This window comes from Zingiber officinale, chromosome 1A (genome assembly GCF_018446385.1).
Source record: "Zingiber officinale cultivar Zhangliang chromosome 1A, Zo_v1.1, whole genome shotgun sequence".
NCBI lineage: Eukaryota > Viridiplantae > Streptophyta > Magnoliopsida > Zingiberales > Zingiberaceae > Zingiber > Zingiber officinale.
The window spans coordinates 170,368,402-170,512,580 of NC_055987.1; the positions used below are offsets into that span (position 1 = coordinate 170,368,402).

The 144,179-nt window shown below is 36.3% G+C and overlaps 3 protein-coding genes and 1 long non-coding RNA gene across 9 annotated transcripts in view; 3 read left to right on the forward strand and 1 right to left on the reverse strand.

Annotated features, from left to right (window-relative positions):
- Window positions 1-17,101: 17,101 nt before the first annotated feature.
- LOC122012389 lies at window positions 17,102-18,382 on the reverse strand. Its single transcript, XM_042568907.1, has 4 exons — window positions 17,980-18,382; window positions 17,688-17,893; window positions 17,467-17,539; window positions 17,102-17,378 (listed from the first exon to the last, which is right to left on the reverse strand). The coding sequence occupies exons 1-4, from the start codon at window positions 18,158-18,160 to the stop codon at window positions 17,224-17,226; spliced, it is 615 nt and encodes a 204-aa protein (XP_042424841.1). The 5' UTR covers window positions 18,161-18,382; the 3' UTR covers window positions 17,102-17,223.
- A 14,012-nt stretch (window positions 18,383-32,394) lies between these two features.
- On the forward strand, window positions 32,395-33,447 carry LOC122038395. Its single transcript, XR_006127862.1, has 2 exons — window positions 32,395-32,541; window positions 33,195-33,447. It is a non-coding gene; the product is annotated as an uncharacterized LOC122038395 (long non-coding RNA).
- Window positions 33,448-35,806: 2,359 nt separating this feature from the next.
- On the forward strand, window positions 35,807-78,731 carry LOC122038396. The gene is made up of 15 exons (XM_042598126.1): window positions 35,807-36,236; window positions 54,510-55,144; window positions 56,021-57,133; window positions 57,246-57,317; window positions 57,809-57,880; window positions 58,061-58,098; window positions 58,187-58,274; window positions 58,353-58,484; window positions 74,732-74,923; window positions 75,009-75,088; window positions 75,173-75,245; window positions 75,373-75,474; window positions 76,016-76,121; window positions 78,189-78,276; window positions 78,343-78,731. The coding sequence occupies exons 1-15, from the start codon at window positions 35,873-35,875 to the stop codon at window positions 78,518-78,520; spliced, it is 3,333 nt and encodes a 1,110-aa protein (XP_042454060.1). The 5' UTR covers window positions 35,807-35,872; the 3' UTR covers window positions 78,521-78,731.
- A 63,037-nt stretch (window positions 78,732-141,768) lies between these two features.
- LOC122038397 (BTB/POZ domain-containing protein At5g47800-like) overlaps window positions 141,769-144,179 on the forward strand; it is a 6,829-nt gene continuing 4,418 nt past the window's right edge. For 2 of the 6 annotated variants that reach the window (XM_042598129.1, XM_042598127.1), the window contains exons 1-2: window positions 141,770-142,118; window positions 142,205-142,320. The gene's annotated coding sequence lies outside the window, so the exon portion shown is untranslated. Of the gene's footprint in view, window positions 142,119-142,204; window positions 142,321-144,179 lie in introns of all 6 variants that reach the window. The other 4 variants (XM_042598132.1, XM_042598130.1, XM_042598128.1 and 1 more) reach the window with 3 other exon arrangements.

Consider the following 144,179-nt stretch of genomic DNA (forward strand, 5'->3'; position numbering starts at 1 on the left):
TGTTATAGTTAAAATTGCTAACAATACTGTTAAATTGATTTATCATTGACATTAGTGATAAATTTTGTTATCTTTAATTTGTTATTAATTTTATAGTATGATGACAAAAGATATGTATTTTATGATAAAATTCTCTTTTATCACATATATAATCATATCCTAGTTTAATTTGTCATAAAAAAAATACTCTTATGATTATTATTTAAAACAAAGATATGGTAATTAAAACAGCTTCTTTTATAATGAATAAAACAAAGATATAATGCATTGCAATAAAAATCCTTATTATAATATGAAAAAATATTCATAATTCAAACATTAATATAATTTATTCATATCAATTCTGTTTAAAAAAAAAAAGAAAAACAAACTGTAGAAAAGCCTTGTAATTTTTCAACAATCTTGAACAAAGTTCTGGTCAGTAATTTTGATTTTAGGAAATTAAAATTTTTAAAATATATTTCAAATTTTTAATTTTATATAATTATTCATTTCAAATTTTTTACTACTAATGGATACCATTCAATTGGGAAAGACACAATTTTAATCCAATTAGTGATTAAAGTTTTACTGGCTCTGTGGAAAAAAACAACTATCTTTTTATTTTGAGAACTTGATAGTGCCTATTAAGATAAGGTGAGACTCTATCAAGATGAACAAATCAGAACTAGACCAGATCTCTACCTTTCTAGGAAAATTACAATCAAGATGTGGAACTCTATCAAGAGGGACAAATCAGAACTACGCCAGCTCTCCTACCTTTCTAGGAAAATTACTATCAAGATGAAGAAATCAGAACTAGACTCGCTCTCCTAACTTTCTAGGAAAATTACTATCAGGATGTGGAATGCACTAATGGAACTACTCAAATTTGTAAAGGGCATAGACATTTCGGCAACAAAGTCTACAAGTATCAGTACCTTCATAATTGATCTGCTTTGAAGTACTAAGTGGATCGCACTTAACTCTATAGCCCAAAACATTTGTCCTTCAATATCAAGTTTGTGAAGGATTTATTTGTGCAGATGTGAAGCCAACAAAATAGAATTTAAATTTCCATCCTTCATGGTTGATGCGGCTTAAAATTACCGCCACACTATATAGATGTCTTGATCAGGGATGGAGGTCGTCCTTGTACAAGAAAGCATGCATCAAAGGACATCGGAGTTACCGGATGAGACCCCTTCTGCTTAAGTCATCATGGTGTCAAAAAAACAATAAAGATGATAGAAGATGAAGAAGAAAGTATTATACATTAGGGTTAGATAGTAGAGGTTAGATGCTCATACCATTGCTAACTTTAATATTTATAAAGGATTGGACCCTAAGCATTTTGGTGGACCAAAAAAGAATAGGGTTGGCACGAGCTGAGATGAGAGTTCAAGCCCAACTGTAGGTCTAGTGCAGAGTCCTTAGGGCTAAAGTAGATTTTGGAATGTGAGCCTGAACGAATATATGAGGAACTTGTTTGGATAAGAAAATGATATGTGCTTAAAATTTAATTAAATGCAGCCAAAATTGGTGTAAAGAAATTGACCTCATAAGCTAATGAGGCTATGGAGCAGAGAAAGCTTAATCCCGAGACAAATTCTGAGAGATTCGAAGATAAACCTTACAGTCATAGGGCTAAGAGAAAAGAATATAGAATGTAAAGACTCTTATAGCTTGATCTCTCGACTCGAACAACCCAATGGAGCAGGGAGAAAATTATAGTAGAATACTCTAACAACTTGATCCCTGTGAGTCGAACAAATCAATGACGTTGGGGAGAGAATAATATAAGAGAAAATGTCATGTAATTCAATCCCTCAACTCAGACAGCCCAATAGAGTTAGAGAGAGAATAATAGTAGAATATATGAACAAATTGATCTTGCAACCTGAACAAACCAACGAGGTCGGGGAAGAATAATAATTTAATCACGTGACTTTGATAGATAGACGAAGCACGGGAGAGAATAATAGAAGATTAGAATGATAGAAGGTGAGGCTCGATCCCATGACTTAGATAGATCGACGAAGTTGGGGAGAGGATAATAGAAGACCAGGCTCAAACCTGTAGAGGGAGAGCAACGATTGGATTCTGAGGACAGGAGAGCAACAAGTTTATCCCACAAAGGGAGAACAATGAGTCAATCTAGAGATTGTGAGCCTAGGAAAGAAATAACCAAAAGTCAACCCTAGAGCCGTGGGATAAGGGAAAAAGCTTGATCCCCATAGAGTCCATGGAGAGAGTGTAACTGACTCAACCCTAGCGAGAGGTGATCGATCCTACAAGATCATGGGAAGGTGATGTGTATTTCATGCTTGGTTTTTAGCATTGTTTTACATGCATTAAGGGTCATCTCATGATTTTGTGCACTCATCTTCTTTTATTGTTACTCTTTTTTTCAGAGATTGGTTGTGTCCCATTATACGGGCATGTTCCTCAAGCCGAAGTAAAACGAAGAACAAAGTGAAAACAAGGCTATTGGACCTTGACATGGGCTAGTCGTATCCTACGCATGGTCGTGTCTTATCCAACTGCGATCGGGATTGGCATGCCCAGGTCGTGCTCCCAGGCATGACCATGTTGTTCTCCACAACGTGCGACATGATCTGGTGGTGCCCCCTAGCATGACTGCACCCTTCCACACAACACTCGACATTCTCGAGCTGTGCCCCCTAGCATAGTCGTGTTCCTCTTCACAACATCAAACACGGTCTAGTCGTGTCCTGTGGCACTATTGTGTTCGACCACCGACTTCAGCAGCTGGTGCAGCACAATCATGGTGCAACAACATAACCCCGATAATTATGGTGTTTTCAACCATTTTGGTCAATTAAAAAGGTTATAAAAAGCTCAAGAGGGCTCCAGAAATGAGGAGGGTTTTCCCTGTGATAGAAAACCCTATGAGCGTCGTTCCAAGAGTCATCGAAATTGTCGTCCACCCTAGGAACTTGGAGTTCTTCCAAAGACAGTGGCAGCCATCACTACTAAATTCCTCTTCTCTTCTCTCTTTATTTTGAGTTGCAAGATACTTTCTTTAATGTCTTTCGGTTGTACCTTCATATTCATGAAGTAATTCCCTAGATTCTAGAATGAGGGAATAGTCTGGTGTATTGTTGACATGTTTTTATAAGTTTATTTACATTTCTCTATTACATGATATATGTTTGTATGATCCGATTTTATTGTGCATACACGATTGTGACACTAACCGTGCATCTTCATATCTCACAAGAGTTTGGAGTTCTTCCAAAGACACCAGCAACCATCACGACTAAGATTCCTCTTCTCTTCTCTCTTTATTTTGAGTTGCATGATACTTTCTTTAATGTCTTTTACTTGTACCTTCATATCCATGAAGTAGTTTTCTAGATTCTAGGATGAGGGAATAGTCCGATATATCATTGACATATTTTTTATAAGTCTTTTTACATTTCTCTATTGCATGATATATGTTTGTTTCATATGATCCGACTTTATTGTGCATACATGATTATGACACTAGCCGTGCACCTTCATATCTCACAGGACACAGGGAAGGACCGAAAAAAGGGGTTGATCATGAAAGCAATCCAAAATCTCATGAGGACACCATTAGCTATCACGGAGCTTAATGGGTTTTCCCGGACTCAACGTCATGAACTTGGGGATAGTACCTAGAGGACCATGGGGTATCATGACATAAGCCTGTTGGTTGCTACTCGGAAAGCCTAGAGGTTCCACTGTACAAAAATTTTGTACAAAGATCTGAACCTTTTCCTAGCTACCATGTGTTCTTTTAAATTAAATTTTGGATCGCCTGCGGAACTTTACACGTTTGATCCAAAACTTAATCTATTTGTTCTTTTAGGTTTTGACTTGGGTCTCCTGTGGAACTTAACACGTTCGACCCAAATCACCTTAAGTTATTAATTCCATTAAATATTAATTTCCATAATTGGTTCCCAGTACTGACGTGGCGAGGCACACGGCCTTCTTGGATATGGGAGCAACCACCACCGACTAGACAAAACCTTTTATGGAAAGATAATATTTAATTTCCTAAAATAACTTTAGGTTAACCGAAAAGAACAATCAAATCACAAGGAAAAGAAAAAACAAAAGAACACAACATCGAAAAACATATTCGAAATACTAGAATCGTAAGCCTCTTGTATTTGGTATTATTTCCATAAATAACTAGTATGATGCGGAAAAGGAAAAACTACTAGTTATACCTTCTAGAAAGACCTCTTGATCTTCTACCGTATTCCTCTTCTAACCTCAGACGTTGTGTGGGCAACGATCTTCCGAGATGAGAACCGCCAAGCACCTTCTTCTTCCTTACAAGTTTCGGCCATCAAAACTTCTCCTAGGATGAAGAGGTTTGGCCACCACCACCATGCTCCAAGGGATGCTAGAAAAGAGGCTTCTTTTCTCTCCTTTTTCTCCTTCTTAGATCCGGCCACCAAAGCTATCTCCACCATGAGAAGGTTTCGGCCACACAAAGGAGAGGAGAGGAAAGAAAGGGCCGGCCACACCCAAGGAGAAAAGAGAGGAAAAATAGAATAGAGTCGTTAACCTTGAAGCCTCCTCTACCCCTCTTTTATAACCCTTGGTCTTGGCAAATAAGGAAAATTTAATAAAAGCTTCCTTAATTCTTTTGCCATTGAAAAGGAAAATTTATTTAATTAAAATAATTTTCTTTTCAAATTATAATGGCGCCACTCTTCTCCATTAAACAAGGAGAGTTTTAATTAAAACAAAATTAAAACTTCCTAATTTGTTTATAGAAATTTATAAAAATTTCTCCAATAATTTTAATCCTTCATGATTGGTTAATAAAAGAAATTTTATAAATTAAAATCTTTCTTTTAAACATGTGGATAATTTCCAAAAGGAAAGTTATCTCTAAAATTAAAATCTCCTTTCAATCTACAAATAAGGAAAGATATTAAATCTTTTCTTAATCTTTTAGAAACTAATAAAAGAGATTTTTAATTTTAAACTTTCTTTTAAATCATGAATATAATTAAAAGGAAAGTTTTACCAAAATTAAAATCAACCTTTTAATCTACAAATAAGGAAAGAGATTTTAACTCTTCTCTTAATCTTTTGTAGAATCTTATAAAAGGAAGGATTTAAATTTTTAAACTCTCTTTTAAATTATATTATCCACATAAGAAAAATTTTAAAATTAAAATTCCTTTTTATTTAATAGGGTCGGCCACATGAATTCACCCATGAACATACCCATGGCCGGCCCTAGCTTGGTCTCCAAGCTAGCTTGGTCGGCCCCTATAGGATGGGTAAGAAGGTGGGTATAGGTGGGTATAGTACTCTATAATTAAGAGGCTACTATAGGGACCGAGAGGAGGAATTGGTTTTGGTCTCCCGATAAAATTAAGCATCCCGTGCTCGCCCCGAACACACAACTTAATTTTATCAATAATAATTCATTCCACTAGAGAACTATTATTGAACTACCGCACCAATCCCAAATTACATTTTTGGGCTCCTTCTTATTATGAGTGTGTTAGTCTCCCTGTGTTTAAGATATCGAATGTCCACTAATTAAGTGAGTTACTGACAACTCATTTAATTAATATCTTAGTCCAAGAGTAGTACCACTCAACCTTATTATCATGTCGGACTAAGTCCACCTGCAGGGTTTAACATGACAATCCTTATGAGCTCCTCTTGAGGACATTATCAACCTAGTATCTCTAGGACACAGTTTCCTTTTATAATCAACAACACACACTATAAGTGATACCATTTCCCAACTTATCGGGCTTATTGATTCATCGAACTAAATCTCACCCATTGATAAATTAAAGAAATAAATATCAAATATATATGCTTGTTATTATATCAGGATTAAGAGCACACACTTCCATAATAACCGAGGTATTTGTTTCTTTATAAAGTCAGTATAAAAGAAACGACCTCAAATGGTCCTACTCAATACACTCTAAGTGTATTAGTATAATTATATAGTTAAGATAAACTAATACCTAATTACACTACGACTTTCCAATGGTTTGTTCCTTTCCATCTTAGTCGTGAGCTACTATTTATAATTTATAAGGAAACCGATAACATAATCTTCTGTGTGTGACACCACACACCATGTTATCTACAATATAAATTAATTGAACAACTACATTTATCATAAATGTAGACATTTGACCAATATGATTCTTATTTCTAGATAAATGTTTATACCAAAAGCTAGGCTTTTAGTATACACTCTAACAATCTCTCACTTATACTAAAAGACTAAGCTGTCATATCTGCTGCCATACATCTGATTCCCAACCCTTCAACATGCCCATCAAAAGCTCTTGCCTTAAGGACCTTAGTGAAAGGATCTATAGGTCATCACCTGATGCAATCTAGGCGGCAACAACTTCTCCTCGTTTATATGATTTCTCATATTGGGTGGTACTTGCGCTCTATTGTGTTTACTTGCCTTATAGACTTATGGTTTCTTCGAGTTTGCTACTGCACCAACATTATTACAATAAATTGTAATAATTTTTGGACAAACCAGAAATCATATCTAAGTCTATCTTGAGGTTATTGAGTCATTCAGCTTTTATGGCTACCTCAGAGGCTTGCCATATACTAAGCTTCTATGGTGGAGTCCAGAAAAACACCTATGCTTATCACTCTTCCATAGTTATGACTTTACCTCCTAAAGTAAACACAAAACCCCGAGGTTGACTTATTATTGTCCCTATCCGATTGGAAGTCAAAATCAATGCAACTCACAAGGACCAAATTAACTGCCTTGTAAGCTAGCATATAATCTCTAGTGCCTCTAAGGTACTTCAATATATGCTTTACTGCAGTCCACTGTCCTTGTCCTGGGTTACTTTGATATCTGCTAACTATGCCCTTGGCAAAACAGATTTCTGATCTCGTGCATAGCATACATTAGGCTTCCGACAGCCGAAGCATAAAGAACTACCTTTATTTCCTTTATCTCCTTTGATGTCTACAGAGACATATCTTTAGATAAAGTTATTCCATGCTGAAAAGGTAAGAAACCTTTCTTGGAGTTTTGCATGCTTTAAAACGAGCAAGGATTTTTCCGATGTATGAAGCTTGGGATAAGTAAAATATTCTTTCCTTGCGATCCCTTATTACTTTGATCTCAAGAATATATACATTCTCCCAAGTCCTTCATATCGAATTGTTTGGACAACCATACCCTTACTTCTGACAACATTTTGATATTGTTTCCAACTACCAAAAATGTTATCTACGTATAGTACAAGAAATACCACCACGCTTCCATCACACCTTTTGTATACACAAGACTTATCCGGTTACTAAATAAATCCATAGGTCTGAATTACTTTGATAAACCGGATGTTCCAAGACCTTGAAGCTTTGCCTCAGTCCATAGACTGATTGAGCTTTACACAAGATGCTCTTAGCCCTTTGCAATGAACCCTTCTGGTTGCTTTATATGGATGCTTTCTTCAAGACTTCCATTAAGGAATGATGTCTTGACATCCGCTTGCTAAATAGATAAAAGAATCCGGATAGACTTAAGCATGGCTATCAGTGAAAAAAGTTTCCTTTTTTATCAAGCCTTGCTTTGAAGGTTTCTACCTCCCTGTCTATCCCTCTTTTCCTATTATAGACCTTTTACACCCAAAGGCTTTTACACCACTTGGTGGTTCTACAAGCTTCCAGATTTTATTAGAATACATATATTCTAATTCTATTATTCATTACTCTTTGCCAAGATGCTGCATATTTATCTTGGAGTGCTTCGTCATATGTCCGGAGATCAGGTTCATGTCCTTCAGGGATCGAGTTCAAAAACTCTCCCAAAACATGAATCTTTTAAGGTTGCTTAACAACCCTCCCACTACGACAAGGCATTTTCTGCAATTGTGTATCATTTGTGATAGTGTTGCAGTTTTCTTGTGGTATCTCATCTTGTACAGTTGGTACTAGATTAGACATGTCTTTTATTATTTCCTTAAGAACAAATTTACTTATGAGCACGTGGTTCATTATATAGTCCTTTTAAAATCAGTCATTGATGCTAACAATGACCTTCTGATTTTTAAGACTATAAACCTACTTTTGTTTATCTAGGATAACTTACAAACAAGTGAACTCCTATCCAACTTATCATTATCTCTCTTTAACATATGTGTTGGATTACCCGAATCCGAATATGCTTCAAAATAGGCTTACGCCTATTCAACAATTCTATATGAGCAGAGAGTTCTAACTTGGAAGGTACTATGTTCACTTTCGTTTTCAGAGTTTTATCATTAAAACAAACTTGGTAATTCTCTGAATAACTCATCATCTATCTAATTATTCCATAAGAGTCCTTTACCTTCTTTCTACTACACCATTTTGTTGGGGTGTACCAGATGCAGTTAGTTGGGATTGAATCCCTACTTCTGATAAGTGACTCCTAAATTCTCCCAAGAGGTACTTGCCACTATGATCTCACCATAGTGTCTTTTTACTTTGTTGTTTCTCCACATCAGCCTAGTACTCTTTGAACTAATCAAAGTACTTAGTCTTGTGGTACATTAAGTAAATTTATTTGTATCTTGAATAGTTGTCTATAAAATAGACGAAATATTCAATACTACATCTTGTCTGGATAGTCATAGGATCACACAAATCAGAATGAACCAATTTCAACATATCTTTGATTCCATACCCCTTAGACTTAAAAGCTTCTTGGTTATTTTTCCTTCCAAGTAAGACTCGCAGGTTGGAAAGATTTCCACTACTAATGAACCCAAAAATTCATCAGCTACCGATGAATCCTACTCAAGTTAATATAACCTAGCTTTGATGCCAAAGATATAATTGGTTCATTTCCGAAGGTTACTTCCTCTTAAAGTTAGAAGATGTGTTACTAATTTCCATTTGTTGCATCGTGAGAGTTATTGAATTTATAAATTGCCAACCAACGTACCAGAACAGATAACTTCCCTCTATTTCTTAATAACAACTTTGTTATTAAAAGAGGCAGAATATCAAGTTCTTTGAATAGTTTAGAAACTGAAAACTAGTTCTTTCTAAACTTAGTGCGTAAAGACAATTACTCAAAAATCCATGTTTTATTCTTATCAAAAGATAAACATCTCCCACTGCAACAACTACCACTTTTACAGTAGTGCCCATGTGGACGGTGATTTATCTTTCATTTAGTTGTCGGGTTTCCTGGAACTCTGCAATGAATTGCAGACATGACTAATGGCATCTTGTATCTACACTCCAGGTTCTGGTAGATAACACCACTAAACATGTTTCAACTAATGAATTACCTACACCTATGTTGTTCTTAGTTCTAAGAAGACAGTCTACCTTAATGTCCAAGTCCTATTTCCAATCATTACAATTGGGACTACTAAGCCTTTTCTATAGTATGACTACTAGGGGATTGACAAATATTTAAATCCTAAGAATCACAAAAATACTTGGTCAAGATCAACTCCTTAAAAATCCCCATGAATTTTGTATGCCACGTTAGTGTGGACGTATACAAAATCAAAGAGGAGATTTTATCCATTAATTTTATTATCTCGTCAACTTTACTTTATGACGAATAAAATTAATAGTTGATCTGTCTTTGATCAAATATTTGGTCAAAAACTTTTGAATTTAAAAAAATATTGATTCCTCAAACAATATTATTTAAATTCACCAACACCTCAAACACCGTGAATTTTGCATGCCACGTTAGTGTGGACGTATACAAATTCAACATTTGTAAAAGGAGGGTTTTAACCCATTAATTTTATTATCTTGTCAACCTAACTTTTTGATAAATAAAATTAATAGTTGGTATCATTTGGTCGCACAAATAATAGCAGTGACTCCGATGGGGAGGATACTATTAGATGTGTCTAAGTGTATACCATTACTTGACACTAAGTCCATTAATAATATTATGCCCCTTCCGTTGGGGAAGATCACACGCTCTTAATTAACTTCCTATAGTCATCCAAAAATGGAAGTCTGTTCTAGTGATCCACAAACAAGCTCATCCGTTATGGAGGAAGGCACTCAGAGCCAACGCGCAAACTTGTTTGCATCACTTACAAACCAGTAATGGAGACCATAGGATTTACTTAAAAATCCCTCTCCCACTTAGTTATTTATAAATGAGGAATTTTAACTATGCTAGCCTACTAAATATGTAAACTAACATGCACACACAGCACAAAATAAAAGCAATAAATAGAAAATATAATTTTCAACTATTATGGCTTTTATCTCTTGTTGTCCTCCGTGTGTTGTCATCCCAAGCTGCTGCCATATTTGGCCACCTGTCGCATCCATCTTGCTCCTAGTTCCGCTGTGCCTCTGGTCCTTAGAAGGTTCCACGCTTTGCAAGATTCGATCCGCGACATAAATAGAATTTTACATTTTGATCCTATATTCCTCGAAGGAATGTACATGTAAACTAGATCGAACATAAAATAAAATTTACATCCATCGATCCTATATTCCATAAAAGGAATGTACATGTAACTAGATCAAAAATAAAATCCTAATAAAACTAAATACAGCTCCTGTTGTATTTTAATACAATCATGCACACACATATAAATGCCCTTGACATGTCCAAGGGTCCAATCACACACATAAAACTATAAGCCATAATAGTTGGATCCTGCATCCACAAAGTTAGCACATTCTACTATTATCCTGCCTAAATTATGTATGACATGTGCATAATTAAACTAATACCAAATACACAGAGGCAAAACCCTAGCTCTGATACCAATTGTTGGTTGCTACTCGGAAAGCCTAGAGGTTCCACTGTACAAAAATTTTGTACAAAGGTCTGAACCTTTTCCTAGCTACCATGTGTTCTTTTAAATTAAATTTTGGATCGCCTACGGAACTTTACACGTTTGATCCAAAACTTAATCTATTTGTTCTTTTAGGTTTTGACTTGGGTCTCCTGCGGAACTTAACACGTTCGACCCAAATCACCTTAAGTTATTAATTACATTAAATATTAATTTCCATAATTGGTTCCCAGTACTGACGTGGCGAGGCACACGACCTTCTTGGATATGGGAGCAACCACCACCGACTAGACAAAACCTTTTATGGAAAGATAATATTTAATTTCCTAAAATAACTTTAGGTTAACCGAAAAGAACAATCAAATCACAAGGAAAAGAAAAAACAAAAGAACACAATATCGAAAAACATATTCGAAATACTAGAATCGTAAGCCTCTTGTATTTGGTATTATTTCCATAAATAACTAGTATGATGCGGAAAAGGAAAAACTACTAGTTATACCTTCTAGAAAGACCTCTTGATCTTCTACCGTATTCCTCTTCTAACCTCGGACGTTGTGTGGGCAACGATCTTCCGAGATGAGAACCACCAAGCACCTTCTTCTTCCTTACAAGTTTCGGCCATCAAAACTTCTCCTAGGATGAAGAGGTTTGGCCACCACCACCATGCTCCAAGGGATGCTAGAAAAGAGGCTTCTTTTCTCTCCTTTTTCTCCTTCTTAGATCCGGCCACCAAAGCTATCTCCACCATGAGAAGGTTTCGGCCACACAAAGGAGAGGAGAGGAAAGAAAGGGCCGGCCACACCCAAGGAGAAAAGAGAGGAAAAATAGAATAGAGTCGTTAACCTTGAAGTCTCCTCTACCCCTCTTTTATAACCCTTGGTCTTGGCAAATAAGGAAAATTTAATAAAAACTTCCTTAATTCTTTTGCCATTGAAAAGGAAAATTTATTTAATTAAAATAATTTTCTCTTTTCAAATTATAATGGCCGGCCACTCTTCTCCACAAAACAAGAAGAGTTTTAATTAAAACAAAAATTAAAACTTCCTAATTTGTTTATAGAAATTTATAAAAATTTCTCCAATAATTTTAATCCCTTCATGATTGGTTAATAAAAAGAAATTTTATAAATTAAAATCTTTCTTTTAAACATGTGGATAATTTCCAAAAAGGAAAGTTATCTCTAAAAATTAAAATCTCCTTTCAATCTACAAATAAGGAAAGATATTAAATCTTTTCTTAATCTTTTGTAGAAACTAATAAAAGAGAATTTTTAAATCATGAATATAATTAAAAGGAAAGTTTTTACCAAAATTAAAATCAACCTTTTAATCTACAAATAAGGAAAGAGATTTTAACTCTTCTCTTAATCTTTTGTAGAATCTTATAAAAGGAAGGATTTAAATTTTTAAACTCTCTTTTAAATTATATTATCCACATAAGAAAAATTTTAAAATTAAAATTCCTTTTTATTTAATAGGGTTGGCCACATGAATTCACCCATGAACATACCCATGACCGGCCCTAGCTTGGTCTCCAAGCTAGCTTGGCCGGCCCCTATAGGATGGGTAAGAAGGTGGGTATAGGTGGGTATAGTACTCTATAATTAAGAGGCTACTATAGGGACCGAGAGGAGGAATTGGTTTTGGTCTCCCGATAAAATTCCGTGCTCGCTCGAACACACAACTTAATTTTATCAATAATAATTCATTCCACTAGAGAACTATTATTGAACTACCGCACCAATCCCAAATTATATTTTTGGGCTCCTTCTTATTATGAGTGTGTTAGTCTCCCTGTGTTTAAGATATCGAATGTCCACTAATTAAGTGAGTTACTGACAACTCATTTAATTAATATCTTAGTCCAAGAGTAGTACCACTCAACCTTATTATCATGTCGGACTAAGTCCACCTGCAGGGTTTAACATGACAATCCTTATGAGCTCCTCTTGAGGACATTATCAACCTAGTATCTCTAGGACACAGTTTCCTTTTATAATCAACAACACACACTATAAGTGATACCATTTCCCAACTTATCGGGCTTATTGATTCATCGAACTAAATCTCACCCATTGATAAATTAAAGAAATAAATATCAAATATATATGCTTGTTATTATATCAGGATTAAGAGCACACACTTCCATAATAACCGAGGTATTTGTTTCTTTATAAAGTCAGTATAAAAGAAACGACCTCAAATGGTCCTACTCAATACACTCTAAGTGTATTAGTGTAATTATATAGTTAAGATAAACTAATACCTAATTACACTACGACTTTCCAATGGTTTGTTCCTTTCCATCTTAGTCGTGAGCTACTATTTATAATTTATAAGGAAACCGATAACATAATCTTCTGTGTGTGACACCACACACCATGTTATCTACAATATAAATTAATTGAACAACTACATTTATCATAAATGTAGACATTTGACCAATGTGATTCTTATTTCTAGATAAATGTTTATACCAAAAGCTAGGTTTTTAGTATACACTCTAACAAAGCCTCCCTAAGAAAGTGGTCATTTTAGTAAGGTCGCCTTAAAAGTAGCATCAAGTTTGTGTAGGCATGCTGGTATAATTTCAAATATCTATATAAGTATCTCATGATAGACCACCTTCATAGAACCTTCATATGAAAGTAAATAGTACTTAGGGTGTCAATAATGATTGTAGCAAAATCAAAATCCTAGAATCATTCCGCCAAAATCAGATTTCTTCTTCGATTTCTCGTACATTCTGATCTTGATTTCTTTCTTTACCAAACTCTTGTGGATTGTGATTTTCTAGATAACCTATTTTGTGAATTTGATTGGTACTCAATTTTACCATCCATGTGTGATCGATCGTTTTATTACTTGATGATAGTTAGGGATGTAAATGAACCAAACGGTTTGCAAGCTATTCGGAGCTCGATTCGGTAAAAAGCTCGTTCGAGTTCGTTTGTTTATCTTATCGAGCCGAGCTCGAGCTTAAGGATATTCGGCTCGTGAGCTCGCGAACATGTTCGTTTATAGGCTCGTGAGCCAAAAAAACGAGTCTTAAAACGAGCCTTAAATCGAGCCTTAAAACGAGTCTTAAACGAGCCAAAAAAAATGAGCTCTAAAACGAGCCAAAAAAACGAGCTCTAAAACGAGCCTTAAAATGAGCCAAAAAATGAGCTCTAAAACGAGCAAAAAACGAGCTCTAAACGAGCCTGAAAACGAGTCCGAGCTCGCTTAACGAGTTAGGCTCGTTAACTTTGATAATCGAGCTAATAACGAGTCGAGCTCGAATTGTTCGCGAGCCTGATAATTCTAAAACGAGTCGAGCTCGAGCCTTGTGATAAAAGCTCGAGCCGAGCTCGAGCCCGAATATAACTTAAACGAGCCGAGCTCGAGCCTAATACTGTTCGGCTCGGTTCGGCTCGTTTACATCCCTAATGATAGTTGTGCACTTACAGTTTTTGTCCATCAAATTTTTTGGCGCTGTTGTAGACAACTATATCAAGATCGATATTAATTAGATCATGATTTGATTAATTTAGATTCTTTCCTTTTTACAATTCTTCACTTTTTTAATATATGTTGATTCACACACATCATTAGTATAAAAAAATTGAGATTTAGAGTTGATACTTGATCGACCCTATTTTTTTGGGAAATACTTCAATTAATCTGTCTGAAGTCTTCACTCTTATCATTATAACCTCATACATATTCTTAATTATTTCAATATATGATGTACTAGCACATTTTTTTTAAAAAAAAATTATATAATTTCTCTTAAATTCTATCATAAATTTTTTCTAAATCGACGAATATCATATGTAAGTTTTGCTTTTGTTCCCAATGTTTTTCAATTAGTTACCTAAGAAGATATATAATTTTTATTATCGACTTTTCATGTATGAATTCAAATTAATTTTCAATCAGCATAGTGTCCTTCCTTAGTCTATTTCCATTACTCTTTCTTAAAATTTCATGGTATAACTCATTAGTTTAATACTTTTATAGTTTACATAATTTTATAAGTCTTCTTTGTTCTTATATATGGAAATTATAGTACTCATCCTCCACTGATTAATCATTTTCATTTTAAATATCAGGTTGAATAACTTTATAAGTTATTCAATATATTATTTTTCTAGGCACACATCTCTATTAGAATATGATTTGGTTTAACTATTTTTTCATTTTACATTTCATTTAAAGTCATCTACTTTGGAAGTTTGAATTTTATGATAAAAGTTTAAATTTCTATATTCTTTTGACCTACTTAAATTGTCTAAGTTAAGTCAGTTACCTAAAACATTATTAAAAAAATGATAAAAATACCTCTTCTTTCACTCTTTTATTTCGTCATCATTTAATTGCACCATATTACATTCATTTGTAATGCATCGTATTCGAATAAGATCTCTTGTCTTCTTTTCTATCATTTCAGCTATTCTATAAATATTTTTCCCCTTCTTTTGTATCAAATTGTCGATATAAGCATTCAAAAGTTGTATATTATTGGCTTTATTAACGGCTTTCTTGACATTTTTCTTGACTAATTTATATTTTTTAAGTTTTTCTCTTTCTTACATGTGTATAATACCTTATAGACTATTAGTTTTTTTTTTTCACTTTCTCTTATACTTTCTCATTCCACCATCAAAATTTTTTATTTGATTGTCCATGTTCTTTTGACTCGCCAAATATCCTCTTAACTACCATTTTAACTTTGATGTCAACTTATCCCATGTCATATTTGAGTCATCATGTATTTCTTCTCATATTTGTATTTCTACCATCTTCTTAAATATATTTTGCTCCCTATCTTTTAAATTCTACCACTTAATTCTAAGAGTTGTACATATTTTTTTCTAATAATATTATGATTAAGGTGTATATCTAATACTACTAACTTATGTTGGGTTTTCTCTATGAATGACCTTTTAATATTTATAAATCTTTTTATCCTTCTTTCTAACTATAAGAAAGTCAATTTATGACTTATTATTATCACTTTTGAACCTAACCAAATATTACTATTTTCTTGAAAAACATATTAGTTAATAGTTCATATGTTATCGCAAAATCTAATATACTTTTTCCTTCTTTCTTTCTTATTCCAAACTCATAACCCTCATGCACCATATCATCTTCCCCATTTCTTACTCCTACATTCATTTAGATCACCTCTTATAAAAATTATTTCATTTGTTAGAATATTTTAAAACACCTCATCTAGGTTGTCCTAAAATATAGATTTGGTGTCTTTATCTAATTCTACTTGAGGTGCATATATACTAATTACATTGATAATTTCTTTCACCGCCACTCTCTTGATTCAGGGTCACTCTCTTGATTCGTCGTCACTCTCTTGAGAGCTATAAGTCTATCCCTCTTTCTAACTACTCCAACTTTTTTTTTCTTTAACGAGCTATCTATAATAATTCCTACTTCATTTCTTATTTTATTAATTCCTATGTACTATAATTTAAAATTTAAGTTCTCTATCATCTTTATCTTCTCTCCCACCCATTTTATCTCCCGTATATATAAAATATTAATTTTTCTTCTAATCACCATATCTGTTATCTTCATTAGAACGTTCTTTATTCCATATTTCAAAACTTAGATAATTAATTTTTCTATAATATTTATTCTTATTCAATTTATGATGTAAGAACTCTTATATATTTAATATTATACTCAAATTCTCAAGGAGATGCAGCGGTCTTTGCTGAAATGTTGCGATCGGATTTTGCAACGTGTTCCTTCTAGAGAACAGCCTAACATTAAATGATGAATTAGGTAACACCAAACCTGGGGCGACCGATCCGGTCCCATGAAAGTTTTCCATCGACCGCCAGAGTAAATCAGGAAGCACTCACAGCAGGCAACCAAGAAACCCAACATCCCATGGTTAAGCACCACATTTGAAAAAAAAAAAAAAAATCCCTACAAATGCGCATTAACTGAGATCAAACTGCGGATGTCTGGGTGATAACTTGGCACCCTTCCACTGTACCACAGTCCCGGGGATGAGAACAACCTAACATTAACACAAGAACTTGATACATTCATTATTGAACATTTGTCGGAATTCAATGGCTGACAACCTAAGGCCGCCCTGATTTTTTTTCATCCGGGCTTAATTAGGAATCAACAGCCTCGTTTAGAAATCCAAAATTACCGAAAGGTGGAAAATAAATTAAAGTTTATTTAATAACACCTAAAAGTATAATGACTAATAATTATTTTGTTATAAATTACTAAGCTGGAAAAAAACAACTACATAGAGTACAACGACCTTGAATTTCTAGTTACAACATCAATCAGAATCGGAGGAAACAACACAAATTTAAAATTGCTAGCAAGTCATACAAATGAGTTTTTACAGTATTACTGACGTATGTCAGCTTTTGTTATCTATGTTCCCGAAAGTTAATTCTTCATCTTCTTCATTCACTCCAAACAGGGATAATTCCTTGAGCTGCCAATCTCTTGCTTACCCAAAACACTACTTGCTTACCAGTAATTCTCTTTTCATCGATGAGGAAGGGCTCAACTGTGCTTACTCCTGATCCATATGACGACAAAGAAAACCCTTTTGGACCTGCAAAATTAGCAAAACCAGTGAGCTTCCATTTGCATTGATGAACTACTACTCTACATGCATATGCAAAGAGAGCTAGCATTGGCACCTGTTAAAATTCCGTTAGGAAAGAAGGCCCAGAAGGAATATGGGATGTCATTCTTCAGGAAGGATCCCTCCAACTGTTATTTTTATTGTCACAAAGAATGCAAAACAGGGTTCATATTCAGATTGTGGTTCATGGTTGATGCACTAATCTTGCTTGTAACAATGTAAATTAAACCAAGTTGTTCAAGATAAATAAAATTGATAGTTTCAAGAGTCACAGACCCTATTATCCTGAAATGAGATTTCAATATCTGTTATATCCTCTTGAGCTTCAAGAGTCTCTTTTAGTGCAGGAATCACTTCCTCTTCCATCATCTCAGGCAATGGCTTTGCATTGGGTTTCTGGGATTTCTGAGGAGTCGCCTTTTCTGCTGGTGTTGGTGTAGCTGCTGCTTTTGCAACTTCGTCTTCCTTCTTCACTTCAGTAACTATGGACAACAATTCAGCATCCAACAATTCATCCACTTAATGCATATCATCTCTAGAGAATTATTTCTGACAAGTACACAGTTACCTGCGGATGCAGTGGAAGACTCTTGTATCGCTGAACACGCTACACCGCCTCGACTAAGAATGATTTTTCCCCATTCCTGTCGACGATAACTGATCGTCGCGGCTTTAGAGAGGACCGAGAACTTGGCATCTATCACCTGCCTTGCCAAAGTGTTCTGCATGTTAAATGACTGGCAAGCCATGATGGTGAAGATCTGTTGATCTAGCTAGGAGGCTTCTCCACTGCTAGCTGGCCGAAGCGGGTATGGAAACTTGGTGGGTAGGTTCTGATTCAGAATTGGAGTTGAGGGTGTAGAGTTGGAGTGTCCTCCTTCTCTGTAGCAATTGGAACGGAAGGGGAGAGGAGGAGAGGAGGAGAGGAGAGGGGAGAGAATCCTATCCGCTAGCATTTTGTGTGGTCCTTCTTTAGCTATTTGGTTTTATGCTCAAGACCAAACTAATTTATTGTTGGATCTGAGATAATTTTGTGCTATGAGTTACAATATCTATTCAATTGAATTATCGTGGTTCACTTTCGCTATGGCTAATAACAATCTAATAATCGTATTTACTCTGTTTTTTTGTTAATCCAAAACTTTATTACGATCTGACTAATCTTGAAAATGGACAGTCCATTCTCAGAATACATTCTCATTGTATCATTTTTAAGCCGTACAACATATATTGAGCCAAACAAATCAAATGTATGTCTACTCAGTATGAGCACTTTTTATTATGTATGTTCCGTATAAAATTTGTTATAATATGATTAATGAACTCACTGAATTAACATTTTGCATATGATCTTTTTATATTACGTTCATCTGTGAAAATAAAATAAATTGAATCATACAAAATAAATTGGTTAAAAAATATAGATAATATTATCATTATATTTTAAGATTATTTATTTATGCAACTTCTTTAGTTTGTTACCGTTTTATGTATCTTTATTATTCTTTTAAAAAATCATCATATGCTTATTTATTTTTAATATAAATTGATTATGTTATCTAATAAAATTAATAGCATACTTAACATTAGATGAAGTTCAGATTGATCAAACCTGACTACACACTTTTGCAGTTGAAAAGTTCAATAAACGATGGGAATAGAGAAATTGAAATTGGTGTTGGCAATGGATGAGGTTCAATAGATATTGAGAGTGAAAAAAAAAAAAATCCAGATGTAGCCCAACATGTAACATTAGGCAAGTAAAAGACAAGGTGAACCTAAAACAAGGTATGTGAAAGTTTTGATGGGTCAAATTGAACCTAAAACTAGCAAGTGGAAGTTCTAGCGATTTAAGATGGATCAAGACGGGACACAAAAAAATCTTGATGAATCAAGATTGGCTAACACTAGGTGTTACGAATCTGCAAGTACACAGAAACTTTGTCAGTAATATAAAAGATTGTCAAATCCATAGGGACAATTGATTAAGCACTAGAGATGTCGCAAAGTAAGTTATCTATGTAGAAATTGATGTAAAAGAAAAAGTAGCGATCTTAATTTTGATAAATCCCAAAAGTGATTAAGAAATAAAGAGTTTAAGACCTTGTATAGTTAATTACAAGAAAAAACTAAACCCTAATTTGAAAAGGTAAAAGACTAAATTACCCTCAAGGCTACATTACATCTCATCATAGTTACTTCCTACATCCTAGATCTAGAAAATCTACTTCATTACAAGGAAGATACAATCAAGAGATGATAAATATAGTATCTACAACTCGAAACATGGATTGAGAGAGAAGAGAGTGCTTATTGATGTGTCGTCGGTCGTCTTGGTTGGACTTCTTGCTCAGGAGGTGGACAAATCAATGAAGATGAAGCTTCTAGGATTCCCCCAAGCGCGGAGAACCCTACTTCAAGGAATAGAGCAGAGCCCCAAGTTAAAGATGTGTGAAAAGGGGAGAAAAACTTCCTTTTATAGCACTAGGCATGACCTCCTCGTGTTCTCCACCATGATCGTGCCTTTTTCCACAACCTAAGTGTGAATTGCCACGAGCAAGGGGGCACTGTCAAGCCTTGAATCAACTCTGGAAATTTGATACAGCTGTGTGAAACCACATGACCAGCCCTTGATTGTGCTCTGGACAAGGGACACGGCCGTGTGAATCCACATGGTTTGCCTTTGTTGGCTGCTAGTAGAGTCAAGGTCGGAGCCTGCTTCGTTGCTAAGGCACGACCATGCCTACAGGGAATGGCCTGCCCTTAGGTTGGCACACGATCGTGCCAAGGGGCATGACCAAGTTATGGTCTTCTCTATATTCGCTCCAATATACTTCTTTTGCTCTATTTTCACTCCAATTTACGTCCTATCAATAAAAATAAGCAAAGAGCATATCTTTGAACAAATAGAATGGAAATATGGATAATAATGAAATAGAGTGCAATAAATATATATTATGCTTATAAAATATAAGTAGATGTGTATTAAGATATGCTTAAAAACCTATATAATCTACACATATCAAAGAGCAAGAAAACCTACATGATAAATGGTTGCGGAGAATAAATGCCACAAATGGAGATTCAATAAACTTCAAATGTTGGGATGCACATTAACAAAGATACCTTTAAATGTTCTTACTAACCAATATTTTGACATATTATTTTAGCTCTTATACTTGACATTTATATCCTCTCGTATGGTTAAATGTTGATTCATATCATATTTTATGAGTTTGGATCTATTTTGAGCTTTGATGCAATTCTTCTTACATTTAGAGCATTATATCTAAAAATATGAATTTTGTTTTATAAGGAATTAGAGATGAGCCTAGGACATACTCAAATCGAACCAATTAAACCCAAGGGTAGGCTTAAGGAGAAGTCGGTTTATCTTGGTATGGTTCAATTCAGAGTTTGGTTCATAATATGGTTCAATTGGAGATTGGTTTAAGTGTTGAAAGAGGTTAATCAAGAAAGACATTTGGTTCATCATCCAAGTGTGATTCACACAAATCGAACCAATTAAACCCAAGGCTAGGCTTAAGGAGAAGTCAGTTTATCTTGGCATGGTTCAATTTAGAGTTTGGTTCATAACATGTTTCAATTGGAGATTGGTTTTAAGTGTTGAAAGAGGTTAATTAACAAAGACATTTGGTTCATCATCCAAGTGTGATTCACAACTTGAGAAGGCTAGCTCAATCGAAGTTGGTTCAACTTTGGCCTGGTTCAATTGGGAGCTTGGTTGATTTGGAGATTGGTTCACTAGGATTGAAGGTCGGTTCACCCTCTCCCAATTGGAGATGGATGTCATCCTTATGAAGAGAAAAGAATCGCAATCTCCTTCTCCCTCATGTATCTCTTTTTGATCGCAACCTTCCTCCTCCACCGAAGGCCACTCCTCCACATCGCAAGCCTCCGTCGAAAAGGAAAGGGGATTCCCTTCCTCATCCATTTTCATTTGCCGCATCTTCCACATATCATTCCAAGGACACATTCCATCTCCTTCCTTAACCTAATGCCATCTGCAATCCACAAGAGCTCGACTCCATGGAGAGGTAAGGGGATTCCCAACTTCATTAGCATGACTTCAGAATCCATCTCCATCCAATCCATCTGTCTCCACAAAACCAATGCCATCTTTCGCATATCATCCAGATCTGAAGATAATATTTCCCTCATTCATCCACCAAAGCTTTTTCCTTCCACCTTCGTCTATTCATAGGCATACCTCCATCTATTGCGAGGAAAGGGGATTCCCTTCCTAATTGAACGCCACCACCTCCATCTCATCACCTCCTACTATCTCTCCATCACTAGAGTTTCACCCATCTCCAATGCCAACAACACTTTTCCCTTCTGTTAGTGTAATCAACTTCTAGGTTTTGAATGTTTATTTGAATAATATATTTAAGGAAATTTGATCAAGGGTGGTCAAATAACTTAATCAAGGTTGATCGAGTTGAGTATAGAGTCCAAGCAAAGTCAAGGTTGACTTAAGCTTGGAAGTGAGTGAGAAGTTCAATTAGGATCAAATACTTGGTAGGTTAGCGGAAAGACCTAGTGGGACTAAAGAGTGGAAGTCCTATCGAGGGCTAGGCAATGAAAGTTCTGGTTTGAAAACTAGACAATGAAAGTCCTAGTAGGACTAGGCAATAGAAGACTTAGTTGGGAACTAGGAAATGAAAGATCTAACAAGACTAGACAATGGAAGGCCTAGTTGGAGACTAGGTTAAGTCCAAGGTGGATTAGCTAGGAGTTGAACACTTGGCAAAGAGAAAAGTCTTGGAGGAATAAGCTCTAAGCAAGTGAACCTAGCTGGTTAGGTAAACCAAGTACTAGATTTTGCATGTTTTGCTTGTTGTTTGTTTATTTGTTTTGTAGGAGCTAGTAGCTAGACTAAGGCTCAAGGGGGACAAGTTATGAACTAGTCCGAATCACCAAATCATGGTCTGATTGACCGTAAGTCAACTAGATTGGGCTTGCACAAGTTAGAACATGGAAACGTTTTGACTGACCTCTAGGTGAGCATAGGGTGTTTTGGTCGATCGAGATGTCAAAACTTAGCCCGAAGAGGATTGAGTTTCTAGTTGAGTTATTGGAGGTCCGGTAGACTAGAAGGAGGTCTAGTCAACCGAAAGAGTGTTGATCGAGCTGTATAAAAGTGAGTCAAGGCATCGTATTCTAATAACACCTACAAATAAGATCCTTCATTCTATGCTCTAAAAAAGTGCCAAAGTCCTGTTTGTGTGGTTTGGGAAGCGCTAGGAAGAGTGTCATGACACTTAGTGCTTAAGATCAAGATCAACGAGTTGGTTTGATTGTTATTATTTCTATTTTGATTGACTTGCAAATTTTGTAAGATGTTTTTTCCTGTGTTTTCAATAGCAGCGAATAGCGTGCTATCATGCATTACAATCAACAAATGCTGCAGAATGTTCACTGATTAGCGATTGTCCCGAATAGCCCACACTATTCGGAACAATAGCGTTGATAGTGCACATAGTGTGCGCTATCATGACCTAGCGGCCAATAGTGGGCGCTATAGTTACTTACAAACTAGCTAGGGCAGAGGCGAGTGGAATCATGACCTTCAAGAAGGTAGGTCGGAGGCGACTGGTGACCGACGACCTGTGAGCCGCAAGCGACGGCGAGGGACGACAATTAGAGGTCAAGTTTTCTCCTTCCTTTTTAGTTTTCTTCGTTTGGTTTTTTCCTTTTCATTTTTCATTTCTCGAAGAAGCAAAAGCAATCATAATTTTGCGATTTCCAGAAGTTGAGCATCTGGATCAATCCAGTGATTGATGCAGATCCCTTTTGTTCGTAATTTTTTTTACAAATAGAAAGGATTTGGATCGATTACGGGATTGATCTAGTGCCCTGGATCGATCCAGATGTTGTGGATCGATTTCAATTTTTTTTATTTGTTTCTAATTAATTAATTATTTGTTCTAATTTTTTCCTTTTATTTTTCTAGGGTTTTAATTGTATATTTGGAATTTGCAATGTCTATGAATTTGTCAAAAAAAAAGATAAAAAAAAAAAATATTGGTTGGAAGTATTGTTATCAAAAGGAGGGGGGAAATTTATTTGGTGCAAATTTTATCATCATATATTGAATGGAGGGATTACTCGCTTAAAGGAACATTTAGTTTAAACTCATAAAGGGGTTGCACCTTGTGTTAGTGTTCCGGATGATATTAAGCAAGAAATTAGATAATCACTTGACAAAATTAGAGCATCTAAAAGCAAACAAACCAAATTGTTATGAGAGATTGGTGAGGGTCCCCAGAGTATGAGTACGCAATTATCAAAAGTTGGAAGTGTAGGGGAAAATTCAATTGGATGTTTTGGTAGTGATGAATCAAAAGGTAAAGGTACTCTTCATAGGTTTGTTAGTTCGGAACCTAGACAAACAATACTAAATTCGTCATACAAAAAAGATTTTTTGGTTGATGTGAAGCGTAAAGTTGATTGTTTTATTTACTCTGCGACACTTTCATTTAATGTTATGAATGATCCTTATTCGTTGCCTATGGTTGAGGGTACTGCAGAATATGGAAGAGGGTTCAAGCCTCCTTCAATGCAAGAGTTAAGAACTTGGATACTTAAAGTTTAAGTTGATGGCATCAACCTAATATATAAGGAGCATAAAAAGGCATGGAAAAAATATGGATGTATTATTATGTCCGATGGTTGGACGGATGGGAAGAATAGAAGTTTGATCAATTTTTTGGTGAATAGTCTCGTCGGCACTTTCTTTTTGAAATCTATTGATGCATCAACTTCTATTAAAAATGGGGAATTGATCTTTAAATATCTTGATAATGTTGTTGATGAGGTGGGAGAGGAAAATGTGATTCAAATTGTCATGGATAATGCTTCAAATTGCATTAAGGTAGGGAAAAAATTATGGAGACTAAACACAGAATTTTGTAAACACCTTATACAGGGCATTACATTGATCTAATGTTGGAGGATATTGCAAAGTTGAAGATTTTTTTGACACAATTGAGCATGCTAAGATGGTTGTGAAGTTCCTTTATGGTCATGGGACTATACTTTTTTTGATGAGAAAGTATACAAACGATAAAGAAATTCTCTGTTCCGTTGTTACTTACTTTGCTACTTCATTTCTCACTCAGAGTATGTATAAGGTTAAAAGACCACTTGAACAACTGTTTGCTTTCAAAGATTGGGTAAGTTCACCACTATCTCAAACAACTCAGGGGAAGGTCGTGAAGAGAATTGTTGTTAATGATCCCAACTTTTGGCCACATGTTGCATTTTGTGTTAAGAGTGTTGTTCCTCTTTGTGAGTGTGTTAAGGGAAGTTGATTTGGAGGAGAGATCGACCATGAAATGTATTTATGAACTTATGGATAAGGTAAAAGAGACAATAAAATTTAATTATGGGGGAATTGACAGAAAATTCAAGTCTATTTGGAAAAAATTTGATTCACGATGGAATCCACAACTTCATCATCCTCTACACGCAGTCAGGTACTATTTAAACTTGTAATTGTATTATGAAGAAAAATTTTCAGATTGTGATGAAGTTAGAGATGGATTGTATGCTTGCATGGATAGAATGTTATCTTCTGATGATCGTCTTAAAGCGGGCATCGAATTGGACTTGTATAACAAAGCTGAAAGAGAATTTGGAACTCCAATAGCAAAACGAACAAGAATGTTGTAGACTCCGGGTAAAATTTTCTTCTTGTAACCTTTCTTATAAAAATTATACTAGCATTAGTATTTTAAAATTATGTACATTCTTGTAATTTTATTTATGTTATTACTTATTAGTCTTGTAGTGGAAACATTTTGGAAGTAAGACATCCGAGCTTACTACGTTTACAATTCAAGTGCTTGGTCTCACTTGTAGTGCTTCGAGATAGTTAAGGAATTGGAGCATTTTTGAATCGGTGAATATTCTAAGTTTCTAACTCTACTTGAATTTTAGTTGTTTTATAATTTTCATATCATTGTTTAATTTTTTACATATGTTTTCTTCTTTGTAATATTAGATTCATACGAAAAAAGAGAAATAGACTTAAACATGCAAAGTTGAATGCGTTGGTGTTTGTGAAATATAACTTAAAGCTTAGGGAGAGAAGCATTAGGAGGAGATACAAGATTGATCTCATTGTAGTTGATAAAATTGATTTAGATGATAAATGAATAATTGAGAAAGAAGGTCCCGTCCTCCCCGTAACTATAAAATGGTTTCAAGATGATAAATTATTTGAAAGTGATCCTATTATAAGTGTGCCATCGGCTATCTTTAAAAGTCTTTTCGACTCAGATAACCGAGTCGAAGATGTTGAGGATATAGTTGAACTTCCTCCTACGAATTGAAAAAAAAGAAGAGTTGTTGACAATTCAAGTAAGCATATGCAAATTATTTTCTTATATTTACTTCACCTATAATTGATTCTTAAATATAGTATCTCTTATATAATAGGTGGAAGCAAAGACAAACAAGCAAGGTTGAGTCTTGTTGATGTGGAAGATAATCATCTTGATACTGAAAATTATGGTGGAGTAATTCCAACAACTTTCGATAGTAGAAATTTTCCAACCATAGACGCTATTGATGATGATAGTGATATAGAGTTGGATGATACTGATTATTTTTAGGTTATGTTGTTTTAATTATAAGACTTTTTAAATTATTGTTCTTAGATATTTTGACATGTAATGAATTATTATGATTAATTTAAGGTTACTTATATATGTGAAGATCTGATTTTGGTCATGGAGATGAACATTAGTGAATACCATGCTATGTTGTAATGGTATGGTAATCATTCATCTAGCTATAACCTTTCATCTAGTCATGACCCTTCACCTAGCCTCTTAATGGATGACTCTCCATCTAGCCATCTCTTCATATGCCTTGGCCACCCTTTCATAACTATAGATAGACAATGCATTGTCTTCCAAAGGCGCACTCAAATCCTTTGATCAACACATTGTGAAATTCGTCCAAACGTCAACTATATTTTGTGCAAGTTTCTGCCCAAGTTTCGATCAACATGTGTAAGTTCAAGTCCTGTAAAGTTTTTGTCCAAAATCGAAGAAGCTTCTGACCAAGTAAGTGAGCTTTTCGTTTTCGATTATAGCTTTGTACGATCTATGTTTTCTTTTCATTATTGATCATTTTATACTGCTCATTTTATTTTTATGAATTCCAATATGCACTTTCTAAATTTCAAGATGCACTGTTATGACTTAAGTTAGATATGGTAAAAGGAAATTTCGGAGGATATGCTAAGATGTGACAAGTTATGGCCCTGATGTGTTGGGTAATAATAACCGATATATGACCTCACCCCTTAAAAAATGTAGATCCGCTACATTAACGACCCCCTAGTGTCGGTCCCCACGGATATGGAGGGAGGTACATGTAGTTACACGACCATCAGGCGCATGGTGATAGCCTCACCCCTTAAAGGAATTATATATAGGGGGTTGATTAATAATACTATGGAAAATAAGATGCTTAATAGTGTTATAAGTACATGTTTTTGATTAAGTTATGTTTATACTATATTTTATGAATTATGTTCCTGTCATGGATTCTGAATATCTTGATATATTGTGTATTCTGTCGTTCTATATTCAATCGACCCCCACTTACTGAGTGTTTTCCGAAGCACTCACCCCCTTACTCTCATCCCCAGATAAAAACGTGGAACAAGTCGATAAAGAGGAGCAAGAGATGTTTTGGGGTTGGTAATGGAGCCCTATTCAAACAATTCTTCATTTTAGTTCATGTTATCTTTACTTGTACGCTTCCGCTTATCGCTTTTGGATTTTCACTTTGTAAAGACAATATTTCTATTATATCATTACTGATTTAGTATACATTATATACGCCTTGCTGTTTTCGAATATTTATACTCGCAAGCAAAGCCGGTTTCGGTACGCCTAAGTTTTGCGGCGTGACAATATAATTAAGTATGTTTTGTTTTTTTTAAATTTAAAAATTAACGTGCAAGAAAAGTTTGCACTATGCGCATCGCTATTCATGCTATTCGATGACAAGACAAAAACACTATAAACCAATATTACGCGATTTAAAACACTAATTTTCCACTTCTAAAAGATTTCTAGAAAAGAGAAAAACACTAGTGCTCAGAATTTTGTGCTAATGTGAGATTTCAATGGTTGGGTCACTCTAATGAAATTGTCCACTCAAATATCAAACCAGATCGAAAGGTAACCTAAGTAATTTTAAAACTTTTACCTAGTAGAATTTTGTACAGATTAGGTAAATTTGAAAAAGCCTAAGAGTTATGGAACTGATTGATCAAACTTCACAAGGATCTATCGAAGTTGGATGATTAAATTGAGCCCGAGTCTAAACCATCAAGGGCAAGGAACATAATCCTAACCAGGATTCGAAAGGTATAAATTTAATTCCAAAATTTAAATTTCACATAATTTATTTTAAATGTAAGGAAAGATAATACTATAAAAATAAATGTCTTAATTATGAATACAAGGAACTCGGAAAAGCAAGGATTGTGTGGTATGCTTCAAGTGTAAAAGGATAGGAATAGATGCCCACAAAGAAAATTCAAGAATCTAGGATGAACGATGGAAGTTAGTAAGCTTATCCAATATTTACGATGCAGGCTACTTATTGTTCTTTTAGTTTAGATCTTTTTGAAACATTTAGATATGCATGATAATAATTTAATTAATTCAAATTTAGTTTAAAAAATAATTAATTTGAAATTAATTAAAAAGATAAAATTAATTTGAATAATTTAAATAATAAGATAAAATATAATCAACTTAATCAATACTTTAATCAAGTTAACTATGACTTTAATCAAGTTGACACAAACCTTTGTCAGATTTAATCAAAATATTGATCTAACTAATTAAAAGATTAATCTGAAAGATAAACTAATTAATTCAAATTTAATTAATTAAAATAATCTTAAATTGAATCATTCAAATTTAATTAATCAATATAATTTTGAATCGTGAATTCAAATTTAATCAAGATGATGAGAATTTTTTAAAATCTGTAGAAAAATATTCTTCAAAATTTAAATCATAAAAAACAATTTAAAAATTTTAAAAATCTAGAAAAAAAAAGTTTTCAAAATCTAAGAACTTTAAGAATCAAATATCAAAAATACGAATTCAATTTTTTTTTAAAAAATCAACTTACAAAAATAAGAATTTTAAAAAATCAGAAAAGATGTTTACAAATTTTAAAAACAATAATTTTAATATTAAAAATAAAAATTTTAATTTTTAAATTAAAAAACAATTTTTAACTTTTAAAAATAAGAAAAATTCAAGTTTGAAATTTAAAAAAAAAATCGGATTTAAATTTCAAAAATTATAAAAATTAGTTTTAAAAAATTATAAGTTCGAAAAATCAATTTTTAAAGGTTTAAATTTCAAAAGATAAGTTTTTAAACTCAAAAAATACAAGTTTTAGAAAATTTAAAAAACAAAATAATATTTTACAAAATAAAATTGATAAATTAGAAAAGGTTATTTATAATCTATCTAAAATTCAAAGTTTAGACTTATTACAAGTCTAAAATAAATAAAAAACTTAAAATTCATAAACCAAGTTACAATTAAGTATTATTTAATTATGCAATAATCAATAAAATCCCACAAACATTAATAATTAAAATGTGAAAAAATGAATTGAGACATTCGAGGTTAACATGAAAAGTATCAAATCAAAAATTTAATACATCAATAGACATCAATACCTTAAATGTTTGATTGTTATGACTTGCTTGATGTGTTATACATGTTCAACTTGTTATGCTCATGTATACTTTAATTTAAGTAGTGGTAATATGTCATGTTTCACATACCATGCATTCTATCTATTCTTTTAATTGCTATTTTAGAATGGATAGATAGGGCAAATATAGGACAAATGAGTTAAATCTTAACCAACAATATTAGAGAGGGTTGAGATGATAGTTAACTAAGGAAGCTCTGTTGATATATGTCTAGGTTGAATAATGAGCATTCTATCTGGTGCAATTGATTTTGTGAATTTAACTAGAGCTACCTCAGTCTAATCTGAACTAGTTTGATCAAGATTTAGTATTGAGTTTCTTGGGTTGGATGTTTTGGAAAAACTTTATTTTAAGTACGTGATTACTTTAATGATGTTTATTTTGACTCACCACAATTAGAAGCTTATTCTAAAAATATTACTTAGTGGACTCAAAGTTAAATTTAAATCTAATACTAAATCAAACTTCCGTAGATAAATAACTTAATCAAATCAAAATTAAAAACTCATGTCACAAAATATACAAGATTACTGTGTTTGTATATTGTGACACATAGAATAGAATGAGTGAGATATTAGCAAAAACTTAAAGTAAAAATAATCATCACTTAGATTCTAAATCCATAGGTCAACATAATCTCTTAAATCCTTAAACACTTACGTATGCCTTCCTTGCGGTTAATGTGGATATCCTAAGGGGGTTGTCAAGTTAAGAGGGAGACTCTCTTGAAAGGCCAAGTTTTTAGATGAATTTTTCAAAATTAAGTGTTGAAATGAATTTATAAAAATTATTTGGAAAATTTTGAAAAAATAATTTTGAAAACAATTTTAAAAAGATGCTTTCGACACATTTGTTTTCTTCCCTTTCAATATATTCTTCTCTTTTAAAATCTCCTAAGCTACACTCGCATTTAAAAATGTTTCTCTTTTTGAAAAAAAAATACGTGAAAATTTTGAAAAATACTTTTCAATATTTCTTTTCCAAGAGAATTTGAAAATACGCTTCAAAAATCTTGCCTTACAAAATTTTCAAATATTTTTGCTAAATATTTATCCAATTCATTTTGAAAAAGATACTTGTGAAAATATTTTTTAAAATTTTCAAGATGACTTTTAAAAAAAATGATCATTCAAGAAGGGGGAGAGTTAGTTTTTGACTATGGAAAATCTTATTATTTGTGAAACACCTAAGGAGGTCCTTAGGAGTTTAAATCTATTTGATGTATGCTAAAGGGAAGAAAAATGATGTTAACCTAAATTCTCTAATTTGGCATAAGACTTAAACATATGGTTAAATATCGAAAGAGAAAGATTGTTAGTGCAATCGGCCTTCAAGATTTTAATTGTTTATTTAAACAATATGTTTAATGGAATTTAGTCAATGGTAGCCAAATAATTTGATTATCAAGATTGATCAAGTTAAGTGTAGAGTCCAAATAAAGTCAATGTTGAGTTAAATCTTAGGAGTGAATGAGAAGTCCAAGTAGAACCAAATACTTAGTAGGTTGGTGAAATGACATAGAAGGATTAGGTGGTGGGATTAGGCAAAGTAAAGACTTGGTTGTGCATTAGATAATAGACATTCTAGCGGGGTTACACAGTGGAAGCTCTAGTTGGGAAAGTAGATAATAGAAGTCCTAGTTGAGAACTAAATAATGGAAGTTCTAATGAGGCTGGCGACGGAAGATTTGGTTGGAAATTAGGCAAATCTAGTTAGAAATTAAATTAAATCCAAGATAGATTAGTTAGGAGCTGAACATTTGGTAAAGAGAAAAGTCTTGAAATGTGAACCTAATAGGTTAAGTAAATCCAATACTAGATTTTACATGTTTTACTTGTTATGCTTTTTGTTTTATAAAAATAACAAGTGGACGAACGTTCAGGCCGGATTAGTTGGGAAGTGATTTAGGTCGTCGGACTCATGTTTCAATTGATCAAAAGATATTTCAGTGGACCAAAAGTTATTCCAGTTGACTAAAAGTGTAAGGTTCCACTAGTATCACATGTTTAAATTTGGAATTTAAACTTCTATGTATTTTAGGACGAAGATAATTTAGCGATAATAAATAATAATAAAATAAAATATAAAATAATAACCGTTCATTAAAGAATCATGAGTTCGCAGAAATTTTTAGGGAATAAATTCAATTAATCTAAGATTGGACTTTAATTACTCACAGTATATAAGCCTGAATCTAATTCCCATTCATTTCCCCATCCCCTACTTCCCGATTTCCTCTTCTCCTCTCCTCTCTGCCGCACAACTCAAACCCTTCACCGTGCTCGAACCTCGGCCGGCCGGTGTCGCCACGCCCGAGATCTCCTCGGTGAACATCGCCACAGGTCGTGGGTTACTGTGACTATCCTTCACCGCCAGCGCGTCATCCCGTGGGCTAAAACTCCTATCAACGGCACAAAAAGGATAAAGGCAAGTAGTTCCTTCTAGTAGATATGAATGGGTGTGGTTCTGGTATGGTTGCGAGATAAATCGGGGGCTATTACTGTTAGGGCACCGCGGTTTATATCTTATATCTCGTTTCCTCTTATTTCTGCTGCAAAATTGGGTGAGGTGTTTCGGTTTTGATGGTTTCATGACTTCCTTGTAATGGGATTTGTTTTCATTGAATCGGTTTTGGGTGTTGCAGGCGTGGTGTTGTTGATTCCTAGATTGCCACTGTGAAGTTCCCTTACATTGCTTGCTAGTCGGGTTTTGGTAGGTAGAGATTCGGATTGGTTGAGATATCTTTTTCCGCAAACTTGCTGTGAATTGAGGATTATAGCTTTCTAAATCGCGTGGAATTTGAGATTTGATTGTGAAGTTTTCTGGTCTTCGGAATGGTTTCAGTTTGCTGAATCGAACAAGATTTGATGCTTGGGTTGTGAGGTGTTTTGTTTTTGTGTTGGTTTCAGCAGGCTGGGCAAGTTGGAGTTGTTTGCTCTGGTTGAACGTTTCTTTGATTTAGTTTGGCATAGATTTAATAGAATCGAAACTTGTGATGCTTAAGTAATTGCTTTTTCTTTATGTACTTAAGTTGTTCAGATTTATTATGCATTGCTTGCAATTCCAACTAGATCATTTCCTAAATGATAGTATACGAACAGTGTATAAATCTTTTACGTGTTGAGATATGTTTAAATCATATTTTCTCTAAATAGTTAACTAGATGAATATGTGCATGAGTGGTAACAGGATGGATGGATGAGCTCTGGGAGGGTCTTTCCAACCATGAAAGATAAAGAAATATAAATGGCTATGGATAAATGATTCATGTTCTTCTGAGAGATACCTCTCAATGGGTCGTGAATAAGGACTGAAAAAATGTGTGCTCTTGTAAAGGTTGCCACAATTGCATCATGTTATTTCCCATTATATTATGTTGATGTTCAGTTGTGATTTGCTATATGTTACTATGTGGAAATCTGTTATGAAATTGCCTCTTTAACTTTTCCAGTATGCCAGGTTGATGTTCGGATTCTGTTTTATGAAATTGCCACTTGTAATCTTACAATTTGCCATGTTGAGATTCAGTTGTAGACTGCTTCTTTCATAATATGTTGAAGTTATGTCTCATGAATTGCCTCATATGATTTCTCCAATATGCTATGTTATTTTTCTGTTGTGAAAATTGCAACTTGTTTACTATGTGGAGATTCTGCTCTTCATATTTTTAACATGTTAAGTTCTTGTATGTTATGTTGAAGTTTTATTTTTATGCGTGACCATATTTGATGCTATCCGTACATAACTCTACTTAGTCTTGCTCAAATGGACTCGAAGTGGGCACCTTGTATGTTATGTTGAAGTTTTATTTTTATGCATGACCATATTTGATGCTATCCCTACATAACTCTACTTAGTCTTGCTCAAATGGACTTGAAGTAGGCACAGACTCCGTATTCCCAAACTGATTTTGTTTTGCTACTCCTAACTCTATATCTACTCGTGGAATTTACTTGCTGAGCCATTGTCTCACAACATAAATGATGCAGGTGGGGATAATGGCACCAAGAATGTTGTGTAGGGGTCGAGGAGGTGGAGTAACTGAGGAGATGAGATGAAATGCATATCATATTGTCCGGAAAATTCTAGAGCACGTTATACCCTTCAGTCTTTCGATTTGTCATGTATGAGTTGAAGAAGAATGGTTGATTGTTTCCTTGGCATGAGTTCATAATTTTGTTTACTTGTATTTGGATATATTCGGAATTGAGGTAAATGCAGTTGCAAGTTTTCCTTCTTCAATAGTATTATGGGTATTTCCAGTTGTGGTGTCACGAGTAAGGAGTATAGGCCGTTTCAAAAAGTTTGGTCGACCAAAAGTCAATGTGATCACTGATCAGGCTTGCACAAGTTGGTCCACGGATAAGTTTTGACTGACCTCTAGGCGATCGGAGGGTGTTCCAGTTGATTGAAATGTCAAAACTTATCCTGAAGAGGATCAAATTTCTAGCTAAGTCAATGGAGGTTCAGTCAACTAGAAGAGTGTTGATCAAGCTCTATAAAAGCGAGTCAAGGCAGCATCTTTCAGTAACACCTGTAAACAAGATCCTTCATTTCGTGTTCCGAAAAAGAGCTCGAGTCCTACTTGTATGACTCGAGAAGTACTAAGAGTGTCACGACACTTAAGGCTTCAGATCAAGATCGATGAGTTGGTTTGTTTGTTTTTATTTCTATTATTACTATTTTATTTGGGCCTTGCAAATTTTGCAAGCGGTTTTCAGGCTTTGAAAGATTTCCGGACAGGAGAAAAAACACTAGTGCTCAAGTTGAGATAGTCTTTGATGTAGCACCCCAGGGTGTGTCTTTTCTTATATTGTTCCTTAAGTTATTATTTCTTATACACTAGTAACAACCCTGATAGAAAAGAAATGACGAAAAACATTATTGTTATTCGATCCTACACCATCTCCAGACAACAATCCCTTCTTCTGGATCAGGATCGCAGCATCTCTTTCATCCGCAACTTCGTTTGATAGGTTGATCTGCAGTCTTCATAGTTGAATGGTTGTAATAGATGTAGCCTCTCATGCGTAAGATTTCATGCACTTAGTTTTAATTGATTGATGCCTGGATTTTGTTTGATGAAATATATCTCATCTTTCTGTTGTCTTGGTTAATGCAGTTTAGTTAGTGTTGAATTGCTTATTATGTCATTGCAAAAGGTGAAATCCATCGTCTTGGATCCTCCCATGATTGCTCTACGCCATTGGAAGAGAGTATATCGAGTATTGAATAAGTCCCCATGTGGGAGGGTATTTTTCACAGGCTTCACCGGGATTCGACTCTTGCTTAATGTTATAAATCTATCACATGGTTACTGGCTTGGCTATGCCCCGGGCATGAATTGCCCTATCAATCCTGAGATTATTATACATCATTCCATTCCTTGAGAGATAATCTCAGTTGCCCTATACTACACTAGTTAGGGGTTCAATATTAATTTGAATTGCCCTCCATATTACACATACGAGTGTTATTAGTTCTCTTCTAGATATACAATTTAATGACTTTAAATAAAATGTATAAAGTTTTTATAAGCCTAAATAAAGACCATCTATTACATAAATCTCCTGCTAGTGTGAGATATTGGAGAAGGGTTGAACCATATTGAATTTATTTACACAACCTTATGTTATATTTTGTAAGAGACTATTTTCACAACTTGAACCCGTATTCAAGATCATATGACAATAGTTTTATCATTGCATCAAGACTCTCCTTCTTATATAAGCCTAAATAACCTTGGAAAATGCCCCCACGAGGGTGCCCAATTGGTTAGAGGATAATAGATTTGTTATAATAGATCGATTCCTGATGAGTGTATATCCTCGGATAAAAACTCTTCCCACCCATAATCACTTGACAATCGACTATAAATTGATCTCACAATTTACTTTCCTTCACATAACATAAGGATGAGCGAGAGACGTCTGAGAGGACTGTAATTATCTTTTTTGCTACAACTAAATAACCTTTGAAAAATTTACATTTCTATAAAATGAAAATACTGTGCAAATAAACCATAAACCCTAGATAGTATCTCATGTTAGAGATTTCATGTATGAGAAAACCTACATATCAAAAGCATTTGCAAATGGTCTTTCGAAAATCTCAATTGCGTGCCGCAAGCAGTCTTATCTCCCAACTTTATTAGCTCTCGAAGTTCACTGATATAATTTTTTTTTCTTTTGCATCAAAAAAGTGAAGGTACCATCTTAACGGTCCCTCCAAGATGATTTCCCGTATTCTTTAAAAAAAAAGAAATTACAGAATATATTTATCCTAATACAATAATTTTTTACATGAAAAAAATCAAATATCTATCGTGATTTTTTTGCATGCACTTAAATTAACATGGAGGCCTATTATATCAAATATTTATACCGGTATATATATATATTTTTCTTACTTCCTTGGGACAGCGGTAAATATTGGTCTAAACTTTTCTATCAAGCCACACCATCTTAGGTGACGTTTGAGCTTGAATATTACTTCGGATGGAACATTTCAGAGAAAATGCGAAAGAATGATTTTAAGAATATTTCTTAATTTTCTATTTTTTTTTTAAAATGAAATTAAGATAATTTTGTTCGCTGGTTTCCCTCCTTTTTTCTCCCCCAGTTCCGAGAGAATTTCCAGTCCTCAACCCTAACCTAACCTTCCCCCTATGGATTCGAAGGAAGAGAGAGAGAGGGAGCTTCCCAGTGCCGGTGAGCTCGACGAGGAGACAATCGCGCGAAAGAAGTCTCGCCGGGTGAGCTTCGCCGATATCACAGCCGTCCATGTCTTCGATAGAGACGAGGACTACGAAACCCCTCCAGAATCGACACAGGGATCCTCCAAAGGTGGAGCAGACAAGGAGACAGCAGGCCTCTCTGACAGGGGTGATTCGAGTGGGTCCCTGCACGTGGAGGACGGAGAACAAAATGGCGATGACGACGAGGAAGAGGAGGGAGATCAAGAGCTGTTTGTGAGGGACATGGATTCTTCATCGCCTGGAAGTGCCGTTGGGTCCATGACCTCTAATGATGGTAATGTCTCAGGCCATTGCCGTAAGGTTTTGTTTTCCACTTTCTTTCTTCAGCAAACAGCCGAATCCAAGATGTATTTCATCTCGTTGGGAGAAATGATTTATAGGTAGATGGTTTCCTGAATGGATTAAACAAAAAGACGACAATACATATGAAGCTGTAGAAAGAGGAGTACTCTTGCTAGCTAGAAACCATAACGAAATGGTAAAATCTCACTAGGTAGGAGTGCTTCAATTCTATCAATCTTCTAGCGTCCGTGGATTGTAATCGAAGACTAATTGATTTTAAAGGCACCGCATGCACCATGTACAGACAATTGACAGTTTTATTTACCTGTCTTTGTTTTACAGCCGGTAGCAATCATCCTGTTCTGGTAGTAGATAGGAGAAAGTAGGCCAGCCGTTAGTGAGTAAAATTGCTCAGCTAAACATAATGTGGAAGTTGTAGTGAGTGAAGAGGCGAACTACTGCCTGCAGTTCTGAGAAATATGGGGTGCGAATGGAATTCTTGATGATGCTTTGTCTTGTAAATATGCTTTTGTTGAGTTCCATTTAAACATAGAATTCCGTAGAAGAGTCTCAAACTCAATGATACATAAGGTACCTTTGTCATAATTTAACATCAAAATCTTTTGATGGTGTATGCTAGCCAACCAGTCATTTTCTAGTGTGACATGAACTTGGACGATTTTTGATAAAGATTGTATGCCAGATGAGTAGCACAGAGCATCAGGTTTGTGGCTACTCTCTGGAGACCGGTTGACTGGTGTAGTTTCACTGGGACATTGACAGAGGATAACTGATATGCCACAATTCTAGCTATAGGAGTGCCCCACTTTTACTATCTCGTTAAGGAAGATAGGATTAAATGTCTAACCTTTTCTTGAATTTAGACAAAGAGGCAGCATTTGGATTTTGGAATAATGATTTCCTGTGAAAATAGTTGCTCAACCTCAATAGGTTTCCAACATATATTATGGCTTGATATTTATTTCCATCATCAACTTCCTAGATCAGAAAGATTGTGTCTGTTGGTATTTGGATTCACAATCCTCTATTTTACATTTTCAATTAGCGTTCTTGATTCAAGGGTAATGTAGGAAAAGACAATAGATATGAAATTTTAATGAAACTGGTCAAAATGGACCTATGAGTTAATGAAATCTTAAATCAAGTATTGTTGCCAACAAGAGAACCAGTTAAGCCATACTACATATGATAGGAGAAGAATTGCTGTAGGATTAGAAAATTAGCGGCCTCACATCACATCATCAACAAATAGTTGGTAAAGCAGGGCTCATATGACATGTTGGAGAGTGGATATGGTGAGCGGGTTAGGTAAATGGTGCAGTCCAAGTGGGCTAACTTTGTAATATGTATGATCCCTATGAACGTCTCTGCATTGAAGATCACATTTCTGGTGAATATAGATTATCCTTGTGTTTAACAAATGTGATTTGGCTCTATTTCTTGACAAGACTAGGAGTTCAATAACTCTACGATGCAACAAATACAACTTGAAGCATCATGATGCTACATAAACACACAACATTATAGTCACATGATGCATCCCTTATGCCATCCTCTTCAATCTACACTTCGTCTTTGAGCTTGGAGCTTGACTACTGTTAGGTGAATATGAATGAATAATGTTGATGATGTTGCGAACCATACATGTATTTTCCATCTAGTCTTTATTGTCACTTTGAATTCCCTCACTAAACTTGGAGGATTTGCAGTATGTATTTGCAAAAACCTTGTGCTCTTCATGGATTAATTATTAAACTGATAGTCATGTAAATTTTATAAATGCATATTAAAAATTATGTGGATTTAGCTAACCAAGTATTAAGAGGAAATAAAGTCAAAATATGTCTCAAGGACAATTGGGAAAAGGAAAATATGAATTGGTTTACCTATTAAAGTGGTGATAATTAGGCTACACTAGGCAAGACAAAGGACCAACTTCTCTATCAAGCGGGTGAACACACTGCTGAAGTCGATCATCTTATCAACCAATAATGATTCTGATGGTCGTCTCCTTTTCATTAGTATCCATTTTCCAATTGATTCTTGTGATCTCCCTCTTTATATAGGAGTATTTGTAACCTTAATTCAATGCCATCATGTTACATGGAATCATGTACAAAACCCTCATGCTCTCTCAATTCTCCTAACAAATACCAAAAATACTCAACCAAGTTACACTATAGTTCTCATGTTGTGACGTTGTGACACTATAATTATAAAAAAAGGTAGCCCGGTGCACGAAGCTCTCACCATGCGGAGTCCCGGGGAAGGATCCATTGTACGTAGCCTTACCCTACTTTTTGCAAGAGGCTGTTTCCAGTATTCGAACCCGTGACCTTTTGGTCACATGACAACAACTTTACCGTTGCGCCAAGGCTCCCCTTCTGACACTATAATTATCTTTGACTAAATTTTCTTGTTCTTTAGAGGAAGACCTTACAAACCTAAATACTTGATAGAATTCATTATAGGAATTTAGCTCAAGATTAAAGGAAGTTGCTGTATCCATTTGTTGCAGTTGGGAAATTAATTGAGTTAATCCCTAGGTAGTCTTGTCTAACTTTGTATGCTATCTTATTGGCATTTTCCACATGCAACCCTATGGTTTGGTATATTCACCAACATCATCTTTACTGTTTACAACTTGTTCCTTGATACATCCCTTAAGCTAGTTTACCAGTTCAAAGATATCATAAAACCTTAGTTTCTTATATATGTATTCAATCATAGGTCCTCTGATAATGTAGATTGGAAGAAAAATTCATGAGAACTTGGTTATCATAATATAATTTATTGGTCCTCTTAGAGCATTACTAATTAGCTTACATGTAGCTGGAGTCATGGGAACTATGTATTCATCCTTTTCTCTCAATTTTTCCATAACCATCTACTCCTACTCTTTCACTACATTCTCATATTGTCCTCAAGAGAATATAATTATTTGCTGAGATTGTTTGCTAATAGAGGATACCATGTTCAAGTTTGCATTAGTATATCTACAATTTATAGATGATCCCAATTACAACATAAAAGTTCTTGGAGTATTTTTGACACATTGCAAGATTCTTCCTAATAATCATAACATGAGGCTTGAAGGAATTGACTTATCACATTTATATAGAATGAGAAAATCGCTAACATTGATACCATGCCGAAATGATAAAAGGTTGAGGGTTGTATTGGGGTTAGACAATCATCGTTAGAATTATTCCATCAACAATCTAGAGTTGCTTAAATTGAATATAATTAGTTCCCTGTACATGATATGAACAAGGAATTTAACCCAAATATTTTGCTAAAATCTTAAATGACATAAGAAATTCCTTAAGAAAATTAGATTCACCCTAAATAATGCTTATCTTATTTATATGAATAAGATATAATGTAAACTCAAAATAGATTCTTTTAAATAGTATTCAAGTCTTCAAGCTTGATATAATCACAAGTTAAAACTTCACTTGCTTGACACTTATCTTCAATTCATTAGCTCAAACTTAGTATTGTGGAATGGCCTACAATACACCTACAAATCCAAGATTAGGTTGTTAGTTTGAATTAATTTGAAATTGTTATTAAGCATGAAAATGAGGTGATCATTATAATCATAATGGAAGAACCAAGATTGTCTAACAATAAAGGATGTTTTTTTTTTGTTAAATTAAAGAATAACATGTGTTGGAAATTGAAAATTGTATTAACTCAAAACTTATTCATTGGATCCTAATCATTTTTATAGATTGACGATATTACTTATTCTTTGTAATATAATAGGCTTTTCTAATACAACTCCTACTTATCCCAATAAAAATTCTAACAAAAGAAAAAAACTAAAACACTTTTATAAACTAGCTACGCTATCATATCCCATAATTTATGGTAGTTACTGAATCACATTCATAATTTATGAAATATTTTCAGCCTAATTTGTAGGGATATACGTAGCTACAAAATCATGTGTTTCCACTCTCTTTATGGAGTTGACGAATACATATTTACCATTCCTAGCATCAATACAATACTTTACAACACTGAGCTACTTAACTCTTTAGTAAATATATGTGAAAATTGTCCATGTGTAGATTCATAAGTAGTACAAATCAACTCCTTTTTAATTTCTTTTTGATGAAATGTATTTTTTTTGGATTGCTAGAGGAGGGTGAATAGCTTTTTCTGCAACATTAATATTATAAAAGAGTAATGCCAAGGTTTAAAATCTCGACTCATGCCGAGTTTTCGGTCCTCGACCGGAACAATACAATTTCGGTATTATATCATGTCATGCTGATATAGTTTCGATATGTCTTTAAATTTTAAATATAAATGTATATTAATTTTATTAATATTTGATTATTAAATATGCTTTATATTTTGAGATGTTGAATTTATATTTCAATATTATCTCATAAGATAATGGCTATTAAATTTTTATAAAAATTATTTTAAAAAATAAGTAATTATCAAAATTCAAAACTAAATTTAAAATTATAAAATCATTTGAAACACTAAAAATAATTATAAAATAATTTGAAGTTATTTTTAAATGTATTTTTAAAATTTTAATTTAAAAATTATTTAAAATATTTAAGAATTATATATTTTTTAAAATTTTAGATTATTTTAAATTTATATTTAATTTTAAACATTTTAAATTATTTTATAAAGTATTTATTACTTTTTAAAATTATTTTAAAATTTTGAAATAATTTTTAATATTTTATAACTATTATTAATAATAGTTTATTTATATAAAATACATATTTTAAAAATAAAAAATTAATTAAACCAAAAAATAAAATAAATTGCCGTTGCGGTGACGAGATCGTTGCGACACTATGACCCCGGGGAGTGTTTTAGGAATATATAAATTTTATTAGAATTTTTTAGTATTTTAAATAATTTTTTATATATTTTAATGGAATAATTCGATTAGAATTTTAAGAAATATGTTTGGCTATCTATTTAAGTTGGAGGTTGATTGGATCCATTAAAAATAATAATAACATAGTTAAAATATAAATAAATATATAAAATTTATTATATATAAAAAAAACTTAAGTTCATTTTATTAGGGTTTAATTAAGTCTCTTTGGATTATCCCTATTAGTTAGGAGTTGATTGAGACAATAAACTTAAGTTCATTTTTTTAATTTCAATTTTAGTTAAAAAAACCTTTGACAACGCGACCTCCGGTGCGGCCGCGGGGTCATGACGAGCCTTCTGTGGCGACCACGGGGGTCGTATGATGCCTACGAGGCTGCTGCTGGGCCTAGTGCTAGGTCGTGCACGTCGGCGGGCGGAACGAAATGTTTCGGCCGTTTCGACCCGCTCAACATGATATTTCAATCCTTGAGTAATACACAACAAAATAAAACAAAGAACATGAATCAGAAATGCAAACTAGTACACATCAAGATTTACGTGATTTACAAACCCTAGGTTGCTATGCCCACAATCTATGCGCACAGAGTCTACTATTTTTCTTCTCTTCAATGAAGCATGGGAGGCAAACATAAGGATTAAAAGTAAGAATAAATGGAACATTAAAGGCTCTTAAGGATATAGGCGTATTTTCACTTCTTGGATTTATTCTTTCGTAGCCTTGCCCTTTTTTGTAGCCTTCAAGTCTAATCTTGCCGTTTGTTAATCTTGCAACCATCAACCGACTAACTGTCACCCATCTTTGACTAATTGTGCCGTTGGAACTTCCATCTTTGACTTTATTTGAATTGGTTGTTGTAGTATAAATTGGTTGGATTGAACCATGACTCATCAGTGCTCACTTGATTTTCAAGATTCCTAAAATGATCTTTAACAAAAGTAGTTCATGTAGAATCGAAAAGTGCGATAGAAGGGGGATGAATATCACTCGTCGAAAAATCTTTCTTTTTATGAAAACATGCGGAATAAAAAATTAAGTCTACACATTCGGTTTACTTGCTTCGTAGTCCAATGACTATTACTCTAAGGCTTATGATCGTTCACCACTTCTGAGTGGACAATACACTAAAGTTTTCCTCTCCAAAAACTTTCGGAGAAGGAGCAAAACTCGTACAGAATATGAGGTGAATAGCGACAAGCTACTATCACCTTAAATGAATGCAAGCAATATAGAATATACCCACAATCGAAGAAGTAGAAGATGAGCGTAGATTGTTGGAGAGCCTTTCGGTGTCGTAGTAACAACACTTGCACGTTCTAAGCAGGAAGAGTATGAGAAGATGAAAGAATTGATTGTGTAGTCTCGGACCTCGAGACTTCATTTATAACTTTTTTATTGGTCGACCAACCTTCAAAATTTTTTGACTTCGCGTCCAAATTCACGGTCTGCCCAAATCGTATCTTCAGCGAAATCGGCCCTGATTGGGACTTGTTCTGTCAACTTAACACCAAGAGCTTCCTTTTGTTGCTCTATCCGATCTGATTTGATCTTTTCTTACCAAATATGTTTGGTCGATCGATCACATGTTCGGTCGACTGGACTTTGTTATTTCCGTCCTCATGTGATTCAATCTTATCTAATCTCTGGTTACCAAATATGATCAGAATCATACTATCGGTCGCCTGAACAAATATTTCCTTCTTCGACTCAATTCGAATCTGATATAATCTTTTCACCGGTGATCGGTCTGAACCACTTTGTTTGGTTGACCGAACATTTTGATCAACCCGAACTTTATTTTTATGCAAAACAAAGTTAGCGCAATATAATAATAATGATCCTGCAAAATAGAGTTAGAACTAGATAAATATGCATGCATTAATATGACAATTAGGACTGTCTGATCTTGGCTTAGAAACTTTCATTGATTTCTTCAGTCAGATCACCGCCTAAGGTTTGTCCAACCAGGATACGATCTCACCACTCCACTCTAGGAGCTTATCTCAATTTATCCACCAAACATCTGATCCTTTAGATCTGTTTAGACTTCTCTGGTCCGTTTAGTGTCTGATTAACTTAATTGACTAAGACTTTTTTGCAATGCTGATTTGGCACAATAGATATAAAATCGTAAAGTAAAGCAGTGTTAGCAACATTCATGATTCACTGGTTCGGTTGACCGAAAACCATTAGGTCACACTTATTTGGAGTTTACTCCTCCAAGACTTCTTATCTACCTAACCTTTAGTTAGGGGACTTCTCACCATTGTCAAGCCTTAGTCATCTTGACCACTTGGACTTGCTAGTCGCTCAACAGACTACTTGCCATTGCCAAACCTTCAGTCGCCTTGACCACTTGGATTTGCTAGTCACTCGGTAGACTACTCATCACTGCCAAACCTTCAGTCGCCTTGACCACTTGGATTTGTTAGTCACTCGGTAGACTACTCACCACTATCTAACCTTCAGTTAGAACTTTCCTAACCTCTCGTTGGGACTTCTCCTTGGCTAGGTCAACCTTGACCAAACTCCATTAAACATATTGACAAACAAATATCAAAACTCTAGAGGTTGATTGCACTAACAGTTGAGACACAATAAAGTCTCATTAGGCCAGTCTCATTAGGCCACCCTACTTCGTCTTCAAGTCTCTCAAGACGATCTTTAATAAAAATAGTTCATACACACCTTGAGCCCATTGCTTGGAATTATTCCTATGCATTAGATCGTGCTACCACATGTTTCTGCTTCTTCACATTAGAAGGTTACTATTAAGAAAGTCAATCATCAACCTAGTATAATTAACATCTTGTATGCTTCTAGCATCAAATTTTCATATCTTTTAAAATGAATACCCCTTCCTTTCCTTACCTCGTGTTTCTTTGAAATACTGTAATGCTACTTGGTGAGCTACTTGCAAATGAGTTTCTTTTAGGTTATGCATGAATGACTAATCACACTAATCACGTATGTATGTTCAGTCATAAATAAGTTTTTTTGTCCGATGTTGATACATTTCCATATCTCCTGCAACATCTTCTTTTGCCATTACAAGTCTGGGATTTGGGTCTATTAAAGTATTTGCTGGCTTGCATGCTATCTTTTCTTTTTCTTTTAAGTTAGGAGATAAAAATGCTTGCTTAGAGTGAGCCACTTCAATTCCATGAAAATATTTCAGCCTCTAATATTTTTATTTCAAACTCTTTCGCTAAAATGCTGTTAGAAGTTATTCTGCTTATCATTATTATACTGTCAACATAGGCTAAGAGCATTGTGACTCCTCCTGAAGAATACTATTTAATAAACAATGTGTGATCCACTTGGCTTTGTCTGTACCCATGACAATTATGACTCACAAATCTACCAAATCATGCTCTTGGTGATTGCTTATGTTTTTTTTTTCCAATTTACAATATGAGCATCTAAATTATGTTCATATCCAAGTGTGATCTCCATATAAATTTCTTCTTCTAATTTTCCACAAAAAATATATTCTTGACATAAAATTGTTGTAATTCCCAACTATAATGAGCTACCAATGACAGTAGAATTATAACAAGATTCATTTTTGAAGTTAGAACAAAAGTTTCTTGATATCCAATCCCAATAGTTTGAGTATAGCCCTTTTCTACTAACTTGGCCATATAGTTTCTCTATTAATCCATCCACTCGCTCTATAAACACATTTACATCCTACAACTCTCTTTCCTACTAGCAATTTCACAACTTTCATGTTTTGTCCTTCATCAATGTCTCAATTTCTTTGTTCATAGATTGTTTTCATTTCTCATTGGATAATGCATCCGATAAGGTGGCGGTATGTATATAAGGTACCAAGAAGGCTATGTGTTGCTAATTTTTTGTCATGTCTCGGGGGTGCAATTCCCGGTACTCTACTTGGTGACAATATAATAAAAGAGAACCTAGGAACTATCTAAATAGAATAATCAAGAAATTCATCAACTTTATGTATCATATATCTCATATTTTTCACAGACAATAAACTATACAGGTAAGACGACATATGAAATAAAACTTAAATACAATGACACAAAAATAAAACAAACTAGGAAGCAACTCTAGGTACAAGCTGAAATCAACTATAATATCAAAAGTATGTCTGTGCCTAACTACCTACAAAACTGGAGGCCAAGGGGAGCAGATAGTATCTTATTTAAGAGGTCAAAGGAGCATAATTTATTATTACAACTTTTGATTCTTCTTTAAGTTTCAAATAATATGCATAAATGTATATTTATGATCAATTAACATTTGTATGTTGGAATTAGAATTTATCTTTATATGTTATCATCAATTAAGATAAATTTTCAAATCTTTTTATGTAATCAACAGGTATTCACGTCATCCATGGTATAATATCAACATGAGTAAATATCATAAACTATGTGAGTATCAACATGCATATCAATGGTCTAAAACTAATAACTAAGAAGTAAATAACTGAGTCAATATTATAATAATGTCATAAGTTATCTAACATATGAGCTAAAAGCCCTCATTGATGGACTACTACAATAAAACGCCATTGCACAAATAAATACTGATCGCAGACTATATCTCGCCACCACGACTCATGTGTGCCTGATATAAGGTTAGACTTAGAATTTTCACTTTTAGCATTTCATTTTCTCTATTTATCAAAAAAAAAAAGGCATCCCGGTGCACGAAACTCCCTCCATGCGGGGTCCCGGGGAAAGATCCATTGTACGCAGCCTTATCCTGCTTTTTGCAAGAGGTTGTTTCCAAGATTTGAACCCGTGACCTTTTGGTCATATGGCAATTTCTCTATTTATCACAATTGTTAAATTCTAAATTTATATTTTATCGGTGAACGACCAACCTAAGTTAACCTTTTCACATGCATCATGTTAATTCATTTAAGTATCATCAATAAGGTAGTAAGAGTTATATAATAGAGAGCTCCAAGTATCAATCATATGAAGTATCAACAATATGGAAGGTCAAGCAACATAAAGATAGGTATCAACGGAATAGCAATTTAGAGTATCCATTTTAATTTTTAAAACAACCTTCTCCGTCTTAATCCCCATATGAAACCCACATATGAATAGGAAATAACAACAATTATTTACCCTTCTACGATTTAATTATTTTAAACCCTCATTTCACTTTAAAATATCATTTGAATCCTCTTTCTAAAACAGTTATACAAACATATACATGTAATCAATTTCTCTATTTATTCATGCACAAGGATAATTATTTGAGCGTCAAAGGATAGATGTACCCACTTTATGTACAGCAAAAGCTTCAAGTGTAAGCATATCACCGTGTTCCACTCAAACTCACATCTACAAACATATGACAATACCTTAAATGCTCAAAATGATATCCAATAAGAATAATAACATCAAATCTGAACATTATCTATGATTCAAAATCGAAGGATCATTTTTAATCTTGCTTCCTCGTACTATTTAGCATTCCTACATCAGTCCTCCATTCTGATCTAAATAACCATTCCAACTATAAATCGTAGAAACAAATCAAAATATATCTTCTAAGAGTTGTTGTGGTTGTTGGAAAATGGCAACAATTAGGGCTGCGTTCCCCTTTGTGCTGGCAGCCTTGGCTAGCTCCAGTGAGCTCCGGTGGCTGCTTTCGAGATTCAAAGACAGCAAGGGCAGTAAGAGAGAAGAGAAGGAGGGAAAATGGAGAGGCTACTGCTCTTGTTGCGGAAAGAAAGCCTTAGAAGAGGAAGAGAAGGGCTGCAGCCGTTGCCTCTGTTAGAGAGGAAGAAGAAGAGGAGAGGGAGCTGCTGCTGTGCTTGTTGCCGTTGGAGGAGAGAAGATGAAGAAGAGAAGAAGGAATAGGGAAGAAGAAAAGAGAGGGGGGGTGGGGGAATGGGGGTGCGTATGGCAGATATGGCGGTGACAGTGTTTTTTTTTTTTTTCAATTCAATACTTTAACATTTTTTTTCAAAGATAGGAAGTTCACAAGCGGATATAAAAGTTGTTTTGTGCATGCTCTAGTTCCTTTTCTCATTCTTAGCATCTAGGTTGGATTCTTGGACTTGCATTAGTTCAGGGATAGTCTTCTTCTTCTTTGATTACACCTTGTCAAGTCTCATATTCTCAATGATAGAGTTGACATTTTCATGCATAGATACAAATTCAAATATAGATTTTGATACAAATTTAGCCACAGGATTTAGCATAAAATCATGTTCGAATTTAAATATTGTAGGTATTATAGGTTGAGCAAGAAAGGTCAACTAAGAAATCTTGGTTCCTATTTTCTAATATGGGATTCTCCTAAAAAGCTAAGGTCTGGTGAAATAAAACACTTGTCTATTGAAAGTAACATCCATCAACATATAGGACTTTTTTGATAGAAGATAATAACACTGGTACCCTTTCCAAGTTGAGGAATAATTGATGTTAGTAGAACTTGTCCGTTTCTTAACCATGTCCAATCATGCTTTTTGAATCCAGGCTACGCCAATGAACAACTAGTTGAAACCTTGTTAACATTATCAATAAGAGATCTTAGCCTCTTTACATTTTATGATTGTGCTACGATAGTTGTTTCTAGAAGTTCTAACAATTTTTATAAGTAAAAACTTGTACAAAAAGTTAATGAGAAATTGAAAAAAAATTGATAATGAAGGTCGAGAATAGTCTAATAGTGAAGACTAAAGAAAGGAATCTAGCTATAAAGGCTAAAATCAACAACAAAGGCCAAGCAACAAAAATACACCACTAATTGTTGGTGCAAGGAGTATTACATGATCGAACTTTAGTTTTGATATTGGCAAAGGGTCCAAAGATTAAGTCTTATTGTTGTACTGATAACGTTGAATAAGTGTGTAGAAAAGTTCTAAGTGATCTTAGGCAAGAAGAAAGTCCTGGTGGACACTAGGCAAAGGGAAATCCCTAGTTGCGGCTAGGCAAGGAAATCCTAGTCCAAGAGATTGGGTGGAAGTCTTAGCAGGTTGAGTGAGTCGAGGACAGTACGTGGAATTCCTGGAGGTCATGGACACCCGACAGAAGACGATGGGTCGGGGATTGGACGTTTAGCGGAAAGTCCTGAAGTCTCGGATGCTGAGCAAAAGTCCAAACGGTCGGGAGGACGGGTTTGACATCAGGTAAACTCTCCTGAGGGGAGTAGGTAAGGACGCGTTTCCCATTGAGGGAACAGTAAGCGTCGATTCGACCTAGGTCGTTAAAATTCAAAAGTTAGAATCAGATAGTCCCGAGATTATCAAATTCATTTAAAATGATATATTTTGCTTGTTGTGCTAACTCTGTGGTGCAAGAATCAAAGCTAGAAGATTAACTAAAAAATGGGCATCCGGCTAGGCCGCAGCTGAGGTAATGCTCACTGATTGGCCAGCACATGTTACAGTGTAGGCACTTGGACGAGTCCAGGCATTCGGAGGTGGATAAAGTTCATCGGATGGATGTTCGCTGAGGTGACGCCACGTCAGCCTTGTGGGGGCGCCCGAGACCGGTCCAAGTACTTGGAGAGGGCTATAAAAAGAGGGTTTGACCAACACCTCAAGATCATCATTCTAAACAATTTCTCTACTTGTGTGCTCTCCGGAATCCACTCTACGACGCCGAAACGCTACTTTGACGACAACGCGCAAGTCTTAAACTTTTAAGTCGTCGATATAATTGTTTTTCATTTGAACTATTAGTAGATTGTCCAATGAATGCGATTGTCAATCGTGGACCTTGGAGTAGGAGTCACTATAGACTCCGAACCAAGTCAGCGTTTGTTTTCTTTTGCTTTTATCTTTATTCCACTGTGTTATTTTGATAAGTTTTTATGAAAATGTGAAAAAGCCACGAGTGTTATTTACACCCCGCCCCCCTCGCACTTTCGATCCAATACTAATGATGAGGACTAGAGAATAAAATCTAGTTATGAAAGTTGCTAAAAGGAAATAGGGAAAAATCAATAAGAAAGTTGAGCTACAAAGGTAAATTGCCAATGATGAAAACTAGAGAAAGGAATCGTGCCATGTAGGCTAGTAAAAGGGGTGAAAGTGGAGATGACAATAGATGTGGAGAGGATGTGATGAAGAAAGTGATATGCGATGATGAGGAGAGAATGGAATCACAATAAAAAGTGGTAATAAAATAAAGCTATATGGAACTAAATCAAGCATTGAAGTGTAGACAATTCGTGGATACGAGCAGTAGTGAAGCTTGAGGATGATAGGATATTGGAAAATGAAAGGATAATTAGTATTGAAATTGAATCACTTAGTTTTATCTCTAATAAAAAGGGCAACCCAGGGATGCGGGATCCTGAGAAATGGTTTATTGTACGCAGTCCTACCCTAATTTGCAAGAAATTGTCTCCAAAACTTGAACCCGTGACATCTAGGTCACACGAAAGCAACTTTACCGTTGCACCGAGACTTCCCTTCTAGTTTCATCTCTCATATTGTGTTAAAAATGAAATTTATATTAACTTAAAAACTTATCCAATGCATGAGATCCTAAGCCCTTTTTATAGATTGACTACACGACTTATTTTTTGTAAATAACAAAGTTTTTATAATAAACTCCTAAATTATTCAAATACAATTTCTAATAAAAACTAAACAACCTTAATCTTCTACTAAAACTAGCTATGCTATTATATCGCATAATTTACGGCATCATGAACCATGATTTATGGAATATTTTCAGCTTCATTTTTAGGAGTATACATAATTACAAAAGCATTGTTTCCCACATCATTATTGGATATTTTATCTAAAGTAAATTTTTGAAATGAGTAGTTGCCTCTTTATTAGAATGATGAAACTGGAGGAGATTTCCCAACATCTCATGAGCAATAGAGATATCACTAGCGTACGGATCCCATGCGTGTGGCTTCTCTTCTATTAATATAACAATATCATGCCATAGGAGATCCAATAATTGAGCATTGATTCACTTCCATACAACTCTATTTGGCTCATGAACATTGGCAACTCACTTGATGAGATGCTCCAATTGCCTTGGATCATGAGCTAAATTTTGACTACTGCAGCTCATACAGTTATTCTTGTTATGTTTCTCAATAGTGATAATCATAGAGCAATAAAAACTTTGAATGGCTAGGGGTGAAGGGACGGTAAGTAGCTTATGGCATTGTGACAATAGAAATTCTAAGAAGCTGCAATGCCAAATAAAGAAATCCGATATGCAAACAGCAAATTTGATTCGTCTGCTCGGATAAAGCAAAGGACAATAATGGATGGTCTTCTTTAGATAAATTCAAGCACTAGATGCAAATGAATTGAGATGAAGCTCTGGTAGAGCAACTGACGATACAAAAGAAGAGTAACAAATGATTTGGCTTTGTATTCCTCCAATGATGATGTGATGAAGGATCATAATAGGTTTCATGCTAGTGTTGTGATTAAGGGTGTTGTGCGACGTGGAACAAGAAGGAGGCTTTGCAATAAGAAGTATGCCAGTGCTAAGATCGACATAGATGAAGGTACTTGTGTGATAATGAGGTGCAACAAAAGAGCGAGCCAGAACTAAACACGAATGGTCGATGAAGAGGGATGGGAACGACAATATTCTCATTTTGATAACATATTTTAATTGGGAAAATATTATAGTTAATCCCTACATAATCCTCTCTACATCTATCTATATGCCTTTTATATGTACAACCACTTGTCTTGTATATTAACATAATTTTTTAAGGCTTTTCAACATATACTCGTTTAGCAAAGAAGGATGGTATCAAACAACTAATATAAGAAAACTACTAGGCAAATAAGCATGAATGCTGAACTTAACCATGAAAAATCAACAATTTTACATTTTAAAATTTTCTAATATGTAATCCTCTGAATTTAGGTTCTGAACATAGCAATCATGCAATAAAAGCAACAAAATAAGCAAGATTGCAAGATATTATATGGAAACTAGGAAAGAAGGAATGAGAAAGAGGTACAAGCAAGGAAAGTTTGAATTCTCAAGCCATATCAGAGATTTGGTGTTTAACTAGAACAATATGATTTTGGAATTGTACTACAGTAGCAATTCATGGTGCTTGTGTCAAACTAGAGGTGGAATGACGGAGGAGATAAAGAAGAATAAAAAATAAGTCAACTACATCCCTGAGGGCAAAGTTTAATAAGAGTTTCAATCCTAGTGCAAATGGTATGTTTTAGACATTGTGTTGTGTTGTCATTCAACACGCCTTGACATACATCTAAGCATGATATGATAAATTGAGGTACACTTTATTCCTCCAATAATTATTCATTTAGTTAATTTACATTAAAATAAGATTATAACAATTAGATAGTCATGTAAATTAAATTTGTAGTCTATGTTTAAACAATTGCTAATGGATGCCGAGATAAATTTATATGGTTTTTGCTTATTCAATTCTATTTCACTTAAAAATTTTATTTTTAACAAGAATATGCCAATTAATAATCAGATAAAAAATGATTTTATTTGTTTTTCTTACTTCAATGTATGTCAAGATGAATTTTGTTATACTCTTATAATTTTCTTCAATTCAGTATGATTATTTATAAGAATTAGATAATTGATCGAATTGTAAATCTAGAAAGGCAAGGTGAAACAAAAAATTACTTAAATTTATATGGACGTGTGTCATAATGTATTGAGGCATGTTGAATGTTGGTATGATACAATATTCATTTGTAATGATTAACATAGAAGAGATTATCTATACCAATATGAGATTTTAACTTTTGTGAAAATGATATGAGATTTCTAACCGTAAATGGACGCGCTTTTACATTTTTTTAAAAGATAAAGGATGTGAAATATTCCCAAATAGCCATTAAGTTCAAGTTTAAGCAAGAAGAAAATGTATGAATGATGGTGCTAATTAAGATTTCAAATCTTGAGCCAAGCTGAGGTTTTGGTTCTCAGCTGGATTATGATGTGCCACCCATGCTGAGTGCCAATAGTCAAGCTGTTTTGAACACCAAAAGAGAAGGGAAAAAAGAGAGGTGGATAAGTGGAAACTATCAAAACATTAAGCAGAAGCAAGAATTAATGGATTGAGGTTAGAAGGAAGCTTGGGCAGTCAGGCATACTTAGCGTTGCTTGCAGAGAAGAAAATTAAACCCTCATTACCTCACTTTAGTGTTGCAGGAACTAGGAATAGTCATGGAAAAGTTGCATCTTTGTAAGAGACACAATCTTAGATGCACCTTTAGTTAAAGTAGCATAAATTGTTGCGAGGCCTTTGATTCCCTTTTTATTCTGTTTCATCTTGTGAAGAGTCACAGAACCCTTTGATGTATTAGGGGAAGCCTTTAGCGGCATTATGAAAACTCATGTTCTCCTTACTTTTTCTCGTATCATGTCATCGTGTTTGGAAGAGTCGTGAAGGCCTTGCTTTAGATTGTGGAAGCTCAATGACGACATCATGAAAATCTTAGAAGTACGAGAAACATCTGTAGGACCCTTGGTGGTCGGCTAGAGGGGGGGGGTGAATAGCCTTGCAAAATAAAACAAACATTCCTCGACTTTTGCAGCTTAATTAAACTAACACTTGCATAAACAAAATAAAAGACTAAAAAAAAGTAAACTAAGAGTAGAGGCACGAAGGGGTTACTTGGTTACAACTGGGGAGGTTGTTAATCCAAGGAAGTTGAAAGCTCAGTAAACAGTCTCCTTCAGGCGGAGAAGCCTTTTACAGTGTTGATGGGTCACAAACAAATAGTAGAATAAACTAAAAGCATTTACAAGTGTTGTTTTGAACCATTGGGACTAGGGCTGTATTTATAGTCCTGGTTGGGGTGCTTGGAAGGGGTTCCAGACGCCTGGGAGGGGATAAATTTTTATCCCCGTCGCAAGGGAATACGCCACGTCGCGTTTCGGATAATTTTCTGCTTCGGGCTCCCGGAAGGGTTCCGGGCGCCCCGGAAAGTTCTAGGCGCCTCAGACCAGCTCGGGGCGCCCCGGATCGAAAAATCAGCTTTTGTTGATTTTTCGGTCTCAGTCTTCCGCTCCGTTTCCGCTTGTCTTGGTCCAGATCTTCCACTCCGGCTCCGCTCGCATTGATCCGAGTCTTTCGCTCCGGCTTCGCTCGCTTGGGCGATCTCGGCCATCCGGAATAGGGCTCACTCGAACCTAACTTCCGACATTCTCGAGCAATCTTCCGCTCCGACTTCTCGTCCCTCGGAAACGTCGTGCGCCTCATTCTCGTCCGCTTGCGTACTCTTCTGCAACACCTTGTCCCTCAGACGCACCGAGTCCGTCGGCTCTCTTTCGTGCCGTCCTTCTCACTAGTTGCGTCTTTCGCTCGAGTTCCTGTGCTTTTAAGTTCCTGCACACTTAGACACAGGGGTTAAATACCAACAGGACCTGACCTGACTTGGTTGATCACATTAAAACCACCTTGGGGTACTTACAACATCTAGGCGTGTCACTCATAGGTTTTGTTTGTCTTGAGCTGCTACGCATGCCAGTTGAAGAGTGCAATAAAATGTTTCATATTTGTGGATCAACATGGAGAAAACTTTTAATCCTCGGTGCCAATTTGATGTTGGCAAACATGGGAAGCATGAAATTTTGATTAAACTAATCCAATTTTCGCATGGCCATGAATGAAGGAATGATTTTAAACTAAGGATTCATGATAGAATTAATTGAATTACTTGAAATTTGTGAAATTGTTGCATCATAGGATAGTTAGATTTCTTACGCTGTTAATTGGAGCCTCCCGCTTATCCAGGACTCTCCATGTAAGTGTGAAATATTGAACTTCATATTATTAATGCTAAAAGAATATATTATAGCAAACGATGATTACGCTCACCCTAGATGTCTTTCACAGTCCGTTCTAAGGTTATGTCAAGAGAGGTAAATTACAGGGTCAGTTTATAGCTGACCGCCAAGTAGCTATGGGGTGGGAGGGTTTTTTTTTCCTAAAGGCATGTGCGGAATTGATCTCTTGTTCTATTATAGCAAGTCTGTCACTCTCTAGCCAACTAGGCATCCCGTGGGGACGATGCTAAAAGAATATAGAACTATATTTGATCTGCATGATCAAATGGGGGAGGGGCAGAAGGAGGTTATATGTGATCAATGAGGGATATAGAAAGGTTGTTGGCATATGTTAGAATAGGCTAGGTGCAATCACTACCCAGACCCCTGATGGTTTCTAGAAGAATATCATGTTTTGTTCACTAATTGTTTAGCTTTTAGCAATTGTATCTTAGCCTTGTCAATTTATTGTAAATGCTCTTATTTTCTTAATTTGATTTTAGTTTTCCACATTTACTCAACTTGTTGCTAATTTATGTAGTTCTTATGTTTCAATTGTATAAAAGATCTTTAGCACATTACTGAGATTTTGTGTTCGCCTTGTCAGATGATAACTTTTTTGGGCCTGTATCAACAAGTTTTATTAGATCAGTGAGTCTATCTGAGACTGAAATGTCAGACGGCAACAATCATGATATTACCTTGGATTCAACTGCATTTTCTCTGCATTTTCGTAATATTGCTCCAGCTGATGATGGTACTACAAACTCAGTAGGAAGTGCAAGGACACCCACTAATGCTGCAGTATCTGATGGTACTGACAGCATCATTGTTCCTAAGAAGCCCTTTGTTTACAGCAAGCTTTCTCCTGCAGATTTAGGTGGAAATGCTGATGACTCGAGTATCATGAGTTTGATTGAAGAAAAATCAAGAAAATATGACTATGGAAAATTATCACCAACTTTAGAAAAGCTTCTTAATGAAGTAGACAGAAGTATGCAGCCCAATTCTCCAGATGCTGCAAACATTGGTTATCATTCCAAGGGGATTGTCAAAGCAAAACAATCAGGAAAACATGAAACACATACAAGTAGACTAGCTGTTATCAACACTAATGGTGAATTTCCTTTTGACTCACATCTCTCGGAAAGCTTTGTAGAGGATTCTAGAAAATGTATTATTTATCAAGATTCTCCAAACAAAGGTCTTCTGTTGGAGACACCTATTATTAAAAATGCTGAGGTATGCAATCCACAAATTTCTTGAATGCATTGTACTAAAGTTTGTATTTCAGTTTCTGATTTGCTAGAATGAGACAAAATTATTGTTTGGTGTTATGTAATCTTTTAATTTAAAGTGCTAATTTGTAATTTCTAAGGCTCAAGTCTAGACATTTTTTTTAGATTTTAAAGTTGCTCTTCCTTTTTATGATCTAAGAAACTTCACAGAATTTGAGTCTGGTGAGGAAGGCTTTCTAATTTATTTTAATTATATTCTTATTGCATTATTTCTCTTTATACTCAAAGCACATGAAAAAATATTTCCTCTGATTTATTGTTTTTGTTCTGAAGGAAAGTTGGCATCATCTTGTTTAGGGTTATGTTTGCTTTCTGTTTTCCGACTAGTTTCATCTCTCTCTCTTTTGCTTGATTGTATCATAGACAAGTAACTGCATCATTAAGTTGGCAAATCAGAGATGAAAAGGTTACACGTATCCTTGGACTAGTTTTGGTGTTAAGCATTCTAGACTATTATTAACTCTTAATAATCTTTATTTGGCTACTTAAACCCCTACTATAATCCTTGCACTCTGGATTAAGCACTGTACTCAATTTTGGTTGAGATTATCTCTATATTGGAGCAACAAATTTCTCCAATTGCTTAATGATACTATTTCTTTGATCCTACAGTTTCTTCCCCTAAAAAAACTTAGTTTGGTACTACCCACCATTTTAGACCACAGTTTTTTTTTTTTGTGACCATTTCACAGTAAGTCTTGATCTAGAAACAATCACATTATTCTAGTGATTCCACAAATTTAGCATATTATTAATAGCATCCTTTTTAGTATTGTTTGAACCTGAATTCTTTGTTAATGGATTCTCCACAACATTTTAGGGTGCAATTGCAGCCATTGGAAAGGACAACCGTGACGATCCTTATACAGCAACAGTGTCTGACCTACTCGTCACTGCTCAGAAAACTGGCCTTCTTTCGCCTCTGAATATAGAGTCCCGAACCGAGACATCTTTGCAGTTGGATCAGCTTAGTGGAAACAAATATCCTTCAGTTAAAAATCCTCGCTCTGTGGTTCCCACATCTGTTGTAGAAGGTGATCATGATAAAAATGTGGTATACGAAGCTGGAGTTTCTACTCCTGAAACTGCTCATAAATTAATTCAAGCTCCATTTCCAGGATCCGTCTCCTCTGTACGTGCTAAGAGACAGCAGCTTTTCCTTGATGCTTCTGTTACTTTGAAAAGTACGCCAATTAATAGCAGAGCAAAAGAGCAAGCCCTTTCCTCTTTGAATTTGGAACTCACACGGCATGGTGAGAGGATTTCAGCTATTAAGAATCACATGTCAAAGTTAAAAATTACTCAAACACCAGATCTTAATAATCCAAAATCACCTATGCTTCATGTGCCCCTTGATCTTCATGATAAACTGGAATACGAGGCTAATATTCCAAATTCAAATTTCATGGATAGCTCTGTTAACACATTCCAAGAAAATATTCTTTCTGTTGTAAAGAATCAAGGACAGACACAAATTGTAGAGACAGAAGATTTAAGGCATGCATGCCCAGATATTGTTACTGAATCAGCACAAACTGAGGCAGAAACTGGCATGATGCCAAGTCCACTTATGCCTATTAATTTGGCCCAAAGTCTCTTTGACCCCAAAACACATGCTTTGCAAAGTGAGCAAATTGTTGATGTTAAAGCAAGTAGGTCTCCTAATTTATGTGAGGTGGATGACCTAGATCACTGTTTTGTTCAAGAACAAGTAGTTATGATGGAAAATGATTTAATTGGAAAGAAAAGAAGACTTGAATGTAGCCTTGTCACAAGTGAAACGCACATCAACAAAATTAGCAGATTGGAAAAGAGTCCCGAGTCCTCAAATGAATTAGTGACTAACAAGCCTGCAACTCATCAAGGTCATCATTCAAAACTTATGAACACATGTCTGCTTAACCTTTGTCAGTCAACAAAGCACTGGTCTGATGTATGTAATACATGTTTCTCTCTATGTATTGTTTTCTTGCTCCTCATTCTGCAATTTGTTATGATGAAGAAGCCAGAAGTATCTAATATTTAGTCCCATATTCATCCTGCAGTTACTTTCTAATTTTTATGAGGGATCAAAAGTTGCATTTTCACCTTCTGTTCATAAGCTTTCTGGGCAAGAGGTATATTTTATCCATTTCCACAGTTGCTTCAAGTGTTCAAAAAACAGTGAGCAATATAAGATTTCTCTCATGATTTTGCTTAAGAATATAATACAGTTTATCTTTAGTTTGTTCAATATAATTCCATATGCTTTTATATGTTCCAAATTCCTTACAATTTTTATCTAGAAATTAGCCTAGTGGATGAATTTTCAGAGAGCTATTTTCTCCCTTGTTTCTGCTTCCTTCAGCATCTAAGGTTATATTGAGTCAGTCAATTATGTAGCACTGTGGTAGAGATGAGTAGACAACTAATGATATTTGTTAGGGAATTGTATGCAAGTATCTGACACTTAAACTTCAGTTATTTTAGCCACTTTGCTTTAATTGTTTTTATTTCCCAATTTTTCAATTGTTTGACACTGAAAATCAAATAATTTATGATTCATTGCATTTGTTGTAATAAATAATGTCCAAAAGATCACAACCTATTTACGGTTTTCAATTTGAAGCTCAATATGTTGGAGGATCTTCTAGATGAGGTGCAAATGGCTAGAAAATACCTGAGGATATCTACTTCTTTGGTATGTAATGCAATTCTTCTTCCAGCTTTACTGTTAGTCATCCTTATCGGTTTATATCTGTTCTCTTTTATTATCTATTGATTTTGCTATTTTTGTTCCATTTTGGCAAATAATGATTTAAAGATGTAATAGCCCGCTCCGCAAAGAAATGAATACTCAACCATTATTTTATTATTGCAGAGGAATACTAATGGTTTGGGTGATTTGCACAAACAAAGGCAATATTTTCTAGCTGTTTGAAGATGGTATTTTCAACATTGTTTCATTTAGATATGCAACTTATAGGTTTATTATTTTTTTTTTCAGAGTAAATGAAGCACTAGGTTTACAGGACAAGTATTTACTTGAGCAGTCCAAACTGCAGATAAAACATGCTAAGTTGGACCAACTGCATGTGTGAACTCTTTCCTTCTTTTTCCATTTGGGTAAAAGAGCCATTGTAAAACTAAGTTATTGCATTTTCTTAATACAGAATAGAACTCAGGCAACTAAATCAGGACTTTGTGATTGTCGAGATCTTAAAGCAGCATTCTCACAGCTCTGTCTTCAGCATACAAGAGCAGTGCAAAGCTCAGATACATTTATTTATAGTTATCAAAATCAGGTGCTTTGAGCTCTCTAGTCCATGCTTAAATTTTATGCATCTTTTTTTTTAAATACATTTTCCAGTTATTGGATGGATTATATTGGATATAATTTATAGCATTATCACATTTGCCTATAATATTTGGGAAATTCTTTTTAACTACTCTTCTTATTCATACTTATTTCCTTGTGTCTTTTATTTACTTTTATTTTGGTCTAAGAAGCAACGATCAATTGGAGATCCATAGAATATGAAATATTAGCAAATTCAAGTATCTGAAAATTCTCATTATAGTAGCTTTAAAATCAAGCATCTTACGTTTGGAATCATATTATAAAGAGCTAATTGCAAAAAGAAGCATACAACTTAAAAGTCAGAGCATTACCATTTGATAATCTCTTTTATCGCTTTTAGTTTTATTTTTAATATTTGTGGTTTCATATTTCGAACTCATTTAGTGGGATAAAGCTTGGTTGTTGTTGTGGTGGTTTCAATATTTGTGTTCCATTTTGGAGGCTAAAAAATATGGTTAGTTTGAGACTTTTATATTTGTTCATTATACTGGATCAAATGAGCTTAAAAATGCTTTAAAGAAAATGTAAGTAGGTAAAGAAGTCAATTTGGATGACATTCCTTTTCGAGTTTGGAAGATCAAGGTATATATTTTTTTGATTATGATATTCCTATTAGAGTTTGTAGATCAACGTATATATTTGTGAACCAAATTATTAAAAAAAGTTTGCAAATTAAGATGTACATCAATGTAGAAAAATATTTCAAATGTCAACTGATAGGAATAAAAATGCCGTGTAATGTTGTTCTAATTATAGAGGAATCAAATTGATAAGCTATACCTTGAAATTTTCGGAAAGAGATATTAAGTGTAGAATAAGGGATAAATGTTTCGAAAAATCTATTTCATTTTCATGTGATCATGTATAAATATTTATGCTATAAGGAAACTAATGGAAAAATGTGAAAAAAACTTCAGATTTTTATTGTATTAACTTAGAAAAATATAATTAAAAAACATTATTGTGGTGGATCTATAAAATGGAGCAGTATTTAGTAATTATTTTAATGTGATAAATAATTATATTGTGGAAATTTACAGGATATTCTTGTATATTTACAATATTAGAATTTGTTTCCACACACTTTTTGGTTAATGATATTATAGAGCCTTAGCTCGTTACAAGTATACTCAATTTTGCAATCTGTCAAATACTTTGTTGACAAATCGTGTTAATTGGTTGTTGCAACTAGCCAAAGATAGATGTAATGATATTTGTTGATTGTCACAAATGACTATCTATGTAATGCAATTTAGAATTAATTTTGAAAGTTTAAATTTTGTAGAAGTATATTTAGATAGATCCTCTTTAGAAGCATAAGTTATTTTTAGTGACTTTAAATTAGCAACTATTTTATTAGGAGTATTGGATAATCTTAGTAGAAGTTTAATTTAATTAGTTTTCTGTTGTACCTTGTAATTTAATTTATTTCAAGTTTCATGGAGTCCTTGAATGGATCTCAACCCATATGATAGAGCATCTTTGCATAATAAATCTCTTTGTTATTTTTTTTAGGTATCATAGCTAAATTAAATAAATTAAGACTTTTGTTGTTATGTACCTTTTTTATGTTATACATATTTTTTAAATGTGTTAGCTTAAATAGTTAATTTTTTATATTTTATTTGCCATTATAATTTTTTACATAGCTGATATGGGAGACATGGCACAACAAAGTTGTATTGAATTATGATTATTATAAGGAATACATTAATAGATCAACTAGGCTAAAAATGTAACATATAGATGCATTTATTAATCCAATTAATCTCATAATTACTCTTCTATAAACATTCATTTCATCGTTCTTTCTAAGGCTTATCTAACTTATGCCAATTTATTTAAGTATTAATTCAACTTTCAAATTAAAGGGTATATTAATTTCTCAAGAGGCATTTAAGCCTCTTCCCTCTCATATTGACTATCACAAGTCATTCTTCTTTACCTTTAATGCTAATAATTTCATCCTTTACTATATAATTTCCATGAGCATTGATTACTATTGAATTGCAAACATCATCCTTGCTAATTAAATGACATTCCATGAACGACATTCAAGTTGTGAATAACTATTTTTGTGATCATGCCTCGCACGAGGGTAGCTTACCATGAAGCTAGTTTTGTTTGCCACGTGTGAACTGCAATATTATCAGATCAAAAATATACAACGACTAACCAAACTAAATGCATACCTTTTAAAAACTCCATTAGTAGTAGTACTATGTTTAAAACTCAACCTATAACCTAGAGGTCAAAAACTCAGGAATGTGAGCATAAAAATGTAAAGTGGGTAATAGGGAGGTGTTTGATATAAAATAGCATTTTTCAAAACAGAATCCAATGAACAATAAGTAGTCAAGTTCATTATTTTAGTCAGTTTAAGAATATTAATTTCTTATCATAAATTTCTCTTAAATATGTTTTTAGATGAATTTACGATTTCTCATATTTTCTCTTTTATTTTCTTATAAATATCCTTAATTTAATTTATAAAAAAAATCCATATATGTAGACGACTCACAATCTCTATAGTAAAAGATGCATCATATATAAATATTTCATCTAAATGAAATATATCATAAACATATATGAATATCAATGTTTAAAATTTTAACAAATGTCGAAGTTTCGGTATATGATCGAAACGATATAGTTTCGGTTATGTGCTGTGCTAATATGATTTTGATATTTTTTAAAATATAAATTAATTAAATTTTTTTATTAATATTTGATTATTATAGATGTTTATTATTAAATTATATTTGAGATGTTGAATGTTAGTTTAACATTTGATATTATGTAAAATGTTTGATTATTAAGAAGGTTAACTTAAGTCCATTAAGAAGGTTTAAGCTATATTTAATTTAGATATATTATAAACTAAATTATATTTGAGATGTTGAATGTTAGTTTAACATTTGATATTATGTAAAATGTTTGATTATTAAGAAGGTTAACTTAAGTCCATTAAGAAGGTTTAAGCTATATTTAATTTAGATATATTTTGATCAATTTAAAATTAAATTAAATTTATATATAAAATAATTTAGTTTGTTAGTAATAATATATTTTATAAAATGAGAAATTATATTATATCTATTTTTTATCTAAGAAGAGAAAAAGATAATCATCTTTAAAAAAGTTAAGAGGTTTTGTTTTTTCCTTTATTTGCCTTTGAGGTATTTTTTGTCTTTGTTTATTTTGATGGAGAAAAAAATAAATGAGTGAAAGGGGGAAAAAAATAATAAGGAAGAAAAAATTAATGGATAAAAGAAAAAAAATTAGTAGGGAAAATTTAATGAGAAAAAAGAAATAGTTGTTTAAAAAAAATAAAATTTAAGTTCTAAAATAAAAAATAAACAAAAAAATTCAAATAAAAACAAAAAAAATCGTGTTGCTACCCTGTAGCGCGGTTCGGGAGAGTCTTGACTCCCTCCATGCTCCCGTGGAGGTCGCTATAAGGGTTGTTGCACCCTTCGTCCTCGCGAAGGCTGCTGAAAGGGTCATTGTCCCCTCCTCCCCGTGAAGGCCGCTGTAAGGGTCGCTACACCCTCCGTCCCCATGGAGGGCGCAATGGGGGTTGTGACACCATTCGTGACCCTTGTGGTCATGGTGTCGGTACCGTGTCGATTGGCAGGCGGAACGATAAATTCCGCTTGTGTCGATCGGCACAACACAAAATTTAAATTTTAATGATTATATATGGTGAATAATCTGCAATCCACCATAAATACATGGGTTGAATAATCTACATTCAAACTAATACAAAATACATTGTATAAATATATAAAGGGTGGACAACATATAATCCACCTAGAAATGCACCTCACAAACAAAAAGGTGGATGACCCACAATCTATCTAGTGATAAAATCATCTTATATACAATGGTCAAAGCCTATACACATGCAAAAAAAACCCAAAGACCCTTTTAAGTGAGGAGCCAATGATCAATAAAATAAGTATTTATTTATTTATTTTAGCATAAGAAGTCACACGACTCTTTTAGAGTACGGAGCTCCTATAGGTACTAGATTTAGTGTCATGCTAAATTAAAATCAATAGCAATGCAACACATTTAAGAGCGTAGAGCCGAATCTCTAAGTATAAATATTACATTTATTATATTGTTATCTTAATATTAGAATTAACGCAACCCTTTTTAGAGCGCCGAAGATCAGTGTAATTTGTTTATTACCTTGTTATTTAGCATAATTAGTTATGTAATTTTAATTTGTCATGAATTTCAAAAGAGAAACAAACAAAATAGAGATCGACTATGAATATAATCTCAACAACCACATAATTATATAGTCTACTTTCATAAATTAAATCATTTAGAAGCTAAATATAACGAAACAAGCAAAAAAACCCATCTCAAAAAAATAAATCCATTTCACACTTGTACACTGCATGATATTATCTACAACTCGTTAAAATACATCAAAATGGACATTGATTGACTTTAGAATATCAAACAAAACTATGATAAGAAATTTATCTTATGCCCAAACATCAAGAAAGAAAAACAACAAGAAGAATTTATTTGATTTTATTCCAATCACCAAAATGATTCTAACGCAAGGGCCAACCAATTAGTCTATCTATGATTATATACTGTCCTTTAACAATAAATACACTGCACCAAATTAGCCATCGATCAAAACTCACCTAAGGATCATGCTCCGCCTTCGTAGAACTTGATGAAATATATTATTTGCATATACTTGCTGCCATTAGAGGATGACGATGATTGTTAGTCACCTACGGTAGTGCAGAGGTGATGGTGCGTCCTCTACTCAGTGATAATAAGGAGGGAAAGAGACTATGATGGCGCTTGCAACATAGATGGGAAAATAACCAACATAGGCTGACATTGGTTGTTGGTTGACAATGGCTATTGTTGACAGTGGCTACCTCTATTCGACGATGATGAAGAGGGAAAGAGGCAACAATGACATTTGCAATGAAGAGGGAAGGAAATAATAGTTAGAAAATAAAAAAAATGGTGTGTGCGCATACATGGAGTGGGGGAGAAGATTAAGTTTTTAATGACATTTTGCAAAATAGTCAATAGTTTTAAAAAATTTACAGATTAGTCCATAAAAATTTAACTGTAACATTTGTGGTTTCATAAATGATTTAAATGTTATTTGTTAAAGAAAGATTGATTACAAGAACAATTTTGATGCCTGGATTGTTTTGTTATTCGTAACTTCATTGTTTTGTCGTTCATCCTTGGTGGCAAAAGCTCCTACGCTGACTTCGGGCACCTCACATGACCAATTTTCTCGTTCACCCTTACCTCTATGGAATGAGGAATGAGGACTAGGACTATGATTAGGCTGTCATTAGTTCAAGTAAAGATGAGCTCATGATGAAGATGAGCTTGCGAAGGTTGAACAAAAGATGAGCTCATGGCTTCCTTGCAGACGAAGGATGAGTTTGTTGCTTAAACAATGAGCTCGCAATGAAGGATCCATTCGGGTTTTGGGGATTTCAAACTTATTCGCATGCCTCCTGTGAACAAAATAAGAATTTCTCTTGTCGTAAAATGAAATTTAAAACACTAGGTATTACAATTGTTCTTACACTCAAAAACAATGACCTAAGAAAAATGCTAGCAATGTCGAAAACTTGTCTAGAGTTGATGGAGGAGAATAATGTAAACAGAAATATAATTTTTAAATAGTTTGAAAATTACTATTTTTTTTAGAATCTCTTATTAGGAGTGAATAATTTTGAAAGAATAACAACAACAACTAAGTCTTATACCATTAGGTGGGGTCAGTTATATGGATCCTTCTACGCTATTGTACTATATCCCCATCTTCATCTACATTTAAATAAATGTTATCTTATTTTATTATTGGTAGTCAAGTTTTTTTTGGTCTTCCTCTTCTTCGTTCAATATGCATATTTGTCATAATTTCATATATTAGTATATTTATTTGGTCGTCTAAGTATATGTTTTTACCATCTTAAATATGCTCTTATAGTTTCTCTCAATAGATGCAACTCTGACTTTCTTTCTAAGATTTTCATTTCTTATAGTGTTCATCCTCGTATACTAACACATCCACCTTAACATCTTTATCTCCGCAACTCTCATTTTCTGCTCATGTGCTCAAGTTATACCCAACATTTATCTCTATATAACATAACAGGTCTAATCGTCGTTTTGTAGAACTTTCCTTTAAGTTTTAGAAGTACTTTACGATTACATAGAACACTCGATGCTCTTCTCAATTTCAATCATCCTATACGTGTATTCTATATAAGATATCTCTCTCAATCCCTCTTATCCTTTTGTAAAAAAAATCCTAAATACTTAAAGCTTTCAGTCTAGACAACTCGTCCTTTCCTATCTTAGCAATTGTCTCATTACGTCTAATATTACTAAATTTAAATTTTATTTATTTTGTCTTTACTTTACTACTTTGAAAACCTTTTACTTCGAGTGTTTTCCTATCAAGATTCGAGTTTAGCAATTACTTCTTCATATGTCTCATATAACAAAATAATATCATTTGCAAACAACCAGGATTGAACAATCGGTTCAAAATCGAACCGATTAAACCGAAACTAAACAAATTGAATTTTTTTTCAAACTAATCAATCTTTATATAAAAAACAAACAAACTCGACTGATAAAACATCGGTAAATTCGGTCGAAAACCAAATTAATCGAATTGTGATGTTAGTTTTCAAAAACCAATAATACAGTGGTGCTTATTCAAAAATCAACACTATAGTGATGCAACTTTGGTTTGGTCCAATTGATAATATTGATTTATATGATTTAACTGAATTATGAATTTGAAAACCCAAACCAAACCGAGTTACTCAAAATAATCGATATATTTTTATTTAGAAAATGAATTTCCGAAATAACCTAACCAAACTTTTAAATTCGGTCGGTTTGGTCAGTTAATTCTGTATAACCAAACTTTTGCTCATCTCTACAAACAACATGCACCATGATACCTTGTCTTGGATGTGTCCGAGTTCGTTTATAATTAGTGCAAAAAGATAGGAATTTATAGCTAATCCTTGATGTAATCCTATCTTTATAAAAAAATATTTAGATTAATCCCCATGAAGTCTTCATTCTTGTCGTTGCATCCTCATACATATCTTTAATTATTTTATTATATGTCATGCTAACATCTCTTTTTTCTAGAATTCTCTGTATAATTTCTTTTGGGACTCGATTATAAATTTTTTCTAGGTCAACGAATATCATGTGTAGATCTTGCTTTTATTCCCGATATTTTTCAATTAGTTGTTAAAGAAGATGTATAATTTCTATTGTCGACCTTCCAGGTATGAATCCAAATTGATTTTTGATTACCATTGTCTTCTTTTTTATTCTTTTTTTTTATTAATTTTTTTCAAAGTTTGATGGTATGATGACTCATTAGTTTATTACCGTATAGTTATACAATTTTATATGCCTCCTTTGTTTTTATATAAGGGAACTAGACTACTTACTCGATCAAACCTTTTTTTGTTTTCAATATCAAGTTAAATAACTTTATAAGTCATTCAATGCTTTGTTTCCCTAGCACTTCCATACCTCTTGGAATATCATCTCGTTTAACTACTTTTCCTTTTTGCATTACATTTAAAGTTTGTTATACTTCTGAAGTTTGAATTCTCCGATAAAAATTTTAATTTCTATACTCATATGATCTACTTGTTACCAAGTTAAGGTGGTCATCTAAACCTTCATTAAACAATGGATGAAAATACCTCTTCCCGTTTTTTTATTTTCTCATCATTTACTAGTACTTGTATTCATTTTTAATACATCTTATTTAGATAAGCTCTCGTCTTTCTCTCTTGCTTTTGCAAAAATTTCATTTTTTTGCTTTATTCACTGCTTTCTTAGTTTCTTTCTTGGCTATTATATATTTTTTTAAAGTTTTCCTCATTCTTACAAGTATATAATGCTTATAGACGGTTCGTTTTTCTCACTCTTTTATACTTTCTTATTCCACCACCAAGATTCTTTACTTGGTGTATGTCCCTTTGACTCATCAAGTATACTCTTGGCTACTATTGTCAATATTGTCAACTATAATATTATCAATATATTCTTTCCTTATTCTTCTTTCCTTATTAGTTTTTTATAGCTGTAAATCCCTTGATTATCTTTCTCATTAGTGTAATTATTGTTGTATTTCTAACTATATTAGATCCTAGGATTAAGGGATTTGATAATCCTTGATGTCTATATATTGTAATTCTCTTGGTGAATGAGATAGAAAATGTTTTTCAGAAATTCTCTTCTATTTCTTTGTCATTTTCTTTATCATGGTATCAGAGCCAAAACTCTGAGATCATTTTCATCTTGTGTCTAGTTTCTAGCTCCAAGATGTTAGTGTTTTGTTTTGTTCTCTTGTTCTTCTAGGTTTGTTTTCTTTGATCTGATCTCTTAGTACATGTTTCTGGTTGAATCATGTCTATGGAACGATCTAAACATTTTCTTGTTCGATTTAATGGAAAGAACTATTCTTCTCGAACATTCCAATTTCAGATCTTTATTAAGGGAAAGGAATTGTGGGGTTATATTGATGGGATAAATCCTGCACCTAACAATGAGAAGGAGAAATATGTGAAATGGGAGGTGAAGGATGCTCAGGTTATGCCTTGGATCCTTGGAAGTGTGGAACTCTCTATACTTCTTAATCTCAAGCCTTATAAGACCTCTAGAGAAATGTGGGATTACTTGAAGAAATTTACAACCAAAGCAATACAACATGAAGGTTTCAATTGGAACTCGAGTTGAGTTAGCTCCTTTAAGGGAGTATGTCAATCCAAGAGTTTTATTCTTCTTTTGGAAACTTTTGGGCCGAGTACACTGATATTGTGTATGCAAGTGTATCTTCTGAAGGACTCATTGCTATCCAAAGTATGCATGGGATTAGCAAGCGTGACCAACTTTTAATGAAGTTAAGGGGGGACTTTGAAGCAATCAGGTCCAACTTAATTAGGAAAGAACAGCGACTCATTACACAAGCTGTCCTGGAACAAAAAGCTCAACATTCTACTCCAATTATTCGGGCACATTGCCACTAATTGTACTAAAAATTCTGTAATTATCGTAAGAAACTTGAGCATATCATCAAAGTTTGTTCCATTCGGCCTCCAAAGAAATTTGAAATCTATAATGTCTCGGTTGGTTCCTCAAATGCTCTAGTCCTGGTCAGTCCTCTATTACTTCTGAAATGATCTAATAAATGATAGTTTCTGCCCTTTCTGCTTTAGGCCTTTCAAGTAATAAATTTTTTAATCCTAAGCCTTGTTATTTTGATTTTGGTGCTTCCAATCACATGACCAGCTCTGCCTTACCTTTATATGATGTTAAAAAATATAAAGGAGATCTCTAGATTCATACTGCCAATGGTAATTCCTTATCCATCATAGTTGTTGGTGATATTTCGACCTCTTTAAATACTATTTTTGTGTCTCCTCAGTTGTCCACTAATCTTATATCTGTTGGTCAATCAGTGTAATGTTCAATTTTCAAATTCTGGTTGTCTTGTGCAGGATCAAGTGTCCATGAAGATCGTGAAGGGATCTAAAGTGGGATGTCTCTTTCCTTTGTTTTTATCTCCCTCTTTGGAATCAAATTATGTTGCTTGTAATGTTGTTCAATGTGATAATCATGTGGCATAGATGTTTATGCCACCCTAATTCTCATGTACTTCGAGTCTTGTTTAAATCTGGTTTACTTGGAAATAAAAATTCAGCTTCTTCTAATGATATTGTTGATTGTGCATCTTGCAAACTTGGTAAAAGCAAAACACTTCCTTTTCCGATGCATAAAAACTGCACCACTAAACCTTTTGAACTCATACACATTGATGTATGGGGTATTGCTCCTGTAATATCTCATGAACATAATACTTTATTACATTTATTGATGAGTTCACTCGCTTTACTGGGGTATATTTTCTTCGGTCTAAAAGTGGGTTTTTTTTACTTGAAACATAATTTTCTACTAAAATCAAAGTCTTGCAATCCGATTCAGTTGATGAATATATATCAAATGAGTTTCAATTTTTTCTTCAAAGTCATGGAATCATATCACAACGTTCTTGTCCTTTCACTCCACAATAAAATGGTATGGCTGAAAGAAAGAGTTGTTATCTTCTTGATGTTGTTCACACTCTTCTAATTGAGTCTTGTGTTCCTTCTCATTTCTGGTGTGAAGCTTTGTCTACTGCTATTTATTTGATTAATAGATTACCATCTCCCAACTTGAACAATGATTCTTCTTACTTTTGTTTGTTTGGGCATGCACTAAAGTATTCCAATCTTCATATTTTTGGATGTGCTTGTTTTGTTTATCTTCCAACACATGACAGAAATAAACTTAATGCCCAATCTGTTAAGTGTGTTTTCTTAAGATAGGTTATAGGGAACATGAGTGTTGGCAACAAGCAATGGACACAGAGCTTCAAGCACTTGTGGAAAACCATACATGGGACATTGTTTCTTGTCCTCCAAATGTTAAGCCCATTGGTAGTAAGTGGGTCTATATTGTGAAACTCAAATCTTATGGGTCTTTAGATAGATACAAAGCTCTATTGGTTGCTCTTGGCAATAAACAAGAATATGACCTCAACTACGAAGAAACATTCGCACCAATTTCTAAGATGACCACGGTGAGAACCATTCTTGCTATTACATCTTCTAAATCTTAGCCGTTACATTAGATGGATGTAAAAAATGTCTTCTTGAATGGGGATCTTAAGGAAGAGGTTTACATGAAACTTCTACCCGGTATGTCAATGACAACTTCTCATGAAGTTTGCAAGCCTAGACGCTCTTTGTATGGGTTGAAGTAGACACCTAGAGCATGGTTTGAGAAGTTTCGTAGCACTTTTCTCACCTTCTCTTTCACACAAAGTCAAGATAATTCTTTACTTTTCTTTCATAAGAAAACCACAAGTATGATCTTTCTCTTAGTCGATGTTGATGATATTATCATCATTGGTAATGAGGTTGATCACTAAGTTTGAAAATATGTTACATAATACATGTAAAATGAAAGATCTTGGGCATCTCGCATATTTTTTGGCATGGAAAGTTCACTCTCGAGATCATGATTTATTCTTAAATCAACATAAATATATCCAAGATCTCATTGAACTAGCCAGTTTAAAAGATGCGACTGTTGTTGATACACCAATGGAGGTGAATGTGAAATACTAAAAAGATGAAGGCGAGTTTTTGCCTGATCATTTTTATATAAGCAACTTGTTGGTAGTCTTATCTCTCTAACAATCACAAGGTCCTATATCTCATATGTTGTCCATATAGTTAGTACATTTATGCAATCACCTCGACATCTTCATCTTGCTGCAGTTTGTCACATTATTCGATACTTAAGTGGTTCATCTACTCGTGGGTTGTATTTTCTTACAAAATTTGCTCTTCATTTGACTACGTACAGTGATGTTGATTATGCTGGTTACCTGGATACTAGGATATCTCTAACAGGCTGGTGCATTTTTCTTGGAAATGCCTTGATTTCCTAGAAGTGTAAGAAGAAGAATTATGTCTCTAAATCTTCCATGGAGGCCAGTATAGAGCCATGTCTACAACTTGTTCTGAAATTATATGGTTACGTGGTCTTCTTTCCGAACTTGGATTTCTTCTACCGGATCCTACTCCACTTCATGGTGATATTACTAGTGTCATTCAAATAGCTGCAAACCTTAGCTGCAAACCTAGTATATCATGCACGCACAAAGTACATCAAGGTGGACTGTCATTACATTAGGGAGGTCTTTATTCGAGGTGTTACTACTAATCTTTAAATAGCTGATGGCTTTACAAAAACTTTGAAAGCCAATGACACAAGTTTCTCAGTAACAAATTGATGCTGATAGACTTATCCGCATCAATTTAAGGGGAATGCCAATATTGTTAAGATTGTCAACTACAATATTGTCAATATATTCTTACACAATATTGTCAATATATTATTTCTTTATTTTAGTTTTTTTATAGCTGTAAATTCCTAGTTGGAAATCCCTTGATTATCTCTCTCATTATTGTAATTATTGTTGCATTTCTTCCTTATTAGACCCTAGGATAAGGGATTTGATAATCCTTGATGTCTATATATTGTAATTCTCTTTGTGAATGAGATAGAAAATATTTTTTTAGAAATCTTCTTCTATTTCTTTGTCATTTTCTTTGTCAACTATTTTCAACTTTGATACCATCTTATTTTATGTCATATTCGAGTCGTCGTATATTTATTTTAATACTTGTACCGCAACCTTTTCCTTAAATATATTTTGTTGCCCATCCTTTAACTTCCACCATTTAATTCTAAGAGTCGTACATATTTTCCTTCTATTGATACTATGCTTGAGGTGTATATTCAACACTGCTAACTTATATTGAATGACCTTACAATCTTTACAAACTTTTTTATCTTTTTTCCTAACAATAAAAAAGTCAATTTGCAATGTATTATATTCTCACTTTTGAACGTGACCAAGTGTTTCTCTTTTCTTAAAAAACGTATTAGCTAGTATAAGGTCATATTCTATCACAAAATCTAATATAGTTTTTCCTTCTTTATTCCTTGTTTCAAATCCATAACCCCTTGCACCCTATCATATTTCTCATTTTTCACTCAAATATGCCTATTTAGATCTACTATTAAAATCATTTCGTTTGGTGCAATGTTTTGTAATACCTCATCTAGATTGTTCCAAAACGTAGATTTGGCGTTTTCATCTAATCTTACTTGAGGTGCATATATACTAATTACGTTAATAGTTTTTTTTTTTCGCCACTACTATCTTAAGAGTTATAATCCTTTTCCCCTTTCTAACTACATCTATAACTTCATCTTTTAACGAACTATTTACAACAATACATATTCTATGTTTTGTTTTACTCCTTCCTGTATATTATAACTTAAAACCCAACTTCTCTATCATCTTTGTCTTCTTTCTTACCTATTTTGTCTCTTGCACACACAAAATACTAATTTTTCTCCTAATCTATCTACTAAAATTATTTTAGAATCTCTTATTAGGTGCAGGATATTTTTTTTAGAAGTCATTTAAGCATAAGAATACTTCTTTCTAGAATGTTTTAGTTCCACTTTTATTTTGCTGTATCTTTAATATGGATTTGAACCTAGAAGCTCGAACATCTCTATGTATAAATAATTATTTTATGAGTTTTTGACAAAACATCCCTTTGTATAAGTAACTTTTTTTTTTTTTGTAAAATTTTATTCTTTGCGTGAGATCATTTTTCTCTATGTGAGATTGTTTTCTGTCTATTCCATCAAATGGTATTAGAGTGGTATTTAATTTTGGATGAGTTTTGATTTACTTTTGTGTTGCATCACTTTGTTTTTGTGTTTTCCTCTCACAAAAGATTGGACTAGAGCAATATGAATACCAACCTAAGTATCACAGAAGAACTACATTAATTTAGTAGGGCTAATACCCCTACTCCTAATGTTAGCTGTTGAGCGCAAAAAAAAAAAAAGTTTGTGGAAGAGCTATAACATTGCATTCTACCTCTCCACCTTTTCTAGTCATTATAGTTTGCATTTTTTTTTATTTAAATATCATATGCTCTTACCAGTACACAATTTGATATGGTTTTTAAACTTATAAGGGAATTTGCTTAATCTACATCAATGGAGCCTATAATCTCCATCTCTAGGTTTCCTCACTCATGATATAAGACAAGTAATGAAGAAAAAAGAATTTGCTAATCACATTTAGAGATAATACAATTCCTTAAAAAAAAAAAGGGCGGCTCGGTTCACAAAGCTTCTATTAATGCGTGGTCCTGGAGAAGGGTCTATTGTACGCAACTTTACACCGCTTTGTAAGAGGTTGTTTCTAAGACTCGAACTTGTGACCTCTAGGTCAAACGAAGTAACTTTACTGTTGTGATTCCCTAACCGCTCTAACATATTTTCTAGCAAATCGTTCTGTCCTAATATTAGTTTGAGATTTAGAGTTTGCTTGAAAAATTGAATGGCTAGATCGAAGGATAAGTGCATTAATGGTTCCATATATCCATTTTTTATGTTGTTTGGTTGGAATGATGATTAAGTGGAAGGATATATTGATGGATAAAAATTTTGATTTCTCTCTCGTTTTAGTCTGCCAGTGAACCAAAGGAGTGATGAATGTTATTAATCTTTTTTTTTTTTGAGAAGGTAAATATATTACTAAAACAGAATATTATAGAGGATATGTCTTGGGGCTTCTAAGAACCGAAAGACATGAGTTTTATCTTTAGGAACACGCTATCTACATTCGGGACAACCCCCTCATGTAGGCACTTGTTCCTAGCTTGCCAAAGAAGAAAAACCGTACAAGATATACCCAAAAATCTTGCTTTTGTTAGGCCATTAGTACTACGTATGTTCCTATGAAACACTCTTAGTAGTTGCTTGTGAGTTGACATCAATTGCCGCATACACAACCAATGCCGCATCTTGTCACATAACATCTTGCTAATCGGGCAGGTAAAATAGAGATGATCCAAAGTTTCATCTACTTGCCTACAAAGAGGACAAACATTGTCCATCTCATAGACCAACCTATCTTTGGTACCCAACCGTCCATAAGCCATCAACCATAAAGTGAACCGGTGCTTGGGCATGAGGTAGGATTTCCACACCACCTTTGCCCACACTTTGATGGCGCCTCTTGGTTTGAAGGCTTCATAGGCTGAAGTTGTACCCATGCCTTGATCGCCAGAAAACCACCTAATCAGCAGCTCGAAAGCAGACTGACTTGTAGGTGCCAGGATTTGCAATGTATCTCAGATATGGAGTAACCTCTTGATCAGTGCTAAATCAGAGTCCTTGCCTTGCCATTCCCATATAGTAGTTTGGCTGAGATATTTGTGATGTATCCATTTCACCCATAAAGAGTCCTTTTTGGGTTGTAAATTCCGGCACAGAAGTGCAGAATTCTAGGCTTTGAGATCATGAACATAATAATCACCTTTTTCTTTAATGAGACATATTGTAGCCTAAGAGATTGGAGGGTGTTTAGATGTCCAAACAAAGTTTTGGCAGATCTTATACAATTTATCTATGACTGCACTTGGAATAGGCAAGATGCAAAGCCAAAAATATTCGATACTTTGTAGGACAGTTTTGATCAGCTCAAGTTTCCCAGCATATGACAGCGTCTGTCATGGTCATGAGGCCAGCTTGCGTAGGATAGCTTCAGTCAAGGCTTCATAGCTACTAACATGCAGCTTCACGGTGGCAAGGGGAATCCCAAGGTACCCGAAGGGGAATGTACCAGATTGGAAACCAATAATCCTTAGTAACTGATCATGGATTTTGTCTTCCACTCCAGCTAGGTACAAATTCGATTCGTTGAGGTTTGGCTGCAACTTAGTTGAATCACCAAAGTCCCGAATACATTCAGTAAGTACTCTGATAGTAGACTCACCAGTCCTTATAAAAATAAGGAGATCATCCACATACGCCAAGTATGTAATTTCAGTTTTAGCACACATGGGATATAAGTGAAAAACCATATTTCAGTGTTGTGGCTTTGAGGGATCTAGAGAACATCTTCAAGCATAATCCAAACAGGAGAGGAGGGGATCCCCTTGTCGGAGTCCTCGTCTACCTCTGAAGAACCCATACATTGCGCCATTTATACCAACTGAATAAAAAAACCGTGGTGACGCATTCAGTAAACCATTGTGTTTACTCTCTTCCTGCTGCTCATAGATTTATACTTGCTGTAAAGAGGGAAAATGATCATGCCTAACTAGTATTCTTATTAGATTGAATATATCATTCAACCTTGCCAGGACATCATACACATATTCTTGGTAACGGTTATACAAAGAGGCTCCTGCTATTATTTTAAGCAATCAATCTTTCCAAGTAATGCAAAGAAGTTTTGTATTTGGAAAATTTTCCTTCTCTTACATGAGATTGCTGATTGAGGTTAGCAAACCCATGAGAGTGCAGGATGAAGCACATGGATTTATTCTTACATCATGTCAAGTCCTATGGTATTGCTAAATCAGGAAATCGACCATAATCATGTTGTATTGTCACTTGTGTTATTTGTTGATGGTCTGCAATTTGGAGTTTGTATTTCAGTTTTCTTTTTGCTATGGTATTCAGTTACTTTTGGATGATGCTTTGCAGGAGGAACATAAAAATGTGGCATCAATGAGACTACACCAAAAAATGCTAGAAGATAAGGTGGATCACTTGTTGAAATCACTTGCGGTTTGTTGTAGGGTGAAAGGAAATATGAATATCGCTGAGATTATTAAAGTCGCCAATGAACGTTTAGAAAGCAACTGTCGTGTTAATATCATACACCAAAGATTACGGGTAACTTGATGGTTCTTTTGATTCTAAAAATTTCACACTTTGTCCAACTATTTGGCAAAAGTTGATTTCTTTTTTTGCATTTTAGGTTTGGGAATTGAGCAATATAGTGAAAAAGGATAATGAATGTGATATCATACTCAACTATTGCAATTTACTCTTCCAAAGGTATGGAGTTTCTTTTTCTTCCGTTTACCGTGTAACTTGCCAATTTAAATTTTATCTGTCATGATTATGCTTGGAATTTTACAGTTTTACACCAAATCTTAGACAAGTTTCAAGCACAGTTGTTACTAACTCATTGAATGAAGTAAACATTGCAAAGGTAATGCTATAAAGTCTGAATATTTAGTGGTCGAAGTTGAATGCCTTTTTTATTTGTTTCTATTTTATCAAAGTGTACCATTGCATCATCAGTAAGTTGATGTTTAATCTTATGACATTCTGTGCAGACTTTCCAAAACATGAATGCTTATGTAGCTTTTGACTTTGTTTTTGATAACAAAGATGGTGAAAGAATAACCAGTTTGAACTGCTACCAGCAAAAGGAAATGGTAAATTAACTTATTCAATTTGCTAATTGATTATGATCTCAGTCCAACGTTCTTAAAGGATCAATTTCTCCAATATATTCTGCCTATTTTTGAATCTATTACTATCTTTAACTTAAATCTTCTTATAATAAGGTAATCAGAACATCATGTGGAGTCATAGATCATCACTAGTTTTCACCTCTTGCATTAGTACAAATGATCATATCTGTTTTTATCTAATCCTGTATTGCTGTTTCTGAATCTCATCATTACTAGCTACTGATGGAGTCATAGATCATACCTAGCTTCGACTTAACATCATCTCGAATCACCTCTAAAAAGAAAAGAAAATGAACTATTCTGATGTTAGTTGGAATTTTGGAAACAATCTTTTTATCTGTCATCATAGTTATCTTGACCTTAATAGGATTCTCATAAACAGTTGAATTTGTGACATATTTTAGGAAATTCTGAGCCCTTGAAAGTGTTCTCTACTATATTGTTGTATCTGTGCACTGCTTTTTAATATACACATTCGAAGTCTTACTAGCTTTTTGTGCAGGAAACTAGTTTGCTTCTCGGAACCCTACTAGATGTTCTTGATGAGGTAAAAGTGGCAAGGTTGGAGATTTTAAATCTGACATCCTCAACTTTTGATAAGTCACCACGTAAGATATCCTCCCTGTCCTATACCTTAACTGTTCATTAATTACTTGCAAGCTTTCTAACATTATGCATATTATCTTTCATGCAAATATTTTGACAATTTTTTTTTGCAAATTAGGACTAGTTTTCTTGGTTAAGTTAGATGACTCTAAAGATGCCTGCTCAACTAGCTTTCTTTCTAATCCATATTTAACTCTACTCTCTTTCATTTGTAGATAAGGAGATTATGGATCTAAGTAGTTGTTGTCAAGGTTATGGGTTTGCACCCCACCTTTGTTTATTGTGCTTATATGATATTCAATTAGAGGCTTTGCTTCCTGTTAATTCATGCTATCAAAAAATCTTAGATATAGCCTAGTCTTAGCCTTAGGGATGTCTTGACTTATGTCTAAATATAAATTTATTCTCCTTGGTTTAGGGTTTCCTCTTTGATATGCTTAATTGAGGTCATTGAGTTTGATATCTTGTGCAGCCTCCTCATCCTCACCTACATTTCGCCTTTCTTCTCCCACAACAAGATCTTGGGCAAGGAGAATATCAAACCAGACCATCTGTACTTATCTATGTCGCTAGGTCATGACCTCCCTGTTTTTTCTATGTTAAACAGGTCCTTTCCTCCCTTTCTTCTTGATTCAAGCCACAGTATTGTGCCATGTCCAAATTTGACAAATTCCCATCATCAAAAATTTCCAATCAAATCAAAATCTGGGATAAGGTTACTTGCATTAAGGTAGAAAAGTAAAAAATAGGGAAGACAATTAGGATTTATGATGGGTAGAGATAAGTGTATGCAAAAATAGAAAGATGGAGAATGAGAAAAAGAGAGAGAGAGAGAGAGAGAGAGAGAGAGAGAGAGAGAGAAGCAAAAGAAAGATGGTTATGTTTTTTCTTCCCTTGTTCCTTCTCTGTCTCAAGTATTGTTAGGATTCAAATTCAACTTTCATTGATCATCTTATATATTTTTTTTTTCACTCATTTATTTGCATGATCTAAGGTGAAATTAATTATAGCTTGTCATTTCCAACATCAACTCATTCGAGTTAACATTGGGGATTTATATCTTTTCTCAATATTTCTCCTCTTTTCCCTATTCTCACTTATTTTTGTAACTTTTTCAAGTTGGTGCTGACTTAAAAAGATAGATTAGTAATCTTTATGTGTTATCCAATTGCTCTGGAGGAGATGCTAGAACTTTAATTATTCTCTCTTTAACATACTCTTCTCTCAGAGTAATATTGAGTATCTTGTTTGATGTTAATTTATTGTTTCAAACGTAAATGTTGGAACCCTAAATCTATTTATTTCACTATGCAATCTCTTGCATATTATCATCCCATCTATAGAGACTTCAAAGTCTTATGATGCCTCCAGTTTGAGGGGGGAGGGGATGCAAGGCGAAAATTTTGGATCAAATTCTTTGAAGATCCTTATCAATTTTCATCTCTTGAAGATCTCAACAACCACAATTTAGCTGTCAATTCTTTGAAGATCAATACAGAGCCTTGCTTCTTCTCAATGCTGTAGTATATCATGTCTTGGTTTCGATTGTTGTCCTCTTAGTCTATTTTATCATTTTTCTTTGTGAGCTTTTCAAGTTTATGTAACAAGGTAGACAAATATTCTCATACTAGGCGGGGAGGCATACAAACAATTATGGTTTTTACAACAAGATTAATGGACAAGATGAGGTTGTTCTGTCACATCTAATCTATGACTTCCCTTTTATTGTGAAGAAGACTAACCTTAGGAGAACCTGCTTTATGGTCAAGTTAGAGAGGAAAATATTAGATGCTACCTACGGAAGGAGATTACCACCCAGTTACATAAAGTCTAGGTCTGACTGATTAATCACTTGAAAAGTGGAATATTACCATTTTTAGAAAGATTACAATGTAGTCTTGCATAAGAAAAGGTTAAATTTGAGGTTAATAGCTGCTAAAATTTTCCATTATTGGTGCATAATCAGACAAGAATTTAACTGCAACAGTCGGCTTAGTTTAACAATTGAGATAACAAATATATTGAATTTTAGTAATTCAACTAAAATGCTAGACTTACATCTATTTCAGGTGGTCAACTTGAGCTTCAATTATGCTTTATCAATTTCAAGCATGGTCGGATGCTGATACTAAGTATTGACTTATCTGATTTAAAACGGTAGGTTTAATACTTGTCATTCGCCTCAATATACTCTCAGGCTTAATTTTACTTGTTTGGAAACAGTGCAGTCTATCCTTCCGAGCCATCTGAACTCAGGTACAAGATATGTGAAACACAAACAATACCTTCACCTCTCAAGGATACAATAATGGACACGCTGAAGAATATGCAAGGTGGACATCCATCTATCCTAAGACTTTGCCGCTCAATTTCACAATTGGTTCAGGATTCAACTAGTTGAGAGGAGATTTCATTTTCTTTGTCCGAAATCATGCTGCACTCAAATCTCTATCGGGGGCAGTTTGGAAAATAATGATGTGGAAATAGCTGTTGTAAATATGGCTCACGATGGGTAATGTATGAATCAATTTGCTCTGTATGATAGTTGAGTACTGAAATGTGTTTTGACATGTTGATTTTCTACAATATTTTTTGTTTGAGTGTTCTCTGCAATGCCATTTTAGATCTTATGAAACTTTTTTTTTGATTATCTTGACTCTACGCTAGAGAAAGAAAGAAAAAAAAGTATAATTGACTGCTAATGTTCTACAGAATCGATCTGTAAATCTATTAGGAGTTTGAGTTTTTGTCCAATGACAGAATCTATATCTACCCTGATTTTCTCATTGAAGATAGGGAGTAATATACTTGTGATTGGAGATAGAGACTGCAGTCTTGTTTGATCACTATGAATGTAGCTAGACAAATAATATATCTACATATAGAGAATGCATATGTAGTATAACTAGAAATGTGTGTTTATTTTCGTGCAATTAATTACCCAGTAGTACATAGGAAGAGTAAGTTCTATAAGCTCCCTAGGAAGAGTGATCTCTGATCTCTCATTGTTAGCTCAGAAAAAGAAAGTGAAAAGTGTCGCTTCACCTAGGCTACATTGGTCAAAACAAACAATGCTACTACTCTTGTTTCTAACTCTGTATAGGTTCAAAAAGTCATTTCTTATATGGGCATCCCTCAAAATATGAAGAGAAAAATTTAACAACTCCTGAACTTATGGCTGAGATCCAATTGACTTTGCCCAAATTGGTGGTCGCTCCAAGGAAACAGATGTTGAAGCATGTGGTCCAATTCTCAACCAAAGAAGTTTCCTCAATTCCTCAAGGAAGCTTATTCCCATTATCCCATCTAAGGGTAGATGCAACAAAAGTATTATTGTTCCATCTTCTACGGGGTGGAAAATAAAATAAATAAACTCTATTGATGGTACAAGTAAATACCACTATATCTACTAATTCTCATTTCTGGGGGAATAAGAAAGGGAATAATATTGTTGCCACACTATCTATATCTCAGAAGAAAGAACTCTACAGTTTCTACACTTTCCTTGCAACTCCTACCCTCAAAGGCAAGACACAAGTTTATGGTGTTCCTCTTTGACACTCTTAGACAGTAGAGTAGTGATTCTTTTCAAGGAATAAATAGCCTACTTTTACTCTTAATATAAAAATAAAAAATTATTGTTTTAAATTTGCTTTTAACTTAACTTCAAATTTGTTTTCAAAATTATTTTACAATTTTTTTTTTCAAAAATTATTTTATAACTTATATTTGCAAAATTAGTTTTATTTTTTTTTAAAAAAATAGATTTCAAAGTGTTTTAAAATTTGGATTTCAATTTTTTTTTAACCTTGATTTTCAAAATGTTGTTAAACTTGATTTCAAAATTTACTTTCAAATTTGTCTTCAAAATTTGATTTCGATATCTCATAAAAAGGGGAGTTTTTAAAACCTTGAAAAAGGGGTGTTTTAAAACTTTTTCCATAAAGGGGAGTTTTAAATACTTTCAAAATTACCATAAAAAGCTTTTTTTTTTAAAAAAAATATTTTTAAGATAATTTAAAAAATAGTTTTGAAATTTCTTTCAAATCTTTATCAATTAGGACTTCAACTTTTTTATAGTTAAGTCCATAATCCTTAGTGTTCATCATCCATACTAATTGAGCTATACATCCATGTCCCCTTAGGATGGACAGTTGGTAGTGTATGGTGGTATTACCACCATGAGGTATGAGGGGGTCACATCTCGGCTAGTATTTGAATGTCTGCCCTTCCCCATGCGTTATTCAATTGGCCAAGGCTAGTAGTCACATGTGATTTACCTATTCTGTATTGACCTGAGGATGGACTGGCGGAGGCATTAAGGGTGAACGAATCACCTTGTACCACTTTGAGCTATACATCCACCCATATCAACATACTTAGTTTTAGTAGTGGATAAAACTACACAATATTATTTCCTAATACTCTAGTTAATTAAAAATTATCCTAGAAATTGACAACTACCACTACTTTTTTTTTTGGTCTAACTTACATTAACATAGTTTGATTTAGTAAATCCTATTAAGTTAAAATTACGTGTACTTGGATACCATAATTCTACATTTCGGGTTCCTTTTAGGTACCTTAGAGTTCTTTTAATTGTTGCTAAATGTAACTCTTTAGCTGCTAAATGTAACTCTTTAGCACAAGATTGAAATCTTACACATATATCTATTGTAAAAAGTATATCAGGTCGAGTAATAGTTAGGTATAAAAGTACACCTATAACACATCTATATCACTTGACATCTACACTTTTTTCACTGGAGTCATTATCTAATTTTACATTTAAAGCCATTAGGGTTGCTAAGTCTTTAGAATTTTTCATTCCAATTCTTTTAATTAATTCTCTAACATACTTAATTTGATAAATATAAATGTCTTCCTTGGTTTATTTAACTTGTAATCCTAGAAAATAATTGAGTTTACCTACTAAGTTCATTTGAAATTCACTTTCTATAGTGGTTTTGAAATCTTTTAGAAATGAACTATTAGTTAACCCAAAAATGATATCATCTACATAAACTTGGACAATAAAATTGTTAGGGTCGATTTGTAGCTAGAGGGGGGGAGGGGGGGGGGTGAATAGCTCGTCGTGCTTTGTTGTCTTGCTTTGATGATGATGATATGTAGTGGAAATACACACAAAGCACACTCACAACGCTAACTCTAGGATTTACTTGGTATTCACCTCAAGAAGAGGTGACTAATTTAAGGATCCACATATGACATGCTCATCCACTATGAAAAGTATATCAGGTCGACTAACTATTAGTACCCCAAGGTAGTTTTGATGTGATCAACTAAGTCATGTTAGATCCTATTGATTTTTAACTCATAAGTGTGCAGGAACTTAGGAGCACAGGAGGTTGAGCGAAAGACGCAACTAGCGAGAAGGACGGCACGAGTTCGGTATGTCTGAGGGACAAGGTGCTGTGGAAGAGTACGTGGGCGGATGAGAAGGAGGCGCGTGACATGTTGGAGGGACGAGAAATTAGAGCGGAAGATTGCTCGAGAAGCCGTAAGTTGGGTTCAGGTGAGTCCTATTCCGGATGGCCGAGATCACTTAAGCTAGTGGAGCCAGAGCGGAAGACTCGGATCAATGTGAGCGCAAGCAAAAAGGAAGACTGGGACCGAAAATCAACAAAAAGTTAATTTTTTGGTCTGAGGCACCTGGAACCCTACTGGGCGCTTGGACCGAAAAAATTAGCCAAACGCGATGTGGCGCATTGCGTTGAGATGGAGATAAAGTTTTATCCCCCTAAAGCACTTGGAACCCTTTTAGGTGGCCTAACCAGAGCTATAAATACAACCATGGTCTCAGAAGGCTAGAATAACACTTGTGATTGATTCCTATTCACTTCTGTTCTGTAATCTAGTGCTTTAATTGATGTAAAGAGGCTTCTCTGCCTAAAGGAGAGTTTAGTGAGCATTTAACTTCTTTGGATTAACAACCTCGTCGGTTGTAACCAAGTAAATCATTTGTGCATCTTCCTTTCTTTATTTAAGTCTCTTATTTCTTTTATGCAAGTGTTGATTATTATTAAGCTGTCAAGTTCGAGGAAAGTTCATTTTTCTTTATAGGGTTATTCTCCCCCTCTAGCCAGCTGCTAAGGGTCCAACAAGTGGTATCAGAACCAGGGTTGCTTCAGGAGAACTAACCGCTGAACTAAGCACATGAGATGACCGAACTAAGTATCAACCCACCGAAGTTCGAGTGGGAATTTGCAAGCTGGAAGAAAAAGATGGCGGTATTTTTCAAAATAGATTTTGAATTATTAATAATTATGAAATATGATTTTGTAGTCCCGAAAGATAAAGAAGAATATCAGTGGACGAAGAAGGAGCAAGCCGACTTCATGGCAAACGGCAAAGTAGAGTTTTATCTGCTTAGTGTTTTACCACCGCAAGATGTCAACCGTATCAGAGTCTACGAGTCAGTGAAGGAGCTTTGGGAGAAATTCTTGGAACTACATGAAGGAACCTCGGAGGTAAAACTAGCGAGATGGGACCTGCTTTGGAACCAGATCAGCAAACTCCGATTAGAAGAAGGCGAAACTGTCACACACCTCCACTCAAGAATCAAGGAGCTCATCACTGGACTCACGAATCTAGGAGAAAAGGTAACCAACTGAGATTCACTAAGGTACGCACTTAACGTATTTTCTAGGACTCCGAAATGGTCGACCTTAGTAGATGCGTATTTTATCTCTAAGGATTTAGAGATAAGTACTTTAGAAGAACTGCTTTTAACTTTTTCATGAGTTAAAATGTGCAAGTCTAAGGAAGCAATCAAGGTAAAACATTGCCTTAAAAGTTAAAATGGATGAACCAGATTCCAAGACATCACTTGACGATGACAAAATGACGTTAATGGTAAGGAGATTTAAAAAATTATTTAAATCCAATAAGTTTAATCAAGTGCAGGGTAAGAGAAGAAAAAGAAAGGTAAAATATTATCATTGCAATAAAGAAGGACATGTAAAAGATAACTGTTCTAAACTAAAAAGTAAGGACACTAATAAGTACACAAGCACGGACAAGAGACCAACCCAGAAAAGACACAAGAATCTAAAGGTGATGTGGGATGTAATGTCGTCTGAGTCAGAGATCGAAGCCTTCACCGGACTTGCGCTAGTGGCAAGTCACCAAAGATGAAGACGAAGACGAAGCTATTGGGGTTGCAAGGTTACAAACATAGTCCCATATTGAAAATACATGGGAAAGATCATGGGCTTATAAGAGAAAAGATATCTCCGTTGGTGTGAGACATTTTGGATAGAGTCCAAGAGCAAAACCATGAGGGTTTAGGCCCAAAGTGGACAATATCATACTATTATGGAGATATCTAAATTTTTTTTATCCTACAATTGGTATTAGAGCCCGGACTGCCTGGGGGCTCCTATGTTTGAATCAAGAGGACCAAACACTAGGCAGGAAGTCCTAGTTGTGGCTAGGTAAGGAAGTCCTAGTAGGTCGGGTGGACCAAGGGGCAGGAAGACTTGGTGGGTCAAGGATCAGATATGGGAAGCCTTTGGTCCTTTGTTTGAGGGGGGGGGGGGGGGGGGATTGTGGGGGTTGCAAGGTTGTAATCATAGTCCCACATTGAAAACACATGGGAAAGATCATGAGTTTATAAGAGAAAAAATATCTCCATCGGCGTGAGACCTTTTGGGTAGAGCCCAAGAGCAAAACCATGAGAGCTTAGGCCCAAAGTGGATAATATCATACAATTGTGGAGATATCTAAATTCTTTTCGATCCTACAGAAGCAAGCTCGTCTGAAATGAGCATCGAGAAGAAATCATCACTTCGGGGGAGTTTCAGATTATGGGATTGACAAGGTAAGTTAAGTATGGTCTTTTCCTCCTGACAAGTCATTTCAGTTTATAAACACTTATAAAAAAATTGCTGTAAATTAAAAAAGAAAATAAAGAGTTAAAATTAACTTTAGCTATATCTTGTAAATTAGAAGATCTCGACAAGATTAAAACTGAAAATGAAAAATTAAAAATTGAGAATGCAGATTTAAAGAATCAAATAGAAAACTTAAAAAATTTTGCATGTTTAAATTTGTCTGCTTCAACTTTCAAGAACTATAAAGGATTAAATTGACAATTTAGATATTACAAGGAGAAAATTAGAAAATTAGCTAGAAAATATATTCCTCCGAAATTTTTAATTAACCCAGTAGGGAGGAACCTATATTGGATTCCAAAATCATATTTAGATTAACTATTTTTTTGGACTTAGGGCTTTCAAAAAGAATGTTAAATATTTAATTTCTTTAAAAGGCTTTGTCTAGAAAGTGTTTGTTGTTCCAATAACCAAGAAAACCGAGTGCCTCGCCATAGCCTAGAAACCAATTATTGAAATAAATATTTAATTGACTTACTGTAAAGCACTTAACTAATACTTTAAATTATTTTTTCAAAATTTCTGTTAAAAAAATTTTGATCGTTAAAATTTATTTAATAAAAATCATATTTGTTAGAGTTATTTTAGCAAACTTATTTTTCAATGAAATTTTATCTAAGCAATTTTTTGAAATTTTTTCTGTTAGAAAATTTTCTATGAATTAATTATCAAAGTGCAATTTCTTTTTACTTAAACTTTTTATGAAAATATTTTTTTTTCCTGTTCAACCCCTATTAAATTTATCAATAATTAAATGAGTCTTTTTCAATTTTTTTTATAAAACTAGAGTTTTTGAAGCTTAAACTTTCATATATTTTTTGTTTTCCCTTAGACTTTCAATTTAGATTTTCCAAAATCAATTCAAAGTACCCTATTTAATGTGATCAGAGGGGGGGGGGGGGGGGGGGGGGAAGATTAAGTCTAGGGGGAGGGTAATTTAATTTTTGCACATTTATGAGTTGTAAATTTATTACCTTATTATTATTTCTTTATGTTTGTTTACCTGAACTTAACTTGGGGTTTTCACATCAAAAAGAGAGATTGTTAGTAAACCAAGGTAGTTTTGATGTGATCAACTAAGTTAGGTTAGGTCATGTTAGTTTTTAACCCTTGTGTCTAAGTGGGTAGGAACTTAGGAGCACAGGAAGTCGAGCGAAAGATGCAGCTAGAGAGATGGACGACACGAGCTCGGTGCGTCTGAGGGATGAGGTGTTGCGGAAGAGAAGAAGGCACGTGCCGTTTCTGAGGGACGAGAAGCTGGAGAAGAAGATTACTTGAGAAGGCCAGAAGTTGGGTTCGGGTGAGTCCTATTCCAGATGGCCAAGATCACCCAAGTGAGTGGAGTCAGAGCGGAAGACCCGGACCAATGCGAATGGAAGCGGAGAGGAAGGCTGGGATCGAAAATCAGTAAAATGTTGATTTTTCGGTCCGGGGTGCCCTGATCAAGTCCAGGGCACCTGGACCAGTCCGGGGCACTTGACCTATCCAAGGCACCCGGACTTGGTCCAGGCGCCCGAACTCCAGGTGCCCGGAACCCTTCCGAGCGCTCGGACTGAAAAAATTAGCCAAACACAACGCGAAGCATTGCGTCACGATGGGAATAAAGTTTTATCCCTATAGAGGTATTTGGAACCCTTCCAGGCACCCCGACCAGGGCTATAAATATAGCTCTGGTCCCAGAAAGCTAGAATAACACTTGTGATCGATTCCTATTTAGTTCTATTATGTAATCTAGTGCTTTAATTGCTATAAAGAGGCTTCTCCGCCTGAAGGAGAGTTTAGTGAGCATTCAACTTCCTTGGATTAACAACTTTCCCGGTTGTAACCAAGTAAATCATTTGTGCCTCTTTCTTTCTTTATTTAAGTCTCTTATTTCTTTTATGAAAGTGTTAATTATTATTAAGCTGTAAAGTTTGAGAAAGGTTCGCTTTTCTTTGTAGGGCTATTCTCTCTCCTCTAGCCAACCGCCAAGGGTCCAATACTAACAGTTAGGTATAAAAGTCCACCTATAACACATCTATAGCACTTGACATCTACACTTTTTTCACTCGAGTCTTTATCTAATTTTACATTTAAAGCCATTGGAGTTGATAAGTCTTTACAATTTTCCATTCCAATTCTTTTAATTAGTTCTCTAGGATACTTAGTTTAAATATCTTCCTTGGTTTGCTAACTTGTAATCCTAGTTTATCTATTAAGTTCATTTGAAATTCACTTTGTTAGTTAGAGCCCTAGAACCAATCATTTGATGATTGTATTATGGACTTGTTGTATCATATTCTTATATAAATAAAGGCATGTGTTTTGGTTATTATACTTACTTGTATTGGTGCCAAATAAACTAAGTATAATAATGTCCTTGAGTAGAAGGTTCTAACCTATATCAATCGGTTAGTTGAACCAATAGTGAGATGATATAGGGAACACTACTCTTAATCATTCTTAGTTGCGTATTAACATTCAGGGACAATGTTAATGCAATAACACTAGCATGTAGGTCAACTTGATGACTTGATCTCACAAGTCATGGATATAGAGATATCAAGTTGACACATGGGTATGCATTGGAGAATGTATACTGAATGACCCGCCATGAGAAAGTATCATGGATCATTATATGAGTGTCATATACTTTCTCATGTGGCTATTAGTATGACTATTAGTCCTTAGACCTGAAGTTACCATGGATCCCTACATAAGGAGTTATGTACTTTGATTTCGTCAAACGTCACCCGTAACTGGGTAGACTATAAAGGTGATTACTGGGTATGTAACGAATTATGCAGAGGGATGTAGATGGGATCTATCCCTCCTATATGACGGGAGCGACATCGATATTTTTGATAGAGTGAGACCACGAAGTGCATGACCATGCCCAAATGAGTCAATATGAGATATTGAGCTCGTTTGATTTAATGAGTCTACTTGGAGTTCAAGATTTAGATTGGTCAGAGGATGACACGGTCTATGCCTCACATTGATCAATCTAGATGTCTATGATAGAAGGACACTTGTCATATATTGTGAGGAGTCACAATTAGTAGTCACAAGGTGATGTTGGATCTCAACATTCTTGTAACTTGGGTAGTAATGATGTGTTGCTAGATACCGCTCATTACTTATGCTCCTATATGGGTTTAGGGGCATTGCTAACGTTACAAGAACCTATAGGGTCACACACTAAGGATAATTAGATGGAGATTAGGTTCATATGATGAACCAAGAGGATTAGATTCATGTGATGAATCAAATTGGATTAAGAGTAATCCTAATTAGGCTAATTGAGTTGGACTCAAGTTGATTTATGTGTTCAATCAGTCTAATTTAGATTATGACTCATTGAATCAATTTAATTAAATGAATTAGATTTATTATATTAAATTGGCTTGAATTAAATGGTTGGATTAGATCAATCATGAGAGAGATTAAGTAAAGTTTGACTTGACTTAAGAGAAAGAGGAAGAGTCAAGTTTGACTTGACTTTATGCCACATCATTTGTGACTTGGCATTAAGTGGCCAATGATGATGTGCCACATCATCATGGCTAGCACATGTGTGTGCCACCTAATGGAGGTTACAAATCTATTCTCTTTAATGGCCACATTTAATGAGAATGGGAGTTACACTTATGCTTGTGGCCGACCACTTTTGTGGTGAATGAGAATTCATTTTTCATTCAAGGCAATTCACATCATCTTCTTCCTCTTGCTCTCTTCTTGCTCTCCCTCTCCTCTCTTGGACGAACACCATTTAGGTGCTAGCACGCCTATTGTTTGGTCTTCTCCACCTAATTAGTTCGTGTGGATACTTCTAGAGAGTTGTCTACCTTGACAACTTGAGATCCGGCATCTCCTTGGACGAGTGGGACTTGAGAAGGGCACGCAACGAGGGTATAATATTCTTCTCCTATGTAGATTTAGTGTAAATCTAAGTTAGAAACTCGTACTCGTAATATTTTCGAAAGTTTTATTCTTCGCACGGATCCGTGGCTTGGGGTTTCGGGGTTTTCGCGATGCGAAAAAGTGATTTTCGCGGCCCGAAAGACCCAACACACTTTCCATAGTGGTTTTGAAATCTTGTAGAAATGAACTATTAGTTGACCCAAAAATGATATCATCTACATAAACTTGGGTAATAAAATGTCTTTATCATAAATTTGACAAATAAGGTTGGATCAACTCTACCTTATCTAAATCCCTTAGAAATTAAGTAAGTGGATAAGCTTTCATACTAGGCTCTAGAAGCTTATTTTAGTCCATAAAGTGTCTATTTTAAGTTTTAGTACATGATTTGGACATCTAAGTTTTCAAATCTTGGTGGTTGAGCTACATATATCTCTTCTTTAATAAATTCATTTAGAAAGACTAATTTTACGTCCATTTGAAATAACTTAAAACCTTTATGAGTTACAAATGCTAACAACATCCTAATTGACATAAGTTTGGCTAAGGGGCATAAGTCTCATCGTAGTCTTACCCTTCTACTTAACTAAACTCTTAAGCTACAAGATAAGCTTTATTCCTTATAATTTCACCTTTTTTCATTTAGTTTGTTTCTAAATACCCATTGTGTTCCCACAATGATTTTCTCACTTGGTTTAGGTACTGTTAGTTAGAGCCCTAGAGCCAATCATTTGATGATTGTTGTATGGACTCATTTTATCATATTCTTGTATATAAATAAAGGCATTTATTTTGGTTATTATACTTACTTGTATTAGTGCCAAATAACTAAGTATAATAGCGTCCTTGAGTAGAAGGTTCTTACCTATATCAATCGATTGGTTGAATCGATAGTGAGATGATATAGGGAACACTACTCTTAATCATTCCTAGTCGATGTTTAACATTCAGGGACAATGTTAATGCGACGAGATTAGCATGTAGGCCAACTCGATGACTTGATCTCACAAGTCATGGATATGGAGATATCAAGTTGACACATGGGTATGCATTGGAGAATGTATACTGAATGACCTGCCATGAGAAAGTATCATGGATCGTTATATGAGTGTCATATATTTTCTCATATGGTTATTAGTATGACTATTAATCCTTAGACCTGAAGTCACCATGGATCCCTACATAAGGAGTTATGTACTTTGATTTCGTCAAACGTCACCCGTAACTGGGTAGACTATAAAGGCGATTACTGGGTATGTAACGAATTATGCAGAGGGATGTGAGTGATGTAGATGAGATCTATCCCTCCTATATGACGGGAGCGACATCGATATTCTTGATAGAGTGAGACCACGAAGTGCATGGCCATGTCTAAATGAGTCAATATGAGATATTGAGCTCGTTTGATTTAGTGAGTCTACTTGGAGTTCAAGATTTAGATTGGTCAGAGGATGACATGGTCTATGCCTCACATTGATCAATCTAGATGTCTAGGATAGAAGGACAATGTCATATATTGTGAAAAGTCACAATTAGTAGTCACAAGGTGATGTTGGATCTCAACATTCTTGTAACTTGGATAGTAATGATGTGTTGCTAGATACCACTCATTACTTATGCTTCTAAATAAGTTTAGGAGCATTGCCAACGTTACAAGAACCTATAGGGTCACACACAAAGAACAATTAGATGGAGATTAGGTTCATATGATAAACCAAGAGGATTAGATTCATGTGATGAATCAAATTGGATTAAGAGTAATCCTAATTGCACTAATTGAGTTGGACTCAATTTGATTCATGTATTCAATGAGTCTAATTTAGATTATGACTCATTGAATCAATTTAATTAATGAATTAGATTCATTATATTAAATTAGCTTGAATCAAATGGTTGGATTTAATCAACCATGGGAGTAATGAAGTCAAGTTTGACTTGACTTGAGAGGAAGATGAAGGGTCAAGTTTGACTTGACCATTTGCCACCTCATTGGTGAGTTAGCTAAGAGTGGGCCAATAATGATGTGCCACATCATCAAGGCTAGCATATGTGTATGCCACCTCATGAGGGAGACCAAGAGTTGTGATTCTTGGTATCCCATGGAGGTTTAAAAGCTTTCTTTTCAATGTGGCCGTCCACTTAATTCTTCTTGGGAGTTTTCATTTGGTGAGTAACTTCCTTCTTCTTCCTCTTAAGGTTTCTCCTCTCCCTCTCCTCCTCCTTGGCCGAACCACCTAAGGTGCTAGCACACCTTTGTTTGGTCTGCTCCACCTAGTTTGTTCATGTGGATACGCATAGAGGATCGTACACTTGACGATCTTGAGATCCGGCGAACCTTTGGACGAGCGGGATTGTGAAGGACATCGCATCAAGGGTAAAATCTCTCAACCATGTAGTTCTAGTGTAGATCTAGAGGTAAGAAACTCGTACACATAAAATTTTATTTTATTTTACTTCGTACGGATCCGGTGGCATGAGAATTGGGGTTTCCGCAATGCGAAAAAGCGATTTTTGCGGCATGAAATTCCCAACAATGGTATCAGAGCCACGTGCGAAGTCTTGTACGAGTTTAATTTGTATTTTTAAGAAAAATATCAGTTCTGTAACTTTCTGTAATTTTATGATTTTTATGGATATTTTTCTCGTAGAAGCGAAGCACAAGTGTTTCGACACTTGTAGGCTTCGACTACCGAGAAGATTTTTCCGAAACGGCAAGGTTTCGCCCCAAATCATTTTGGGACAGCGGGCTAAGGCTCTGTAGAATCACTTAGGAACACTTGCGATGGTTATATCGCGGGTAGGGGTACTGCCCTTGGCCCCGCAAGGGGATTCGTTCCGCGATTGCGCCCGAAAACCCGTAAACAGGACCGTCGAGAATTTTACTCATAAAAATTATAAAAATTGTGGTAAAAATTACAGAAAATTATAGAAAATACATAATTTAGAATTATGTATTATTTTGTGATAGTCATGGCCCAAAGGACCCAAATTGGATTTGAAAATTGTGTTGTAATTCATATTACGGCCTGCGCGCCGTCATTTGTGTTGTGTGTACTATATACTTAATACGCGACCTGCGCGTCGTGCCTCTCTTTTTATTCTTATTGTAAATGAGTTTAGACTCGAATATAACTCGAGTTTCAAAATTGTAATGTACAAAATTGGAGCGGTGGAAGGTCCACTCGAGACGGAGTTACGAGGAGGGCGCGAGCAACACAAGGTGGTCAAAGGGAGGAGCTTGAGAAGCTGTTGACCCTAGGTTGACCATCCGATCTTCTCATTGGCTTGAGAAGATCGTAGTAGGGCCATGACTAATCACAAATAATTTAATTAATTGCTTGTGTGTGTATGTGATGCATGCTAGATTAGTAATTGATTAGTGCCTAACGATTAGATTAGATCTATCGTGTACAAGATGCACCCTAACGATTAGATTAGATCTAAATCGAGTATTTGATACACATCGACGATTAGATTAGATCTAAATCGCGTCAACTCGAAATGCCTACCATGCCGTGATACCTATCACTACCTCGATCACATGTGTTGTTGAATCTGCCAAAGTAGAGCAACACATATTATCTTGGTAGGGTACGGAGGAACAATCTTGGTCCCGCCTATCAATGCATGGGTGAGTACAATTCAATTAGATTGAGTAACTAGTTAACTCAATTGGATCGAGTTTAACTATAGGCATTTATCCAATGGTTGGAAAGGTAGGACAAAATCACGTTTATATTAACTCTTGGGCATATTAGCCAAAGCTAATTCGAGTTTTAATATAAATGCGGATCTTGATCTTATAAACAAGAGTTGCATAGAGATGTAATTGGTAATTAGTTACCTACCGATCATACTAAGTCTTGGACGATTTAGCCAAAGCTAACTCAAGTCATAATATGATGTGGATCTTGTCCCACTTGAATTTTAGAATTCAGTGGGAGCATCATTTAGTTAAAGGCCTAATTAAATGATTAAAAGAATATGATATTTATTTTCTGCATTTTTCTGTTATAGATAACTATGACGTCAAACACGAACACCTTCTCTTTGCGTTCTGTTCTTGACAAGGACAAGCTCAATGGAGCAAATTTCCTGGATTGGTACAGGAATATGAGAATAGTTCTCACCCAAGAACGTAAACTGTACGTTCTAGAGCAGCCCATTTCGGAGGCTCCTCCTGCCAATGCCACGCGAGCAGACAAAATACAAGAAGCATCAAGATGATGCATTAGATGTATCATGTCTAATGGTCACGACCATGAACTCTGAGTTTCAGAATCAACATGAGTTAATGGGTGCTTATGATATGGTTAAACATCTTCGTCAATTATATCAAGGACAAGCACGGCACGAGAGATTTGAGATCTCAAGGACACTATTTCAGTACAAGATGTCAGATGGGGCTCCCGTAGGCCCATATGCACTCAAAAATGATTGGGTACATAGAAAACCTACAGAGGTTGGGATTCCCGCTTGGCCAAGAGCTGACCACTGACCTGATCTTGCAATCCTTGCCGAATAGCTATAGTCAATTCGTTCTAAACTACAACATGAACGAAATTGACAAGCCACTGCTCGAGCTGCTTACTATGTTAAGAACTGCTGAGCTGAACCTTAAGAAGGTTAAGCCCCACTCTGTTCTGATGGTTCAGAAACACAAGGGCAAGGGCAAGCCCAAAGGCAAAGGAAAGTCCCAAGCCAAGGGCAAAGGCAATGCATTGAAGTCTAAAAGAGGGGTCGCCAAGGATGCTACCTTCTTCCACTACGGTCAGACCGGGCATTGGAAGAGGAACTGCAAGGTGTATCTAGAAGATCTTAAAAAGAAGCGAAGTGAGACTTCCACTTAAGGTATATATGTTATAGAAGTCAATCTATCTATTTCTTCATCATGGGAATTAGATACCGGATGTGCTTCTCACATTTGTACTAATGTGCAGGCGCTGAGAAATAGCAGGGCATTGACGAAGGGTGAGGTGGACCTACGAGTATGCAATGGAGCACGGGTTGCTGCTGTTGCTGTAGGGACTTATTTTCTATCTCTGCCCTCTGGGCTTGTATTAGAATTAGATGAATGTTGTTATGTGCCTGCTTTAACTAAGAACATAATTTCAGTTTCTTGTTTGGACAAGAAAGGTTTATCTTTTATAATAAAGGACAAATGTTGTTCTGTTTATTTAAAAGATATGTTCTATTGTAGTGCACCTCTGATGAACGGACTCTACATTCTAAACCTTGAAAGCCCTATCTATAACATAAATACCAAGAGGTTCAAGTCAAATGACATGAACCAAACCTATCTCTGGCACTGTCGCTTAGGTCATATAAATGACAAGTGCTTATCCCAGCTCCATAAGGATGGTTTGCTGGACTCATTTGATTTTGAATCTTATGAGACGTGCGAGTCATGCCTACTAGGCAAGATGACCAAGACTCCCTTTAGTGGGCACAGCGAAAGAGCGACTGATTTGTTAGGACTTATACATAGTGATGTATGTGGTTCTTTCAATGTCGCTGCTAGAGGCGGTTATAGGTACTTTCATCACATTTACTGATGACTTCAGTAGATATGGTTATGTGTACTTGATGACACATAAATCAGAATCCTTTGAAAAGTTCAAAGAATTCAAGAATGAAATACAAAACCAGCTTGGCAAGAGTATTAAGATACTTCGATCAGATCGAGGTGGGGAATACCTTAGCCATGAGTTTCCTGACAATCTAGCTAAGTGTGGGATTCTATCCCAACTCACTCCTCCTGGAACACCACAGTGGAATGGTGTATCTGAAAGGAGGAACCTACTCTATTAGATATGGTACAGTCTATGATGAGTCACACAGATCTTCCTACATCTATTTGGGGCTATGCTCTAGACACGGCAGCTTTTATACTCAACCGAGTTCCATCCAAGGTCGTGATAAAGACACCATATAGGATATAGACTGGGAGAGATGCCAGATGTCTTTTATGAGGATTTGGGGTTGTGAGGCTTACGTTAGACGTCAAGTCTCAGACAAACTGGGACCCAAATATGATAAGTGCTATTTCATTGGATATCCCAAGAAAACTAAGGGATATTACTTCTACATTCCCAGTCAGCACAATGTAGTTGTGGCAAAGACTGAGGTATTTCTAGAAAGGGATTTTGTTTCTAGAAAGACTAGTGGGAGTACGTTCGATCTTGAAGAAGTTCAAGATGCGAACAATAGCACTAAAGCCTCGATGGAAGTTGAACTGGAACCACAATGTGTTGTGGATGAAGTTGCTCCACAAGGAATTGAGGAACCACAACCAGTTAAAGTAGACATACCTCTTCGCAGGTCTGATAGGGTACGTTATCAGTCTGAGAGATACTCATTTCTCTTGTCTGACCATGATGACGTTATGCTCATAGAGGATGAGCCCACCTCCTATCAGGAAGCTGTGATGAGACCAGATTCTGAGAAATGGCTAGAGGCCATGAGATCCGAAATGAAATCCATATACACCAACCAAGTATGGACTTTGGTTGATCCACCTGAATGGGTAAAACCCATTGGGTGTAAGTGGGTCTTTAAGAGAAACACTGACATGGATGTATTATCTATAAGGGTCGCTTGGTAGCTAAAGATTTCAAGCAGATTCATGGTATTGACTATGATGAAACCTTTTCTCCAGTAGCGATGTTTAAGTCCATTCGGATCATGCTTGCTATTGCAGCATACCATGACTATGAGATATGACAGATGGATGTCAAAACCGCATTTTTGAATAGAAACCTGCTCGAGGATATGTACATGACACAACCTGAGGGTTTTGTAGATCCACAACATACTAGCAGAGTATGCAAGCTGCATATGTCCATTTATGGACTGAAGCAAGCTTCTCGGAGCTGGAATCTTCGATTCGATGATGCAATCAAATAGTTTGGTTTCATCAAGAACGAAGATGAGCCTTGTGTCTACAAGAAGGTTGTAGGGGATATAGTTGTCTTCCTCATATTATATGTAGATGACATACTACTCATTGGGAAAGACATCCCTTTGTTGCAGTCTGTCAAGACTTGGCTAGGGACTAGTTTCTCAATGAAGAACTTAGGTGAAGCATCCCGCATTCTAGGCATATAGATCTATAGAGATAGATCTAAGAGGTTGCTTGGCCTAAGTCAGAGTACATATATTGACAAGGTACTCTTACGGTTTGCCATGCAGAACTCCAAGAAAGGTTTTCTGCCGATGTCACATGGCGTGAGTCTTTCGAAGACTCAAGGTCCCTCTTCTAGAGAGGAGAGAGACCGTATGGATCAGATCCCTTATGCCTCAGCTATAAGATCTATCATGTACGCCATGCTATGTACTCGTCCTGATGTCTCGTATGCTTTGAGTATGACGAGCAGATACTAGTTAGATCCAGGTGAAAGTCACTAGATAGAGGTCAAGAATATTCTTAAGTACTTAAGAAGGATTAAAGAATATTTCTTGATATATGGAGGCGATGACGAGCTAGCTGTAAAGGGTTACAGTGATGCCAGCTTCCAAACTGACCAGGATGATTATCGATCGCAGTCAGGGTTCATGTTTTGCATAAATGGTGGTGCTGTGACAGTTTGGATCCGCAAGTTCATCACTGAACTTGGGGTGGTTCCTAGCATCGCTGACCCTATTGAGCTCTATTGTGACAAGAATGGAGCAATTGCGCAGGCTAAGGAACCTCACTCACACCAGCGGACCAAACATATACTACGGCGCTTCCATCTCATTCGAGAGATTATCGAGAGAGGAGATGTGAAGATTTGCAGAGTACCTACAAAGGCTAACATCGCAGATCCCTTGACCAAGACTTTGGCACAGAGAAAGCATGATGGTCACACTAAGTCATTGGTGCTTAGAGCTTACACTGATTGACACTAGTGCTAGTGGAAGATTGTTAGTTAGAGCCCTAGAGCCAATCATTTGATGATTATTGTATGGACTCGTTGTATCATATTCTTGTATATAAATAAAGACATTTGTTTTGGTTATTATACTTACTTGTATTAGTGCCAAATAACTAAGTATAATAGCGTCCTTGAGTAGAAGGTTCTTACCTATATCAATCGATTGGTTGAATCGATAGTGAGATGATATAGGGAACACTACTCTTAATCATTCCTAGTCGAGTATTAACATTCAGGGACAATGTTAATGCGACGAGACTAGCATGTAGGTCAACTCGATGACTTGATCTCACAAGTCATGGATATGGAGATATCAAGTTGACACATGGGTATGCATTGGAGAATGTATACTGAATGGCCCGCCATGAGAAAGTATCATGGATCGTTATATGAGTGTCATATACTTTCTCATGTGGCTATTAGAATGACTACTAGTCCTTGGACCTGAAGTCACCATGGTTCCCTACATAAGGAGTTACGTACTTTGGCTTCGTCAAACGTCACCCGTAACTGGGTGGACTATAAAGGCAATTATTGGGTATGTAACGAATTATGCAGAGGGATGTGAGTGATGTAGATGAGATCTATCCCTCCTATATGAGGGGAGCGACATCAATATTCTTGATAGAGTGAGACCACGAAGTGCATGACCATGCCCGAATGAGTCAATATGAGATATTGAACTCATTTGATTGAGTGAATCTACTTGGAGTTCAAGATTTAGATTGATTAGAGGATGACACGGTCTATGTCTCACATTGATTAATCTAGATGTCTAGGATAGAAGGACAATGTCATATATTGTGAAGAGTCACAAGGTGATGTTGGATCTCAACATTCTTGTAACTTGGATAGTAATGATGTGTTGCTAGATACCGCTCATTACTTATGCTTCTAAATGAGTTTAGGAGCATTGCCAACGTTATAAGAACTTATAGGGTCGCACACAAAGAACAATTAGATGGAGATTAGGTTCATATGATGAACCAAGAGGATTAGATTCATGTGATGAATCAAATTGGATTAAGAGTAATCCTAATTGCATGCACTAATTGAGTTGAACTCAATTTGATTCATGTATTCAATGAGTCTAATTTAGATTATGACTCATTGAATCAATTTAATTAATGAATTAGATTCATTATATTAAATTGGCTTGAATCAAATGGTTGGATTTAATCAACCATGGGAGTAATAAAGTCAAGTTTGACTTAACTTGAGAGGAAAATGAAGGGTCAAGTTTGACTTGACCATTTGCCACCTCATTGGTGAGTTGGCAAAGAGTGGGCCAATAATGATGTACCACATCATCAAGGCTAGCATATGTGTATGCCACCTCATGAGGGAGACCAAGAGTTGTGACTCTTGGTATCCCATGGAGGTTTAAAAGCTTTCTTTTCAATGTGGTCGTCCACTTAATTCTTCTTGGGAGTTTTCATTTGGTGAGTAACTTCCTTCTTCTTCCTCTCAAGGTTTCTCCTCTCCCTCTCCTCCTCCTTGGCTGAACCACCTAAGGTGCTAGCACACCTTTGTTTGGTCTTCTCCACCTAGTTTGTTCGTGTGGATGCGCATAGAGGATCGTACACTTGACGATCTTGAGACCCGGCGAACCTTTGGACGAGCGGGATTGCGAAGGGCATCGCATCAAGGGTAAAATCTCTCAACCATGTAGTTCTATAACGCGTGAATTACGCTCAGCCATAAAATACTGCTGATGGGGATTGGGGCGGGTTGGGGTTTAGGGTTTATGTACTACCACCTTCTATTATTCTATTATAGAGCTTAATTCCGCTTCTTCGGGTTTCAGTTCATTGGAGTATTTATATTGATCTGGGGTAATAGATCTAGAGGTAATAAACTCATACACGTAAATTTTATTTTATTTTACTTCGCACGGATCCGGTGGCATGGGAATCGGGGTTTCCGCAACGCAAAAAAATGATTTTTACGGTCCGAAATTCCCAACAGGTACTAAGTCCCAAACTTGATTTTTGTCAAATTGGATGTGTTAGAAACAACTTATGTGAAAATTTTACAAGGGATAATCAAGAAAAAATTAGTATACGGAAAAGAGAATAATTTAAAATAGCAAACTTAAAAGTAGTGAGAAATTTATTAACTATGATAGTGCTTGATTTCCTCCTTTCCTTCCTTCTTTAGGGATGCGGTCACAATGAATTCTCTGAGAATCTTGCGAGTCAATAAGCATCAATAGGCGGCTAGAGTTGCCGACATGACCCCTCTAATGGTCTAATCAATGAAGGGACTAAGAAGATCGAGAGTGCAAAGAACTGAAAAGAGAAAGACCTAAATAAGTGGTCTTTGAGAGTGTCTAGACAAATCTTACCTTCACCTACCTTCGCGAGGGCTTATAAGGTTGTGAAGAATGAGGGTCCACATCGATCGCCACACTAGACCTGGACGAGCTACGTGGATGGCCACACAAGCGGAGTGTTGTCCATGAGCAGACCACGCGAGTGGACCTTCGCACTGGAAGCGACAATCATTGGTTTGTACAGTTGATTTTGTCTGGTTGTTAGTTTGACGCCACTTTTCAAAGGAGGCAGTCTTTGGGAACCAATCCTGCATCAAGGGTGGTTGGAAGTTGACACTTGAAAGAGCCATCTTAGCTAAGCTCCTCTACAGCTGACCCCTGACGTAGCCGCTCAACCAAAATTTAACTGAGCTTCATTGGTTGGGAAGGAGCGTCGATCAAGCATATCTAATCCTAATATGTTGGTGGGTTGACCGAGTTTCCTAGGGTGATATCACATGTCCTCCCTCCGAGTTAGAGTGAAGAGGGAAATCGAATAAACTTTGATAAGTTATAAAGTGAAGGAAGGGACCGATTTTCGACCGACTATGCTAATTTTGACCCGACCATGCAAAATCCCCAAGTAGCATTTAAAAATATAGAAAATCCAACCTTATTTGTAACTAAGAACAATATTGTAGATATCCCAAGAATGTCGTCATGCATTGACTAGAGTGGCAATCATAATAAGGAGGCTAAGAATGTCATACATAATATAAATTATGTCCTACCTCCACTGGGGGAGGAACTTAATTACTCGGTTGTGAGGGAAGCCATGAGAAGACCCAGGATTCCAATAACAGGCCATAAATGTCAGCTTATCCATTTCATCTAGATTGGAGAGAGGAATCAGATTCCTCGGCTAGGAATAAGAATGACCTTTGCATATAGAACAAGGAGAGGAGCTCGATCCCATGGCCAAGAATAAGAATGACCTTTGCATTTGGATCAGAGAGAAGAACTCGATCTCGCTGTTAAGAATGAGAAAGACCGTTACAACTAAACTGGGGAGAGGAGCTTGATCTCGAAGTCAGGAATGATAATGACCTTTGCATCTAGATCGAGAAGAGAAGCTCAATCCTACGGTCAGGAATAAGAATAACCTTTGCATTTGGATCGGGGAAAGAGCTCGATCCTATGGCTAGGAGTAAAAATGACATTTGCATCTAGACTAGGAATAGGAGCTTGTTCTCGTGCCCATGAATAAGAATGACCTTTGCATCTATATCAGGGTCCGTTGCTTAATCCTGAAGCTAGGAATAAGAATGACCTTTGCATCTAGACTGGGAGAGAAGCTCGATCCTGCGCTAGGAATTTGATAGTGTTCGTGAGGACTATACCAACTAAGAGAAGTCTCACCCTGATAATGGATTCCAACAATCCCATAATCGTGCGACATCTACCAAGTATAGGATAAACCCCATCCGATTGGGGATTGTAAAGATCCTGCGATCATGAGGACCACACCGAAGGAAGGTAATTTGATAAATTAATACACAAGCTAATGTGAATGATTCAAAGGATACACTTGGCTAACGATGTATGTTTCATCTGACATAAAGCTTTTAGTCTTATGCTAGCATTGACATTGTTTTTCTTCCTTTTGTAGGGGAAACTGGAGACTTGGTTACATCACATGCCTTCCTTCCTTTACCTGTTCGGGTTACTAATGGGTGAAAATCACAAGTGCACAACTAGCATTAAGTAATAAAATATTTTGAACCCATAGGGACTATAAAACCAAGTACTAGTCGAAATCACAAAACATGTTATTTAGAGAATCGAAAATTGCAACAGTTGAGAAAGAAAAGAAACAAATCGAGAAAACACAAGAAGTTTTAGGAGAAATTTGATTTTGGTGAGCAATTCTAGGATTTAAATTTTGCCACGATGATTGTTAACACTCTAAATATTATTCTCTCTCTTACTTCAATGTTAATGCACATGCAGGTTGTCAATCCCAAGGTAACTGGTGTAGACTTTTGGAATTATATCAGAGTGCTTACCCAAATGTGATATCTACTGTCAAGGTAACTTTACTAAAACAACCGCTTTCTCAAGGAGGCCCCTATCACATGACCCCATAGTCCTCTAGGTGTTATCCCCTATTTCATGATGTCAAATTGGGGTAAACTCATTAGACTCTCTGATAGCCAATGATGCCCTCATGAGGATTAGACTACTTTTGTGAACAACCTCTCATGTCTCAGTCTTTATGAGTGAGAGAGTTAGATTTATCTTTTGATCCTTCTGTGTGTCCTGTGGGATATGAAAATGCACAGTTATATTCAAAATCATATATGTTTAATAAAGCCAGATCATGGATAAATATATCATATAGTAAGATAGATGAATAAGTATATAAACAAGCATCAACAAGTCAATCAGGCTACTCTCTCATCCTTGAATTAAGAATACTACTCCATAGAGATGAAGTTACAACTAAAATATATAGAAGAAGACATTTTACAACTCGAATCAAGGAGAAAATAGAAGAGAAAGCTTAGTTATGATGTTGCCAGTATCTTTGGAAGAATCTCCAAGCTTTAGGGTGGACGGAAATTTTTACGAATCCTTGGAAATAGCTCTCTTAGGGTTCCTTGTCATGGGGAAAAACTTTATCCCTAAAACAATAGCCTTCTAGGGCTTTTTATAGTCGTCCAAACACATTCAATTATGTTCTTCCAAAAATAGCGGGGCACCGCCCACGAGCCATGACTATGCTGCTCTAAGTGTCAAAAGACGGGGGCAGACACAGTTGTACCAGTGTGCATGGCTAGACCATGTCTGACTTTGATCTTATGAACATGATCATGCCAGGGGGTACAATTTGGGCATGTCAAGCTTTGACCTAAAATGATTTGCTACAGGATAGGGAACGACCATGCCTATAGGCATGGCCAGCCTGTGTTAGGTTCTGCGGTCTTCACGGTTGCTCCATTTCACATCTGGTTTCAATTAGAGGAACATATCTATGTCATGAGATACGACCAAAGCGTGTTCCTTTGCATTAAATTAACATTCCAAAGCTTTTTAGCTTTAGTTTTGCATCTTGACAATCAAAAAGAACAAATAGCAATTCTCCGAACTAAAAGAGTGAAAATAATTAAAAAATAATGAAAGTATGTGTTACGAACCGCAAGTACACGGTTTCGTCGTCAGTAATAAAAAGATATCGAACCCATAGGGGTTGTTGATTAAATACTAGTTAACTTCGCATGACGAATTATCTAGACAAATGAAAGGTTGGTTGAGAAAGAGAGTAAGTATGATAAAGGTTAAGGAGAAGGAGAGAGAAGAAATAAGAGAGTGAAGTTGGATTTGAGGATGGATAGATGCTAGGATTCGATTTCTTTATGATGCTAGTTAATATCCCTATGCATTGTTCATCTACCTAACTCCATGCTTATACTCGTGTAGAGCTTCTAACTAGAGTCCGACATAACCCCGCATAAATCCCATCGAAGAGTCTACCCAAGTCCTAACGCCATTAAATAAAGAAGTAACTTTAGAAAGTCCGGTTAAAGGGTTACCCTCTGTCACAGGGCCTCCCGGTCATACATTCCTAGAGTTATCCAATTTACTTCCTAACTGCAGATTAATGCAATTAAGTAGAAGAGACAACCTAGAAAGTCCGGTTAAAGGGTTGTCCTCTGTCACATGGCCCCCCAGTCATACGTTCCTAGATTACACAAGTCACTTCCTAATATTAATTTAGGAGAATCCTCTAAACTCTAATTAGTTTCCCTTGTAGGGAATATATCACAATCACATTATAACTATTTCCTATATCCTAAATATAGAGATCTATTCCATTGTAAGGGATTACAATCCAAAAGACAATGGAAATAGTAAATTACACTCAAAACATAGAATATACCAAGTGAGTCAAGGTTGACTGGACACCTGCATGAGGAGAAAAGTCTAAGTGGGTCAAAGGATTGACCGGACACTTGGTAATGAAATCCTAGCAGGTCAAGGTTGACCAGATGCTAGGCACGGACAAGTCCCAATTGGTTATAGTTGACCAGATGTTGGGTATAGGAACCTTAGACTTGAGTTAGTCAAGTTAGTCCTTGGTTCAATTGATCATCTGATCGATTAGCTGATCGATCAGCTGATCAATTGAACCAAGGCCCAATCGACCAGCCGATCGATTGGGGCTATACTAATCAATCAGCTGATCGATTGGGGCTATGCCAATCTATCAGCTGATCGATTGGACGCTGCTCACGCGAAGAGCACAGTGTGCTCCCCAATCAATCATCAGATCAATTGGAATACTCCAATCGATTGGTCGATCGATTGAGGCTTGTTTTCTCAAGAGATTACGAGATAGCTTGAATCAATCGGCCAATCGATTTAGGGTTTATTTGCAAGAGCACAAAGACACTCTAAATCAATTGGTCGATCAATAAAAGCCTCCCCAATTGATTGGTCAATCGATTAGGATATGACTGTTGTGTAGGATGCATGCTTACGACGGTTAGGATCGCTGGGATCTGACATGGTAATCGATTGGGAGCCCTAGATCGCGGGATATAAAGGCGATAGTGAGTTCAAATGAAGCAGCGCATACACAAGATCTTCTCTACTGAGCTCATGATTCTTCCGCCAGTTCTTGAAGCATCTTGGGGACAAGTGTTGTTGTACTTCTAAGAGTCAAGAGGCATCTACAAGCTACAAAAGATCAAGCAAGAAGGTTTTTATTTGTATTATCGTGTATTTACTTCTTGTTTTAAGTTGTATGCTTGTGTAAGTTTGTACGAGGTTTCTCCACCTCCGGATTATTCCGAGAAGGAGTGTTTTTATTAGTGGAGAGTGCATTGTGTGCCGATCTTTGGATTAGTCACCTCTTCTTGAGGTGGATACCAAGTAAATCTACAACTCAACTTATTTTTCCTCTAGCTCATTGCCCTTCCGGTGATGAGTCCGGTAAAGAGCGACCTTGCTCTGATACCACTTGTTAGGTCACTTCGGAGCTAGAGGGGGGAGGGGGGGTGAATAGCTCATCGTGCTCATTCGCTTTCTTCCTAGATGATGATGTGCAACGGAATAAACTCAAAGCCAAACTCTCCAATGTTAACACGTAGATTTACTTGGTATCCACCTCAAGAAGAGGTGACTAATCCAAGGATCCACACATGATGCACTCTCCACTAACAAAAATACTCCTTCTTGGAACAATCCGAAGGTGGAGAAACCTCGTACAAACTCACACAAGCATACAACTCAAAATAAGAAGTAAATACATGATAATACAAATAAAAATCTTCTTGCTTGATCTCTTGTAGCTTGTAGATGCCTCTTGACTCTTGGAAGTGCAGCAACACTTGTCCCCAAGATGCTTCAAGAACTGGCAGAAGAATCGTGAGCTCGGTGGAGAAGATCTCGTGCAAGCGCTGCTTTATTTGAACTCGCTGTCGCCTTTATATCCCACAATCTAGGGCTCCCAATCGATTGGTTCTCCTCCCAATCGATTGGCACGTCAGATCCCAGCGATCCCAGCCATCTAAAGCCTGCATCCTGCGCAATGGTCATATCCCAATCGTTTGACCAATCGATTGGGGAGGCTTTGATCGATTGAACGATCGATTTAGAGCGCCTCTGTGCTCTCGCAGATAAGGTTGATCGATTCAGGATGCTTCACAATCTCATGAGAAAGCAAGCCCCAATCGATCGACCGATCGATTGAAGTATTCCAATCAATCAGCTGATCGATTGGGGAACACATTATGCTCTTCGCGCGAGCAACCTCCAATCGATCGGCTGATCAATTGGCATAGGCTCAATTGATCGGCTGATCAATTAGCATAGCCCCAATCGATCGGATGATTGATTGAGCTTTGGTTCAATTGATCAACTGATCGATTGACCAACTCTAACTTGACTAACTCAAGTCTAAGGTTCCCATACCTAACATCTGGTCAACCGTGACTTGTTAAGACTCGCCCGTGCCTAGCATCTGGTCAACGTTGACCTGCTAGGACTTTGTCACCAAGTGTTCGGTCAATCCTTTGACCCACTTGGACTTTTCTTCTCGTTCCAAGTGTCTGGTTAACCTTGACCCACTTGGACTTACTGTCTCATGCCAAGTATCTGGTCCTTTATGACCCACTTAGACTTCCAAACACGAGGTGCCTAGTCACCCTGAACCCACCTGGATTTCCACATGTCTGACTTCACTCACTAGGACTTTCTCACTGCCTAGCTTCACTCACTAGGGCTTTCAGTTGGCTTCACTTACCAGGATTTCCATCTGCCTAGTTCACTCACTAGGTCTTTCACCTGGCATCACTCACTAGGATTTCCATCTGCCTAGTTTCACTCACTAGGCCTTTCACATTGCTTGACCTCCAATTAGGACTTTCTAGTCAAGTATCCGGTCAACCTTAACCTACTTGACTCTTCTTCACATTAAATTGGTCAACCTTGACCAATCTCCCCAAATGGACGATTGCTCCTGTAATCTCCATACATTATCAAAACAATTTTCATATATTGTCAAATATCAAAACTCACACATTACGACTCCAGCTTGAGCCAATTCAAGCTTAGTCAACATGGTCAACCTTGACCTATTAATGAATTAGTCTAATCCTATTATGTAGTTTCACTCATGATCAAAGATAATTGAATTATGCTAATGTGTCCTACTTGAAAGTTCTCCGTGCTTAGTGTAAATGTAACTTAACTCTCAAGTTTTAACCTTCAATCCTAGTCAAGTTGTCATCTATCCATATTCATAATGCTTTCGACAATAGTCACTTACCTGCTACATGCAAGGTTCGCCCCCCCCCCCCCCAAGTGATATACATTGTATACACAAGGTCTCAAAGAAGTACTCGGTATCAAGAAAAAATTGATAAATATTTTTCCAGTAACCTAACTAGGTCTCAAAGAATTAACATATCGTTTCTGCTTATGACAATTATTTTTTATCTCATACTTTCTTTTCTTCTTTTTTTATGCTCTAAAGACTTTTTTTTCTCACAATCTTTTCTCTTCTTTCTTTTTTTATTCAGGATTTTAATTTTTCCTAATGAGGGTGTTAAGTTGAGTTTTCTCTAGTAACTAAAAATGCAGTGAGGGCTCACTTAGAAATAAAAGTATTAGTTCTATAAATCATAACTATTCTTAGATATATATTAATTTTCAAGATCAAGCATAAAGTGAAGAGAGATCCCAAACAAGTACGTGAATGTCAAAACTCTTAAGGTAAATACATTGCTCAAGTTATGCTACAACTAATAGAAGAAAATATATTGCTAAACATATTAGCATATTATCATAAGAACATAAAATCTATCATGTAGAATCATGCTATAATAAACAAACAAATAATGCATGATGGCATGTTAACCATGATTATGCAACAAAATAAAAAAATAATATAAAAAGAAACATAACAAAACTAACTAAACTAAACTAAAAACTAACAAAACAAACCAACCAACCAACTAACTAACTAACTAACTAAACACTCCCCTAGATTTGAACATTTCATTGTCCCATTGATATAGAAATCTAATACGGGGAAGGAGGAAAATGATAAGGTTACCCAAATATTCATGTCAGTCATATATGTTGCTAATATGATGTCGGGCATGATTGAGGTATGGGAGAGAGCACGAGCAAAAAAGGGTTCAACACTAAAAAAACTCACAGTCTCATGGCAACGTCGTGCCTAGTGGCATGTCTAGGCCCCATTCGAATCTATGAAGCACCCAACGTCAAGCATGACTAGGTCGTGTCCCTCTCTATGAACTTGTTTGGCACGGCAATGATCGAGCATGACCGTGTTGCGCAACACGGCTAAGTTATGTTCTCCTCTAGAGTTGTGGGCATACTGTGTCACATGACATAACTACGCTGGATCTTCCATGCCTGTGGTGACTACCACGACTAGCTCTTGGGTGCTTTTAGCCCTAAAATAAATCAAAATAAGAACTAAAACGAGAGACAAAAAAATTCAAAGTAAAAATGGGAAAAAAATTAGTTGCCTCCCAAAAAGCACTTATTTTAGGTCATTATCTCTTCCTATACCTAGCTCAAGGAAAACCTTCTCTTCTTATCTCTCAATAGGTATGGTAAAGAAATATCTGTTCGATCATAGAAGTCGCTAGAGGAAGGGGGTGAATAGTGATCTAAAATTCATATTGAGTATGAAACGAAAAATATGAAAGACAATGCTAACACAAACCAGTTTTACTTAGTTCGGAGTCTTCGTCGACTCCTACTCCAAGACCCACACTCGTTGAATGCTTTCGTTGGAAAATCACTAATAGTTCACAAACAAGATTAAAATAGTAGGTACAAGAACTATTAAAATGAAATACCGACAACAATAATAAAAAAAACTTAAACCGCAAGTTGTCAGAGTAGCTTCGCAGCGTCGCAGCGTCACAGGAGCAGAGTGCAACAGAGCAGTTGCAGAAGAAGTTGTTATCTTGATGCTCCGTGGAGGCCTTCTTTTATAGGCATGCTCTGGGCATCCAGATCCCTTCCGGGTGCTTGGATCGTGACGTCAGTCGTCCAATCAGCACTTGCCTAGTTGTCAGGATAACTTTTGCCTTCCAGGCACTCGGACCGATTCCGGGCACCCGGATCCCTTCCGGGTGCCTGGACCACCATTTTCCAGAGACTCATTTTCCTGCAAGAAAATGTTAGTCCGAGGAAAAATAAAAGTTATGTTACCATACAAAACAAAGTGTTAGCACAATTTATAATCAAACAGAGTAGTAATTAGATTCCGTCTTCTCGAGACCGGAATCTTGTCACGATCTCAACTTAGATTTCTAAAATGGATCTAAGTTGGATCGACGCCTAAGTTCCCTAACCGGGAACGTGTCATCACAAGTCACTTCCCTCCAATGACTTACCTGCCAGACATCCGGTCAGCCCGTCGACCTGTCTGGACTTCATGCCAACTATCAGGTCAGCTCGTTGGCCTAGCTGGACTTTGTGCCAAACATCCGGTCAGCCCTTCGACTTGTTTGGACTTCGTGCCAGCTGTCAGGTCTGCCCGTCGACCTAGCTAGACTTCGTGCCAGCTATCCGGTTAGCCCGTCGACCTAGTTGAGCTTCGTGCCAGCTATCCAGTCGGCTCGTCAACTTAGCTGGTCTTCTCCTGCACACTCAATCAAAGTGTTAGATCACAATGAAACTAATTTAACCTACTTTGTCATTCATCAAAACCTAAGTTAGACCGTCAGTGCTAACGACACCAACAATATCTCTTCTATCTCTTACCCATTTACTTTAAAATATATACAAAATAATCTATACTAGAAATATTCCAAGACTTGGGGTAAGTAGAGCAAAGGAAAAAAATAACAAGAGAAAAAGAATGCTATAGAGAAAAAGAATAAAAAAAAACTTTCTAAAGAAAAGAGAAAAATTTTAAAAGGATAAAAAATCGTTAAGTTTTTTTAAAGTAACATTTCTTTAATATTAATTGTTAGATCGAAATAGACAAAAGAGAGAGGTGAATCTTGTTCATTTAAAACTCTTCTTTTCTTTTCATAAAACAAAGTAGCAGCAGTATATGTAAATACAAACACAAAACACAAGTTCCTTTTTCTACTTAGTTCGTAGTCCAACAACTACTATTCTAAGACTAACTATCCTTGATAACTTTACGATGGACAATCCACTATAGCTCTTCTCTTCAAAAACTTTTGGAGAAGAAACAAACTAGTACAATAAAGGACGAGAATAGTAATAACACTACTATCTCCTTAATTGAATACAAGTAACCAAGAGTATACTGACAACGTGGAGATTGTAAATTAAACGTAGGTTGCCAGTGAGCCTCAAGGCGTTATAGTAGTTGATCTTGCATGAGAAGAAGCAACAATAATGAGATGGAACATTGAGAGAATTGTGTTTGAGCCTTGGACATTGAGACTTCTTTTATAGGCCTCTTCTAGTGGACTGAAAAATGTTCAGTCAACTGAGCCCTATCAATTGACTAAACATCTATCAAGCAATTGGTCCCTACTCCTTTCTTTGCTTACTCGGATCTGATCTGATTAATCCCATGAAATCTAAGCTTTTGGTTGACTGAATCCCATTTAGTGGAATGATCCCCAAAGGTTTCCTTTCCTACGATGATCCAATAATATCTGTAATCTCTTTCCGTATGGGGTTCTGTTGATTGATCCCTTTGATCAGTCAACTGAACCAAGTTTTCCTTCTTTGTGGAGATTTGGATTTGCTTATGCTTATCCACTTGTATTAGTCAACTAAACCCCTCGATTGACGAAAACTTTGCTTTTTTGAGAAACAAAGTTTGGACAGAAATAACACTAATAATGATCTTATAAAACAAAGTTAGATAATAGATAATAATATGCATGAATCGATAAATAGAACTACCTTAATCTCGACTTAGAAACCTCTGTTGGTTTCTTTAATCAGATCATCACCAAAGGTTTGTCCTGGTTGTGACATGACCTCACTGTTCTTTATTTTAGAAAAACTACTCTACTCCAAGAACTTATCTTAACTTATCCGTCAAACATCTGGTCCTCCAGATCTGTTTGGACTTTATCTTCTTACATCTAATCAGTCTACCAGGATTTTCTCTTGATTCGATATATAGTCCTCGCTGACCTATCGAATCTATCTTGCTAGATATTTAGTCCACTAACCCATCTGGACTTACTGATTGATTTCCATGATCCATCGAGACTTCCATTGCTTAGTATATGGTCTAACTGACCTATTAGGGCTTTTCAAGTTGAGTAACCTGTACATTTGACTAATCAATTAGATCTCAACATAACTTAACTTGAACCTTTGGCAATATCAAAATATAGGTTATGTTAGATCAGGTCGACCGACTAGAGGGGTGAATAGATGACTTGCATTAAAAGTTATGATTTCTCTTGCTAACAAACTTAGCAAGGACATACACATTAATTAACAAAAAGAAATAACATAAAATATAAAGGGGGCTAAGGATTTACTTGGTTTACAACTGGGGAGGTTGTTAATCCAAGGCAATGAACATGCACTAAGAAAGTTCCTTCTTTGACAAAGGTTAGAGGTGGAGTTGCCCCTTATAGAAATTGGAAGCTCAAAACTAAATATAGAAGTTAATACAAAGTGTGTTATGGACTCTTAGCTTTGGGGCACTATTTTTAGTCCATTGATCGAATTACCGTTTGCTGACGTGGCACATCAGAGGTATCTTAAATACTTAGAGGCGCCTCCAACTGGATAAAACTTTATCCTCATCGCAACGTCTATTTTTTGATCTAGCGGATTGGAGGTGCCTCGGTTAACCAGAGGCACCTTGAATGTCGACCTGGAGGCACCTCAGTTCATCAGAGGCGTCTCGGTTATGCTGATGTGGGCTCCACTCCTTATCCACTCGGAAACAACTCCTGGGCATCAAAGGCACCTCCAGTCCCAACTAAGGTACCTCAAATACTGTTCATCAGAGGCGCCTACATTCCAATCTGAGGCACCTTGATTGGTTAATTTCAAAATTGACCATTCTTCATTCCGCTCACTTGGGTGATGCTTTGATTATCCGGAGTTAAGCTCATTCGAATCCAACTCTGACCTTCTCCTCCAGCAAACTTCCTCTCGGCTTCTCATCTCTCGAATGCACTGTGCACATCCTTGTCTCTCCACCAATGTACTTTTCCATAACTTTTCATCCCTCGAATGCACCGAGCTCATTAGCTCCCTTCCCGTGTCATCCTTCTCGCTCACTGTGTCTTTTGCTCTATTTCTTGTGCTCCTAAGTTCCTATACACTTAGACATAAGACATCAAATACACACAAGACCTAACTTGACTCGGTTGATCAACATCAAAACTAACATGGAGTACTTACAAGTTCGATTCTAGTACACCTTGCACCAACATATATCATAATCTCCTAGTGCATCTAGTCAAGTGGAATTAGCTGAAGCTAACTCACCTCATTTCAAACCAGTGAGACCAAGGATTATATCAAAGTTAGTTTATCTTTAGATTCTTAAGTTAGCTTTATATTAGGAAGTAGTTGTTGTTTCGATCAAGAAGGTCTCTGTGCCTTGCCACTACTTGGAAGCTAATTTAGGTAACTCTTGCTTAATTGACCCAAAGTAATACCTGAATCTAACCTAGGTCGAATTTTGTTCTTTAAGTTAGTTCATAATAATTAAAATTAATTAACTCAATCTGAGTTTAGCCCAAACTTAATCCGAATTCTAATTGCAACAAGGCCAAGCCCAAACCAATCAACAACCTTGACCCAGACCTTAAATACAACTTAAACAAATTTGTATGTTATTTTTATTATTGTTCTATTAAAAAAATGTCTTTGCAGGTAAGATTCAGCATAACTCATCCTCCTCTCTTTAATGATAATAATTTTGCCAATTGGAAGAGAAGAATGGAATATATTCTTAAGAATGAGCAAGAATGCTAGAGAATCATCGAAAATGGAACCAATTTACCAAGAGACACAAAAGGTGATTTTTGTTAGTTGGACACATGGACAAGCAACATCAAGCAAGAAGCTCAATCAAATGCGAAAGCAACCACGATAATTCTTTGTGGTGTGACTCAATCTCAACTCGAGAAAGTCGGACCATATAAAGATGCAAAGGAGATTTAGGAGAGGCTAAGTGATGAAAATGAAGAGGTGAATCAGAACAAGTATGTTGCACTGCACTCATATCCAAGTCAAGTCCACCATCAATGGATGTTGGACAATGGATACTCCAGACACATAACTGTGAACCAGGAGATGTTTACCTCACTCAAGCTCAAGGAAATGCGAACCGTTTGCTTCGGAAACAACAGAAAGCTAAAAGTGCTTGAGTTAGGTAGCATAGTATTGAATTCTAAATTATTTATCAAGAGAGTTTCATTTGTAGAAAATTTAAGTTTTAACTTACTAAGAATTAGTCAACTGTGTGACACTGGATATAGGGTATATTTTCTTTCTAACAAATGTGTTGTCAAATCTATTAAAGAACCAAATTTGACTTTATTAGGAACTACAAAAAATAACATATGCACTATTAGTCTACCCTCTCTCACATACCTTTATTTTACAACAAGAGGAAACTAGGTTCTGACATAGAAGACTAGGTCAAAATCATATTAGACACTTATTGAAGATGAGTAGAAATAGTTTGGTTCAAGGTTTACCAATATTAACCAAGTTGGATGACTTAACTTGTGGCAAAAGGTAATTTGCTCACCTCCAGCGCCTCCGTCAATTAGTCCCTAAGTCAACACATAGATGAGATAAATCATGGATGGTTACTAGCCATTAGTGCAGATGACCAAGGCATGGGGGGACATGCTCTAACACTCCGAGTTTCGACCTCAAGACCTCATGTGGTAACATTCCATGCCTCAATCACCGCACCGTCCCGAGGGGAGTGGATGACTTAACTTGTGATGCATGTAAAAATGGTAAATAAACTAGATCAACTCATAAATCAACAAACTTAAACCAAACAATTCATATCTTAGATAGAATTCATATAGACCTATTTGAAAGTAATAAAATTAAATCATTAAATGGAAGTTAATACTATTTAATAATTATTGATGAATTTTCAAAATTTACTTGGACTTATTTTTTAAAATATAAAGATGAGACTTTAAATAAAGTAACTCAATTTATTAAACAAATAGAAAATGAAATGAATATTAAAATTAAGAAATTTAAAAGTGATCATGTAAGAGAATTTGATAATCACATGTTTGAAAATTTCTATCTATAATGGTTACAAACATGAATTTTCATATTTAAGAATCCCACAATAAAATAGCTTAGTTGTAAAAAAGAATTGAACCCTAATTAAAGTAGCTAGGTCAATGCTAAATGAATATAATTTATCAAGTTATATTTGAACAAAATCAATTAACATTGTATGCTACATTTAAAACAAAATAAAAATTAATAAAACACAACAAAAAAACACCCTATGAATTATTTTTTAATAAAACCCCCTCAATAAAATACTTTAAACTCTTTGGATGTAAAACATATATCTTAAACACTAAAGATAGTCTACCAAATTCTCATGTAAGGTCAATGAAGGAGTCTTTGTAGGATATACAACATGTAGTAGGGGATACAGAATATATAATAAGAAAACCCTTAGAATTGAAGAAACCTTAGATGCGACTTTTAGTGAAGAAGATTCAACCAAATCAAACCAATCTACTCAATTATAAATTAATAAAGTAAATAACAATACATTGGGAGGAGTTATACATGAATCAGACGATGATCAACCTCGAAATTAACAAATTGAAAGTCAAACTATAAGAACATTTAGGACCAACATTAACCGCGCGCCTAATTGAACAAATTATAGGAGATTCAAATCAAGGAGTTTGAACTAGGTCAACTTATAGAAATTTATAACATAAAATTGTCTCATGGATGCCCAGTTGGTTAGAAGTGGCAGACTTACTATAATGAGTTAAGGGATCAATTTTTAGTAGACGTATGCCCTCGAAAAAAACTCCTTCTATTCCCTAGTCAGCTATAAGTTGACTCCATGATTTACGTCTCTTCACATAACCTAGGGACGTCTGGAATGAATATAATTATCTTTTGCTATCATTATAACCTAAAATTGTCATGAAACTATCAACTACATGAAAAAAAATGCAGGTTGTGTTCGATTAGTCGCGGACAACGAATTTGTTAGTATTAGCCCTAGTATCAATTATGAGATGATTGTAAAGAGCTCATTTTATATCATATTTAATTACTAATAAAAGGAAAAGTTGGTTATTATATTTATTTCAATTCAGTGCCGAATGAATAAGCATAATAATGTCCTTGGGTAGTAAGTTCTTATCTACAGCATATCCATTGGTTGAATTGATAGTGAAATATTATAGATATACATAGACCACTACTCTTAACTATTCCTAGTCAAACATTAATATACAAGGATAAGATTAATGCGTTGAGACTAGCATGTAGGTCAACGATCTCAACGGATGACTTAATCTCACAAGTCATGGATATAAGATATCAGGTTGACACATGGATATATATTAGTGAATATATACTGAATGACCCGCCATGAGAATGTTTCATGGATCACTATATGAGTGTCATAAATATTCTCATGTGACTATTGGTATGAATAGTCTTTAGACCTGAAGTCACTATAGTTCCCTACATAAGGAGTTGTGTACTTTGGTATCGACAAATGTCACCTATAGCAAGGTGGACAATAAAGTTGATCACTGGGTATACAATGAATTATGTGGAGGGATGTGAGTGATGTAGATGAGATCTATCCCTTCCATATGACGGAAGTGATATCTGTGAGCCCCTTGATTAGTAGGACACAAGAAAGCATTGTCATGCTCAAATAAGTCAATATGAGATATTGAGCTTATTTGATTGAGTGTGTCTACTTAGAGATCAAGAAACACAAAGGTTGATAAGAGGATGACACGGTCTATGCCTCATTGATCAATCTAGATATCAAGGATAGAGGGACCAAGTCATACAAGATAATAGTTGTGGACAAGTTAGGTCGGATCTCGACTTTCTCGTCACTTGGGTAGTAATGATGCCTTGCTAGATGACACTCATTGCTTATGTATCTAAATGTTGATTTGGGTACATTGCCAATATTACGAGAACCTATTGGGTCACACACAAAGAACAAGTAGATTTAGAGATGGGTTCATATGATGAATCATTGGATTAAGTCTAATCTGAATTGGACTTACTGAGTTAGACTCAATTGGATCTAATTATTGGATTAAGTCCAATTCAAACTAGACTCAAGGAGTCAATTCAAATTAATGAAATGTGATTAATTGAATTTGAAATTACATGAGATTAATTGAGTAAGACTCGATTGAATTAAACTTGAGTTAGACTTAAGTGAATTAGATTTGAGTTAGACTTAAGTGAAGATTAATGGAGATATTCATTGAATTTCAAAATTCAATGAATCATTTAATTCAATTTTTGAAATTGAATTTAAAATGAGGAGTTTCAAGTGTGGTCCTTAATGGAGTGTAAATGCTCATTAAGGCTCATTAATTGAATTAATGCTCATTAAGTGTTTTCATTGGATGAAAATACTTAAGCATTTTTATTTTCATTTTTGTGTGTGTGTAGATCTTCATTGTCTCCTTCCTCTCCTCTCTTCTTGGCCGAAACACCTACTCTTGGTTGCTAGCACAACCTTAGGTGGTTTCCTTCTCCAACTTGTGAGTTTGTGAGACAAACGAAGGCAAGACTTGTTCGTGTGGATACCATAGAGGTGCGAACGTGTGATCGTACTATGATCCAAGCTGTCTGGATTCCGTGTGCATGCACCAAAGGTATAACCTTTTCATGCTCTTTTAGAAAACTTAGTATATTTTCTTTTCCCTTCGCATGGATCTCCTGGAGGAACTAGATGGTTTTCACTGCACATAAGCGTGTTTAGCGCTCTAGTTCCTTACAGTGGTATCAGAGCCACTTGCGAAGGGATATACTAAGTTTTAGAATTTTATATGTGATATAGAAATTGCATGATAGGTTTACTGTAATTTATAAAATTATGAGTCTTGGCTAGACTATGAGTCTCGGCCAGATTGTGAGTCTTGGCCGAAGGTGTTTTGTTTAGAATGAAACATAGTCGGTCTTGAGAGTAGGAGGTTAGCAGGACCGCCGTGGCGTTGCGGCTCGTAATTTATTGTTGAAATCATAGTTAGTCTACTGGGCGACGGGTGAAAAGGTAGGAAGGACAATACCACACGACGACCAAGGAAGCGCTTGGAGAAGCTGCTTTGACCTAGGTTGACTTATCGCTCTTCTCATTGGCTTGAGAAGATCGTAGTTTATGGGGTCATAACCATGCCACGTTTTAATTTATACATATATGTGATGTGTGCTTTCATTGTATTCGATACATGTCTAGTTTAAATATAATTAGGTCTTTTTAATATATGCCTACCAAAGTTTAATACTCACATGTAGCTTGATCAATTGTAGTCAAGTTTTGCCAAAGTAAAGTGACTCAATTTATCTTGCTAGAGTGCGACAGGACAATTGTGATGTCCGACTATTAAACTTGGGTGCGACTTAACTAAGTTGTCTCATTTAGATTGAGACCTTAGAGGCACATCCCATAAGATGGAATTCAAATTTTATTAATCTTAGGCGATTAGCAAAAGCTAACTCAAGATGAACTATAATATGAATTTCATAAGATGGGCAAATGAACAAATAGTATTATTCATCTAGCTATACAAGAGTTACATTTGATGCAATTGGTATATGATGTCTACCTACATTATACGAGTCTTGGGCGATTAGCCAAAGCTAATTCAAGATGAGGTATAATATGGATCTTGTCCCACATGAATGTCATTGCGATTGGATTTGGAGCTAGTAGTGTGGATAGAACCACAACCATGACTCGCTCCTACCAAGTTTTATAATTCTGTGGGAAAATCATTTAATTAAAGGTCTAATTAAATGATCGATATATGATACTAAGTTCTATATTATGTTGTTGTAGATTACCATGTCGTCAAATACGTCGAACACACACTCTCTCTCTCTGCGATATGTCCTTGATAAGGACAAGCTCAATGGAGCTAAGTTCGTAGATTGATACAGAAACTTGAGAATTGTTCTCAAGCAAGAACGGAAACTGTACGTCCTAGAGCAGCCTATTCTTGAAGCACCCCTCGCTACTGCCACTAGGGCTGATAGTGATGCTTACAAAAAGCATCAAGATGATGCATTAGATGTATCATGCCTTATGCTTGCCACCATGAACTCTGAGCTTCAGAAGCAACATGAGAACATGAATGCTTATGATATGATTGAACACCTTAGACAACTATATCAAGGACAAGCAAGGCATGAGAGATTTGATATCTCTAAAGCGTTGTTTCAATGCAGAATGCAAGAAGGAAGTCCTGTAGGGCCATATGTACTTAAAATGATTGGGTATGTAGAAAACCTACAGCGATTGAGATTTCCACTCGGCCAAGAATTGGCCACTGATCTTATCTTGCAGTCATTGCCTGATAGCTATAGTTAATTTATCATGAACTACAACATGAATGAAATTGACAAACTATTGGCTGAGATGTTGAGCATGTTGAGAACAACTGAACTCAACCTTAAGAAGGCAAAACCTAGTACCATTTTGATGGTGTCTAAAGGCAAAGGCAAGTGGAAGCCTAAAGGTAAGGGAAAGACCCAAGTCAAAGGTAAGGGCAAGACTCATGCACTGAAACCCAAAGATGGGGTTGCTAAGGAAGAAACATGCTTCCACTGTGGTGAGACCGGACACTGGAAGAGGAACTGTAAGGTATACCTAGAGGAACTGAAACGGAAGAGAAGTGAGACTTCTGCCTCAGGTATATATATTATAGAAGTCAATCTATCTATTTCTTCTTCATGGGTATTAGATATCAGATGTGCATCTCACATTTGTACTAATGTGCAGGGGTTGAGAAATAGTAGAGTGTTGGTAAAGGGCGAAGTGGACCTATGTGTTGGTGCGGTTAGCACTAACGATTTAACCCAGGTTTTGATGAATGACAAATCAGGTTAAGTTAGTCTGTTGTTGTCTAACACTCTGATCGAGTGTGCAGGAGAAGTCCAAACAGGTCGACGGGCTGACCGGATGTCTGGCACGAAGCCCAGCTAGGTCGACGGGCTGATCGGATAGCTGGCACGAAGTCCAAGCGGGTCGACGGGCTGACCGGATGCTTAGGCACAAAGTCCAGCTAGGTCGACGGGTTGACCGGATAGCTGGCACGAAGTCTAGACGGGTCGACGGGCTGACCGGACGTCTGACAGGTAAGTAAGGTAAGTCACTGGAGGAGAGTGACTGCGAGGACGCGTTCACGGGAAGGGAACATTAGGTGTCGATCCGGCTTAGATCCATTTCGGATATCTAAGTCGAGATCGTGACTAGATTCCGGTCTCGGAAAGACGGAATCTAAGTCATACTCCTTTTTGCTAATTCATACTCACTTTGCTTTTGCTAACAATCTGTGCCGCAGGGAAAATTTGCCTCCGGACTAACGTTTGTCTTGCAGGACGGATTCTGCGGGAAAATAGGGTCCGAGCGCCCGGAAGGAATCCGAAAGCCCGGAAGGGATCCGGGCGCCCGGGAGGCAAATTTGTTGGTGCGGGAAGCATCCGACGATCGAACTCGTGTTTTGATAATGACAAAGAATTCAAAGTTAAGATATTTTGTATTCTAACAAGTCTACTTGAGGATTTCAAGAAAGTCCTAACTGCGGTTAGGCAGGTGAAAACCCTAGGGGGTGGTATCCCTAGGTCCTAGGGGGCGGTAACCCTAGGTGGAGAAAAGTCCTAGCTGCGGTTAGGCAAAGGGATAAACCCTAGGGGGTGGTAACCCTAGGTCATAGGGGGTGGTAACCCTATGCGGAAAGTCTTGGCAGGTCGATGGCTTCAGGCAAAAGTCCTAGGGGGTGGTAACCCTAGGTGGAAAGTCCTGGTGTCGCGAACCAGGTGAAAGACTGGACTGGCCGGGAAGCGGATGTCCAGCAGAAAGTCTGGAAGCGTCGAGTGCTGAGCAAAAGTCCAGTCGATCTGGAGGATCGCACTGGCAGCAGTTAAATCTCCTGAGTGGAGTAGGTGAGGACGCGTTCCCCGTAGAGGGAACAGTAGGCGTCGGGTCGACCTAGGGTTTCCGGGTGGGAATCCGAAGTCAGACCCGGACAGTCCGGAGACTGTCAATACTTTATTTATCATACTTATTGTATTATGTGCTAACTTTGTGCTGCAGGGTAATGTTTGGGACTAACGTATCTTGCAGGTGCAAAGAAGCAACCTAAAGCCTCGGATGAACAGTATCCGAGGCGCCTTCATGGAGCTTGGAGGCGCCTCGGGTGCAAGGCTGGAGCTGGCTGCGAGAAGTTGTTCAAGGCACCTTGATGAACAGTGGAAGGCGCCTTGAACAGATGAAGGCGCCCTGTGAACAGTGGAAGGCGCCTTGAATCTGTGATAAGATTCGACCAGTTTGCTCCTCATCTCCGCGGCTGACTCGACCTATTCAAGGCACCTTGGAGCTTGTTTAAGGCGCCTTGCATAGCATTTAAAAAGGGGGTTCGACCAGTAGCTTGTATCAAGAATATTCAAGTCTTCCTTCTGCATTTAGCCGCTAACGAACTCATCCCGAAGTGCTGCAACTCGACACCGACAACCCGAAGCTTCAATTTAGTATTTTCCATTGTCGGTATAAGATTATTTACTGCATTACTTGTAAATCATCTTTGTATACTTTCGAACTTATAGTTGTTGCCCACCGGAAGCGATCAAGGATCGCGGGCCTTCGAGTAGGAGTCGCCTTAGGCTCCGAACGAAGTAAAATCGACCTGTGTCTTTGTGTTGTTTTCTTTATCTATTCCGCTGCGTTTTGTTTTCTACTCCGATAAATGAACGAAATAGCCGCGAGCGTTATTCACCCCCCCTCTAGCGCGGTCTCGATCCAACAAAATTTTATCCAAACTCGAGCGTCGCCACGTGGAGCTTACTGGTTGGACCTGCTGTAACGACCCGACCCATTTGGCGACCCATTTGGCGGTCCATTTGGCGACCCTTGGGTCGTCGACCGCCGACCGTCGGCCGTGCCGTTACTCACTAGGACTTTCCACCCCTGGCAGTGGATTTTTGCCTCCCCCAGGATTCGAACTATAAACCTCCAGGCTTAAGTATTAGAGTTTATGAATTCTGGTAACCAAGTGATGATCTCACTTGGTTACCAGAATTCATAAACTCTAATACTTAAGCCTGGAGGTTTAGAGTTCGAATTCTGGGGGAGGCAAAAATCCACTGCCAGGGGTGGAAAGTCCTAGTGAGTAACGGCACGGCCGACGGTCGGCGGTCGACGACCCAAGGGTTGCCAAATGGACCGCCAAATGGGCCGCCAAATGGGTCGGGTCGTTACAATAAAAAAATAAAAGGCACCTTTTTATTGTAACGACCCGGCCCTTTGGCCTCTTGGGCTGCCCAACTGGCGGCCCTTATGTCGTCGGCCCATTTGGCGACCTCTCATGTCGTCGACCGACGATCTTTGGCCGTGCCGTTACTCACTAGGACTTTCCACCCCTGACAGTGGATTTTTGCCTCCCCCAGGATTCGAACTCTAAACCTCCAAGCTTAAGTATTAAAGTTTATGAATCTTGGTAACCAAGTGAGATGATCTCACTTGGTTACCAGGATTCATAAACTTTAATACTTAAGTCTGGAGGTTTAGAGTTCGAATCCTGGGGGAGGCAAAAATCCACTGTTACGGGTGGAAAGTCCTAGTGAGTAACGGCACGGCCAAAGATCGTCGGTCGACGACATGAGAGGTCGCTAAATGGGCCGACGACATAAGGGCCGCCAGTTGGGCCGCCCAAGAGGCCAAAGGGACGGGTCGTTACACCTGCCACGTCCCACCAGGGCGCTCGGAAGGGATCCGGGGCGCCCGAAGCCTCATATAAAAGGAGGGTTAGAGGGGAGCTTCAGAATAACAACGAAAAGAAAGTCTTCCACTGCTTGCTCTACTGCTCTGCGCTCCTGCGACGCTAACAAAGCTTCGACAATACACTCCTTTCCTTGTTTTTTATTCTTGTCGGTATTTGCTTTATTTTCATTAGCATTCCTATACTTTAATTTGTAATAATTTTCGAACTGTTAGTGATTGCCCACCGAAAGCACCCTTGTGTGCGGGCCTTGGAGTAGGAGTCGACACAGGCTCCGAACCAAGTAAAAACCAGCTTGTGTTAGCATTGTCCTTTTATTTCCGCTGTGTTTATACTCGAACGATTTTTGTTTATCGATATTCACCCCCCCTTCTATCGAATCTCACGGTCCAACAAGTGGTATCAGAGCAGGTACCACTCTGATTTGGTGCAACCACCAATCAGACAGGGGGTGAAAATATTAACTGTTATTTTGTCTTTTTGTTTTCAGTTTTACGCTTAGTTCTAGTCTGATATTATTATTAATTGCTTTGGAAATTTATTCTTCGTTGCAATTAAATCTAAATTGGTGTGACACCAATTTAGATACTTCTATTATTTTTTTCCCGCACTGCTAATCCAAGACCAAGTCTTGGGATATTTTTTTTCCATTGTTTACTTGTGTGCAGGATGTCTCAACTAGAAGCCTTTGGTAAAATACCGGAAATAGGCGGATATGAATAAAGGAATTTTCCGAAATTTTTGGAAATTTTTCGGGAATTTTTCAGAGCTCGTACGGACGAGTTGACGGGGATAAAAATGGGATCCGGAAAAGCCTGTTTAGGCGACCCGTTTAAGCGAGGAAATGTTTATATTTACATTTCCTTTTCTTAATTTCTTTTTATTTTCTTTTTATTCCCGTTTCTTTTTCCTCTTCCGCGAGCCCGAGCCCTTCTCCCTGATGCCGCCCGATTCTCCTCCATGCCCTAACCGCCGGTCACGACGGTTTTCCCCCTCTTCATCTCCTCCTCTTCTCGGTGAAGCCGAAACCCTAATCTCCCTGCCCTAGCCACCCGGCGCCGCTCGATCGCCGACTACCGCAACCGCCGCCGGCCATTTCTTCATCTTTTCTCCTTTTCTTCCTCCCGAGCCGCACCCCTCGGTGCCCTAGCCGAGCTCACTGACGCCGCTGCCTCCCTCTCCCCTCCTCTGGTCCGACGAGACACCGCCGGCCGCAACTCACAGAGCCGACCTGTTCTTCTGTGCTCAGCCCGCGACACTCATCTCTCGGCCTTACCCTTTCTCCTGTGCCCTAGTTCCGGCCGTTGTAGCCACCAACAGCTACCTCTGATCCAGAACTGGTGAGTTTGCTAATTAAGCTTTGGTTGATATCATATTTGGAGGAATTGGGTGGCATTTGCTTTTGTATAGGTTTGTAGAGGTTGAGTGTTGATTTTGGTGACTAACTGGAAGTGATGGGTTCTGGCAGTGAGACCTGTTCTCAGTAGCAAGTTGTCTCTGCTGTGGATTAACAATCAAGGCTGAGGAATAAGGTAAGGAGTAGGGCATTTGATACATGTTATTGATCATGATTTTGATTCGATTATTTTAGATGGTTGATCATGTGTAGATTTGAATTAGGGTTATGTTTGAATTACATTTAAAATGGAATATGTGATTCATCATGTTTTAGATGCATGGGTAATTGGACTTAGGTTTTAGATTTTTTATCAAAGGGTGGATTGAGGATTAGGTAACTAATCCTAATTGATCGTCCAATTGTTTAGACAGGATGATGGTCATATGATTTGGGTTTTCCCCTAATTTAGGGTTATAGATTTTTATTTGGTTATTTATGAGAAATGTAGCTAAATAAAATAGTGATATGCCATGCTTGACCATGTTCAGGACCTAGGTTTTATACCTTCTGTATACCTTTGGATTGTTTTGGATTCGTTGACCTATGATGCATTTTTATATATATGTGGATTAGGTCAGGATATTCTTGTGGTTAGTGCCATGCACCATTTGCATGATTGCATGCTGAGCGATAGTCCGCTCCATTATTGCTGAGCACATCGCCAGTTACATGGATCTGCACACACCACCACTCATGGGTTAGTGGTCGATTCAGGCAGAGTGTGTTGCAGCAGGGACTCTGTTAGGCACCGTTGGTCCACTCATGGGTAGTGTGACACAACGTGTTATCCGGCAGAGATTCCTCCCCGTCATCGTGTACCGGGAGTTGAGAGCATTGTGCTCCCCCATCTATGATTTGGGGTAGGAGGATAGGTGTACTCCGACAGCATCCCGTCCACTCGGTCACTCATCAGGAGTAGTGACGACAGAGTGCACAGTTGTCACAGCCCTACCCACTCGACCTCACTATTGTGTGTGAGATGATCGACTGGCGTCAGGGGTGACCAGGACGCATCATTGGCATCATATGCATGATGCATTTATTGCTTGTGTTTGTGTTTGCTGCATTTATGTGCTGCATATTATTTGGATACCTATGTTTGACATGCATACAGGATTTCCTATACCACTCGGATTGTTTGACCTTATACTCAGGACCTGGTTAGTACAGTATTCTCCTGTTTATTTCAGATGCATTCTTATCTTTCTTATCAGGAGACTGTACGCATGATTAGTGTTAGGTGTTGTTTCTTTACTTTGCATATCAACTGTACCTGCTGAGTGTTGGACTCACCCCGCCTCCATTGTTGATATTTTCAGGTTGATGCTGTCAGGAGGGAGTTCCAGTCGCTAGTCCTCACTGCACGTAGTGCTGGTCCTGCAGACCTCCAGGATATGTTTGGTTTTCTTTGGTTTCTTTCTGTTCTAGACTGTTTGAACTCATTATGTTCTGGATTTATTTGCTTATGGACATGATATAGATTTTATTATATCGATGGATTTGGATTTGGTTTTTATTCTACTACATGCCTGCCTGGATGGCAGAAGAGGTGAGTTCGTCGGTTTTGAGCTTTACGAGTGTAGTTGAGTAGGGTGGTTTTTGAGTCAGAGTATTATTACTGCGTGGTTGTGTCAGCCAGAGGCTGAATACATATATAAACTGCGTGGTGATTGATTTTATTTACTGTTATTATTCCAGCCGCCTGTGGCTGAGGTATTTGTGAGATGTAGAAAAGTTTCAGATTGTCCACCGTACATGGGAGATGCTGTCGAAATTTTCTCGGACAGGGACTCCTCTGGGGCGTGACAATTTAGTGGTATCAGAGCCAGGTTATACGATCTTTTGTTTTCGTATTTTGGATGTTTGGGATAACCTGATACCAATTTATTTACTTGGTATCAGAGCGCCAAGTTTGGCGATACTTGTTGGATTTTTGTATTATGGATTTTCGGGATTTATCTGATACCAATTTATTTGGTATCAGAGCGGGTTATGATACCTGCTTTTGGTGTTCGGGAGATTTATCGGATACCTGTTGTTGGTATTCTGGATATTTGGGTTAGCCAGGTTTGCGAGTCAAACTGGGCATTATCGGATTTTCGATATGGTTATGTTTCGGATTTCCGTTTCGGATTTATTTGGATTTGCTTTATCGTTCGGAATTTTGAGGTCAAATTGGGGACTGGACAGCGACGGAACATCTCCAGACGGCAAATAGGTATGTTGTTATTTTATGTTGGTTATATTGGTATTGATATATGTAATTTAATTTAACAGATATGAGACGATCTACTCGTATTGCTGCGAGACGTGGTGCTGGACGACCACGTGCGAGGACCACGGGATCTCTGGATATGCCAGAGATGCCCGCTGTTAGTGAGCCTGTCAGTCAGGGACAGACTCAGGATGCGGCGGGAGCATCGGGCTCTCAAATCCCGATAGCTCCTGTGGAGATACCTATTTTGGCCACACCGACGGTATCCACGCCTACCCTGTTTACAGTACCATCAGGGGTACCAATGGTGTAGACATCTGCATACATCTAGCCGTTATTTCCAATTGCTTCGGTTACATCACAATGCCATGCAACCGCCTCCGTCCTCTGATGGCATTGCTCCACATGGCATTCTACCGTACCTCCAGTTGCCACCACTTTTGTTCCCCAGGCAGTACCACCGACGGCTTATGCTCCGGTATATACAGTAGCATCGGGAGTTCCTCCTCCGGTTTATTCCGCGGTACCACCTGTAGTATCAGCTCCAGTGTTTCCGCCAGTTCCTGCAGCCGTCCCGACACAGCTCACTGATATTGTCGCTGCACGAGCTAGGATTCCAGCACTGGCTGAGTCGATGAAGACTCGTTTCACTCTTTTCCGCGGAGATCTCGATCCGAGTATGGCTCTGTCATGGATAGAGACTATGGAGCAGACTTTCTTCTATATGGCTTGCTCCGAGTGGGAGAAAGCAGAGCTGGCTGCTTACCATTTACGGGATGAAGCTAATGCATGGTGGGTTACTCAGCGTTCTATTATTGGTGAGCGCAACGTCACATGGACCAGGTTCAGAGAGGCTTTTGAGAGCCGTTTCTTTCCACTGTCCTATCAGATGTCTCGCCGACAGGATTTTATGAGTCTGAGGCAGAATAACCGCTCAGTGACCGAGTATAATACTGAATTCCTCCGGTTGGCTCAGTTTTGTCCAGAGTTAGTTGCGGAGGACAGAACTCGCATGATGCAGTTTATACAAGGATTGGATGGTTATCTGCATGTACAGCTTGCCGGACTAGGGATTTCATCTTACTCTGATGCATTGAATCGAGCTTTGATGATAGAGTTAGCTCGGCGGCATATCGAGACGGAAAAGAAAGCATCTGGTCGGACATCGGCGGTCCAGCGAACCTGAGACAGCCTCGGAGTAGTCGCAGGCGGTCGGTCGAGTTCTTAGGGCGTCTCGTAGGCCTCGAAATCGAGGCGGTCTTCTTGAGGCGTTCCCGATTTTCTCGCGAGCAACCACCTTCGATGATACACATTGTTTGAGATGTGGATCGAGATCACCTCACCCGGCTTGCTCTGGGACGATCGGTTTGCTTTTATTGCAAGCTGCACCTGAGCCGAGATTGTCGGTGAAGGCTCGGCCTGCAGCTTCGGAGGGTCAAGTCGAGAGGATAGCCTAGTCGATCAGGGGCATATCGAGGAGGCGGCCCAATCTTCACAGCGTCGGCGAGGCGACTCCCTCTGCGGAGATTTGGCATGCTTAGGCAGAGTACTCGGTGCTTCAGCACCCCAGAGTTTTGCTCCAGGACCATATTATCCGCCTCAGGGGCAGTATCAGACTCAGTCCCAGCCAGCTGCATAGTATCAGTCACCATCCTCTCAGTCTTATCTGGCACATAGTCCAGTAGCGCCTCAGTGGCAGGCTTCTGCCCAGCCGCAGCAGCCGCTGGCAGTGTTACCACCTCCTCCTCCGCCAGAGACTGGTCGTGTTCATGCGATTACCAGAGAGGATGCTCAGCGGGCCGACGGATCCGTTTTCCGTGGTACGATTTCCATTTATGCATTTACTGCTGATATTTTGATTGATACTGGTAGTTCACACTCTTTTATATCCCGTACCTTTATGCGGGAGATTGGTAGATTACCTACTGTTAGGTTGCGGCGATTGACTGTCTCCCTACCGTCCGGTGATACTTTAGACGTCACCTAGGAGATCAGAGGTTGCCCGTTAGACTTTGGCAACATGATACTTACGGTAGATCTTCTAGTATTGGAGATGGTCGAGTTTGATATCATTCTTGGTATGGATTGGCTATCAGTATATCATGCTACCGTTGATTGCCAGACGAGGGTGGTCACCTTCCGGCCTCCGAACCAACCCTCGTGGAGTTTCACTGGCATTAGAGACGACATCTCGATTATTTCGCGATTCGGTAGCGAGATTCTTGTCTCACGTCATGGTTTCTGTTATCGTTGATCGATCTGGGGCGGTAGTAGTTCGCAGACTCTCAAGCGTTCTGTTGTCCCGGAGTACCCGGATGTATTTCGGAGGAGCTGCGGTTTGCCTCCCGGAAGGACGGTGGAATTCGCTATTGGTGATTAGGAACCGACATCAAAGCTCCGTATCGTATGGCACCAAAGAGTTGAACGAGTGAAGGTTCAACTCCAAGAGCTTTTAGATAGGGATTTATTCGCCCTAGTGTTTCACCATGGGGTTCTCCAGTTCTGTTTGTCAAGAAAAGGATGGTACTATGAGGTTGTGTATTGACTACAAGCAGCTGAATGCAGTTACCGTCAGAAATAAATATCCATTACCACGGATTGAGGATTTGTTTGATCAGCTCAGAGGTACATCAGTGTATTCTAAGATTGATCTGCGATCTGGATATCATCAGCTGAGAGTCAGAGACTCAGATATTCAGAAGACAACTTTCCGTACCAGATACGGTCATTATGAGTTTTTGGTAATGCCATTTGGGCTTACCAATGCTCCAGCGGTGTTTATGGATTTGATGAACCGCATCTTTCTGGAGTATCTGGATCAGTTTGTTATCGTTTTCATTGATGACATATTGGTCTACTCTCGTTCCGAGGAGGAGCATGCACAACATCTTCGCACAGTCTTGGAGATTCTTCGACGACATCAGCTGTACGCGAAGTTCAGCAAGTGTGCATTCTGGCTATCCTCAGTTGGTTTTCTGGGACATGTGGTTTCTAGCAGAGGTATTTCAGTTGATCCTCAGAAGATCGAGGCTGTCACCGGTTGGGAGTAGCCGAAGTCAGTTCAGGAGATCCGCAGTTTTCTGGGATTGGCCGGATATTACCGACGTTTTGTCGAGGGCTTCTCGCGTATTGCTATGCCACTGACACGTCTTACCCGGAAAGGCGTGAAGTTTATATGGTCCGAGGATTGCGAGACCAGCTTCCAGGAGGAAAAAGGCATCAACAGAAAACACTAGACACGGAACAGTGGACTCCGGACATGAGGAAAAAGGAATCAACAGAAAACAAGGCAATCAACATGCTACACTGCGGTCTAACACGAGAAGAGCTGAATCGGGTCGGACTGCATCAGAACGCTAAAGAATTATGGGACAAACTGATCGAGCTGCACGAAGGAACGAGCGACGCAAAGGTAACAAAAAGAGACCTACTTTTAAATAAAATATTTAATATAAAAATGTAGGAAGGGGAAACGGCAAGTCAACTGCACGCAAGGATCAAGGACGTCCTCAATGGACTCCACGCGATAGGCCACCAGATGGAAAACATAGATTTAATAAGGTACGCACTAAATGCCTTTCCACGTAATAGCTTGTGGGCATCGATCGTAGATGCCTACAAAATTTCTAAAAATCTATCTAAGTTAAAATTAGACGAGCTTTTTTGTGAGTTAGAATTACATGAACAAACTAATGCTGGAGTCGAGAAAGGTATTGCTTTATTTGCAGGCTCATCCAAAGAAAAGAAGAGCAAGTCTGAATCTGAAGAAGATTCCGGTCAAGATTCCGAAGACGAAGAATACCTGGTGAACTTGGTAAGAAAAATGTTCACCAGGAGAAAAAGGAGCTTCAGCAAGAAGGATCTTCAAAAGATCAGTTCTCCCGCGGAACAAAAGAATGTGACTTGCTTCGGATGCAACAAAAAGGGGCACTACAAGAACGAATGCCCAAGACTGAAATTCAACAAACCGAAGTCGACCAAAAAGAAGGCCCTCAAAGCAACTTGGGACGACTCCTCCTCGGATGAATCGGAGGTATAAGAGCAGAAACACCAGAGCCACCTCGCGCTGATGGCCCGCGAAGCTGAAACGAAAGACGAATCGGAAGACGGGTCCGAACCCGAATCGAGCCACGAGTCCGTACTCGTTTCCGAAGGCCCGGATGAGGTATATTTTAATTTAAATATTTTTTTAAAAAAATTATTTCCTGCTTAAATAATAAATTAGTTAAAATAGAAAATGAAAACAAATCACTCCTTGAGGAAAATCAAAACCTCAAGGAACAAATAAAAAATTCAAATCCAACTCAAGATCTAACACTTGAGAGAATTCATTATTAAAATTAGAAATTAATAAGTTAAAAGAAATGCTAGAAAAATTTACAACAAGATCAAAAAATCTAGACTTAATCCTGAATAATCAAAAGGCGTGTTATAATAAAATCGGACTCGGATACAAGTTGAACTCAAATAAAACTTTTAAATCATTAATAACTCAATACATATCAACTAGTCAAGCTTGGGTTCCGAAAGCGTGTTTGACCACGCAAGTAGGACTTAATCAATATTATATACCTAAAGAAAAAATATATTATATAAACTCGAATAAACCAAATCAAAAACCAAAATACAAACCTAAATAAAAAAATTCAAAATTTAAACATTTTAAAACTCAAAAAAATATAAATTATCACCAAGTTAATTATAACTATAAAAGAAATAGACACAAACCTAAAACGAAAATTTAAATTAAAGGCCAGTAATTCAGGGGGAGGCTCCAGAATAGCTGGCACCTCCAAAACTAACTTACCCGACAGGGTAACCCAAACAAACTAACCCGGCAGGGTGATTAGGATTAGTTAAAAAGAGACCAAGTTTAACTTAAATCATGGTACTGGTGAAGTTTTTGGATGATAGTACGTTAGGGAAGCTTGGACATCGCATGTATAGAAAGATATGACTTCGATCTGGTTCATTTGGCCAAGTGGAACTGACCGAAGCTACCCTTAAATGGATCATAACTAGTTAGACCAAGGTTTAGTACTAAGCTCCATGGATAGGACTATTCGGAAAACCTCGAAAGGTTGGTTACTTCAAATGACGTCCAAGTGACTCACCAAGCTTAGAAGTTTATCCGAAGAATGCCTATTTGTTGAGACCAAAGCTAAATCTGAATCTAACACAATTTAAATCAAACTCTATAATTAGATCTAATTCATCGCACAAAATCACAGGATTCCCTGATTGAAAACTTAAATCGGGTGAGATGACTAAGAATTAAAATTAATTAATTTTCAAATTAAAATTAATTAAAATTAAACTTTGAATTTCAAATTAAAAATTAAATTTCAAATTTCAAATTAAAATTAATAAAAATTAAACTTTGAATTTAAAATTAAAAATTAAATTTCGAATTTCAAAATTAAAATAAAATTAACTAAATTTTGAATTAATTATAAATCAAATTAACTTTAAAAATTATTTTTGAAAATTAAATTAACTTTAAAAATTATTATTTTAAAAATTAAATTAACTTTAAAAATTATTTTAACTTTAAAATTTTATTTTAAAAATTAAACTTAAAATTTTTTTTAACTTAAAAATTTATTTTAAAAATTAAACTTAAATTTTTTTAACTTAAAAATTTATTTTAAAAATTAAACTTAAATTTTTTTTAACTTAAAAATTTATTTTAAAAATTAAACTTAAATTTTTTTAACTTAAAAATTTATTTTAAAAATTAAACTTAAATTTTTTTAACTTAAAAATTATTTTAAAAATTAAACTTAAATTTTTTTTTAACTTGAAAATTTATTTTAACCTAAAAGTTATTTTAACTTAAAAATTTATTCTAACCTAAAAATTATTTTAACTTAAAAATTTATTCTAACCTAAAAATTATTTTAACTTAATAAATCATTTTAAAAAATTATTTAAAAACTATGTTAAAAATTCTTTAAAAACTCTTTTAAAAAATTCTTTAAAAACTATTTTAAAAATTCTTTAAAAACTATTTTAAATTTTTTAAAAAAAAATCATTTAAAAAATTATTTAAAAACTCATTTAAAAATTATTTTAAAAACTCATTTAAAAATTATTTTTAATTATTTTAAAAACACATTTAAAAATTATTTTAAAAACTCATTTAAAAATTATTTTAAAAATTCATTTAAAAATTTATTTTAAAACTCATTTAAAAATTATTTTAAAAATTCATGTAAAAAATTATTTTAAAACTCTTTTAAAAATTATTTTAACATAAAAATTATTTTAACTTAAAAATTATTTTAACTTAAAAAAATTTTTAAAAATTATTTTAAAAATTATTTTAACTTAAAAATTATTTTAACTTAAAATTATTTTAATTAACGTAAAAAAATATTTTTAAAATTATTTTAACTTAAAAATTATTTCAAAAATTATTTTAAAAAAAAACTTTTAAAAATCATTTAAAAGAAAACTATTTTAAAAATCGTTTTAAAACTATTTTAAAAATTATGTATCATTTTGAAAAAATTTTCTTATTTTTTCACTATAACAAAATTCTGTTAACTTAAAAAAAATAATAATAATAGTAAATTATTTCTATAGATTATTTTCTCTTTAAAAATTATTATTTTGACTTTAAACTCATTTTAAATCTTAAACATCATTTTAACTTTAAAATTATCTTTTAATTTAACTTAACTGAAAATTAAATCTTAAATTAAAACTTAATATTGAAATTACAATTAAAATTAAAAATTTTAACTTAAACTTAAATTAACCACTAATATTAATTTAAATCTATAATCAAAACTGAATCAAACGTATGTTAATTGACATAAAACATATTATAAAAATCATTTTAAAATTTCTTTTAAATGTTGTTTTAGAAATCCCATTAGAAATCTCTTTAAAAAAATAAATAAATAAAAAATAATAATAATAATTATTAATATGAAACTTAAATTATTTCACTAAGTATTAAATTATAAAATCAAGTAAAAAACTAATCAATAAATTATTGATAATGCTTAACTGTTATTGAATTAATAAAATCTTATCTTATTTAACCTTAAACTAAAGTTAAGCGCCTGAATCTAAAATTAATTAATAATTGATTAATCAAATTCAAATAAACAGTTATACCAAGGATACAGAAATAATAATATAAGTATTACTAAATTAGACAAATGCGTCAGGGCTTTGAAATTTAACACAACCAAATCTTAGTATTAACTTAAGGGGGAGATATTAAATTAAGGGGAGTAACCAATTCAGGGGGAGGTTCAATTTTCTCTTTTTAAATCCCCTATAAAGATTACTAAATTAAGGGAGAGTAATAAATTAAAGGAGTATCAAATTCAGGGGGAGGTTTATTTTTTTTATCCCCTTAAGTGTCATTTTTTTTCTCTTTAAAATAAATCCCTTTAAAAAATTCTACCTCAATTTATTTAATTTATTTTTTTGAAAATCTTATATTAAATACTCTTAGCAAATATTTTCAAAAGCTTTATTTTAAATGTCAGGTTTGTTGGTGCAACCTTAGGTCAAGGTTGACCTGGTTGACCAGACTCGAGTTGACTTGACTCGAGTTGTGTTTTGATGTTTAACGAGTTATGTTTGACAATGTTTGACGTGAACAGAAAAGTTGTATCTTGATGTTTTACAAGGATACAAGCTTGGGAGATTGTGGGTGCAACCCGTGGTCAAGGTTGACCTGGTTGACCCGAGGTGAGTTGACCTGACTCGGAAAAGTCCAAGCAGGGAGCTTGGCACGGGAAAAGTCCAAGCAGGGAGCTTGGCATGGGAAAAGTCCAAGCAGGGAGTTTGGCATGGTGAAAAGTCTAAGCAGGGAGTTTGGCATGGTGAAAAGTCCAAGCAGGGAGCTTGGCACGGGAAAAGTCCAAGTATGGAGACTTGGCACGGAGAAGTCCAAGTATGGAAGCTTGGCACATGGGAAGTCGGAGAGGGCTCGGTAGCTCGTTCTCCGGACTGTGGTCAGAGAGGGCTCGGGAGCTCGTTCTCTGGACCGGATGGAAGTCGGAGAGGGCTCGGTAGCTCGTTCCCCGGACTGTGGTCAGAGAGGGCTCGGTAGCTCGTTCTCTGGACCGGATGTGGAAAGTCCTGGTGAGTGAAGCCAGGCAGACGGATAAGTCCTGGTGAGTGAAGCCAGGCAGTGGGAAAGTCCTGGTGAGTGAAGCCAGGCAGTGGGAAAGTCCTGGTGAGTGAAGCCAGGCAGTTGTGAAAACCCTAGTGAGTGAAGCTAGGTGAAAGTCCTGGTGAGTGAAGTCAGGCAGTGGGAAAGTCGGTGAAGCCAGGCAGATTGGAAATCTGGTGAGTGAAGCCGGTGAAAATCTAGTGAGTGAAGCTAGGTGAAAGTCCGGTGAGTGAAGCCGGGCAGGAAAAAATCGGATGGATCAAGGGTGATCGGACATCTGGTGTTGAGAAGGTCAAGTAGGTCAAGGGTGGCCGGATACTATCACGAAGAGAAAAGTCAAGTGGGTCAAAGGTTGATCGGACACTTGGTGGGGAGTCTTAGCAGGTCAAGGGTGGCCGGATGCTAAGCATGATGTACCAAGAGGTCAAGGTTGACCGGATATTGGTTTGGACTTGGTTTGGGCAAAACCAAGACTGGATCGATCAGGTGACCGATCCGCGTCTTGTGGTTTCTGATCGGTGCGAGGCCGATCGATCGATGTGCCTCGTGAGCTTCGATCGGTGCGGGGACCGATCGGCAAGAAGCCTGATCGGTCCGGGACCGATCAGTGCAGAGTTGGGCAACTCTGTGAAAGCATTCGATCGATGCAGGGACCGATCAGCATAAACTGATCGGTCTCCATGACCGATCGGAAGAACTCGGACCGATCGGTGGAGCCCGATCGGTCGGGACTAGCTGTGACTCAGCGGCTAGGTTATTCGAACCGTGTTACGGCCTTTTTGCTTGCGGGTTCACAGTTGGCTCGGGATATCGAGGTTATAAAAGGAGATCGAGGTCTGCTACAGTTTTTCTTCTCCGAAGCTTCTGCTTCTTCTTGTTCCTGCCTCTTCTTCTTGCTGCTGCAAGTTCTTCTGCGAGCTTTGCTGAGCTCTTCATTCCTGAAGCTTTTTGTGAGCTTCCACTCGGTTGGGACCAACTGATCAGTTGCTGTTGCTATTGTGGTTGGATCCGAGAAGCTGCTGCTTCATCCAGTCGAAGAGAAGGCAAGTAAGCGAAGGTGTTTCATACATTTGTATTGTATTTTGCTTCTTGCTGCTTTCTACTCCTGTATTGCTTTTGCAAAACATTGTGGCGAGGTTTCTCCACCCAGAATGAGTGATTATTAGCCGAGTTTCCGGGGTCTCATCCACCGACGGATTGATAGGCTTCGTCCACCTTACAGACACGCCGAGGAGTAGGAGTATATCTCCGAACCTCGTTACATCGATGCGTGTTGAGGTTTGATTTCTCCACTTTCGTTTCTATTATTTTTATTTCCGCTGCGCTAACCCTAATCGTAGGAAGAAACGAGCAATTTGGGGTCGGCTATTCACACCCCCCCTCTCTAGCCGAGTACGACGATCCTAACAAGGTTTAGGGGAGGATTAAATCAATCTATTTCCATACTTAATACCAAAATTATTGTCTTTTCTTAAAAATTCTCTAAAACCTGATCTTTAGAAATCTAATTTGATAAATCTATTTTTGAAAACTAGCTTTTATAAAACTAAGTCTTTAAATTGGATTTTATAAACTAAGGTTTTGAAAACTAAATCTTTTACAAAAGTTAATTTACTATGTGGTGAAATTTTACAACCTTAGTGTTGAAAAATAAATTTTAATTAACTTTGAAAAAGTAGATTTTCAAACTTAATTTTGAAAACCTTAATCTTGAAAGCTTATCCTTATAAACCTATTCTTGAAAACTAGTTTCTATAAAACTAAATTCTTCAATTTGATTTTATAAACTGAGGTTTTGAAAATTGAATCCTTTGCAAACTCAGTCTTGAAAAGTAAATTTATTCAAACTCAGTCTTGAAACTTTGATTTTGAAAACTCATGGTTGAAAAGTGTTTTTAAAGTTGAAACTTACTTTGAAAATTTGATCTTAAAATTCTCTTTCTTAAGTTTTGCAAAGTCAATTTATTTTGCAAATATTATCTTTCAAAATTACTCAAAATGTACTAAATACTAAGTTATGTTACTAAATCAACTATTTTTCAAGACTTAGTTTTTTTTAAGAAGTAAAGATAACCCTATCTTTTAATTTTAAACTCCCCTAGGTTAACTTGACATTATTTTGTCTGAAGTTTGTATTTATGCTTACTTGACATTAGTTCTTTTGATGAATGTCAAAGGGGGAGGGTTAGGTGGTTAAGTTAGCTAAACCAAAATTGAAAATACAAACTAACTTAAAAACCCTTTAAATGCTTATTTTTTCTTGCATATATTTTCACTAACTTAACCAGATTGTCATTCCATCAAAAAGGGGGAGATTGTTGGTGCGGCTAGCACTAACGATTTAACCCAGGTTTTGATGAATGACAAATCAGGTTAAGTTAGTCTGTTGTTGTCTAACACTCTGATCGAGTGTGCAGGAAAAGTCCAGATAGGTCGACGGGCTGACCGGATGTCTGGCACGAAGCCCAGCTAGGTCGACGAGCTGACCGGATAGTTGGCACGAAGTCCAAGCGGGTCGACGGGCTGACCGGACGCTTAGGCACGAAGTCCAGCTAGGTCGACGGGCTGACCAGATAGCTGGCACGAAGTACGTACAGACGGGTCGACGGGTCGACGGGCTGACCAGACGTCTAGCAGGTAAGTAAGGTAAGTCACTAGAGGGGAGTGACTGCGAGGACGCATTCCCGGGAAGGGAACATTAGGCGTCGATTCGGCTTAGATCCATTTCGGATATCTAAGTCGAGATCGTGACTAGATTCCGGTCTCGGAAAGACGGAATCTAAGTCATACTCCTTTTTGCTAATTCATACTCACTTTGCTTTTGCTAACAATCTGTGTCGCAGGGTAAATTTGCCTCCGGACTAACGTTTGTCTTGCAGGACGGATTCTGCGGGATAACAGGGTCCGGGCGCCCGGGAGGCAAATTTTATCCAAACTCGAGCGTCGCCACATGGAGCTTGCTGGTTGGACCTGCCACGTCCCACCAGGGCGCTCGGAAGGGATCTGGGGCGCCCCAAGCCTCATATAAAAGGAGGGTCAGAGGGGAGCTTCAGAATAACAACGAAAAGAAAGTCTTCCACTGCTTGCTCTACTGCTCTGCGCTCCTGCGATGCTAACAAAGCTTCGACAATATGCTCCTTTCCTTGTTTTTTATTCTTGTCGGTATTTGCTTAATTTTCATTAGCATTCCTGTACTTTAATTTGTAATAATTTTCGAACTGCTAGTGATTGCCCACCGAAAGCACCCTTGTGTGCGGGCCTTGGAGTAGGAGTCGGGATAAGCTCCGAACCAAGTAAAAACCAGCTTGTGTTAGCATTGTCCTTTTATTTCCGCTGTGTTTATACTCGAACGATTTTTGTTTATCGATACCCCCCCCCCTCTATCGAATCTCACGGTCCAACACTATGAGTAGGCAATGGTGCAAAAGTTGCTGTTGTTGTTGTAGGAACATGCTCCTTATCTTTGCCCACTGGACTTATTTTAGAACTAGAAGAGTGTTGTTATGTGCCCGCTTTGACAAAGAACTTTATCTCTATTTCTTGTTTGGACAAGAAAGGTTTTTCATTTGTTATAAAGGACAAATGTTGTTTCGTTTATTTCAATGATATGTTCTATTGTAGTGCACCTCTTATGAATGACCTCTATATTCTAGACTTTGAAAACCCAATTTATAACATAAATACCAAACAGTTCAAATCTAATGATTTGAACCAAACATATCTCTAGCATTGTCGCTTGGGTTACATAAATGAGAGTTACATATCCCAACTCCATAAGGATGGATTTTTGGACTCATTTGATTTTGAATCATATGAGGCATGCAAATCTTGTCTTCAAGGTAAGATGATAAAAACTCCATTTAGTGGACGTGGCGAAAGAGCTAATGATCTGTTAGGACTCATACATACTGATGTATATGACCCTTTCAGAATAGCGGCTAGAAGAGGCTATTATTACATCATTACCTTCACTGATGATTTCAGTAGATACGACTATGTGTATCTGATGAGACACAAGTCAGAATCCTTTGAAAAGTTCAAAGAATTTAAGAATGAAGTATAAAACCAACTTGGTAAGAGTATTAAAATACTTCGATCAGATCGAGGTGGGGAATACCTTAGCCAAGAGTTTCATGACCATCTCATTGAGTGTGAGATCATATCTCAACTCACTCCACCTGGAACACCACAATGGAATAGTGTATCAGAAAGGAGAAATCATACTTTATTAGATATGATACGATCGATGATCAGTCATACAGATCTTCCTACTTCTTTCTGGGGACATGCTCTAGAGATGACCGCTTTCACACTTAACCGAGTTCTATCTAAGGCCGTCATAAAGACATCATATACGATATGGACAGGGAAGAGTCCCAAGATGTCTTTTATGAAGATTTGGGGTTGTGAGGCTTACGTTCGACGATAAGTCTCACATAAACTAGGACCCAAATCAGACAAGTATTATTTTGTTGGATATCCCAAGGAAATAGAGGGATATTACTTCTATAATCCCATACAAGACAAGGTGTTTGTTGCCAGAACTGGTGTCTTTCTAGAAAGGAAATTTATTTCTAGAAAAACTAGTGGGAGTAAAGTCGATCTTGAAGGAATTCAAGATACACAAACTAGCACCAACGCCTTGATGGAAATTGAACAGGTACCATAAGATGTTGTGGATCATGATTTTGTTACACCACAAGAAGTTGTGGAACAACAACCTGTTCAAGTAGCACATGCTCTACGTAAATCTGATAAGACTCATCATCAGCCTGAGAGATATTCATTTCTCTTGTCTGACCATGGTGATGTAGTGATTATTGGTCTCGATGAGCCAACATCTTATCAGGAAGCTGTACAAGGCCCAGATTATGGAAAATAGCTAGAGGACATGAGATCCGAAATAGAATCCATGTACACTGATCAAGTATGGACTTTGGTTGATCCACCTGAAAGGATCAAATTCATTGGGTGTAAGTGGGTCTTCAAAGTGAAGACTGACATGGATGAATATATGCATACCTATAAAGGTAGATTGGTTGCTAAAGGTTTCAAGCAAATTCATGGTATAGACTATGATGAAACTTTTTCACCAATTGTGATACTTAAGTCCATTCAGATTTTACTTGCTATTGCAGCTTACTATAATTATAAGATCTGACAGATGGATGTCAAAACCACATTTCTTAACGAAAATTTACTCGAGGATGTGTACATGACACAACCTGAGGGTTTTATAGATCCAAAGCATGCTGGAAAGTTTTGTAAGTTGCAAAGATCCATTTATGTATTAAAGCAAGCTTCTAGAAGTTGGAATATTCGATTCGATGATGCGATCAAAACATTTGGTTTCATTAAGAATGAAGATAAACCTTATGTCTACAAGAAGGTTAGTGGGAGCACAGTCATCTTTCTCATATTGTATGTAGATGACATACTACTTATTAGAGATGATATTCCTACTCTTCAGTCAGTGAAGACTTGGCTTGGGAATTATTTTTCAATGAAAGACTCAGGTGAAACAACCTATATTTTAGGCCTTAAGATCTATAGAGATAGATCTAAAAGATTGCTTAGCTTAAGCCAGAGTATGCACATTGACAAGGCACTTAAACGTTTTACCATGGAGAATTCCAAGAAAGGATTCTTGCCTATATCACATGGTGTGAGTCTTTCGAAGATTCAATGCCCCTCTTCTAAGGAAGAAAGGGACTGCATGGATCAGATTCCTTATGCATCTGCTATAGGGTCTATCATGTATGCTATGCTTTGTACTTGCCCAGATGTCTCGTATGTGTTAAGCATGATGAGCAGATACTAGTCAGATCCAGGTGAAGGTCATTGGACAGTAGTCAAGAATATTCTTAAGTACTTGAGAAGGACTCAAGATTATTTCTTGATCTTTGGCGGGGATGAAGAGCTTGTTGTAAAGGGTTACACCGATGCTAGCTTCCAAACTGACAAGGATGATTACAGATCACAATCAGGATATGTGTTTTGCTTAAATGGTGGTGTTGTGAGCTAGAAGAGTTCAAAGCAGGACACAGTCGCTGATTCTACAACAGAGGCCGAGTACATTACTGCTTCAGCTGCAGCAAAAGAGGCTGTTTGGATCAGGAAGTTCATTATAGAGCTTAGTGTTGTTCCTAGTATAGCGAACCCAATAGACTTCTATTGTGATAACAATGGGCCTATTGCACAGGCTAAGGAACCTCACTCTCATCAGAGATCCAAACACATACTACGGCGATTCCATCTCATTCGAGAGATCATCGATAGAGGAGATGTGAGGATATGCAGAGTACCGACCGATGCTAACATTGCGGACCCTTTGATCAAGGCTTTGACATAGAGAAAGCATGATAGTCACACTAGGTCAATGGGTATTCGATATCTCAGTGGTTGGCACTAGTGCTAGTGGGAGATTGTTAGTATTAGCCCTAGTACCAATTATGAGATGATTATAAAAGGTTCATTTTGTATCATATTTCATTACTAATAAAAGGCAAAGTCGGTTATTATATTTATTTCAATTCAGTACCAAATGAATAAGTATAATAATATCCTTGGGTAATAGGTTCTTATCTACAACATATCCATTGGTTGAATTGATAGTGAGATATTGTAGATATACATAGAACACTACTCTTAAATATTCCTAGTCAAGCATTAATATACAAGGACAAGATTAATGCGTTGAGACCTAGCATGTAGGTCAACAGATGACTTAATCTCACAAGTCATGGATACGAGATATCAGGTTTGTTGGATCGAGAATTTCACTAGAGGGGGGTGAATAGCGATTAAAAAATATTGTAGAGTAAATATGCAGCGGAATAAACGAAAACACAATGCTAACACAAGTTGTTTTACTTGATTCGGAGCCTTTGTCGACTCCTACTCCAAGACCCGCACTCGTTGAATGCTTTCGTTGGACAATTACTAATAATTCGAAATATTTTTAGAAATGTAGTATAGGAATTTTAGTAAAGGAAAAGAAACTGACAATAAGAGAATAATAAGAAAACAAAACTTGTCGGAGAGCCTTCGCAGCGTCGCAGGAGCACAGGAGAGCAGATCGTTCGTTGTTGTGTGACTCCAGCCTTTACCCTCCTTATATAGGAGGTTCGGGGCCCCTGGATCCTTTCGGGAGCCTTGAATATGATGTAGCTGGGCCAACCAGTGATCTCCACGTGGCGAGGCGACGATGGGGATAAAATTCACCTCCGGGCGCTCGGACCCTTGTTTTCCAGCGGTTTCCTTCCTGCAAGAAAACTTTAGTCCGAGGTAAATATATATCCTGTAAAATAGAGTGTTAGCATAGTTTATCATCAAATAAAATATTAATTAGATTCCATCTCCTCGAGACCAGAATCTAGTCATGATCTCAACTTAGATTTCCAAAATGGATCGACACCTAATGTTCCCTTCCCGAGAACACGTCATCACAGTCACTCCCCTCCAGTGACTTACCTTAACTTACCTGCCAGACGCCCGATCAGCCCGTCGACCCATCTGGACTTTGTGTCAGCTACCTGGTCAGCCTGTCGACCTAGCTGAGCTTCCCTGCAACACTGAGTTAGCACAGTATTAACAGAATTCAAGAATAACCTAGGGTTGTCTAGCTTCACTTACTAGGACTTCCATTTCCTGACTTCACTTACCAGGACTTCCTCCACCTAGCTTCACTCACTAGGGTCTGGTTTCACTCACCAGGACTTTCTCCACCTAGCTTCACTCACTAGGGTCCAGCTTCACTCACCGGGACTTCCACCACCTAGCTTCACTCACTAGGGTCCGACTTCACTCACCGAGACTTCCACCACCTAGCTTCACTCACTAGGGTCCAACTTCACTCACCGGGACTTCCACCACTTAGCTTCACTCACTAGGGCCTGACTTCACTCATCGGGACTTCCACTTTGCCTAACCTTTGCTAGTTATCTAGTCTTGACTAGACTTCTCTCTCCCAAACATCAAGCCCTGTTTGGGTCAACCCTGAGTTGTATTGTCAAACATCGAAACCCTAGGTAATTAATATTTTTTATAAAAATACTTTTAAAAGTCAAAAAAATATTTAATATGGTAGTGTTATTTCTTTCTTAAATTTTATTTTTCTTTCACTGTTTTTTTAATAATTCACCATATTTTCTAGCTTAATATTTTTGGCTAAATAAATTTTATTAATAATTTATCAAAGTTAAAATTGATAAAAAGATAGTTTAGTTCACAAGCTTCCGTTAATACGGGATTCTGAGAAGAGTTTATTATTTGTAGTGACTATATCTAGTACACGAACCTATTTCCTCTAGGTCACGTAATAATTTTATCGCTATGTCATGATTTTCTTTTCTCGAAGTTAAAAATGATTGATATATTTTTTTAAAATATTATAATTAAAATGTATATTAAAAGTATTACAATAATTTATTTCTTAATTCTAAATTAGTTAATATAAAATATTTTTTATTTTTTAAATTTTACTAATAATACTAAAAAGTGAGGTTTGATATAAGATAAAGTTATTGCTATGTGACTTAATTAGTCATTTCTTCTAATTATATAAATGATCATTGGCAATATATGAAACTGTCATTTTAAATTTTACTAATAAAATTAAATGTCCCCCGGGACATGGTTGAGTTGGCTAATACGGGATAAATATTGTTACAATGGGCAAGGTGTCGAATCTCGACAAAGCCAAGAAAAATGCTCTCCCCGCAGTGGCTAACTGCAGCTTGGTTGTATGGTTGGTCGTGTTGGACTGCTAGGGTGGTAAATTCCATCTTTTATTATAAGTTACAAAATTAAATATTTCTAATAATATTTATTTAAAAATATTAAAATTTTATTTTCACCTCGGATCTCAAGATTTATTTTAATTTTTTTTTTTTTTTTTTTTTTGCCTAGGACTTCAAGAATGATTGAGACAGCCCTGTGCAGACCTGTTGAGATTCATCACTTTTCAAGATTGCCTTTATTCGCATAAGAATATAGCCAGCAGAGCTGACAAGCCAACTAGGTCAACCAGACAACTGGGTATGGTCTAGTTGGACTACATGGTTTACGGACCTGCCAATTGGTCTGAACAAGTTGGACTGCATCAAACATGATATGGACAAACAATGGAATTGGACCGCATCAAACATGATCAGGATAAAAGGCCAAAAAATAAGAGCGCAGATTCTCTGGTCCGTAAAATATGAACTAGGGGATGGATCTACCATTGATGGAGAGTGATGACCCCACGTGTAAAATAAGTGGAGACTATCACCCTTCACCAATGATAAAAAATGACCCATCCTTTGATTCATATTTTGCAGACTAGAAAATCTGAATTGAAAAAATAAGACGAACAGAGAATCTAAGGTAAGTTAGTGGGAGAGGGACATGGCCTTTATACACTAACTCCCACCATGAGGCTTCAATGATGTATCGACTGGAGTGCATCCCTTCAATGAACTCATCATGCTGCTTGGGCACACAGAAAAGCTCATCAACGTTTGTAACTCTATCATTTCAGTAAACGAAACTGAGGCCAGAGGATTCTACAGCTTCTGAAAAAATACGATTAGCTAAACATAAAGTAAAATCTGCCTTTAAAAATTAAAATAAACAAATGGCCACAAAGTTCTAGTGACATGCATGCTTATGAGAATAATGATGCTTTTCTTGGTGGAGGATGATATATGATCTATAAAAATGAAACACATGCCACTGGATTCTCCTTTTGTTGCTACATTGCTACCTTGCTTGAAATCCTACTTTTGCTGCTTCAAGAAAGTTGTGTGCTGTTCCGTTTTTTTTTTCTAAAATAAAACAAAAATCACAAGGGCTTATTTTTACGCAATTTAATCGATGGCCACTGGATTCTACTTTTGCTGATTAAAGGAAATTACTAGTTTTGCAGTTGGTGCGGAAGGCAGATGCTAGATTGTTCAAAGTAAAAACAAAATGATGCCAGAGTCGTCAGGAGTTTTGGGACCGTTTTAATCCATGGTCACGAGAGGACAAACTTTAATTGCCATAACTTTTGACTTCGGTTAAATCACATGATTCTTTGGAAACGACAAGTTTTATTTATATATGTTTTGGTATTCTACCGAATCAATAGGTTATAGAAGATTATTTTTAATATTCACAATTGAATCAACGGGATCAATAGCTTATGTTGCGTCACAAAATCCGTCGGGTTCGACTTTAGATGATTTAAGAAAACTGTGATGAAAACTATGATGCTGTTGCGGATAGAAGATGCTGCAATTACCAAATTGACTATTGATTCTAGAATGGATTAAGGTTCTCTGGCAATCTCGTATATAAAGATATATCTTAGAACATAAGAGGATCTCTTCCCTGGAAGCTCCCATTCTAACTCACATCACATCACACCAACCTAAACCATTCCTTCTCTCTCTAGAATGCTAGCTCATGGTTCAGTGACATCTCATCCGACTTGAAATCAATATCCGAGGGACTTGTGGTTGTGACAAAAGGAAGTTTCTCCACTAGCAGCAGTCCCATCTATCATCTACTTCTCTCTCTAGAGTTCACTCATAAGAAAAGAAACAAAGCCAGTTTCTGTTCTTGAGATAAACTCCACCAACTCTTTTCAATTAGTTCATGTCTCTCAGTTACATCTGATATTAAATTAAATGGAATTTTCATACAAGATGTGTTTGGGTGAAAGGCAATTGCGCAGCTAGAAGCAGCAGTACTCCGTATCAACTTTTTTTCTATCCTTCAGGTGAGATTCTTCAAAACATCTATAACTCAAGAGGCATGTCATGAAAAAGTTCATTAGCGATTCTGCTGATTTGTTTTCTATTTAAGCTTGCTTCATATTATAAAGAAAGGCACAGGATTAGTGAGAAGCAACATGCCGTTCATCTGCATATCCGTGCACCATTGCTGGATCTCCAACCACATCCTTCAGATCCTTGCTACAGGTAATTTTAACTATAAGCCTTCACTCTTACAATGCCTTGATTTGAACAAGTCACTTCTTTTATTTACCTTAAGGAAAGAGCCCTTTTTTCCTTCAAAAAGGTAGCTCAACCTGAACTTATAGTCCCAGGGCTACATGTAGAAACTAGAAGTCTGCTTATTCTTGAGCAAAATTTTATTGGAGCCATTTTTTATTAGTTCATAATTTGGTGAAAACGCAGGAAATGACCAGCGAGTATCAATATAGTTCCCATATTATGAATCAATTGTTCTTTTGGTCCTTCACAAAGTCAAATTCATTAAATTCAGTAAATCAGCTGCATGTTCTACGATATTTACTGGAGTATGGTTGCCTCCAAGGATGTAGCGTAGCTGGTTCCCAAGAGGCAGATTGTTTCCTTGGGCACTGGTTGAAATTGTGGGGTTACAGTCGCGGAATATCCTCTTGGGGGCTTATTGCGTACCTAATTTAGGTGTCTATATCTTACTATGAAACTAATGATACTAAACTGTTTGAGAAAAGCGAAATCATCTTTTGCTACCTTTAACTTTACTAGAGTATGGTTAAAGCATTCCACGAGTTTATTTATACATAAGTTAGATTGGTATCTGTTGATCCATTTAAATTATGCTGCACGGTGGCCACCTAGATGATGATGGGACCGTTGTTGGTGGAAAGCTGGAGGTGTGTTTTATTCCCCACGTAGTGCACACTATAGTAAAATAAAGGCGCTGAGTCTTCCATTAGCATCTAGATTAGTTTAAATGTAAATAAACTTTTCCTTCCATTCTTACACTTTTTCCATGTGCAGAAGATTTAATTTGTAGCTTTATCGGATGATTCAACTCTCTAATTCTTTGGTGGTTAAATGATTCGAGTTTGGGAAATGACGGTTTACGGACACTCTCTCTACATAGAGGGATTTAATATAGTGCTCATTTCTCTGTGTGTGACTCTCAACACTTTCGAGCACCCTACATGGGCTGGCACTCTCAGTCGAGCATGGAAAGTGTGTATATATGTAGTTTTATTATCCCACATTTCTTATCCCACATACCTCATGTGCACCTAATTTTTTTTATGTTTTGAATTCTTTTTTTATGCTAAACTATAATCCACCCCTAACCCCAAAGACGAAACCTTAAATGTATACCCGCAAGCAAAAAATAATAATAATAATAAAAAAAAAAACTTTCGTTACACTAGGCGCGCACAATGCTAGCGTCCAATGGAACTTTTTTCTATATATAAAGGGAGATTTGTTATCCTACATATGCACCTTATCCTTTACACTCATGTGTGTGTGTGCGCGCGCGCACGCGCGCAAGGACTAGAAATCCAGTTGATCGCAAGAATCTTAATCTTTGGATGTTGTCTCCATAAGATGTTTCAGGTTATGACATTTGATAAGGTCATTGATATGGCCAACATGATTTCATTCTTGGGTTGTTCTTGTTTCTGAGGCAATCAACCAATCACCATCACCAAATATCCCTTCATTTTGTCTCCCCTTCATTTTGTCTCCTTAGTGGAGGTGATCTCACAACTTTAAGGGTTTTGTTTCTTAGACAAAAACCAAAATGACATCTTTGTTTTTTCAAATCATCAAATGGGCATTCCACTTTTATTTTTTATACTTCTATACCCTGTAAAAATTATATAATTGTCCTCCAGTTCTGTTGATATCCTACCTAAATCCTAAACTGGTTAGGCGGTTATAGCAACTATGAAATTATAGCTTCTACAACTATGTACTAGCTACGATCTCATAGTTGCTATAACATAGGAAAAAAATTGAAGACTAAAATTGTTCGGAGCCTCTGAAAAGGATTAAATGATATTTTTGAGCTTAAATCGGAT

Excerpts from the sequence above, each read along its gene's own strand:
- LOC122038396 (XM_042598126.1), top strand. The coding sequence starts at position 35,873 with ATGGATTCGAAGGAAGAGAGAGAGAGGGAGCTTCCCAGTGCCGGTGAG. Across the intron at positions 57,134-57,245 it reads CAACAAAGCACTGGTCTGAT|TTACTTTCTAATTTTTATGA; the intron begins GTATGTAATACA and ends TTCATCCTGCAG. Across the intron at positions 75,246-75,372 it reads ATGAAGTAAACATTGCAAAG|ACTTTCCAAAACATGAATGC; the intron begins GTAATGCTATAA and ends CATTCTGTGCAG.
- LOC122012389 (XM_042568907.1), bottom strand. The coding sequence starts at position 18,160 with ATGGCTTGCCAGTCATTTAACATGCAGAACACTTTGGCAAGGCAGGTG. Across the intron at positions 17,540-17,687 it reads TCTCATTTCAGGATAATAGG|TTGGAGGGATCCTTCCTGAA; the intron begins GTCTGTGACTCT and ends TAAAAATAACAG. Across the intron at positions 17,379-17,466 it reads TCCTAACGGAATTTTAACAG|GTCCAAAAGGGTTTTCTTTG; the intron begins GTGCCAATGCTA and ends CTAATTTTGCAG.